The sequence below is a fragment of the Salvelinus fontinalis genome, chromosome 27, assembly GCF_029448725.1.
Source record: "Salvelinus fontinalis isolate EN_2023a chromosome 27, ASM2944872v1, whole genome shotgun sequence".
Taxonomy (NCBI): Eukaryota; Metazoa; Chordata; class Actinopteri; order Salmoniformes; family Salmonidae; genus Salvelinus; species Salvelinus fontinalis.
In genome coordinates this window covers 8,415,179-8,523,334 of record NC_074691.1, presented here as the reverse complement: position 1 = coordinate 8,523,334, position 108,156 = coordinate 8,415,179, and the positions used below count along the sequence as shown (strand labels likewise).

The 108,156-nt window shown below is 41.7% G+C and overlaps 7 protein-coding genes and 3 pseudogenes across 12 annotated transcripts; 4 read left to right on the top strand and 6 right to left on the bottom strand.

The window, feature by feature from the left end:
- The first annotated feature begins 679 nt into the window (after positions 1–679).
- cnr1 (cannabinoid receptor 1) lies at positions 680–5,902 on the top strand. 3 transcript variants are annotated; one of them, XR_008754814.1, is made up of 2 exons: positions 680–1,179; positions 1,663–2,702. XR_008754814.1 is itself a non-coding variant. In XM_055884582.1 (2 exons), the coding sequence occupies exon 2, from the start codon at positions 2,759–2,761 to the stop codon at positions 4,163–4,165; it is 1,407 nt and encodes a 468-aa protein (XP_055740557.1). In that variant the 5' UTR covers positions 748–1,179; positions 2,751–2,758; the 3' UTR covers positions 4,166–5,902. The 3 variants fall into 3 exon arrangements, 2 of the variants coding, with proteins under 2 accessions (XP_055740557.1, XP_055740554.1); XM_055884582.1 differs by lacking the exon at positions 1,663–2,702 and adding an exon at positions 2,751–5,902 and having other exon boundaries at positions 748–1,179; XM_055884579.1 differs by lacking the exon at positions 1,663–2,702 and adding an exon at positions 2,709–5,902 and having other exon boundaries at positions 750–1,179.
- A 5,442-nt stretch (positions 5,903–11,344) lies between these two features.
- akirin2 (akirin 2) lies at positions 11,345–15,816 on the top strand. 2 transcript variants are annotated; one of them, XR_008754813.1, is made up of 5 exons: positions 11,345–11,897; positions 13,071–13,214; positions 13,446–13,595; positions 13,658–13,751; positions 14,428–15,816. XR_008754813.1 is itself a non-coding variant. In XM_055884578.1 (5 exons), exons 1-5 carry the CDS (start codon positions 11,720–11,722, stop codon positions 14,436–14,438), a joined length of 555 nt encoding a protein of 184 aa, XP_055740553.1. In that variant the 5' UTR covers positions 11,346–11,719; the 3' UTR covers positions 14,439–15,816. The 2 variants fall into 2 exon arrangements, 1 of the variants encoding a protein (XP_055740553.1); XM_055884578.1 differs by having other exon boundaries at positions 11,346–11,897; positions 13,680–13,751.
- Positions 15,817–21,241: 5,425 nt separating this feature from the next.
- rars2 (arginyl-tRNA synthetase 2, mitochondrial) lies at positions 21,242–30,200 on the top strand. The gene is made up of 20 exons (XM_055884577.1): positions 21,242–21,411; positions 21,741–21,814; positions 22,504–22,606; positions 22,828–22,911; positions 23,088–23,185; positions 23,323–23,378; positions 23,520–23,603; positions 24,758–24,834; positions 24,986–25,144; positions 25,398–25,504; positions 25,831–25,926; positions 26,043–26,103; positions 26,206–26,282; positions 27,669–27,793; positions 28,509–28,576; positions 28,808–28,917; positions 29,053–29,148; positions 29,462–29,536; positions 29,637–29,700; positions 30,025–30,200. Exons 1-20 carry the CDS (start codon positions 21,370–21,372, stop codon positions 30,109–30,111), a joined length of 1,743 nt encoding a protein of 580 aa, XP_055740552.1. The 5' UTR covers positions 21,242–21,369; the 3' UTR covers positions 30,112–30,200.
- Positions 30,201–31,186: 986 nt separating this feature from the next.
- On the bottom strand, positions 31,187–40,523 carry LOC129824971 (CMP-sialic acid transporter-like). Its single transcript, XM_055884576.1, has 8 exons — positions 40,347–40,523; positions 39,772–39,952; positions 39,422–39,581; positions 38,059–38,211; positions 33,918–33,984; positions 33,654–33,830; positions 33,381–33,515; positions 31,187–33,016 (listed from the first exon to the last, which is right to left on the bottom strand). The coding sequence occupies exons 1-8, from the start codon at positions 40,354–40,356 to the stop codon at positions 32,883–32,885; spliced, it is 1,017 nt and encodes a 338-aa protein (XP_055740551.1). The 5' UTR covers positions 40,357–40,523; the 3' UTR covers positions 31,187–32,882.
- Positions 40,524–42,653: 2,130 nt separating this feature from the next.
- LOC129825633 (cilia- and flagella-associated protein 206-like) lies at positions 42,654–48,576 on the bottom strand (annotated as a pseudogene).
- Positions 48,577–48,652: 76 nt separating this feature from the next.
- On the bottom strand, positions 48,653–51,158 carry LOC129824969 (uncharacterized; annotated as a pseudogene).
- Positions 51,159–51,792: 634 nt separating this feature from the next.
- Positions 51,793–60,141, bottom strand: LOC129824970 (uncharacterized). Its single transcript, XM_055884575.1, has 5 exons — positions 59,435–60,141; positions 54,692–54,794; positions 54,387–54,515; positions 54,109–54,294; positions 51,793–52,128 (listed from the first exon to the last, which is right to left on the bottom strand). Exons 1-5 carry the CDS (start codon positions 59,584–59,586, stop codon positions 51,793–51,795), a joined length of 906 nt encoding a protein of 301 aa, XP_055740550.1. The 5' UTR covers positions 59,587–60,141.
- Positions 60,142–68,922: 8,781 nt separating this feature from the next.
- On the bottom strand, positions 68,923–69,596 carry smim8 (small integral membrane protein 8). The gene is made up of 2 exons (XM_055884574.1): positions 69,312–69,596; positions 68,923–69,197 (listed from the first exon to the last, which is right to left on the bottom strand). The coding sequence occupies exons 1-2, from the start codon at positions 69,429–69,431 to the stop codon at positions 69,039–69,041; spliced, it is 279 nt and encodes a 92-aa protein (XP_055740549.1). The 5' UTR covers positions 69,432–69,596; the 3' UTR covers positions 68,923–69,038.
- Positions 69,597–71,084: 1,488 nt separating this feature from the next.
- Positions 71,085–71,836, top strand: LOC129824967 (gap junction beta-7 protein-like; annotated as a pseudogene).
- A 1,117-nt stretch (positions 71,837–72,953) lies between these two features.
- Positions 72,954–101,530, bottom strand: LOC129824966 (zinc finger protein 292-like). Of its 3 annotated transcripts, none has more exons than XM_055884573.1 (8): positions 101,435–101,530; positions 82,923–83,077; positions 82,519–82,597; positions 82,112–82,247; positions 81,716–81,918; positions 81,081–81,217; positions 80,712–80,853; positions 72,954–80,531 (listed from the first exon to the last, which is right to left on the bottom strand). In XM_055884573.1, exons 2-8 carry the CDS (start codon positions 83,045–83,047, stop codon positions 73,533–73,535), a joined length of 7,821 nt encoding a protein of 2,606 aa, XP_055740548.1. In that variant the 5' UTR covers positions 83,048–83,077; positions 101,435–101,530; the 3' UTR covers positions 72,954–73,532. The 3 variants fall into 3 exon arrangements, with proteins under 3 accessions (XP_055740548.1, XP_055740547.1, XP_055740545.1); XM_055884572.1 differs by lacking the exon at positions 101,435–101,530 and adding an exon at positions 100,647–100,666; XM_055884570.1 differs by lacking the exon at positions 101,435–101,530 and adding an exon at positions 100,245–100,444.
- Between the last annotated feature and the right edge of the window lie 6,626 nt (positions 101,531–108,156).

Below are 108,156 nucleotides of genomic sequence, written 5' to 3'. Positions count from 1 at the left end.
ACAGAGGGCCAGCCTTATAATTCATTGCAGTTAAATCTTTTTTTGATTTCTAATTGGGCAGCTGTTGAAATCGCAGTGTTTCCTGAAGGAATTTCAAACCTTCTGAGACTCTGTTACAGTATTCTTCCCTGTGCTCTTTGAGGTCAATATCTACAGAAATTGATCTTAAAGACAGACTGAAAAGACAGACTGAAAATGTGCTATCCCACCAGCAATGTTCTTAATCAATAACATGACTGTCTGAGAAGAAAAATCATGTACCTGAAGAATGGCAAAACATGGCCTAATGATGCAAATAGCCTAATGATAGTTTGACATGCTGTGCTACTGAGGAGGTCATTCACAGTGCTCCTATGGCCCAGTTCATGAACACACACTGACTAGGTTACAATGCATGGTAATTTATATGCAGTGTGTTCCACTGTCTTTAAAACACCCAACAGATCAATCACTGGTGGGATTCACAATTAGCTTGTTTAATCCAAGATTTGCATTCGATAAAGATAGTAATGAACAATAGTTTACCAGATCAACCAAGTTAAATTTCAAGAATATTGTAAATGTCGTTTTTCATTATGACAAATCAATGACAGTGAAATTATGTGAAAATGACTGATTGTCTTATACAAAGCCTATCTGTAAGTGAACCTATTTGAGCCATAATGCACTGAACCTGTAACAGTAGGCTATGTGCAGCTGTCCTTTTGTCCAAATGCATGGGGTTTGGGGACTATAATCCGTGTTTTTCTTGTGTCTACATGCTCCCTTGTTCTTGTACTTGACGGCACCACAATCCCTGCACTTGGTTATAGAAATCTGTGGATAGCGCGTTTCATAGCACGTGATGTGGCTTTCTAAAGCGATGCTTCATAAATACGCACATACAAAAAATACTCAGACATCGCAGCAACCAGAACTTTAGACCAGTGCGAAGGGCGCACATGAGAGCGCGGATGCCAAAGGAAATTAGCGCCCATCAAGAAACCTTATAAACCAATAAATAACCACTTAGATACTTATATAAATATATTTTCTATGAAATGTTAAATGTTTTTACCTTTCCTTGTTTTGATGATTCAATTTATATTTATTTAGTCAGGTACAACGCGTCAAGGTTGGATTAATGATTGGAGACAGTTTGGTTGGAGGGAAGTCTACACCTGGGCGAGCAATGTGAAGGTAAATACATGGTTTTGTTGTATTTCATTTACCGTTTTAATTCAATAGGGAATAATTTCCCCCAAATTACAGCGTCATGTATAATTAAATGTATTGCGATTTATAAATGATTTAGGCCAATGTGTCCTAATTCAGGACTCTCATTCATTTCACAATACAAAAACGCTATTATAGCCTACATTTGTATTGACATCAACACATTAACCTAAACGTTAACGAAGCCTATACAATGGCATTGAATAGTGGATCTATAATTAATTTGAAAAATAAAAGGTGAAACACATTGAAAGAATAATAACCAATTTAAGGGAAGCCTATATATAGTGTGGTGAAAGTGAAACTAACGTTTACAAAGTAGGGCATTTAGCCTATTAGTCTAATATTGTGAAATTGTAAATGCAGTTAAAAGTTAAGATCATGAATTTAGGACTCTTGAAATACATTTAGTAAAATTTAAATCAATGTTATTTTATTCACTTTTAGATAACAGTATACCCCATCAGCTTCGGTATGACTGCATCTGTGTGAACCGTCCTACGACGACTACTAAGCATGAGAACGATGGCACAAAATAACAGTAAAGGGAACGTATAACAGGAGCCGTGTTTCAGTGATCTCATGTATTCAAACATGAACAAAATCGACCGTCTCCTGTTGCACATGAGTTATCTGACAGGAGTGGAATTTCCTCTCTGTGTGACATGCAGGGCAATAGCTTATCCTTTGCCCATCCTTTGCCCATCCCTAATGGTTAGCATACTCTATCAACATTTATTTTAAAGAAGGCTGCCCCTCAGGCTAATGATTATCCTTAGATAATTATAATGTAATATCATTTATAGAATGAGATATAGCAGGTTGTAGTTAAAACACCCTGATGATTTTGCTCATTCAAGCACTGTGAGAAAAACCCAATCTAAGACATGGTTTAATTTTGGCCACGGAATATGTGATTCAGTGCCATTCAATGCCAGTTAAACTGTCACAAAAGAGCATCAAATAACATTCAGCTCAGAAACCCATACATACACCACAAGACATGCCACCAGGGGTCTCTTCACAGTCCCCAAGTCCAAAATGAATTCACGGCAGCGCACAGTATTATTCAGAGCCTTGATCGCATGGAACTCCCTTCCATCTCCAATTACTCAAGCAATAAGCAAAACTACCTTTTCAAGAAGATTAAACAACATCTCATGGAACGGCGGGACTGTCAGGGGACACACACAGACACACACAGACACACACAGACACACACAGACACACACCATTTTTTGAGGTTGTATTGTTTGTATTATTATTTTATTTGTTATTGTTTTATTTATTGTTTGTATATCGTGGTATTTTTTATTTGTGTGACTCTCCTTGTCTATTAGTGCACCAGTGTTTTGTTACTTGTCATGTTTTGTGTTTTTTGTGGACCCCAGCAAGAATAGCTGCTGCCTCTGCAAAAGCTAATGGGGATCCAAAGAACAAAAAGAAAAGCATAATTATGTCTGTCCACACATTTTTATCTCATCATTTCATAGGTTAACCAGGAATCATCTTAAACCGCAGTGTTCACCCCTCAGGCCCAGTCATGAAGTCTGTGCTAGATGGTGTGGCTGACACCACCTTCCGGACTATAACATCTGGACTGCAGTACCTGGGCTCCAACGATGCCAGCTATGATGACACCACCATCAACGCTGACTTCACTAAGGGTGGATTGTCCGTCCAGAAGCCTCTCTCTGCTTTCCTCAGTAACTCTTTCCCAGACAAAGTGCCTGGAGATGAGGAACTCATCCTCAAAGGTATTCCATTCTTCTCTACCAATGCCACAGACCTGTTTGGCAACCGGAGTGGTTTTGGAGAGGAGGGAACCGGAATCCAGTGTGGGGAGAACTTCATGGACATGGAATGCTTCATGATCCTTACCCCTAGCCAGCAGCTGGCTGTGGCGGTGATGTCACTCACCCTGGGCACCTTCACGGTGTTGGAGAACCTTATCGTGCTGTGTGTGATACTCCAATCCCGCACCTTGCGCTGCCGCCCCTCCTACCACTTCATAGGCAGCCTGGCTGTAGCCGACCTGCTGGGCAGCGTCATCTTCGTCTACAGCTTTCTGGACTTCCATGTGTTCCACAGAAAGGACAGCCCCAATGTGTTCCTCTTCAAGCTGGGTGGAGTCACTGCCTCATTCACAGCCTCTGTGGGAAGCTTGTTTCTCACTGCTATAGATCGCTACATCTCCATCCACAGGCCCCTGGCCTACAGGCGCATCGTCACGCGGACCAAAGCTGTCATCGCCTTCTGCGTGATGTGGACTATCTCCATTGTCTTCGCAGTGCTCCCTCTGCTGGGCTGGAACTGCAAGCAGCTCAACTCGGTCTGCTCAGACATCTTTCCGCTTATCGACGAGAAGTACCTGATGTTCTGGATCGGGGTGACTAGTGTGCTCGTCTTCTTCATCATCTACGCCTACATGTACATCCTGTGGAAGGCCCATCACCACGCCGTGCGCATGCTGAGCCGCACCTCCCAGAAGAGCCTGGTGGTGTACTCGGCGGATGGGACTAAGTCGCAGACCATGCGCCCTGAGCAGACACGCATGGACATCCGCCTGGCCAAGACATTGGTCCTCATCCTGGTGGTGCTGGTCATCTGCTGGGGCCCTGTGCTGGCCATCATGGTCTACGACCTGTTTTGGAAGATGGATGACGATATTAAGACAGTGTTTGCTTTCGCCAGCATGCTCTGTCTGCTCAACTCAACCGTCAATCCAATAATTTACGCCCTGAGGAGCAAGGACATGCGACACGCCTTCCTAAACTCATGCCAGGCGTGCCGGGGCAGTGCCCAGCAGCTGGACAATAGCCTGGAGTCTGACTGCCAGAACAGGCACATTGCTGCCAACAGGGCTGCAGAGAGCTGTGTGAAGACCACTGTGAAAATAGCCAAAGTGACCATGTCTGTCTCCACTGAGACATCTGCAGAAGCTGTCTAGCTGGTCATCATCATGTCACAGCGATATTGCGTCACGAGATGGGGATGGACCTTCCACAGGATGTAATGAATTACACACATAGCTAAATGCTTCAGCGGTTCATTACTTAATTGTTTTATGTTCATGAGGTGTGCCAGTATAGTGTTCCAGTGCCTAAGTGCCAAATAGATTTTTAAAGGTGATGAAGACAGTGGATGGGGACTGTTGGCCATAGACTTTATGATGATCAAACTGTAGAAGGCTTAGCATATTTTTGTACTGTGAATTCAGGTTCTGAACCAATGATATATTCATTCATGGGATAATGGGCTAATTAAGTTTTTGATTAGAAGTATGTTTTAATATGTTATCAAGATGTCAATATGTGTTCCATAAAGAAGATAAATCATTTAGGCTTTGAGAAGCCAGAACAGGCATTGGCTTTGTCCAGGCATTATGTACAAATATACAGTGTTGTGTGAAGAGTTCCATTTTATTTACATAAGGGTCTAACTTTAATTTTTATTTACTTAAGACATGTAGGATCCATAAAGCGACAGAGGAACTGTTGCCATTGTATTTTTTTTTATACCTGTCTGAGTTTGTTTATTTATTTTATACAGAAATAACTAACAGGAAATAAAATCTGACCTGACTCTGTGTAGACAGCTCCCTTGACTGTTTGAGTCATCTTTCATATAGAAGCTGGATGAATCTGAAAACCACAGTCTTCAATTTAATGAAATAAATGTGCCATTTGAAGCCATAATAAGCTAATCTGCTTTAAATACTTGTGAGATGTGTTCACTAAGTCAAAAATCTACAATGTCATTATAAGGTATTCTGCCTTTCATATCTTTGTCTCTACTCTTGGCTATAGTGGTATGTTTTCAATAATAATGAATGTATACCAAACAATTGTACAGTGTTACATGCAATGCAGTTCCAAAAAGTGATTTAATTATGAGTCTGTCTTTAAAACAGTTTGTCAACGCAACAATGTATTGTATGGCTAAAGCTTGAGCACAGGTCATGAAAATTTAAATCTGGTTACAGTGTGCTGACCACGCTACCATAATAATCATAGAACTACATGCAATGGATTGAATTCAGATTACTTTTAAGTGGATTTAATTGAATTCAGTACAGTTGTGAATAACCTTACAACTTGATGTTAAAAAAATCTACCTTCTGTTCAACACCTCATCAAATTGTGTCAGTGTTACCATAAACATAACTTAGTACTGTTGATTAGGATTCTTTTGATATTTGAGGAGATCACAAAAGCTACTCTAGAGTAGACATACAGCACAGCTTTTAGATCAACAAAACAAGAAGATAGCCTGTCTGTCAGTTTTTAGGTTGACTGCAGTTCATTCTTATCAAAAGCAAGCCTTTCATTCGTTAGCTGACAAAACATTAGAATGAGTCTCTTACCAGTGTTGATGAAAATTGTCATTTTCAATGATATTATATAGGACTTTTAATCTAGAACTATCACTCAGTTAACATTGTTCTTTAGACATTTATCTTGGTGTTAAACTACTACCGACAGCTGTTTACCAGTATGCTTTGCTGCCTCTTGTAATGTTGAGTGTTGGAAATCAAATGTCAAACTGTTAAGTGGCTTCTGTACAGTGGTGGCATCTAAGAAGTCTGTGGGGGGGGGGAAAAATCTGCGATATTCAACTGTTTCTTTTCATATTGCAATGTAATGTTTCCAAGCTTTTGAATAAAGTCACAGCTGGTTATCATGTCTTCTGCCCAAGTTCATGATTATTTGATGAAAAGCTGTAGGCTAGTAGGTATAGTGTGTTCAGCCTACAAAAGAGAAGAAAATCGCAATAGAACAAATTTGATAAACTGTAATAAGTGACCCCAAGGTCTTGTTCGAATAGCACCCTTCCTTCCTCACTTCTTTGAAGTAATCTCTGATAACAAGGCGTTAGATCTGTCACAAATAGGTGTAAGCAGAGATCCACTCATATAACGTATACAACCATTCACCCATAGCTTATACACCTACACCAACCATGTCAGGTACTGTATGTTAATACTCCGTCTCAAGAAGGCTATAAGGAAGGACACTGAAAATACATCTATTTTTTTCCAAGAATAGAACGCTATGATGCAGCCTGCAGAAGTCAGAGAAAATACACTTTTTGGCTTCGTGGAGCAGAGCTGTTGTGAAGGAAGTTTTCAAGGAAGTGCGTTTGTGTATATACAGGACCTTCCGCTCCCACCTACCATCAACCAATTATGTCAATGTGGAGCTATACAGAGCCCTCCGCATTGTTACAACATTTGAGAGGGCATGGTGATGCGGTATGGAGCTTGATTTGGCCTCTGCACCCCTCTAGAGGCTCCGCAATCGCGTCACACCCCCATACAAAGCCCCAAACACATTTTGGATCAAGCGTAACTTGGCTTTAAAGGGAAGCATGGAGTCCTGACGCTTTCTCGCCCTCTTGTGGCGGTTATGGAACCCCTACCTGTCCCAGACCTGCTGTTTTCAACTCTTAATGATCGGCTATGAAAAGCCAACTGACATTTATTCCTGATTATTATTTGACCATGCTTGTCACTTATGAACATGTTGAACATCTTGGCCATGTTCTGTTATAATCTCCACCCGGCACAGCCAGAAGAGGACTGGCCACCCCTCATAGCCTGGTTCCTCTCTAGGTTTCTTCCTAGGTTTTGGCCTTTCTAGGGAGTTTTTCCTAGCCACCGTGCTTCTACACCTGCATTGCTTGCTGTTTGGGGTTTTAGGCAGGGTTTCTGTACAGCACTTCGAGATATTAGCTGATGTACGAAGGGCTATATAAAATAAACTTGATTTGATTTGATATACAACACTGCCCTCACTGTCTCACATCACAGAATGGGAATTTCTTAACAACTCTTCATTGTCCACCTTATAGGCCTTTTTGGAAGATAGTTCATCAGAACAGGCCTGCTGTGATTACAATGGTGCAGGATGAATAATGATAATACAGTTGTTATAATACAATACAGTTGTTATAAACTGAGGGCTTTAGGGTTGTACGTATAAAGCACCTCAGATTGAGTGCTGATCTCCAATCAGTTCCCACTCTCCATGCAATCTCATCCATTGTGATCTAAAAATGGCAAAACTGATCTTTAATTAGCAATCATACTCTAAGACGCTTGATACATAGGGCCCCCTACGTGGGACTTTGAGACAGTGCTAATAGCAGTGCTATACATATTATAAACAGACAAGCCTTTTTTGAACCGTTCAGATTTACAGCTGAACAGAGACATATGAACGAGACAATGCTATGAATAGGATTTCATAGGATGTCAGTTCAGGTATAATCTCTCGTGGACAGATTTAACAGAACATAACTGGTAGGGCTACCATAGAATCTTCCACCTCCAAGCCATAAGACAGCTAAATAGTCAGTTGAATAGTTAACCAATAGCTAACCGGACTATCTGCATTTACCTTTTTGGCACTAGCTCGTTTGACTAATCACAAATGTTACTGTTTATTATCTATCCTGTTGCCTAGTCACTTTATCCCTAACCATATGTAGCCTACATATCTACCTCAATTACCTCGTACTCATGCACATCGACTCGGTGTTGGTACTGGTACCTCATGTACCCTATGGCGATTTTAGGTATGTAAAACTTGTTGGGGGGGGGGGGGGGGGCATGCAGCAAAGCCACTACACAACACAACACTAAACAATACATTAATTGCACTATAAAGGTGACAAACGGTGCCCGCAAACTGTTAGGGCTTGCATACAGCAGTGTCCTGGCAGCAGTCCCAACAGCTTATCACTGCTACACCTGGCTATCAGCGGAGCCTTGTCTGGCAGTGAAACAGTTCATTCAGCCTCATTTACTGCCTTTTAAAAAACATAGCTGATATGGCTGACTTGCTTCAACAAATGTGGTTTCTACTGACAATTGAGATGTACAAACTATGGCATAAGGGGACGACAAGCGGATAAGAGGCAATCCGTAATTTCGATTAAGACATTATTGAGCGAGCTAGGACTGACGTAGTCAATATAACTATTTGTTCAGCACTTTAGAAATGTACAGCGACAGAATTCAGAACATCGGCCTGTCACGATCTTCAAAGGGATAGAGAGAGGACCAAGGCGCAGCGCGTGAAAAATACATCTTCTTTTTATTATAAGAAGGAAAAAACGAAACAAACCAACAAAACAGACGACCATGAAGCTATACAAACATAAGTGCTGACACAAAACACTTCGACATAGACAATTTCCCACAAACAGCTAAAGCCTATGGTTGCCTTAAATACGGCTCCCAATCAGAGACAACAATAACCAGCTGTCTCTAATTGAGACCCAATTCAGGCAACCATAGACTTTCCTAGATACCTACACTCAACCATAGACACAGCTAGACTTCTATACTAAACATAAACCCAACTACTCTAATAAACCCCCTAAACCTTACAACCACCCTAGACACTACAAAAACACATACATTCCCCATGTCACACCCTGACCTAACTAAAATAATTAAGAAAACAAAGAATACTAAGGCCAGGGCGTGACAGGCCATTCTTGCAGTGTTGTACACCAAGTCAGAACCGTAGAATAAATAAAGGGGACATATAAGCAGACAATGAAAGCTCTTACAATATTCAATGATTACATTTCTCTAAAACAGGTTATAGGCTACATGTGCACCACCAAGTAAGAACAGTAGGCGAAATGAAGGGAAAATAGACCAAATTATTAGGGTGAGGCACATGGGCTACAAACAGCTTACTACACAACATATACTTAGTATTACTTTCTTAACTACCGTATACATATCTCCCTGGCATATTACATAATTTATGCAGCAGCATACATTACATGTTTGGACTCAAAGTCAGGCATTCTCTGGATTTATGGTGCTTTCAAGACAACTGGGAACTCGGTACAAAAACAAGGTTGAATCATGATGACATCAGTGATCTTCAAGTCGTAGCTCTAGAAAGAGGCCCGAGTTCTTGACTTACAGTTGGATAACCATTCAAAACGTATTTTTTAAGTCGGAGCTCGTTTTTTCCCAGAGTTCCCAGTTGTCTTGAACTCACTGAAGCCAGATTTCCCAGTTCCGAGTTAACAGTTGTTTTCAGCGGGGCAGAAATCATGCTGGATTGACAGCATGGCCAATGTTGAATGTTTATAATTTTAAGCTTGGAAAAGAGACCCTGGAACCACACAGCCACTCCACTGAAAAGCAGGCTAGTGATTGCTTTGCAATGCTTGCAGTTAGCTACTGATTCCTTCCAAACTACTAACTTGTTGAATTTGCAATTTCCAACTTGTTTATGTCCAATAGCAGATGAGCACCGATACATTTTATCTATAATTTCTCTTCATTTTTTCTCTTCATATGGCAAGGATTAAAAAGGATTTGCCAGTAGATTGTAGACTTGATTCATGATGATGACTGCTAGCTAAGATTTTGAAAGTATCAAAGCTAACGTGATTTGGAATCCTTTTATCTGTGGCCAATTACCTTGAGCCTTCTTGGATGGGCACTTCTAATGTAACTCTATGGCAGCACCCAAGGGGCATGAATTTTCGAGCTTTACCCTTAGACTTGGTGGTGACATATTGTCCCCATGAGTGACAGAACACTGAGCCAATCACGTCACAACTAGAGAACATTCCCTACCCCTACACTCCGTATTTTCTGTTGGCTGCCCCACCACCACAGAAAGCACTAAGCTAGGCTGAAACACCTGCATTTTGGAGCTGCCTTACTCAAGAAAGCAAAAAAGAGACAATGTTTGTAAGCGGCTTTACAATGAATTATATATTTTTTTTTAAATCATTGTTTGCAAACTGATATGTGACACGTATTAATGCTAAAATAACATGCAAAACAGGCAACCCCAAAAAACAAACAAAAAATATATTTATTTTATTCTGCCCTGAATGAGGGGTCGCCACTGCCTAACGTTATGTAACGTTATACAGCCAAGTTATCTTTACTCATATTTGTATTTTTTTCTCTACATGGTTGGGAAGGGCACGTAAGTAAACACTACAACTGTTGTTTACAAAGCATGTGACAACTACAATTTGATTAGATTTTTCGTCACTGGTTCCCACAACTCATGGTTTTGCTGGTGTTAGCATCTTTAGAATTTCAAAAGAGAGAACATTCGGCCTGTAATTTGCAAAGAGAGAGCTTTTCTGCTCCTCGTCATCTCTTATTTTAATACATATGAACCAATAATTTAATCGAGCAGCTGACATATTACGTGAGACTTTAGTTCTGGGTTAACCGATATTAGTTCAGGTATATCTGAATCTGAACCTGGACATAAACAACATCTAAATAAGGAAGTGCACCTCGAACACAATGGGGCCAGTCCTAAACTGAAAGTATGTAGCCTACTGACATGGGGATGTCCCATATGAGCGAGAAACGTTTAAGGAATATTTACTTTGTCCAATCATTTGAAAAGTCTGTGGGATTAGCTGTAATAATAGATTTCCTGCAAATTTCACGGGCTGCGTTTAAACAGGCAGATATTTTTTTCTCTACTAATTGGTCTTTTGACCAACCACATCAGAGCTGAGTAAAAATAATATCAGGATTGGGTCGCCTGTCTAAACGCACATGTTTCTTTTTTCCTGCTGGTTAATGAGTCAGAATGCAGCACAGAACAATAGAGAATAGATTTAGCAAAGTACTGTTATTTACAAGAACAATAAAATAAGTTGAATCAAATATGCACATTCAGAAATGAGACAATGACTGGAGAACACGTTTTCATACGTTCTGTTCTTCGTTAGGAATTAACTAAAAGGTTTATTCCAATTCTTTAAATAATTTAAAAGTACTGTGGCATTTAAATTGGTCAGTGCTATGTGGAATCATTGGGACGTCCCTACCCGAAACCCCTACCCTTAGCCTAACCCTTACCTAACTCTAACCCTTATCTAAACCTTAACCTTAACCCTTACCTTAAATATTTTACATTTCAATTTCAATGGACGTCCCAAGGATACCAGATTGCACCACCCATTTCAATTTGGCGAGTGCTTTTGGCATTCACGGTTTATGTGGGGAATGTAGTGCAAAGGCGCCAAGTATTGCATATGAACAAGTACAAACTGTATAAAAAAATAAACTACATTAACTAACACGAGATTCCTTAAGTGCGCATGCCCATTAGCTCAGAATGTAAAATGAACGTTGTTTTTGACGCCATGTTGGTTGTCATCAAGGCGAGAATTTGACGACGGTGCTGGGAGAAGGAAATACTTGTCCGAAATCTACTGTCATCTGGTTTTATATGATAATTCACATACACTAATTGATTGGATGAATTTCTACTAACACTAGGCCATTACAGGGTCTGCGTTTTGGATGGTATTAAGACTTGAGAGGCGAAAAATCGAAGTCATCTGTTCATAACCTGAATTTTCCCTTGAGGGTAGTCGGAGAAGAAAGCCAGCGGAGGGACCCAGTCACAGGAGTTCTGGTGTGCCCTCTGATAGCAAAAACCACAGCTTTATCTCGTTTTTATAGATCCATAATATTGTCCACGGAATGGCTTGTGGGGCTACTTTGAAAAGGACTATGGATTTCGATCCATTGATGAACCAGGCGTCCCCCAAAAGGAGGAGGTGCACCCCAATGTCTCAAGCTGCCTCGACCTCATCACCCCAGAAATATCTGCGTATGGAGCCCTCACCATTTGGAGAAGTGTCGTCCAGACTCACAACGGGTTAGCAACATTTAATAGCTACTAGATTTAAGGCATGAGTGGGTATCTATGGATGAAAGGTGTTGTTAGGGCACCTTGGTGAGGTTAGCTATGTTAGCGTAGCTAACTACTAAAGCTTGTTGGCTAAGCAATATCAAATGCCTGACTAGTAGCTACAGTAAGTTACTGATAAACTTGAAACACTTCTTGCATTTGTTGTTGAAACCTGTGACTTAGAAGCAACTGTTTGTTCAACTAGCTTACTAACTAATGGCAGCTAGGAGGCCGGTGCTAAACCTTCAAGCTAAGCTAGCTAGCATAGATCTTATAAATGAGCATTTTACATTTAGCCAGAAATGTATCTGATAAATACTTATTTAACAGCAACAGGGTGATGGCATGTAGCCATATTGGCAATATATTAGTCAAACACTGGTGTAAAGTACTTTAGGTTTAGTAAAACTACTTTACATTTAAAAATGTTTTTATGGGTATCTTTACTATTTTATATTTTTGTTTACTTCACAACATTCCTAAAGAAAATAATATGCTTTTTACGCCTTACATTTTCCCCTGACATTTGTTATAGTTTGAATGCTTAAAAGGACAGGAAAATGGTGCAATTCACACACTTATCAAGAGGTCATCCATCCCTACTGCCTTTGATCTGGTGGACATGCATAGTTTGTAAATTATTGGAGTGTGCCCCTCCCTGTCTGTCTGTAAATTTACTTAATGTAATGAATCAGAAATTATTTATACTTTTGATACTTAGGTATATTTTAGCCATTACATTTATTTTTGATACTTAAGTATATTTAAAACCAAATACTTTTAGGTTTACTCAAGTTGTATTTTACTGGGTGAATTTTACTTGAGTCATTTTCCATTAAGTTATCTTTTACTCAAGTATGACAGTTGGATACTTTTTCTACCTCTGGTCCAACATGGCCTAGTCTGTGCAGTGGAATTGCTTCCTGCAGGGGTTGGAATGGGGTTCTCATTTGCTACGGAAGTGGATAGCTCGAGTTTTGTAGCCTTTGTCCTTGAATTAAGGTCATATTGTTGTTAGTTACTTAGTGAAGTATCAAGATGACTCACAAGGTATATTGCTTGAGTATGTTGTGCAATTTGTTATTTGGAATGATTGATTAGCTTGCCCTAACCACATCTTGCCCTTGTTTTCCATTCCAGAGCAAATCCTGCACAATATCAAGCAAGAGTACAAGCGGATGCAGAAGCGAAGGCACCTGGAGAACAGCTTTCAGCAGACCGAGGGCTGTTGTCCCCTGGAGTCACAACCCCATAGCTCCATCCTTAATGGATCCAGTCTGCCAGGTATGTCCAGTCTGCTTTTACTCAGGAAGGACATCAGGAGGAATAAAGACACATCTGAGGGGGTTCATCAAATGGAAACCATTGGTTGCCTCACAACAATTGTCATCCCTATTGTTAGCTTGCAGTTGTATGTCGCTTGGCTTCATTTAATGTCATCATTTTTGGGGGTCAAGTTTCACATGTGGTTTTGAGAATGTTCTCCCCGATAATGGATACTTATTCTCTATACAGGAACATCTTCTGGTGCCGTCTCCCCATCTAGAAAAGAGCAACCTCTATTTACCTTGAGACAGGTTGGGATGATCTGTGAACGACTACTTAAAGAACGAGAGGAGAAGATAAGGGAAGAATATGACGAAATATTGACAACAAAACTAGCAGGTGTGTTGGAGAAGCTGTTTCTGTGACCTCTGCAGAATATATAGCACTCTGTTTATTGTCAGACCTTTTTCTCTCTTTTTGCAGAGCAATATGATGCTTTCGTTAAGTTCACTCACGATCAGCTAATGCGGCGATTTGGAGAGCAACCTGCTAGCTGTGAGTAATAAACTTCCCTCTGTCAGTGCAGTGTTTCCCATATATTATTTTAGCAGCATCGCACCGCCGCTGCTAAATTGTTGCCACCACACCCCTACAATTTGACTGGAGGAAATATAGCGACTCTAATGGTATGTCTTGGTAGATGGAAAGGCTTTCCCAAAAACCTTCTCAATTAAATGTTAACTTGCTATAAAGTAGCCTATGCCTACCTGGTAAAATGATATCATTATTATTTCCATCAATCCAATGGGCAATTGTTTTTCAAATGCTGTCACGTGCTACAGAAACACTGCTAACCAAACAGTCCTAGGTGCGTGAGCACTTGAATAAAAGGGTAACATTAAAAACATTAAATCTAAATATCTTAATGTTTTCCAGACCTCGAAAGTGGTCTCCTGATGTGGTTTTAGGATTGCTGTGTACTTAGAACATCAAATTGTGTTGCTTTTCTATGTAAAAATTGTGATTAGAGAGTGAACCTGAACACCCCCCCCCCCCCCCCCCCCCCTGTGACTCTTGCCACTGCGGAAAGAAAAAAAAACACCTAGGGGAAACACTGACATGCGTCCTCCCTTCTTTATAAAGACCCCTGTCACTTCTGTATCATGCTTAATGTATTGTGAACTTTATGTTTATGAATCTGTATTCATAGCTGCTCTCTCTTCCTCCCCAGATGTTTCCTGAGTGACGCCTCATATTTGATGGAATACCAATTTCCCATTTTATTATTGCTAAAAGCTTCCCATTTGATTCTCTGCCAACCGTATTCTCCAGAGACTCAGGGGCTCTAGTTGGACTTGTAGCAGTGCCATATCTCCCCTGTGGGCTTAGGATGCCTCAAGCTTCTGTCAGTGGCAACTACGTTCTCTTCTGCGACTGGTATTTGAGCTGCGGCCTAAATGGCACCCAATTTACTACTTTTGGCCAGCGCCCATAGAGCTACGGTCAAAATTAGTGCACTATATATAAAATAGGGTGCCATTTTGTATGAAGCCTTGGAGTGCTTCCTGCTGTCAACACATATATGGACCTCTGCTACCTATTACTCTACCAGTGGCCTCCGTTGTTTTAATTGCTGTATTGATATTTATTAGGCTTTTTTTCTTAGGCCTTTTTATAAAGTGACCTGCCATTCCCAACTCTGCTAACCTCGTCTTCGATCTGTTTGTGCTCTTTCCAACTACATTGCTGTTCTTGTCAAGCTAAGACAATGAGTGACAAGGAGTTGGCATTATAGCCCAAACAGACTGGCACTCAGGCTACAACTCTGCCACCACACATTTAGATTTATCTTGTTCCATAAACATGTTTCTTTGTTTCAACAATGATGAGACACACCTTTTTTTCTTTTAATCAAATCAACCTGTACAGTTGAGGGGTGGTTGACTACAAAAGAGCAGATAATCCAAGGAAGCTTCTGGACTGGACTCCAGGAGAGGACATCCTAGCATTTATCAGTTATGGTTACATTGTAATGGTAAATGGCCTGTGTAAATTATGTCGTTTTGCCGGACCTTTGTTACAGTTATCCTTTTTTTCTTTTAAAGGGGGGGGGGGGTGCTATTTATTACCCTGTTTATTTTACTGGCTATGTAGCTTAATGGACTTGGTTTGGGTAAAGCAAATGAATAATAGGTTTACATTAAAGGGTGTTCTGGTTTCACATTGTCTTTTTCATAGTCAAAAATGCTAGAATAGTTGACATCTCTGTTCAATTTATCTCTTCCCAGTGTGCCGGAGAAGGTTCCACTTTAGTGATTTGCTTTTGATGGTGTTGATTTTGGACTGTGTATAATCTATCTCCTCCACCATTTGAGAAGGAGTACTTTGAAGGTATTTTATCTTGTCCAAACACATAAAAAAATGTTCATAGTAGCTAGGTTTCCATCCAGTTGGTGAATATTGTATAATCTGCATAAAAACAATGTTAGTTTTTCCCACCAGATGTGTTTTCATCGAATTGACTTGTTATGGGTAAAAGGCTGTGCGTGATGACGTAGTGCACATACAAATACATATTGTGGTTAAATTCCCATGTATCAAATAAAAAATGCAAGTTAAATGGGTTTGTGTCACATTTTCAGCTCTACTGATGGTTTTCCAAATAAATGTATGTAGCGGTGCTCATTGATATTGGCATGTGCGTTCTAGGCAACAGCTCGCAGATCCAGTGTGGGTACATGAGATTATTATGGACAAATGTATGAGATATTTTTTTATTTTCAAACGGCAGCCAAGCGTCTGATCTTGTCACCAGAATAAGACTCGATATTTATTGACATGGAGCATCAAGCTCATTTATTTTATTTATTTATTTCACCTTTATTTAACCAGGTAGGCAAATTGAGAACACGTTCTCATTTACAATTGCGACCTGGCCAAGATAAAGCAAAGCAGTTCGACACATACAACAACACATAGTTACACATGGAGTAAAACAAACATACAGTCAATAATACAGTGAAAAATAAGTCTATATACAATATGAGCAAGGGAGGTGAAGGCAAACAAAATATATATATATAAATAAAAATATAAAAAGGCCATGGTGGCGAAGTAAATACAATATAGCAAGTAAAAAAAAGTAAAACAAGTAGAGATAGTAGAGATAGAAAAAAGTAGAGATAGAAATAATGGGGTGCAAAGGAGCAAAATAAATAAATACAGTAGGTAAAGAGGTAGTTGTTTGGGCTAAATTATAGATGGGCTATGTACAGGTGCAGTAATCTATGAGCTGCTCTGACAGCTGGTGCTTAAAGCTAGTGAGGGAGATAAGTGTTTCCAGTTTCAGAGATTTTTGTAGTTCGTTCCAGTCATTGGCAGCAGAGAACTGGAAGGAGAGGCGGCCAAAGGAAGAATTGGTTTTGGGGGTGACCAGAGAGATATACCTGCTGGAGCGCGTGCTACAGGTAGGTGCTGCTATGGTGACCAGCGAGCTGAGATAAGGGGGGACTTTACCTAGCAGGGTCTTGTAGATGACCTGGAGCCAGTGGGTTTGACGACGAGTATGAAGCGAGGGCCAGCCAACGAGAGTGTACAGGTCGCAGTGGTGGGTAGTATATGGGGCTTTGGTGACAAAACGGATGGCACTGTGATAGACTGCATCCAATTTATTGAGTAGGGTTTTGGAGGCTATTTTGTAAATGACATCACCGAAGTCGAGGATTGGTAGGATGGTCAGTTTTACATTTACATTACATTTACATTTAAGTCATTTAGCAGACGCTCTTATCCAGAGCGACTTACAAATTGGTGCATTCACCTTATGATATCCAGTGGAACAACCACTTTACAATAGTGCATCTAACTCTTTTAAGGGGGGGGTTAGAAGGATTACTTTATCCTATCCTAGGTATTCCTTAAAGAGGTGGGGTTTCAGGTGTCTCCGGAAGGTGGTGATTGACTCCGCTGACCTGGTGTCGTGAGGGAGTTTGTTCCACCATTGGGGTGCCAGAGCAGCGAACAGTTTTGACTGGGCTGAGCGGGAACTGTACTTCCTCAGAGGTAGGGAGGCGAGCAGGCCAGAGGTGGATGAACGCAGTGCCCTTGTTTGGGTGTAGGGCCTGATCAGAGCCTGAAGGTACAGAGGTGCCGTTCCCCTCATAGCTCCGTAGGCAAGCACCATGGTCTTGTAGCGGATGCGAGCTTCAACTGGAAGCCAGTGGAGAGAGCGGAGGAGCGGGGTGATGTGAGAGAACTTGGGAAAGTTGAACACCAGACGGGCTGCGGCGTTCTGGATGAGTTGTAGGGGTTTAATGGCACAGGCAGGGAGCCCAGCCAACAGCGAGTTGCAGTAATCCAGACGGGAGATGACAAGTGCCTGGATTAGGACCTGCGCCGCTTCCTGCGTGAGGCAGGGTCGTACTCTGCGAATGTTGTAGAGCATGAACCTACAGGAACGGGTCACCGCCTTGATGTTAGTTGAGAACGACAGGGTGTTGTCCAGGATCACGCCAAGGTTCTTAGCACTCTGGGAGGAGGACACAATGGAGTTGTCAACCGTGATGGCGAGATCATGGAACGGGCAGTCCTTCCCCGGGAGGAAGAGCAGCTCCGTCTTGCCGAGGTTCAGCTTGAGGTGGTGATCCGTCATCCACACTGATATGTCTGCCAGACATGCAGAGATGCGATTCACCACCTGGTTATCAGAGGGGGGAAAGGAGAAGATTAATTGTGTGTCGTCTGCATAGCAATGATAGGAGAGACCATGTGAGGATATGACAGAGCCAAGTGACTTGGTGTATAGCGAGAATAGGAGAGGGCCTAGAACAGAGCCCTGGGGGACACCAGTGGTGAGAGCACGTGGTGCGGAGACAGATTCTCGCCACGCCACCTGGTAGGAGCGACCTGTCAGGTAGGACGCAATCCAAGCGTGGGCCGCGCCGGAGATGCCCAGCTCGGAGAGGGTGGAGAGGAGGATCTGATGGTTCACAGTATCAAAGGCAGCCGATAGGTCTAGAAGGATGAGAGCAGAGGAGAGAGAGTTAGCTTTAGCAGTGCGGAGCGCCTCCGTGACACAGAGAAGAGCAGTCTCAGTTGAATGACTAGTCTTGAAACCTGACTGATTTGGATCAAGAAGGTCATTCTGAGAGAGATAGCAGGAGAGCTGTCCAAGGACGGCACGTTCAAGAGTTTTGGAGAGAAAAGAAAGAAGGGATACTGGTCTGTAGTTGTTGACATCGGAGGGATCGAGTGTAGGTTTTTTCAGAAGGGGTGCAACTCTCGCTCTCTTGAAGACAGAAGGGACGTAGCCAGCGGTCAAGGATGAGTTGATGAGCGAGGTGAGGTAAGGGAGAAGGTCTCCGGAAATGGTCTGGAGAAGAGAGGAGGGGATAGGGTCAAGCGGGCAGGTTGTTGGGCGGCCGGCCGTCACAAGACGCGAGATTTCATCTGGAGAGAGAGGGGAGAAAGAGGTCAAAGCACAGGGTAGGGCAGTGTGAGCAGAACCAGCGGTGTCGTTTGACTTAGCAAACGAGGATCGGATGTCGTCGACCTTCTTTTCAAAATGGTTGACGAAGTCATCAGCAGAGAGGGAGGAGGGGGGAGGAGGGGGAGGAGGATTCAGGAGGGAGGAGAAGGTGGCAAAGAGCTTCCTAGGGTTAGAGGCAGATGCTTGGAATTTAGAGTGGTAGAAATTGGCTTTAGCAGCAGAGACAGAAGAGGAGAATGTAGAGAGGAGGGAGTGAAAGGATGCCAGGTCCGCAGGGAGGCGAGTTTTCCTCCATTTCCGCTCGGCTGCCCGGAGCCCTGTTCTGTGAGCTCGCAATGAGTCGTCGAGCCACGGAGCAGGAGGGGAGGACCGAGCCGGCCTGGAGGATAGGGGACATAGAGAGTCAAAGGATGCAGAAAGGGAGGAAAGGAGGGTTGAGGAGGCAGAATCAGGAGATAGGTTGGAGAAGGTTTGAGCAGAGGGAAGAGATGATAGGATGGAAGAGGAGAGAGTAGCGGGGGAGAGAGAGCGAAGGTTGGGGCGCAATACCATCCGAGTAGGGGCAGTGTGGGAAGTGTTGGATGAGAGCGAGAGGGAAAAGGATACAAGGTAGTGGTCGGAGACTTGGAGGGGAGTTGCAATGAGATTAGTGGAAGAACAGCATCTAGTAAAGATGAGGTCAAGCGTATTGCCTGCCTTGTGAGTAGGGGGGGAAGGTGAGAGGGTGAGGTCAAAAGAGGAGAGGAGTGGAAAGAAGGAGGCAGAGAGGAATGAGTCAAAGGTAGACGTGGGGAGGTTAAAGTCACCCAGAACTGTGAGAGGTGAGCCATCCTCAGGAAAGGAACTTATCAGGGCGTCAAGCTCATTGATGAACTCTCCAAGGGAACCTGGAGGGCGATAAATGATAAGGATGTTAAGCTTGAAAGGGCTGGTAACTGTGACAGCATGGAATTCAAAGGAGGCGATAGACAGATGGGTCAGGGAATGTTTACAAGGGTATGTTTGGCAGCATGAGTGAAGGATGCTTTGTTGCGGAATAGGAAGCCAATTCTAGATTTAACTTTGGATTGGAGATGTTTGATGTGAGTCTGGAAGGAGAGTTTACAGTCTAACCAGACACCTAGGTATTTGTAGTTGTCCACATATTCTAAGTCAGAGCCGTCCAGAGTAGTGATGTTGGACAGGCGGGCAGGTGCAGGCAGCGATCGGTTGAAGAGCATGCATTTAGTTTTACTTGTATTTAAGAGCAAATGGAGGCCACGGAAGGAGAGTTGTATGGCATTGAAGCTCGCCTGGAGGGTTGTTAACACAGTGTCAAAAGAAGGGCCAGAAGTATACAGAATAGTGTCGTCTGCGTAGAGATGGATCAGAGAATCACCAGCAGCAAGAGCGACATCATTGATGTATACAGAGAAGAGAGTCGGTCCAAGAATTGAACCCTGTGGCACCCCCATAGAGACTGCCAGAGGCCCGGACAACAGACCCTCCGATTTGACACACTGAACTCGATCAGAGAAGTAGTTGGTGAACCAGGCGAGGCAATCATTAGAGAAACCAAGGCTGTCGAGTCTGCCGATGAGGATGTGGTGATTGACAGAGTCAAAAGCCTTGGCCAGGTCAATGAATACGGCTGCTCATCACCTTGCATTTTCACCACCCTGTGAAGTTCATAAATAGTTTAATATGTAGCCTAATAAACTGCAGGCTTTCCCAACCAGTCAAAGTGGGATGGGAAAGGGGGATACCTAGTCAGTTGTACAACTGAATGCAGTCCACTGAAATGTGTCTTCTGCATTTAACCCAACCCCTCTGAATCGGAGAGGTGCGGAGGGCTGCCTTTATCGACATCCACGTTTTCGGCGCCCGGACCACGTCATTGTGTCTACTTTGATATGATTTATTATATCAATAAAAGCGCTCCATCAAAATTTCTCACATACAATTTACCAACACAAAAATATCCCACCTTGTCCAGCGTATTTAGATTTTTTGACATTTGGAAAGTTTACTGACACATTTTCTGTTTCCATCAGGCCTGTCATGACATTTTGTTATCCAACATGTACTTTACTTGCATAAAAAGGTTGGATGGAAACCTGGTTAGCGTAAGGAACATGAAGCCTATGACTTAATGTTCTCAAACAAACACTGTGATAGGCTATCCTGAAAGGTCTGTTTTATCTGAGTTATTACTTACTGGTCAAATAATCACTGCTCTCATAGCAATTGTGTGGTTACAGTATCAGGTGTATTATTGACTTTAGAAATATACATGTTCTTAATTCTTATTCTATGGTATTGGAACTTATATCTGACCTATTTGAGCCAATTCATTTAAGAAAATGTATCACTATGAATACAAAATAAATGAAAAAGTTAGTGCTGCATAAATATATCAGTATTTGCAAGTGCATATTTAATTTTGGTATCACAGTCTGTGTGAGGACAGACGACGCCAGAGAGCGTCGAAGTGGAAATCTAACGTGCCCACTCTTCTATGACGTGGTCGGCAAATACACCACTTCGATTGGATGAAACGTGTGAGGTTGAGTTCAAAGATCACTTAAGCAGGAAATGAGTGTTTGAATGTCATCAGCTGCAAAAGCACGCATGAATGTAATATGGAATAATCTATTTTAGGACCATTGAATGTAATTTATGAAAACACGGCATTGATGTCGACGTATGCACATGGCTTGTTATTTCAGAAGAAGTATTGCATCGAAGGTAGTGCATGTGTTCTGTGTAATTTGTGTAGTTAGCTAACGTTAGCTATGTGGGGTTTCCTTTAGTGCATAATGTTAGCAAATAGTATCCGCATGTTAGTGCCTGTCATTATTTATTCTTAAGAACCAAGATGCCCTCGGTTTGTTTAAATTTATAACTATAATTTCTATCGGCCAATTAACATTGATAGCGGAGTATTCTGAATATTTCAAGCTGGTCAATGTAGGTAATCATGACTTCAAAACATACCAATAATCTATGCTATGGTGTTCAATTGACATAACAACAATGTGTATTGCAGTTTTCATATTTGACCTCTCTTGGTTTAGCTCTCTAGGGCTTTAGGACGGTCTGAAGATGCCTTCATTTCAGCTCTCTGTGCTATCCCAGTCTCCAAAAAACAGTTAAGTGTGAGTGTGCAGTGGTGGAAAAATACCCAATTGTCATACTTGAGTAAAAGTAAAGATGCCTTAATAGAAAAGGCCTCAAGTAAAAATGAAAGTCACTTTTATTCAAGTAGTATGTATTTGGTTTTAAATATACTTAATTATTAAAAAGTAAATGTAATTGCTAAAATATGCTTAAGTATAAAAAATACAATAATAAATTATTTCACATTCCTTATTTTAAACAAACCAGACAGTAAGATGTTCTTGTTTTATTATTTTATAGATGGCCAGGGGCACACTCCAACACTCAGACATAATTTACAAACGAGGCACCTAAATGTTCTGTCCTGCTTAGCATTCAAGATGTAACTAGTACTTTTGGGTGTCAGGAAAAATGTATGGAGTAAAAAGCACATTATTTTCTTGAGGAATGTAGTAGAGTAAAAGTCGTCCAAAATATAAATAGTAAAGTACAGATACTTTAAAATACTACTTAAGTTGTTTTTTGGGGTATTTTTAATAAGTACTTTACACCTGTGTGTGTGTGTGTGTGTGTGTGTGTGTGTGTGTGTGTGAGGGAGAGAGATCTACTGAATTGAAGTCTCAGTCCTAGTCTGGTCCTTACAGATCCCTCAATCAAACATGATTATCACTACACAGTCACCATGTTTCTCAATGGTTCTTCTGATATTGTTCATCTCAGGCAATCCCCAGATTTTCGGTTGTCAGTCAACACTCTGCTGAGGAATGGGATCCTGCCAACTAATGGAGACCTCCAGGCACAGACAGAGGCTCTGGCCAGTCAGGTGGGACCAATAGTGTTGTAGTCTAGATGCAGATCTTGGGTCAGGTTAACATTTTCCCAACTAATTGTTAAGGTTTTGATTGGGGGAGGAGAAACTAATCCTAGATCGGTACCTAGGGGAAACTTCACCCTGAAAAGTTTAGTCAGTCACATACTCACACTTTGCTGATATTTAGATTTCACCCTCCTGTCAGAATTACAGTGCATGCTATTTCCTTTCAGTTAAAGCAAGACAGTGTGGTGGAAGAAATATTTGCTGGACGGGGAGTGATACACTTTAGAGTTAGTCGGAATCTGTTAGTACAGGTGAATATGCCTTTTCCCTACTCTTTTCATTTCATTTTCACTCTTTTCATCATGTCAGTCGGAAAACGGCAGACTGTTTGAAATATTTTTATCAACCAGCGTGTAGGAATAGAATGTATATAAATGAACAAGACAACCATCTGGAAGTCTACACGTTTGTTTTTGTTTTGTTTCAGAAAGTTTTAGAGCAGCTGTGCCAAGAACGTCACAAATTTGGTGTGAAAAGTGAACTTTTCGATGGCCTCAAAAAAGGAACAACCGTGGTGGAGTTTAGGTATTGAAATATGTTCTCCTCCAACTTCCATTCGTTTGTCTAGGATGTTGAGGCAAAGTGTTAAGAGGCAAGCACTAAAGAAATAGCTACCTTCTTTTTATTAATTTATTGACAACATTGCCCTTTTGCTTTTACAGTTCTCCAAATATTGCCAAGAAGTTTCATGCTGGACACCTGCGTTCCACCATTATTGGTGAGACTCAGTTGAAGTTCTTTAGCGTACCAGGAGAGGGCAGAGTTCATTTTGATATTGTTCCTGACCTCAGGCTAAATTCAGGACGTGTTTGAAATATTGTATCTATTGTGACTAAAAAATGCACAATGTTATTTTTAGGTAACTTCATTGCCAACCTGAAAGAATCCTTGGGAAATAATGTCATTAGAGTGAATTACCTGGGAGATTGGGGCATGCAGTTTGGTGAGTAAAGCAGAGAAGAAGAACATAAAGGAATACACTGAGAAGGTAGACTCAGTGAAATGACGTTGCCACGAGCATCAAAGCAGATATTGCGATGCGTGAGATGCAAGACTTCGCTCCCACAACGTCACACACAGTGAGTGCACACATATCACTGTCTTTATTGTTGGATCAGTACACCTGAAATGTTTTTTGGAGACAATCATTTCCTCCACACTAGATGGACGTGATATTGTACAATTTGTGTCTTTTGTTTTCGTGGATCTATATTAGATGGTTACATTCAAGACAAGGTCGTATTTACTGATCTGCTTGTCAGTATCAGCAGAGTGAGCCACTAATTTGTGTCGTATTAAAATATGTTGCTTGTGTCTCCAGTCATGTAAAGTGTAGTAAAATTGCATGAAATGTGTTTATAAAATGGCAAATTCTTCCCATGCAAAGAAAGGAGAAGAAACATCTCTGATTGGGCCTACTCACTGTGCTCAGGCATACATTGTTCTGAACTGAGGTATATTATTAGCCTAAATTATGACTATGCAATCACATTAGGAGTAGTAACCTATCTTGCATTATTTTGCAAATGGAATGATGGTTGCATGCAATCCTTTATTGTAAAGGTGCAATTTTATGGTGAAAAAATTGCTTCCCCAAACTTGAAACTCACACACCGCCTGGATGTCGCCATTTGAAGTCGGCCTTGATGTGACTTGATAGCGTGTATTACGTATCTATTTTACATTGGAATATATGCCCCTTTCCTCAACTGAGTCAATTTATGAGGAGGTTGAGTAGTGGTTGACATGGTATATGCCGTTCCACAGACCTTTAAACCTAATATTGTGGTGCTAATTAATGGCGGTGTTTATTTGAATTTTTTTTTAATTCAAAATAGCATTTTAGAGTATAATTTGTGTAGAAATGCAGTAAGCAAGCTTCAACTTCCCCAAAATCCTTGAGGGATTTTACTTTGGGCACCTACGTCATATCACTGAGTCTACCTTTAAGCAATATAAATCTATATGTGATTTGCTTACTGGTACCACAACTTTTTGAAAATAAGAATGATAGTTTTCGCTGAAAGGTATAGTAAACCATTGCCTTGGGAAATGGGACCAGGTTTCCATAACCTCTTCTTTGCCTGTGGATTTTAGGTCTGCTGGGAGCTGGCTTTCAGCTCTTTGGGTGTCAGGAGAAGTTGAAAAAGAATCCCTTACAACACCTATTTGATGTAAGTTTTGAGAATTATAGTAGTTCTGAGAAAAAAGTTGAACCACTGCCCTCTTGTGTTATGTTTTGTTATGCAGTCATGTCAGTACGTGTGAACACGTCTTTGGCGGCCTTCCCTTACAAGTTTGTTTGTGTATATACATGCCCTGTAGGTTTACGTTCAGGTGAACAAGGAGGCGGAGAACAATGAGGTCATAGGACAGGAGGCCAGAGAGTTCTTTAGACAGCTGGAACAGCAGGAACCCCAGGCCTTGTTACTATGGAAACAGTTTAGAGAGATCACAGTGGAGGAGTACCAACAAGTCTACAAGGTATTGACCCAGCCTGAACGCCTCTGACCAACTAGCCAAAAGGCTGTTGTAGGACTACACTTTTGGCTAAACTGTTTTATTAAATTTAAACAGTAATTTACACTACTCAAGCAAACACTGTTTGTATTGATGTCCATGCACATGAACTCAGACAGGTTTGTCATTCCAGGGAAGTGCACAAGACGTTAGCGCCTTTGTAACACACCGTTTTGTTATCAGATGTCAATATTGATGCAATGTTTATGTTTCTCAGCGCTTAGGGGTTCATTTTGACATCTACTCTGGAGAGTCCTTTCACCAACAACAAGCCCAGGGGGTGGTGCAGCAGCTAGAGAGACGAGGCCTGCTGAAAACCACAGAGTATGTCACGGAAGCAAACATCCTTATGAGTAATGAAAGAGCATTGTGTAAAAGGTCTGGGTAAATGTCATACACTAAGCAAACTGTCACCACATACCTTTAAGTAAACATTCCCACCCAACATCTAGTACTACTACGTGTTAAATTAAGCAGAGAAATAATCTATGGATTATTTATAGGTAAGTATTATGAAATGAATAAGAAATAAAAGTGCATTGATCACAGGTAACAGTGATAGTAAATGTAGAATAAGCGTGTCCAATTAACAAACAAAAGTGATATATATGGTGAATAAATTGTGTGTATATATATATAACGGTTAACAGGAAGGGGACAGGCGTAGTGGATCTCTCTTCAGCTGGAGACATGTCCAGCTACTCCACAGTACTACGCAGTGATGGGACATCTCTCTATATCACCAGGTCTGTGCTGCTTTAGAAGGTTGACAGTGTTGTTATGACTGGTGTGCAATGCCTTAGTAATTACCAAGTGACACGTGAGTCTTGATGATCATTTTTGTCATATTGTGTCTTTCCAGAGATCTTGCTGCAGCCATAGATCGAAAGGAAAGGTACAATTTTGATGAGATGATCTATGTGGTAAGCATTCGGCCAAACTGCTCTAACACTCAGCAATGACTACAAAAAGCAGTGTTATATGAACTTTTATCTAAACGTATTGTCATCTGTTTCTTTGTGAAGACAGACAAAAGTCAAGGGATTCATTTCCAGCAGCTGTTCCAGATCCTCTTGGCTATGGGACACTCGTGGGCTGAGAGGTAACGCTGTGTACGCAGCTGTCACAATACAAACAATCGATTGTTTCTACAGATAGTCCCATAGTAAATCTATCTGGTTTCATGGTTTGGTGTGTCCCCCCCACTGTTATGCAGTTGTTTTATCTGTTATGTTTATCCTATGTTATATTTATGTAAACTCACGTCCCTTTTTCACAACCCTGTCTTTCAAAGATAATTCGTAACAATCCAAATAACTTCACAGATCTTCATTGTAAAGGGTTTAAACATTGTTTCCATGCTTGTTCAATGAACCATAAACAATTAATTAACATGCACCTGTGGAATGGTCGTTAAGACACAAACAGCTTACAGACGGTAGACAATTAAGGTCACAATTATGAAAACTTAGGACACATAAGAGGCCTTTCTACTGACTCTGAAAAACACCAAAAGAAACATGCCCAGGGTCCCTGCTCATCTGCGTGAACGTGCCTTAGGCATGCTGCAAGGAGGCATGAGAACTGCAGATATGGCCAGGGCAATAAATTGCAATGTCCGTACTGTGAGACGCCTAAGACAGCGCTACAGGAAGACAGGACTGACAGCGGATCGTCCTCGCAATGGCAGACCACGTGTAACAACACCTGCAGGACAGGTACAGGATGGCAATAACAAGATGGCAACAACAACTGCCCGAGGTACACCAGGAACGCACAATCCCTCCATCAGTGCTCAAACTGTCCGCAATAGGCTGAGAGAGGCTGGACTGAGGCTTGTTGGCCTGTTGTAAGGCAGGTCCTCACCAGACATCACCGGCAACAACATCGCCTATCGGCACAAACCCACCGTCGCTGGACCAGACAGGACCGGCAAAAAATGCTCTTCACTGATGAGTCGCGGTTTTGTCTCACCATGGGTGATGGCCGGATTCACGTTTATTGTCAAAGAAATAAGCGTTACACTGAGGCATGTACTCTGGAGAGGGATCGATTTGGAGGTGGAGGGTCCGTCATGGTCTGGGGCGGTGTGTCACAGCATCATTCCCCCCGGAAATGTCCGGGAACTTGCAGCTGTCTTGGTGGAAGAGTGGGGCAACATCAGCAAGAACTGGAAAATCTGGCGCAGTCCTTGAGGAGATTCACTGCAGTACTTAATGCAGCTGGTGGCCACACCAGATACTGAGTGTTACTTTTGATTTTGAACCCCCCCCCCCCCCCCCCCCCCCTTTGTTCAGGGACACATTATTCCATATCTGTTAGTCTGTGGAACTTGTTCACTTTATGTCTCAGTCGTTGAATCTTGTTATGTTCACATTCATATTTACACGTGTTAAGTTTGCTGAAAATGAACGCAGTTGACAGTGAGAGGATGTTTCTTTTTTTGCTGAGTTTATATGTAGGTATTGTTTTATCTGTTTGGCTGCAGGTGCCAGCATGTGCCATTTGGCCTGGTGCAGGGTATGAAGACGAGGCTGGGAGAGGTGGTTTTCCTGGAAGATGTCCTGGATGAAGCCCGGGCTAGGATGCTCAGGAACATGAGCCAGTCCAAGAGTAAGGACATGACATGGGATTCATTAGAGATTTTGTCTGCGTCCCAAATGAAACCCTAAGTAATAGGAATTTCCAGGTGAACGAAAGAGAAGGGCAGCCCCAGATAAAAGTCAATCAAAAATGAATCGGGTTTATTACAAGTTGCAACAGGGAGATGCCACCCAGCACAGAAGCGGAGAAAATGTCTAATTGGCCTTCATTATACAGTACCATAATCAGCTGGCAACTGTTCTGTAAACACCAGCCCAATAGGCTTGTAGGAAGTCAAAACAAAAGGCTGTGACTTCCTCAGCTGCTAAAGAATCGCACAACGTTTCACAGAATACCATCATATTCAGAGTCCTTGTACCTCCAGTCTGGCGTCAATCACTATCAACAGATATGAGTTGAATCCATAACATACTGCATTGAGTTTAGTGACCGTCAACCTGAGTGTCACAAACAGAACACTGTAAATCATGTGTATTACAGAAAGGGAAAATATATGAATACGCTGAACTATGTACCACTCTAAACTGAATATGAACTTTATTCATCTTAAATATTCCCATTACACCCTATTTCCTATATAGTCCACTACTTTTGACCAGGTGACATAGGGCTCTGGTCAAAAATAGTGCCCTATGCAGGGAATAGGTTGCCATATGGGATTCAGCCTAGGTGTATAGTTATTGGCCATTAATAATCTGTCAGTTAACATTCTTTATCTCCTCAGCCACCAAGGAAATGGTGTCTCCAGAACACACAGCTGAGAAAGTGGGGATCAGCGCGGTTATAGTTCAGGTGAACCAATTTTACCCAACCTTAAAGAATAAGACTTACCAACCAAACATCTTAGTCTTCAAACTTACCTACCTAGTGTATGAAACGAAGGACAAACAGAGGGTAAGAACACGTGTGTGGGTCTGTAGGTGTAGCGACAGCTGTGTCTTTGGAAATAGGTTATTGAAGCATGAAAACAATGGAAGATTGCTCCAGGTTATATGACCCTGTTTTCTGTCTTTCTTGTCTCAGGACTTTAAAGGGCCTCTAGGATCAGACTACAAGTTTGACTGGGATAGGGTCCTCCAGGCCCAAGGTGATACAGGGGTGTTTCTACAGTACACACATGCCAGACTCCGTAGGTGAGTGATGAGGAAGCATTCATCATTTCACAAACTGCAGGACTTTCAATAATATAGAACGTTAGTACAGTACATGAACGGACTCTTGATTAAGCAACTCATTGTCTGACTTCTCACCAACTGTTGTCATTTCAGTTTAATACATCGGTATGGCGACGGAGAGGAAGGTGCCTTTGACCCGTCACTTCTTCTAGATCAGAGGAGTATTTCGATACTCCAGCACCTCCTTCGGTAAGCGAATGCCCTCTAACCCCACACATAGGAGAATGGTCAGGGTTACTCTTCACTGATTACGTGTTGGGCCGGGATGGTTCCCTAACCATGAACTATTCTGAGCCCTAATTACTGTGTGCTGGAAGCCAATTATATAACCTGCTCTCATTCCTGTTGCATTTGAATACATCATAGAGGAATGTAAGCATGTGTGGGTGGGGTATTCAGATGAAAATGTCACTGTCACTAAATAAATGCAGTCACACCGGAACATGCTGTTTTCCATTGATCAAAATATTTATCCTACATCATTCACAATGTCTATTTTCAGCTATGACGAAGTTCTATACCAGTCTGTACAGGATCTGCAGCCAAAACATCTCGTTAACTTCCTTATGACACTGAGGTAAGGAGCAGGGTGTTTAATGTCTGACATGCAGGCAGTGTGAACATGATTATATTATATTACCTAATCATAAAATGTCTTTGTTCTCCTGCCTGGCTAGTCACCTGGCTGCATCAGCACACAGGGAGCTGCCAGTGAAGGGAAGCCCTCAAGCTGTTGCACAGGTAGATAAACACTGATCATTTGCTCATGTATCCTATTCAATATAAATAGCCTGAGACCCAAGGTAGGAAATTCCACAATGTGCATAAGTGTCATTTCAGTCAATGGGTGCATTTAGGGCCTGGTGTATTCAGATTCAATGCTATCCATTAATTGTGAATGGCCTTCCTTGGAAAATGTATTTTATACGGGCATAGCCATATAGATTGCAAATCTACTTGTGACCATTTTCAACAGGTTTTAGTACCATCCTTTGACAAGGAACATGTTCATGACGTAAACCGTTGAGATGATGATTCAGATAATTTGTTCATCCTCGTCGACAGGCTAGGCTGCGCCTCTTCGGTGGTGTCTGCACTGTGTTGGCCAACGGGATGAAAATATTAGGCATCACACCAGTCGAGAAAATGTGACCAATCAACGCCTGCTTGATCAATGTTCCTGTGTATGTAACTACTGTTATTGTGTTAATGTAAATAAATGTAGTCTTGATTTAACACTTCCACGTGATAAATGGCTGGTTTCTGGTTGCATCAAATCCAATGGTCTTTTCTTTGACAGGTTAGGGAACTGGCTAAATATCTGATGATATATTCCTGGCAGATCTCATTTTGCAACCACACTGTACATTCCACACTGTTGTTAGAGCAAGGCCTACAACAGACGATTCCTCTTACTGTAATCCTCTATGCAAAGTTGTTTGACAGCCTGTCCTACCTGTATTCCTTGTTGCCCAACCACTTAATGCAGGGTTTCCCAATTATTTACATCTACTCAACACTATCACATCAGTAACGGCAGATTCTTATCGTAAGCAGCTGAGTTACTGCACACATTAAGGCGGCGTTTCCCAAACGCTGTCCTCGGGACCCCAAGGGGTTTTTAAATAACCAACTAATCAAGCTTTGATCATTTGAATCAGCTGTGTAGTGTTAGGACAAGTAACAAAACGTGCACCCTACCTAGTTTGGGAAATGTGTGCAGTAACTCAGCTGCTTACTAATCAGAATTACAAGTGATCTTTAATTTAGACACCCTTAGCGGAGTTGCCAACAAGCGAATGCATCCGGTTTTCAGGGATGCTACCTAGCTTGTGGAGAAGACGGATGTGAACGTCCTGGGCTGGCGTGGTCTACGGTTGAGGCCAGTTGGATGTACTGCCAAATTCTCTAAAACGTTGTAGAAATGAACATTATCTGCCAACAGCTCTGGTGGACAGTCCTGCAGTCAGCATGCCATATGCATGATCCCTCAACTTGAAACATCTGTGGCATTGTGTGTGACAAAACTGCACATTTTAGAGGGGCCTTTTGTCCCCAGCACAAGGTGCACCTGTGTAATTGTGCTGTTTAATCAGCTTCTTGATATGCTACACCTACCAAAGTGGATGGATTTATCTTGGCAAAGGAGAAATGAACACTATAGGGATGTAAACATTTGTGCACAAAATGTGTGCTCTTATTTCAGCTCATGAAAAATGGGACCAACTCTACATGTTCCGTTTATATTTTTGTATACAGTATACACGGACAAGGACAGCCACACCAATAACATGACTTTAACATGTAACTGTACAGGCACTTACAGTACATTCTGAAAGTATTCAGACCCCTTGACTTTTTCCACATTGTTACAGCCTTATTTTAAAACAAATTGTATCTACACACAATATCCCATAATGACAAAGCAAACACAATTTTTTGCAAATTTATAAAGAAAGAAAGCCACTCGGCCATTCAGACTTGTTCTGAAGCCAATCCTGTCTTGGCTGTGTACTTAGGGTCATTGTCCTGTTGGAAGGTGAACCTTCACCCCAGTCTGACATCCTGAGTGCTCTGGAGCAGGTTTTCATCAATGATCTCTATATTTTACTCGATCCTGACTAGTCTCCCAGTCCCTCCCGCTGAAAAACATCTACACAGCATGATGCTGCCACCACTACGCTTCACTGTAGGGATGGTGCCAGGTTTCCTCCAGACGTGGTGCTTGGCATTCAGGCCAAGGAGTTCAATCTTGGTCTCGTCAGACCAGAGAATCTTGTTTCTCATCGTCAGAGTCCTTTAGGTGCCCTTTGGAAAACCTCAAGCGGGCTGTCAGGTGCCTTTTACTGAGGAGTGGCATCCATCTCTGCCATGAAGGCCTGATTGGTGCAATGCTGCAAAGATGGTTGTCCTCCTGAGAGAACTCTGGAAGGTTCACCATCAGGTTCTTGGTCACATCGTTGACTAGGGCCCTTCTCCCCCAATTGCTGTTTGGCCAGGCAGCCAGCTCTAGGAAGAGTGTTGGTGGTTCCAAACTTCTTCCATTTAAGAATGATGGAGGCCACTGTGTTCTTGTACTTTCAATGCGGCAGAATTTTTTTTGGTACCCTTCCCCAAATCTGTGCCTCGACACAATCCTGTCTCGGAGCTCTACGTACAATTCCTTCAACCTCATGGCTTGGTTTTTGCTCTGACATGCACTGTCAACTGTGGGACCTTATATAGACCGGTGTGTGCCTTTCCAAATCATGTCCAATCAACTGAATTGACCACAGGTGGACTCCAAATAAAGTTGTAGAAACATCAAGGACGATCAATGGAAACAGGATGCACCTGAGCAAAGGGTCTGAATACTTATGTAAATAAAGTATGATTTCTAATACATTTGCAAACATTTCTAAAAACCTGTTTTCGCTTTGTCATTATGGGGTATTGTGTATAGATTGAGGAAAGTAATTCATTGAATCAATTTTACAATAAGGCTGTAACGTAACAAAATGTGGGAAAATGAAAGCGGTTTGAATACTTTCCGAATGCACTGCAAATGGACAAGCTCTCTCCCAGGTGAGATTCGGTCAGCTGTGTATATACATTCAGTACTTTGTCAATAGTGGAGTAGTTGACATTGACAGTGGTTCATGAAAAATATTGTTGTCCATTACTAACAGCAGTCCCACAGTAAACAAAAATAAGGAATAAAAACCCAATGGTATTTATTGTCTACGCATACATTCTGCCTCAGCGCCACACTTCCCTTACGCTCCATCATTACTGATATAATGATTAATCTATATTATTTGAGTTCGTTGCCCAACGCTCTTATGGGACAACAGTAGACCGCAGTGTGAAAAGAGAGCCTCATGGGCAGCTCCAACACAGAGGTCAGGAAAGACCATAAACCTTTGTTATTCCAGACCCAGGCTTCAAACAGTGATCAGTTTCTGCCTGGCCTCCTTGTCGGTGTCTGCTCTTGGAAGCTTGGTGGTGTCTTGTTTCGGAAGTCCATAAAGGTATATGGAGACACACACCAGCATTGCTCCACAAGCAAAGGTAGTAGCTGCATGAAAAGGGAAAATAGTTACTGAAAACCTGCCATGGACTATTGATGAATTCCCCCAAAAATATTTTCAGATTATTTTTTTCTAAGCAATGTTTCCCCTATATTCATTAATTTACAAATAAAGATACATTTCTGCCACAACACACAAATGGATAGCGGTTGGCTTAATGACTGGAAGTTTATGGGAACAGGTAGCATGTCATTGCGCTAGTAGCAATGCACCACCCACGACACTTGCCACAACGGCTGAAAAAAATTATCCTATATTAGTACTCGAGTGTCAGAGACCACACAAAGTCTAGTGGCTGAACAGTAACGTATGATAGTCCATGCCCACCAAGATGTGAATGATTTGACTCACATATCTGTAGCCCAAACAGAGTGACGGATGCCACAGTAGAGAGAACGATGGCGGCTGCAGCAGAGAAGCCTTTCATGATATTGTCTGTGTACTTCACCACCACTGATGTGTACAGACCACCCACACTGGCCAAAACTGGAAGAAGAAAATACCAAATGTAAATTCAATGTACCGCACACATTTAGGTTAGGACATTTTTTAAATATACATTTCTCCGTGCATTGTAGAAAAATCAGGAATATGTTCATGTGTCAATATTGAATTTTGACTTACAGACTACAAAGCACACCCAAGGCGTGTAACCATAGAAGAAGCCTTTCTCTATGACCTGAGCACCCTCAGTCATGTAAACTCCAGCGAGGGTGACCACAATGCCAGACAGGTACATCTGGATGTTTCTCACCCATAGGGATGTGTCTGAGCTCTTTAGGACCTTCTCAAAGTACACACCTGTTCAAACGCAAAAGGGACACCGTTAGATTACCTGCCATTATCATCATAGAATATTAAAAAGGTATAAAGATAAAGCAAGATTACCTGCAAACCCGGAGCACAACACAGCCACAGCAATGGCCATAAACCCCAAAAATGGGTTCTGCTCCACCTAAAAAGATTAGAACATGTTGAATACACCTTACATACCAAGACATTTAGCCTCCAACTTTTTGACGCTTTTCTTTAGGTATTGCCAGTAAACAAAGGAACGCCTGTACTTTTAATTGTGCCTACCGACCAATTCATGCGGTAAAGTTCTGTCTACGGCTTAGTATGAAACGTAGCCGTAATGCCAAAGCGGCATTGGCACAAACTACCATAGAATTAAGAATACTAGAATGGACATGAACCTTCTTATGACGAGATGATAAAGATAGCCATTTTGGTCAGGGAATTGGTCAACCAAAGTTTGCCAGTGCTGTGATAAGTGTAAAATAATGAATTTCTGCACTAGCCAGACAGTTTTAGAGGAACTGGCAAATTAACTGCCAATATTCCATTCAAACAACAGTCATTCTACAGGCTGAAATCAGTTGATGATAGGACTTCAACAACTTGTAAATGCAACAAGTACTGATATTGTATCATATAATAGCACTCATAAATAGAGACATTTATTTGCTAGGCAGCACCCATTACTAGGCTGTAACCATCCCATCACTTTACATAGTGCATGCTTAGTGCATGCTTAGTGGTGGGCTGTTTTCTGAACCACAACTGGATGAATCCATTAAGAATTACTGTGGGGTTGAATACCACTGAATGATGAAAATATTGGAATAAAGTAGGCTAATGCAAAAAGTAATTTAGCAAATTGCTGTTTACTGGAACTCCCAGTCATCCAAGCGTTATAATATATTTACATCAGATTGATCTTAAATTGGTCAGAAATATTGAAAACATTATGGGATAATGCATTAACTTCCCCAGCTTCACATTATAGTAATCAGCATTGTGTAAGGGATAATCAACAACAAGCGGCTATGCATTCTATGGAAAATAATGAACAATGTGGAAGGTGTGTTCCATGACGTCTAGAGGAGTGGAACTAACCTTCCAAGGAGTTGCATTCTTTTTCAGAGAATGCATGAGACACGAGTTGATTATCCCTTTAATACCATGGCTATAATGCAACACATTTGCCACTAGAAATATGTTCAACATCCACTGAAGTAGCTAGCAAGTTTACTTGATAGAGACAGTAGTTGCCTTGGTAGCCAAACAGACTTGCTAGTTCAGCTAACCAAACCATCAGTACTAGCTTGCTATTATGAAAAACAAATTCAACAATGCCAATAATGTTTTCAATTCTACTTTTGCTTTCAAAAGCAACTCAAACATGTAAAAATGAACTATAGCCACTGAATTCTACCATGCAAATATACTGTGCATTATAGGGAAATAATGCTTGCTCTAGAATGTTCTTCAAGCCAATCAGAAACAAGTATTCAACAATGCCATGGTATAATTAAGTGATAATGTCCGAGAAGCCGGTGTTTGGAGGATATTGGCACGGGTGTTGTTAGTCCCGAGACAAAGTCGATGGCTGGCCGGGTTTTCCAACATATTGAAATAATGATTGATAGTTTAATAAAAAATATTTTGATTAATTTATTCATATTATTTCATCCTTCCACAAGATATAGTCCCGACACAAATCTAGGGTTGCTACCCAACCCGGCTGGTCGTTCGTTCTATCGGTTCGGTTGCCAGACATGCGACCCTGTCGTTCAGTCTTTTTGTTCTGTATCTTTGGACGCAACCCAGTCGTTCGTTCTAAATGTTCCATTACTGTCTGGCAATGTTATTATCCCTTGCTTGCTAGCTAGCCAACTACTGCTAATTTACAGTCATGTCAAACAGTGCAGCCAGAATAACAAGTGCGATGGCATTTGCATTTGTTTAAGCAGTTTTTTAGTGACATTTACTTAGACACATCTATAACAATGAGCTAATGAGGCGTGATTTCTCCTGGCATAGAAAATGTGCTCTCTCGTCAAGACACTGTTGTTCAAAGGAGCTGGCCAACACCACATCGAACAACCTTTTCAAATTGATGCTGGAAAGGCTGGAAAGACTGGAAAGTAGCTGCACATCGTAACGTTTGACCTTTTTTCAATTGACATTTCCTTGTACACACACACACACACAAAAGCTTGGTGTCACTTAGAAATGTACATGTTTTGGGCCTCCCGGGTGGCGCAGTGGTCTAGAGCCAGAGTCTCTGGGTTCGCGACCAGGCTCTGTCGCAGCCGGCCGCGACCGGGAGGTCCGTGGGGCGACGCACAATTGGCTTAGCGTCGTCCGGGTTAGGGAGGGTTTGGCCGGTAGGGATATCCTTGTCTCATCGCGCTCCAGCGACTCCTGTGGCGGGCCGGGCGCAGTGCGCGCTAACCGAGGGGGGCGGGTGCACGGTGTTTCCTCCGACACATTGGTGCGGCTGGCTTCCGGGTTGGAGGCGCGTTGTGTTAAGAAGCAGTGCGGTTTGGTTGGGTTGTGCTTCGGAGGAAAGCGTGGCTTTCGACCTTCGTCTCTCCCGAGCCCGTACGGGAGTTGTAGCGATGAGACAAGATAGTAATTGCTAGCGATTGGATACCACGAAAATTGGGGATAAAAAAAAGAAGAAGAAATGTCCATGATTTTTGAAAGAAAAGCACATTTTGTGCATTAAAATAACATTAAATTGATCAGAAACACAGACATTATTAATGTTATAGATGACTATTGTAGCTGGAAACAGCAGATTTTTTTATGGAATATCTACAGGAACTCTGCCTAGAAGGCCAGTTTTCAGCTGTGCTACCATAATTGCAAGAGGGTTTTCTAATGATCAATTAGCCTTTTAAAATTCTAAACTTGGATTAGCTAATACAACGTGCCATTGGAACACAGGAGTGATGGTTGCTGATAATGGGCCTCTATGCGTAGATATTCCATTTAAAAAAATCTGCCGTTTCCAGCTACAATAGTTATTTACAACATTAACAATGTCTACACTGTATTTGATCAATTTGATGTTATTTTGACAAAATAAATATTTTCTTTCAGAAACAAGGACATTTCTCAGTGACCCAAAACTTTTGAACGGTTGTGTATATAGCCATAAAATTATGCCAGCTAATTCATGATTTCGACTGGCTGAGAAACGCTGCCTTTGTCTCGTCCCGACCCGTTCATTACTATGTAACAGCTGGTGATCGAATTTGAATATTTAAACAATGTTCCAAATGTCGGAGACAGCAAGGTGTATACAAATCTCTGCTGTTAAACTAAATGTTAGTCTAAAAAAAAAAGAGATAATGAGGAAACGCATAGATAATGTCATCTTTTCGTTTGCTTATCTATCACAGATCAGAAACGTTTAGCATGCAATAATGTAGCAGAAATCAAGTGTAGACCTATTAGTTTGCTCGATCAGCTTATAGGCAACTCCAAAAGGTTGAAATGTGAACACAACGCTTTGGAAAATATAAATTGATATTATTTTCAGGATCATGATGAAGATACATTTACAGTAAGAAACTATCCCTGCTTCCTAACAAAGCGGAATGAGGATTGTCAAAAAAGATTAAATGTGGATAAAAAAAATAAGTTACCTTTCCAAATGACCCTACAGAGGTTCATCCAGGTCAGATTTCGTATTTCTTTACATGATCATAAAGAGCAGATTCTAAGGTTTCTAAAGCACATACAGGGAATCTAAGTGTGTCTTGTCTGTTTAATGAACAAAATATTGATTTCATTTGCAAGGGGCAGCCATGTAGTCTATAGGCTGCACAGACCAGTAACATAATTAAACTCAAAATATGATATTCTATTCATGCCATTGGATGTATTTAAAAGGTTTATGCTGGCAATAATGTGGTAAAAATGGGCCTGTTTGAAAGGGGGTCATATAAACATTGCACTCCAAACATTTAAAACATTTTTTTTTAAAGGCAACATACCATAAATCCTATGTGAAAAGTGTATAAGATTCTTAACAAATAGACAAGGCAGAGAATTCCAAACCTCAGACTTGGGTTGTAAAACAAGCCATTAGAACATCAGCAACGAACCAGTATACACTTGACATGCCCATTGGCCAGGTCTCCCTTATAAAATAGGTATTCTGACCTCAAATGGGACTTCCTGGATAAATAAATGTTAAATCAAAAAGCCAAAACAGAAACACCAAGGGTACCTGGACTTTAGTGGCCTCTGCCGGTTTCCACTGGACCAGCGTGACGCCCAAACACAGCATAAAGACTGAGAACCACTGCAGCCTGCTGAGAGAGCGGTTCAGCATGAGGACCATGCACAAGGCTGTGCACGGGATCTTCAATTGATAGGTCACCTAGGTAAGGAAGATACAGTGAGAATATGAGCCAGAGGGGAAGTATAGATACAGTACCAGCCAAAAGGTTGGACACACCTACTCATTCAAAGGTTTTTCTTTATTTTTACTATTTTCTACCTTTTAGAATAATAGTGAACACATCAAAACTATCAGTTGTGTTGTGACAAGGTAGGGGTGGTATACAGAAGATAGCCCTATTTGGTAAAAGACCAAGTCCATATTAATGGCAAGAACAGCTCAAATAAGCAAAGAGAAGATGACTTTAAGACATGAGTCAGTCAATACGCAACATTTCAAGAACTTTGAAAGTTTCTTCAAATGCAGTCTCAAAAACCAAGCACTACGATGAAACTGGCTCTCACGAGGACCGCCATAGGAAAGAAAGACCCAGAGTTACCTCTGCTGCAGAGGATAAGTTCATTAGTTACCAGCCTCAGAAATTGTAGCCCAAATAAATGCTTCAGAATTCAAGTAACAGACAACTGTTCAGAGGAGACTGTGTGAATCAGGCCTTCGTGGTCAAATTGCTGCAAAGAAACCACTACTAAAGGACACCAATAATAAGAAGAGACTTCCTTGGGCCAAGAAACACAAGCAATGGACATTAGACCAGTGGAAATCTGTCCTTTGGTCTGATGAGTCCAAATTTGAGATTTTTGGTTCCAACCACCACGTCTTAGTGAGACGCAGAGTAGGTGAACGGATGATCTCCGCATGTGTAGTTCCCACCGTGAAGCATGGAGGAGGTGGTGTGATGGTGCTTTGCTGGTGACACTGTCAGTGATTTATTTAGAATTCAAGGCACACTTAACCAGCATGGCCAATTGAGATGGTCAAAGAAAAGCAGCCAACAAGTGCTCAGCATGTGAGAACTCCTTCAAGACGGTTGGAAAAGCATTCCAGATGAAGCTGCTTGTGAGAATGCCAAGAGTGTGCAAAGCTGTCATCAAGGCAAAGAGTGGCTACTTTGAAGAATCTAAAATATATTTTGATTTAGTTAACACTTTTTTGGTTACTACGTGATTCCATATGAAAACTTATTTCATAGTTTTGATGTCTCCACTATTAATTCTACAATGTAGAAAAATATTTTAAGAATAAAGAAAAACCCTTGAATGAGTAAGTGTGTCCAAACTTTTGACTGGTACTGTACATAAATTGTCAATGTGACATTTTCTGTAGAAATCATGAAATGTGTAGTTTATACCTGATACACAGCTGCATCAAGATTGCTCAAGGCAACAAAGGCCATGTTATTCTGAACTGCATAGACCACAGAGGGAACACTCAGTTTCAGCAGCTCTTTTGGACTCCAAAATACATGTTCAACTATGGACGCTTTTAACCTGCCAAAGCTGCCAGTTTCTCTGCAAGGTGAAAATGAAGACAAGCATGTATAAAAGCTGAGCTACAGGGGCATTCATTAATTCAACAAAATACTCAACACAAGGGTGTTCAACAGTATTTCTTCAAGGCAGAGACCACATGTAAAGAGGCTATCCAAGTGCATTTGGAACATGGACGTCATGAAAAAAGTAGTACATTGGATATACTTACTTGGTCAACATCCCAAGGCTCAAGAACAATTTAATAACTTCTGTGATGCATACTGCTGTTGTAGAGAAGTACATAGCTGTTGAAGATACTGTCCTTGTGTATCGTAATACCACGGTGTACGTTGCTGCCACCAGTGTCATCACTGACAGACAGTAGACCTTGAACATCACACTCACTGGCTCTGTAGAGAGAGGACAATGATTCTTGACAACATGAAGTGTGAAGTTCACAGAAAGACAATGAGGCAAGGAACCGAAAATCAGTATGGACGGCCACCTACTGACGATATTCGCATTCGTTACAAGAACAATCTATATAGCCGGGGGATAAGTTTAGACAGCCACCTAGCTAGTAACACGCTAGTTGTATCTGGACTCAGCAGGTGGCTAACTAGCTACTTCGCATTGCCCTTCCGTTCAGAGAAGCTGTCTTTTTTTCGCTAGATAGCAAAATACCAAAGACAATTTGTTTAGTTTAGTGCATTAGGCTAACTTGTTGCGTTAAATAGTTCCGAAACAGGAACTAGTAAATAACATTGCAAATAACGTTAAGCATAGCTAGCAGATTTCACTTACCGTTAGCCATGGTTAACTTGATTGTTGTGATCCGTTGTTAGACGAATGCTTGGGTACTTAACGTGATCACCTACGGATGTGTCTGACAACACGTCTGACTGAACTTTACAAGTATGTTTAACAGATAGGAAATTCTGAATAAGGTTGTCTTCTTCTTCTTTGGTATCATGGCGTTCGCACATTTGTTTGTGCATGCCGCCATCTAGAGTGCTGGAGTGTGTGATCGCTCACGTTACATTTTGTGATACAAAATAAAAAGGGAAAAAAATGCACCACTACACCTATATACCACTATTCAGCGGTGGAAAAAGTACGCAATCGTCATACTTAAGTAAAAGTAAAGATACCTCAATAGAAAATTACTCAATTGCAATTGAACTATTTTCCTGTCATGCTAAGCATGCAAAATGTAATGAGTACTTTTTGGGTGTTAGGGAAAATGTATTGAGTAAAAAGTACATTATTTTCATTAGGAATTTAGTGAAGTAAAAGTAGTTAAAAACATAAATAGTAAAGTACAGATACCCCAAAAAACTACTTAAGTTGCACTTTAAAGTAGTTTTACTTAAGTACTTTACACCACTGCCACTATTTCATAAAGACAGGGCTCTTTTGTTCAACACAACTTGTAACTCTTTTGAAGTAAAACCTTGTACACCCAAGTACTTATCTGCAGCTGCCATCACATTTTCTGTTATTTACGTTCCATTTTTGCGGTACAGTTGATAATCATGGTAATGAATGCTAAAGCAAACCTTACCGAAGCACTAATTCGTATCACTCTGTATTGGCCTAGGCCTACTACTCACCCTTGACCCATCCTCTACTCTCCACTGCCTCGGGATATGACTCCTTCTGTTCTATTCTGACCCTGGCAAGCTTAACCTGGCACTCTTGCACAGAGTACTTCTGATCCCCAGCAACATGGGCACCTCCGCAATTAACACACCGTTTTTTACACCTATACTACACATTCCTTTATTCCATGCCCTCCTGCACACATCTCGAAATCTCCCTCCTACACACTGCTACAACATGACCATAAGCTTGGCATCTAAAACAGCTTAATGGGTTCGGCACAAAAGCTCTTACTGGACAACTGACGTATCCTAACATGACTTTGTCAGGTAAAGACCGCTTCAAAACTCAATCGGACAGACAATGGCTTCTCAGTTTTACTACGCACACCACCGCATCTGCGTCGCACCAAACGGAGGGCGTCACAGACACAGGGAATCTTACATTTCAATTGCTCCACTTCAACACTTAACGCCACCCCAGTGATCTCTCTTTTCAAAGGCACCCTGCTCCGGCGAGTAAAGCAAGTCAGATATCTCGTCTTTCTGGGGGAAGAAACACAGAAAATCCTCACACTTCGAGCTACTTTCAGCGATTTAACAGTACCCAATTTATTTTCTACCCAACCTGACTACATATAGGTCAGCAAAAAGGCAGGGTTTCAACTTCTCCAAAAAATGTCACTCCCATCTAGGCGAGGCTCAGACTTGCAGGTAATTCATCCTCACTCTTGTCTTAGATTTCAGAGCCATCGGAGTATGGTTTGTTGTAGTACTAGGTGCCATTCTTCTTCAACACACATCTACCGTCTGCATTCGGCTATTTTCTCTCACTGTCCATAACCACATCTATGCGCTCACCACACTCATGCAGCTGTATTGTTTTCAGAACAATCATTGATGGCATTTTTCCAATATCCAACTTCTGTTCCTCAGCCCAATTTACTAGTCTGGCTATCTCTGGCCTCTCTATGCTCACAAAACATGCCACAGTAGTCAGCCAGGTCTCCTCCTCGTCATCAATCTCGAAGGCCCTGAATAAGGTCGGAACTAGCCAGTCTTCAAACCATTGTATGCCTGGTTCTAGTCTTGTGCTAGCTAGCTAGTGACAGCTCTGCAAAATGTTCCCTGGATGCAACGAGGGGAAAGGTGTGTTGGGTGCACTTGTTTTCAAGTCGGAGTAAGCCGGGCCACCGGTGGGTGGAGGTCATGCCCCGCAAACTTTACATCCCATCATTGGCTGTGTCGTGTGCATGTGCCTACTCCTACAGTCGCTATGTGGACAGTTTTGGCAGACACTGTTTTGACCAAGTGTATCCCTCTTTGTTATCCTCAGTGCAAACAATATGACATGATGTGTGTGTCTTTTACTGACACAACAGCTTTTGGTGGGCAGTAAGCACCGAGCTCAATGAGCCTAACCATTTCTTTAAAAAATCAAAGACTGGGATTTCGATCAAAGTTATCTTTTTAACTTGAAGACATAACAGTTATTAATGAACTGATCTGGTCAAGTAAAAAAAAAAAAATGTGTAGTGTTGGTTTTCCCTCCTAGAAGACCAGCCAGGAACATCTGAGGTTTGGGGACGTTGCTCTTGCCATCCCTCTTGCACTGGCACACACCATCATCAGGGAGGTAGGTTTGGGTAACATTATCCCTCCTCATGTGAATTAGATGAGCCTGCATTGAGCGGGCCACTTTACTATGAAGATTGTCTTGAAAAAAAAAGGCAGGACATAAGACTGTTAAAAGGTTTACCTTCTTGAATAAAAAAGATCCAAGCAAGAAGACCATGGTAACCCTACCATTGATCAAATAGAACAGTACACTCAATAATGAGTCAATTAAATCACTGGCCAATTTGATTGCTTTTCTCCTCAGCTCCCACTCATTCCACTCGTACGAGTTCACAATGTTGGTTTCCAACAAATAAGTGTCCACCTGAGTGCTGCTGTTACCAACAGTCTCTCCCCTGACTGGATCTGCAGAGACAGAATTTCAGTGCACCATTGGTAAAAAAATAAATATCACTGCCAAGTTCTGAAGATGGAATTTAAGAATAATGATATTGTAAGTGAACATACCTCAGAATGTGGAGTGACACAGGCAGTTGGAGGAGCTGGATAAGCTCAGGGGACCGCTTTGCTTTCTCTGCCACATGAGCAATCACATGAAATGTGGTTGATACCATTCCATTGACTCCGTTCCAGACATTATTATGAGCCGTCCTCACCTCAGCAGCCTTCACTGGTGTATAACCACAAATTCCCCTGTATTGCAGTGGTAATTTGTCAAAGTCGGCTGTTATCTGAGGCAAGAGATACTCTTGTGTTTCGATCTCAAAGGGGGTCAATATGGTTTTCAGCTAATGATAGAGATGTAAGAAACGCAGAGCTATACTGTTGGGGAATGTGAGGGTGTTAACACAATACTTACCTGACGACTCCTTCATTTTCTTCTCGTCGTTCTTGATCTCCGGCACCAGTATGTCCTCCAACTGAACATCAGGGAAAAGCTGGAACTAAGCAACCAGGAAGGGCTGCAGGTTCACCATCATGTTACTGAGGCTGCTCAACAGCACCATCTCATCCTGAAAACCTGATCAATACTTTGCTAGAGCTGTGAAATGGGTCTGGAAGAGGACACATAGTATGAGAGTTGAGGTCTAGAGATTAAGGGACGGTTTCCCAAACATACTATAGGTTAAGCATAGCCCTGGACTAAAGAGCACTTTCAATGGAGATTCCCTTGCTTTTTAGTGTAGGACTTGATTTAATCCGTGTCTGGGAAACTGCCCTGTAATGGGAATATTTAAGATGACTAAAGTTCATATTTAATTAAGAGTGATCAAATGTATATTCTGTAATACACATGCTTTCCATTGTTCTGTTTGCGACATTTTAGTTGCGGGTTGATGGTTACTAGACTTTATGCTGTATGTTATAGATTGTTCTTATTTGTTCTCAGTTGAGCTGTTGCTCCTTGACCTTCTTTATGAGGGACATGAAGGTCCCCAGCTCCAACTGGGGAAAGATGATTTGTAAGGCAGCTGCTAAACACACACGCACACACACACACACACACACACACACACACACACACACACACACACACGTACATGCGTGAGCAAAACAGGAACAAACTGGTCAATGGTGGACAATGGGATGATTCCCACATTGTAAATACTATCACTTCCATGGCCAGTGTAATTACAACTTACCATTTTGCACTTTCCCTTCTTTGTGAATAGGGATACCTTAATTGAAGCAATAACTAAGCATACTCCCCACCTCTGTTCCGGTAAAAAGCTGAGGGATGGGGCTGGAGAAATGTAAGCACTCAAATTCATAGACAGCGCTATGGGTTTAAGGATTGACCATCCATGATATCAACATTAGAGTTTTAATCATATTTTTAGGCTTTACAGTGTTTGTTTAAATGTACTTTTATTACAAACACTGAAGTCAAACAAGCTTATATTTTGGTTTCTGATGCGGTATGACAAGTTGAACTATGCTCATAAGGAATTTATTTTTCTTCAAAAATCAATGGGTAAATATAATTCATTTATAAGTCCAAAAAATGTATGTAGCAACTAAGGATGACTACTTTAACTTGTACTAAATGAGAATGAAATAGCCCTTGTAGCCTCTCGCACTGTTGTGATGTCTGTGGGGGAAACCAGACCTGAGCTCAGCAGAACATTACTGACAATCTTATGGTAAAGGCCCTCCAGATCCTCACGTGTTTTCACTCGGCTGTCAGGGATTTCTCGACTCACTGGGCCTAGCTTCGACTGAAGTACCCGCTGGTGATCCTCAAGGAACTCACCTGGGACACAAAACACGACCTTTGCTAAACTGATGAATAGGTACAAGACCAGTATGCCATGTCTTTAGAAGGTACTTGACAATGGCCTCATGTCTCAACATAGATAGGGTTTAGTTAGTAGGCCATATGAATCAAACGTTGGTTTATACATCCTTTGAGCATTTTAAAGCCCCCAATTACGTTGCACTGTAAAGAACAACACTGATGACGATGTGCCCATTGCTCGGAGATCTCAGGCATGATACCAGCCAAACCTGGTTGTTATAATGAAATGGAGTGAATCTACACACTTCCAGTAGTTCTAACATCTTGCTGGGGAAGAGTCCGATCAACTTTGAATAGATCTTGTGGGTCCAACACAACATTTTTACCGAATAGGAAAAACATTGATTTAACAAAGTAGCTAAACACTGTCACTGACACTGCTTGCCTTTATCACACAAGCTAGCCATGTTAGTAATTATACTGAAAAAATGTATATAAATGCAACATGCAACAATTTAAACAATTTTACTGAGTAACAGTTCATATAAGGAAATCAATCAATTGAAATAAATAAATTATGCCCTAATATATGTATTTCATGACTGGACAAGGGCACAGCCATGGGTGCTTGGGAGCCAGGCCCAGCCAATCAGAATGAGTTTTTCCCCACAAAAGGGCTTTACTACAGACAGAAATACTCCTCAGTTTCACCAGCTCTCCGGGTGGCTGGTCTCAGACGATCCTGCAGGTGAAGAATCCAGATGTGGACGTCCTGGGCTGGCGTAGTTACACGTGGTCTGCAGTTGTGAGGCTGGTTGGATGTACTGCCAAATTCTCTAAAACGACGTTGGAGGCAGAGTAACAGCTCTGGTGGACAGTCCTGCAGTCAGCATGCCAATTGCACGCTCCCTCAAAACTTGAGACATCTGTGGCATTGTGTTGTGTGACAAAACTGCACATTTTAGAGTGGCCTTATATTGTCCCCAGCACAAGGTGCACCTGTGTAATGATCATGCTGTTTAATCAACTTCTTGATATGCCACACCTGTCAGGTGGATGAATTATCATGGCAAAGAAGAACTCATTAACACAAATGTGTGCATAAAATGAGAGAAATAATAATAATAAACTTTGATTTGACGTGTTTATATTTTTGTGCAGTATCGTAAGCCAGGGACCCACCATGTAAGCCACTAGCGTTGCCGACACAATGCCCCCTTTCCTGCACATTCTTGAGCAATTTCTCAAATTATGTTTTTTAATTACACTTTCTGGTCGAGTACCAGACATGTTTTTAGCCTGCAAGCTACACTAGAGACCATGGAAATTCCCCACTTCTGCACCACATCTTCATGGTTCAATGATGGTTGCCATGGTAATCAATGTAACACTGCATGAGCCACAGGATGTAAAAGTTGCAATGTTGTAACAGTAGTAGCTAGCATAACGCACATATCTTACTGGCCTTCTCATTCACTCCATGTCATTAAATGCTAATTTAAAAAATTGACTTTGCATAACGTTGTCATGCAGGACATAATGGAAACAAGATACATTTTGATAAAAACAGACATTACATACACAACTTGGTCTAGATGAAGGTAGCAAGACTCAAGCATGGAATGTACAGTTCGAAAAGGAGACGCTGGAACTTCAACTCAACCTCTGACCAAGAACTAACGTCAATGAGCTGAGTATTTATCGGTCTCCATATTTTAGCCCTTGGATAAGGCCTTTCCATTTCACAGGGGTTGATTACAGACTTCCACTTAAGACCACATGGCAACCCCACTTCTTTAGAGTAGAAAAACACATGGCAGTTCTGAAAAAACACAGAAGAGTACATGTAAAAATGGTGCGTCAAAGACTGGTTAAGTAACACGTGAATCATACACTGGGTAGTAGGTCTACTGTCAGTAAAATGGGGTTGATACGGAGGTTTATCAAAATGCTGCAAAGTCTAAACTAACAAGGCCAATTGCGTGTCAATAGTATCCATATGAACAGGCCATTCTTTTGGAAGAGGACAAGGTACCCATCAAATGGGAAAGTCATAGCCGCAATGAATCAACATACAACGTTCATCAAGTTAGGGTATTTGCTGTCAAAACACTTTTATAGTAGAAAAACATGCACTTAACAGATATGCCCAATTCATTACAAAACGTAGAAAGATTGATCAATACTCGTCTATATTGTGAACAAACATGTACCCGAGTCAAGAATAGGTGACGTTGTGAATTGAATCAAAGGGACCCTTCACAAACAAACAAAAATGTAGGTATAAAAGATCAATGCACATTCTTTTTTATTTAACTAGGCAAGTCAGTTAAGAACAAATTCCTATTTTCAATGACGGCCTAGGAACAGTGGGTTAACCGCCTTGTTCAGGGGCAGAACGACAGATTTTCACCTTGTCAGCTCAGGGATTCGATCTTGCAACCTTTCGGTTACTAGTCCAACGCTCTAACCACTAGGCTACAGGACTTGTGTTATAGGCCTTTATTTTGGGACATGCAACATTGAATACGGTTACGTGGCGAGTCAAGAGGGACAACTCAAATGGAGAAGTAAAATGAAAACAGTCAGCCTACCATTTAGGTGTGGTGGCAGTATCAACATACTGCACATACTCAACACTTCACCTGCATTGATTTAGCTCCACGTCTTGGAGGGGAAAGTACAGTAACTTACCTTTCACCAAGTTAACACTGAAAAGATGAACATGCACATTTTAGGTTGAAGTTATTTCCAGATAAAATGAAGAAAGCTAATCAAATGTACAGAAAACTATTACAATTTGGCCATCATGTACAGTTATGTCATGGACCTTGCCAAAACCATGGCATATGTAGTAGTTTCTCAGAAACTGAGAAGAATGATCAAATGGGCGTTTAAATAAAGTAGATTCGTTTCCCTACCATCACCAAAATACCTGGTTCATATGCTACCCCCCCCCCCCCCCCCCCCCCCCCCAACACCACCACCACCCACCCAAACAATTTGAAAAGAGGAGAGAAGGGTGGGGAAACAAACAAATATTTCAAGAGGCACACAGAGGAGAAATATGTTCAAACCTGTTCTGAATCGCGCGTACAAATCTGTAATCTTTCTTTACATGTGGCCAGACCCTGATAAGAGGATTCTAAGTAAATCTTTGGACATCCTCAGGACATCTTTGAAAGAAGACATCAATTTAAGGAATGCAACTGTCTCGAGTCAGGATTTATGTCACTAAGCATGAATCAGAACATTCCCAACTATTGTCTAATCTGCCTGACAACAGTAGAAACATTTGATATCACACTCAAAGTAATAGAGTGTTGGAAGCTTCAGTGCTGAAATGTCCTCTCGACCAAAAGAAAAGTCTGTCATTATGTAGTAGAGCTATATTGCACCATCCATTTCAGGACCATCCAGTCCAGATGATGAGTGCAGCTCAGAAGCACTTCCTGAAGACGATCTGTGGGCCATGTTCCTCATATTCCTCTTGGCTGATCCAGGCTGAGTCAAAGGACGACAAGTTGGCTAGCACTGCACCTCCACTCCAAGCAGAGAAATCTCTGTCCTTAGGGCTGGTCACACGCACACACACCCTCAAGTCTGTAGGCACCATGGTTCTAATTTCACTCTGAAGCCGCTCAGGCAGTCCAGCCAACAATGCATATCCACCTTCACAGAGGAAATTAGACTTTAAGGCTGTGTCAAATGGCTACTTTTGACCACTACATAGGAATAGGGTGACATTTGGGACACAGTAGTAGACATGGGTGGATGAGTGGACAAGTATTCAGCAACTGATAAAGCAAAACTATGTACCTGATAGGACAATGTTCCCCAAAATCTCCGCCGGAGGATTGACTTGAAAATACTCCGTAATGGTCTCGTCCAATCAGATCTGGCTTAAACAGTATCTCAGGAGCACTGTGGATGGAATTTGTCACTGATTAACAGATCATAGCTGACCCCTGGTGGCCATCCAATGGCTTACTTGGTAGTACCATAATCAAAAGCTGTTTGCAGAGTTAAACACTTGCAGTTCTTAGTCTCATTTTCCTCAATACATAGCAGCAGATCACTTAACCATCAACACTCATAAGGGCATGTGTTCTTAAAAAGGGGGAATACAGGGGGTCGGTTAGAGGCTTACCTGAACCCGCTCTGTGCTGAGGTGGACGACCTGTCCATCGGGCATGGTGTAATACATCTCACTGCTATCCGACCTCCCACAGGTTAACTCCGATTCATAGTCCTGGGCCACCCGGCAGCATTTCTCCTTTATCTCTCTCACAATCTCCATCTTGGCAGAAGTGCGCATGCACACTCCCTGCTCCTGCAGAAGCTGGGACACAGGATATCAGAAAACAAAGGTGAATATAACTAACTGTTTTATTGACCAAATGAGTATATTTGACAGAGTCCCTGTAAAAAAAAGACATAAACTGTTATCAAATACCATTTTAAGGTGCATTGTAACATCCTGGCCAGCCAGGGTGAAGAGCTGCACTGCGTGAGGTAGACAGTATCCCTCAAACACTGGCACACTATGACTCACTCCATCCCCAGAATCAAACACTACACCTATTTGAAGAAAAAGGCTACAATGATTAGCCTTCTTATCCATTATTAAAGCAAAAATACATTATTTCTCTCCCAGATTGTTAGCAATCTCCTAGATTTTAACTTTAAACAAGAGTGAAAGCATGCAATCCTTTACTCAGGAATATAATCACTGGATTAGATGGATTCATATATTAACTGATTCCACTGTATATTTACTAACACCAACAAATTAGATAAAAGTTAGTTTACCTGTGGACCTCCCTGCTGCGTAGAGCGCCAGCACTGCCTGCATGGCCACATAGGCGAGGGGAACGTTAAAGCAATCAAACATAAATTCCACCATGCGCTGGCGGTTCTCCTAGCTGGTTCATGGCTGCCTCGGTCAATAGGACAGGGTGGTCGTCTGGATCGACCTGCAGGCTGCTGGAACGTGTGGTGCCAAATCTGAAACGAGACCAGTGAGGCAACTCCAGCTTCATCAGAACATCCATGGGATAGAATTATGTCAACAGTAGACAAACCTTCTCCATTTCATCCCAGTTGCTTATAATTCCGTTTCTCATGGGATACTTCAGTGCCAGGACTCCTCTCATGTGTTGAGCCTCATGTCCAATGAAAGTCTCCCGTTCAAAGTTGCCATTCATTATTTCCTGTTGACAAAACAATAGGCAAATCAGAAAGCCAGTCTCCATGTAGGGAAACGTATGGTGGCGGCCTAGCATATGAATAGCCACATGACCGAGGACAAACACCAAATACTTTGCTCATACAATTACCTCTTATTTAGGCAGCCCAATGATATTTGGAAATATAGTATTTGGGAGGTCCTGATCAGCAAACCCTGCTTTCATCAAACCAGACCCTGTGTCCAGCACTATTGGAGTCTTGAAATTGGTAATCTGTAAATACAAGTTCAGAGATATAATACTTCCCATTTAACTGAAGGAACGCAAAATATTCAAATGGTGAATAACGTGAATGTCTCTCCCAACAACTACTAATCCTTACGTCTCTGGTGGTTATTTGGACATTGGGTTGATTGACAGGTGACCTAGAGATGGCCCTCCTTGCAGTCCTACACCTCTGAAACCCATCAGGGCTCTCTACTTCTCTCCACTCATCAGCTTCGCTTGGTTCACATGATCCAGATATCCCTTCAGCAAACATACGAGGTAGCTCTTCAGAATTAGACCAAGAACGTGCCATTGAAATATCCTCAAATATCTGGGAGAGGTGGATTTCTGTCTGGATTTCTATCTGAACACTGGCAGAGTCAACAGGTGTTAATATTGATTCAACAGAGGAATTGTCTAGAGAGGACTGTTCATGGGACTCCAAAGGGTTATTGCATAAGGATGCCTGTTGAGCTGTGAGGGGTTTGTTGTTGTGGTTATTGCTGTGCTCCTTCACAGGTTTGAGGCTTCGCCCTTTAGGTTTCGGATGAGTACTGAACTCTGGCATGACTTGTGGTGCGAGTCTAGGGTCAGGGTCTGAATCACTATCAGGGCAGAGGGTTAAATACATGGTTTCCGTAGAGATGTTGAGTTCTTGCCCTTTGTCATTCACAGGAAGTGATGCCTTTCTTGGTTTAGGCACCGGGGGGGTTATAATTCCAACTCGGGTCAAATACTCCATGTTCTGGGCACATTTCAGGTGTCAAGGTGGCCTCTTGGGGAAACTGCAATTTGTACACCAATCTGAAATCTAAGCCTTCCTCATCTGTACCCTCTTGGTGTTGGATTCCAACCTCTTCAATAAATTCACTGGGATCCGAATAGCTTTGTGGTGGAGTTAAGATCGGTTGTGATGCTCTGGGCTCCGTGAACTCACTATGGCTGGGAGCATCTACTTCTACCATGGCATCACCACAGCCAGATATACTAGAGTCCGCATGTGGAGACTGACCATTTACACTTTGAACAGAGTCTTGTGATACAGGCATTATGGCAGAAAAGGTTGCAGTAATAACGAGGGATTCATTAGGATCAAGATTTATGGTGTCTTTGGGCAGGGTTGGCAAGTGCTTTACGTTGAGGTGTTAGCTTCTATCGTCTGATATAAGATCATCATAGAGAGCACTAACCTCCAAGTTATTCAGTTTAGAAGTCCTGTCCATTATAGAGCATTTCGCTTTCCTGGTTCTGCTTATCCTCTTCGTGAGTTGACATCCTTTGGTCAACTCTTTAGCTAGGTTCTTTTCCATCCTCTCCACTTCCCTTTTCTCCCTTTCGAGTTCGAATAGAAACACCTGCCTCTCCTTGCACGTAATTCAAGAGCCCGCCAATTGAGGGGGCTTTTCATCAAGGCTCTCGTTCTCAGCTTGTCTGAGCTTGTGGATCTTGAGGTTCTCCTCCATGATGAGCTCATCTAGAATGTGCAGTCCTTTAAGCTCCTTCAGGAACTGTCCCCTGTTGGTTTGAGGGGGCCTCAACCCCGTCGGCCCGTTCTCCATCGGCCTTCCATTGTGGCTCATGCTGCATTCTGATGCCTCAGTTTCACTGGCTGCCTCTGATAACCTACATTCACTATGGCTGTCAGTGTCGGCAGAGTCAAGAGTGTCATCAAGACCTAGGACACCCGCCGCTTTTAAATCACTGGAGGACATCTGGAAAACAGAACAATAACATTGTTATTGATTTAACAATAACAATAATAGTGGAGATAACCAGCTGATGGGGTATCTATTACGATTTAAAGACCACTAAACAAGATAAACAATTGCTTTGCATTAAGTTAAATCCCTGTTCAGTCTTGTAAAAACAATACTTTCTTACAAATGTGCAGGGAGTCAACGAAAACAGTACAAATGGTTGTTTGTTGACCAGTGCATTTTGTAATTGGAGGAAAAACCCACAATCTAATTTATGGAATCTAATTTGTAATGTATGGGGAGTGGTCTACTTTGTAGTTCACTAGCTTAAGTGGTCCCATGATCCAAGTCTGGCCTACAGGAACACATTTACAGTGCCTTCAGTAAGTAGTCACACCACTTGACTTTTTCCAAATTTTGTTGTGTAATAAAGTGGTATTTAAATGGATTTAATTGTAATTTGTCAATTATCTACACAAAATACTCTAAGGTCAAAAAATATATATATATTTTTTTACAAATGTTAGAATTTAACAATAAAACACTAATACATACTATATGACAAAAAGTATGTGGACACCTACTCTTCGAACATCTCATTCCAAAATTGTTGCTCCTATACGTTTCCTCTTCACAATAACAGCACTTACATTTGACTGGGGCAGCTCTTGCAGGGCAGAAATTTGACAAACTGACTTGTGACTCCAGTGTACATTTGTGTTTTTGTTTTAAGTTATTGTCCTGCTGAGGGGTGAATTCATCTCCCAGTATCTGGTTGAAAGCAGACAACCAGGTTTTCCTGTAGAATTTCGCCTATGCTTAGAGCCATTGTTAATTTTTATCCTGAAAAACTCCTCAGTCCTTAACGATTACAAGCATACCAATAGCCTGATGCAGCCACCACTATGCTTGAAGGAATTGAGTGATTGTCACGTTCTGACCTTAGTTCCTTTTTTATGTCTTTATTTTAGTTTGGTCAGGGCGTGGGTTGGGGTGGGCATTCTATGTTGTTTTTCTATGTTTTGTTCTGTATGTTATATTTCTATGTGTTTGGCCTAGTATGGTTCTCAATCAGAGGCAGGTGTCAGTCGTTGTCTCTGATTGGGAGCCATATTTAGGTAGCCTGTTTTCTATTGTGTTTTGTGGGTGATTGTTTCCTGTGTTAGTACCATACGGGACTGTTTCGGTTTTCATTTATTTCTCTTGTTTTTTTGTATTCGTTCTTTATTAAATCTAATTATGGACACTTACCACGCTGCACATTGGTCCGATCCTTGCTACTCATCTTCAGACGAAGAGGAAATCCATTACAGTGATACTGCGTAATGTGTTGCATTGGCTTTGCCACAAACATAACAAACAAACATTTTATTCAGGACAAAATTTAGAATTTCTTTTCTGCAGTTTTACTTTAGTGACGTGTTACAAACAGGATGCATGTTTTGTAATATTTTTTATTCTGTACAGGCTTCCTTTTCGCTCTGTCAATTAGGTTAGTATTGTGGAGTAACTACAATGTTGTTGTTTCATCCTCAGTTCTCCTACTACAGCCATTAAAGTAACCGTTTTAAAGTCACCATTGACTTCATAGGAAAATCCCTGAGCGGTTTCCTTCCTCACCAGCAACTGCGTTAGGATGGACGCCTGTACCTTTGTAGTGACGACACCATCCAAAGTGTAATTAATAACTTCACCATGTTCAAAGGGATATTCAATGTCTGCTTGCTTTTTAAAAATGTATTTATATATATATTTTTTAATACACCCATTTACCAATAGGTGCCCTTGTTTGCGAGGCATTGGAAAACCTCCCTGGTCTTTGTGGTTTAAATGCACGGCTTGACTGAAGGGCCTTACATGTAATTGTATGTGTGGGGTACAGAGATGAGGTAGTCATTCAGAAACCATGTTAAACACTATTATTGCACAGAGTGAGTCCATGCAACTTATTATGTGACTTGTTAAGCAAAAAGGTCATTCCAACAGAATACCTACTTTGGTGTAGTAGTGGTAGAAGTCAGCGACTGCTCCGAGGGTCTGATGAGGGAGCTCTACAGCAGCGTGGAAGTTCTCCTTCAGTCTGTCCAGATCCTGCACCCACTCTTCCCTGGTCTGGGCATCACCAGGAGGCAGAGTGTCAGCTAACGTGTGGATCACATCCTCAGCACAGTGGACTAGAGCCTGGCAGCAGGGAGAGAAGACATCCATACAGCAGCTTTAATACGTCAATGCACCCATTTTAGGAGGAAAATATCAGAGTAGCCTATATTTACCATGGCAGGTGTATAGATGGATGCCTCAAATTCAGATGTTAACGTCTCAGCCTTCCTCGCATCTTTAGCGATCTCTATTCTGTAAGGCTGGAGCTTCTCTTTCTGACAGCTTTTAATCTGTTCAGTTATCTGCAAGTGGAGGTAAATGAACCAAAATAAACAAAAACACATGATGGGTCATTTTCATTGGGCACCAAATGGCATTTAAAACAGTGAGGGACTAACAGGATATTATGCACAAATATTTTCTGTTGCGTGCCCTAATGAACACAACCCTGGAGTAATTGTTATGTATTATAACCCACCTGCTGTGCCTCATCACGCAGCTGGTAGACCTGCACCTGGAGGTGGGCCTTAGAGAAGGCCTGTTGCCACAGCAACTCTATTTTTTCGGCAGCTGCAGTTATCCTTTCAACAAAGACAAGAGACCTTAAACCTGTGGAAAACACTTATTGTAGAAGACTACTATGCTGAACCTTGAAATAGAACAGCATAATGTATCCATTGACAGCTTTGCATAGAAAGTTAGAAATGTGTGTAAAATGCATAATTGGTCTCCTCAACAATACATTTAAACTCACACCATACTCCTCCCTCTAAATGATTGGTCAAAATGTACTGGTTAAGCACTCTACCTGGGCCTGGTTTTCCAAAAGCTACACTGAACAACAAAAAATCTACAGAACATGTAAAGTGTTGGTCCCATGTACATTTGTTTACATCCCTGTTAGTGAGCATTTCTCCTTTCCCAAGATAATCCATCCACCTGACAGGTGTGGCATAGCAAGAAGCTGATTAAACAGCATGATCATTACACAGGTGAAACTTGTGCTGGGGGCAATAAAAGACAACAGATGTCTCAACTTTTGAGGGAGCGTGCAATTGGCATGTTGACTGCAGGAATGTCCACCAGAGCTGATGCCTGAGAACATAAGCCAACTCCAACGTTGTTTTAGAGAATTTGGCAGTACATCCAACCGGACTCACGTGTATGGCGTCGTATAAGCGAAACGCTGTCAAAGCTGTGAACAGTGTGCCCCACGGTGGCGGTGAGGTTATGGCATGGGCAGGCATAAACTAAGTACAACGAACACAATTGCATTTTATCGATGGCAATTTGAGTGCACAAAGATACCGTGACGAGATCCTGAGGCCCATTTTTTTCTTTTAAGATATCTGTGACCAACAGATTCCCAGTCATGTGATATCCATAGATTAGGGCCTAATTAATTAATTAAAATTAATTTCCTTATACGAACTGTAACTAAGTAAAATCTTAAATTGTTGCATGTCAAGTTCACATTTTCTCAAAACCATCGTTACCAAAGTTGATCTTGAAAACGCTTGTTATTTTACGACTGCCTCAGACCAGTCGAGGAACAGCTAAGTACGTCGTTTGATGCTTTTTTTGGCCTTCCACGTCACTTTATACACAGAAGATCTCCGCTAAACGCAAAATCAAAATGTTCATCCGTCTTTGTGACCGCTGGACAAAAAGTAAACTTGCCCATTTTTTTGCATAACATGGCAAAGGATATAAAGACGCGGCAGATTAAACCAGAGATGACTGTATTAAAAGATAAACGGTATAGGCTACAGACCTACAGTACCAGTCAAAAGTTGACACACCTACTCATTCAAGAGTTTCTGTATTTTTACTATTTTCTACATTACGAAATAACACATATGGAATCATGTAGTATCCAAAAAAGTGTTCGAAAATATATTTTGATTTGTTTATTTGAGATTCGTCAAAGTTGCCCACCCTTTGCCTTGACAGCTTTGCACACTCTTGGCATTCTCTCAACAAGCTTCATGAGATAGTCATTTGGAATGCTTTTCAATGAACAGGTGTGATTTGTTAAAAGTTAATTTATGGAATTTCTTTCCTTCTTAATGCATTTGAGCCAATCAGTTGCGTTGTGACCAGGTAGGGGTGGTATACAGAAGACAGCCCTATTTGGGCTCCCGAGTGGCGCAGCGGTCCAAGGCACTGCATCTCAGCAAGAGGCGTCACTACAGTCCCTGGTTCGATTCCAGGCTGTATCACATCCAGCTGTGATTGGGAGTCCCATAGGGCAGCGCACAATTGGCCCAGCATCGTCCGGGTTTGGCAATTGTAAATAAGAATTTGTTCTTTGTTGCCTAATTAAATAAAAGGTTAAATTAAAATACAACAATTGGGTAAAAGACCAAGTCTGTTATGTTATGACAAGAACAGCTCAAAAAAGCAAGACAGTCAGTCAAAACCATCAAGCGCTATGATGAAACTGGCTCTCATGAGGACCGCCACAGGAAAGGAAGACCCAGAGTTAACTCTGCTGCAGAGGATAAGTTCATTAGAGTTAACTGCACCCCAAATAAATGCGTCACAGAGTTCAAGTGTTTTTATACCTTTATTTAACTAAGTTAAGAACAAATTCTTATTTTCAATGACAGCCTAGGAACAGTGGGTTAAACTGCCTGTTCAGGGGCAGAACGACAGATTTGTACCTTGTCAGCTCGGGGATTTGAACTTGCAACCTTTCGGTTACTAGTCCAACGCTCTAACCACTAGGCTACCCTGCCGCCCCAAATAACAGACATCTCAACAACTGTTCAGAGGAGACTGCAACAATTCGAAGGCCTGATTCACACAAAGTAACCACTTCTAAAAGGATACCAATAATAATAAAGAGACTTGCTTGGGTCAAGAAACACCAGCAATGGACATTAGACCAGTGGAAAACTGTCCTTTGGTTTGGAGTTTCCAAATTTTAGATTTTTGGTTCCAACCACCGTGTCTTTGTGAGACGCAGAGTAGATGAACGGATAATATTTGCATGCATGGTTCCCACCGTGAAGTGTGGAACACCATAAAGAGGTGTGATGGTGTGGGGGTGCTTTGCTGGTGACACGGTCAGCGATTTATTTAGAATTCAAGGCACACTTAACCAGCATGGCTACCACAGCATTCTGCAGCGATATGCCATCCCATCTGGTTTGCGCTTAGTGGGACTATAATTTGTTTTTCAACAGGACAATGACTCAAAACACACCGCCAGGCTGTGTAAGAGCTATTTGACCAAGGAGAGTGAGGGAGTACTGCATAAGATGACCTGGCCTCCACAATCACCTGACCTCAACCCCATTGAGATGGTTTGGGATGAGTTGGACCACGGAGTGAGGAAAAGCAGCCAACAAGTGCTCAGAATGTGCTGGAAAGACAGTTGGAAAAGCATTCCTCATGAAACTGGTTGAGAGAATGCCAAGATTGTGCAAAGCTGTCATTAGAGCAAAGGGGGGCTACTTTGAAGAATCTAAAATATATTTTGATTTGTTTAACACTTCGCTGGTTACTACATGATTCCATATGTGTGATTTCATAGTTTTGATGTCTTCACTATTATTCTACAATGGGGAAGGATAGCAAAACAATTCTGCAGCACCTCCCAGAAGGATAACCATCTCTGCAGCACTCCACCAATCAGGCCTTTGTGGTAGAGTGGCCAGACAGAAGCCACTCCTCAGTAAAAGGCACATGACAGCCCGCTGGAGTTTGCCAAAAGGCACCTAAAAACCATGAGAAACAAGATTATCTGGTCTGATGAAACCAACCAACTCTTTAGTCTGAATACCAAGAGTCACGTCTGGAGGAAACCTGGCACCATCCCTACGGCGAAGCATGGTGGTGGCAACATCATGCTGTGGGTATGTTATTCAGCAGCAGGGAGACTAGTCAGGATCGCGGGAAAGATAAACAGAGCAAAGTACAGAGACAACCTTGATGAAAACCTGCTCCAGAGCGATCAGGACCTCAGACTGGGGCGAAGTTTCACCTGCCAACAGGACAACAACACTAAGCACATAGCCAAGACAACGCAGGAGTGGCTTTAGGACAAGTCTCTGAATGTCCTTGGGTGGCCCAGCCAGAGCTGGACTTGAACCCAACATTTCTGAAGAGACCTGAAAATAGCTGTGCAGCGACGCTCCCCACCCAATCTGACTGCGCTTGAGGATCTGCAGAGCAGCATGGGAGAAACTACACAAATACAGGCGTGCCAAGCTTGTAGCGTCATACCCAAGAAGACTCGAGGCTGTAATCGCTGCCAAAGCTGCTTCAACAAAGTACTGAGTAAAGGGTCTGAATACTTATGTAAATGTAATATCTATATATTTTTTACATATCTATATATTTATTTTTTTGCCAAAAAAATCTAAAACTAGTTTTTGCTTTGTCATTATGGGGTATTGTGTGTACATTGATGAGGGGGAAAAAACAATTGAATCAATTTTAGAATTTTAGAAGGCTGTAACGTAATAAAATGTGGAAAAAGTCATGGGGTCTGAATACTATCCGAATGCACTGTAGGTGATAATATCTCTAGGAGCTGATCCGTCACTAATGTGGAATCATTTGAACGTTAAGGAGGGATTGGAAAGGGAAAATACTGACCATTTACTTAGATCCGATCAGTATCGACATGCCTCGACGCACTTAGCGAACGTTCTCTCTGCGTGGCGTTTTAGGAAACGCGTGCAACATGTTTTGTTGGAAAGCTGCATCGTTAAAAAAAAAACACTCGTAAGCCTAAGTTCCATCGCTATCGGGAAACTGGGCCCGGCTATACAGTACAGTAACTGCTGTAGTTCTGCAGCATATTGAAGGCTGTGTGGGTGAAAAGGGCCGTCCCAGCCATGGCCTGATAGCACGAGTCATTCTCAGGGTAGCGCAGCTTCTCCACCACACGATCACAGTGCTTCAGCAGCTCATACAAGCCCAGCTCTCTACACCACAAAAACAGCCATTCCATCAACTTTATAAAACATACAGGGGCAGTCAATACAGGGGCAGAGAACTTATATTCATGGAACTACACAGGTAGATCATTCACCAGGCGTTGCAACTTGAGAGGCAGGTAACTTAAGCCCTTAAAAAGCACCGTTACAGTAGGAAGTGAGCAGTGCTATAGGTGCAGATCAACTTAGCTTACACCCGTACTACCCAAAGTAGGCCCTTGTTATATCCAACTGAAAGAGAGAGCAATGGTGAAAATGGAGACCCTCACCTCCGCAGCAGTTGGAACTTGGCTTCGCTGCTGTAACAGAAGTCATTCAGTTCGGTGAAGGCAGAGGGCATAGGCTGTCTGGAGTGTCTGCAGGGTGGAAATACACGACGGGAGCCTCTGGACCACTGAGAGAAACTCTTGGACAAAGGCATCAATCTCCTGCATAAACATAAGTCCAAGAAGAGATGTTAGAGGGAAAAATCAGAGGGTGATTATAAAGTAGGTAAAAAAAATTGATGTCAGTCCTGTTGCATCAGAAAAGCATTATTCATATACTTGTCTAAGTTGTACAACCACAAACCAATTATTTCCGAAATACAACCCAAATATACAGCCATATCAAACCTAAAGTTTGATAACCTACTAAAAATATAGAGGAGATTGTTTTGCCAAGAATGTGCATTTAGTTACTGTTACAGCGCAGTATAGTATGCGAAAACATTCATTATAGCGTCGCAAAACAGACTGCCCTCACAGTACTAATGAATACTGTCAACATGGATGAATGCCCAGTCGAACGAGTGAATATGACCAAATGGTGAGAGGGGGCCGCCTTTCACTTGGTAATGAGGTCAACTGATTGCAGTCTGCAATTCTGCAAGCTTCACCAAGGTAACAAACAATGGCTCTGGGGCTGCATCACTGAAACGCATGAATGGATTAATGACTGAAAGATCTCCATACAGGATGACAGTTGAATCACTGGCCTTTTCTCAATTGGATTTGCTCAACTCCTGTCTCCTCAGTCCTCTCTCACCTCCTTTTGAAAAAGGTAAATCGAGAAGAGGAAACATGGACGAAAATGCGCTTGTATGAAATGAGACTCCTTCACTCGCATGTCAGTAAATTCCATTTACGGGGTGAATCCCAAAATAAGTGTGAAGTGATAAATTAAGTTAGATGTGCAAGACATTTTAAACAATTTGCTACTTATCGTTTTAAATGTGTACATGTTTTTCTCCTTAGACAAAACAAAAGCAGATTGAAAGGGGGTGTGGCAGACTTCAAAACTCTTCCACGAAGGACCCACATGACTATCCTGATGAAAGGTGGCTAGAGGGGAGGACTCGTCCGTTCACCTACTAACGAATTGGCATCGAATTGGCATCTCTTCGACCACTTATCGGTTTCCGACTCACAGAGAGAGGACAGAGGAGAGGGTGGAGGACAGAGGACAGACTTTTTCCCAAATGAGAAATGGCCACTGACTGCACACTCTTCTCTCCAGATAGATGAACTAAATCTACCATGGAACACCCACCATCACAGATTGTTCTGAAATAGTTTCTATAGTTAGAAACAGAACATTAGCATTCATGCAACATTATTTTACTGTGGATATAGATACTTTTGTACACGTTTCCTCCAGCATCTTCACAAGGTCCTTTGCTGCTGTTCTGGGATTGATTTGCACTTTTCGCACCAAAGTACGTTCATCTTTAAGAGACAGAATGCGTCTCCTTCCTGAGCGGTATGGCTGCGTGGTCCCATGGTGTTTATACTTGCGTACTATTGTTTGTATAGATGAACGTGGTACCTTCAGGCGCTTGGAAATTACTCCCAAGGATGAACCAGACTTGTGGAGGTCTACAATTTTTTTCTGAGGTCTTGGCTGATTTCTTTTGATTTTCCCATGATGTCAAGCAAAAAGGCAGTGAGTTGGAAGGTAGGCCTTGAAATACATCCACTCAAATTATGTCAATTAGCCTATCAGAAGCTTCTAAAGCCATGACATCATTTTCTAGAATTTTCCGAGCTGTTTAAAAGGCACAGTCAACTTAGTGTATTTAAACTTCTGACCCACTGGAATTGTGATACAGTGAATTATAAATGAAATAATCTGTATGTAAACAATTGTTGGAAAAATGCTTGTGTCATGCACAAAGTAGATATCCTAACCGACTTGTCAAAACTATAGTTGGTTAACAAGAAATTTGTGGAGTGGTTGAAAAACGAGTTTGAATGACTCCAACCTAAGTGTATGTAAACTTCCGACTTCAACTGTACATATATGAGTAATGTAAGATATGTAAACATTACTAAAGTGGCATTGTTTAAAGTGGCTAGTGATCCATTTGTTAAAGTGGCCAGTGATTGGATCTCCATGTAAGCAGCAGCCTCTCTGAGTTAGTGATTGCTGTTTAGCAGTCTGATGCCTTGAGATAAAAGCTATTCTTCAGTCTCTCGGTCCCAGCTTTGATGCACCTGTACTGACCTCGCCTTCTGGATGGTAGCGGTGTGAACAGGCAGTGGCTCGGGTGGTTGTCTTTAATATTTTTTGCCTTCCTGTGATGTTGGGTGCTATAGGTGTTATGGAGGGCAGGTAGTTTGCCCCCGGTGATGCATTGTGCAGACCGCACTACCCTCTGGAGAGCCTTGAGGTTGAGAGCGGAGCAGTTGCCATACCAGGCTGTGATACAGCCCGACAGGATGCTCTCGAATGTGGATCTGTAAAAGTTAGTCAGGGTTTTGGGTGACAAGCCCAAATTCTTCAGCCTCCTGAGGTTGAAGAGGCACTATTGCACCTTCTTCACCACACTGTTTGTGTGGGTGGACCATTTCAGTTTGTTGTTGATGTGTACGCTGAGGAACTTAAAACTTCGCACTTTCTCCACTACTGTCCCTTCGATATGGAAAGGGGGGTGCTCCCTCTGTGTCACGGCTGTTGAAAGGAGCGGACCAAGGTGCAGCGTGGTGAGCGTACATTTTCTCTTTATTTTAGAACTGACGCCAACAAAACAATAAACAATACAAAACAAACTGTGAAGCTCAAAGGCTATGTGCCCTAAACAAAGTCAACTTCCCACAAAAACAGGTGGGAAAAAAGGCTACCTAAGTATGGTTCCCAATCAGAGACAACGATAGACAGCTGTCCCTGATTGAGAACCATACCCGGCCAAAACATAGAAATTGAAAATCATAGAAACACAAAACATAGAATGCCCACCCCAACTCACACCCTGACCAAACCAAAATAGAGACATAAAAAAGATCTCTAAGGTCAGGGCGTGACACTCTGCTGTTTCCTGAAGTCCACAATCTTCTCCTTTGTTGACGTTGAGTGAGAGGTTGTTTTCCTGACACCACACTCCGAGTGCCCTCACCTCCTCCCTGTAGGCTGTCTCGTCATTGTTGGTAATGAAGCCTACTACTGTTGTGTCGTCTGCAAACTTGATGATTGAGTTGGAGGCGTGCATGGCCATGCAGTCGTGGGTGAACAGAGAGTACAAGAGGGGGCTGAGCACACAACCTTGTGGGGCCCCAGTGTTGAGGGTCAGCGAAGTGGAGAAGTTTTCTACCATCATTACCTGGGGTCGGCCCATCAGAAAGTCCATGACCCAATTACACAGGGCAGGGTTGAGGCCCAGGGCCTCCAGTTTGATGATGAGCTTGGAGGGTACTATGGTGTTGAATGCTGAGCTGTAGTCAATGAACAGCATTCTTACATATGTATTCCTCTTGTCCAGATGGGATAGGGCAATGTGCAGTGTGATGGCAATTGCATCGTCTGTGGACCTGTTAGGGCGGTATGCAAACTGAAGTGGGTGGCCGGTAAGGTGGAGGTGACTATCCTTGACTGGTCTCTCAAAGCACTTCATGATGACAGAAGTGAGTACTACAGGGTGGTAGTCATTTAGTTCAGTTATCTTTGCCTTCTTGGGTACAGGAACAATGGTGGCCATCTTGAAGCATGTGGGGACAGCAGACTGGGATAGAGAGCGATTGAATATGTCCGTAAACACACCAGCCAGCTGGTCTGCGCATTCTCGGAGGACGTGGCTAGGGAGGCCGTCTGGGACAGCAGCCTTGTGAGGGTTAACACGGTTAAATATTTTACTCACATCGGCCACGGAGAAGGAGAGGGCGTAGTTCTGGTTAGTGGACCGCGACAGTGACACTGTATTATCCTCAAAGCGGGCAAAGGTGCTTAGTTTGTCTGTAAGCGGGACGTCGGCGTCCGTGAAGTGGCTGGTTTTCTTTTTGTAGTCCGTGATTTCTTGTAGACCCTGCCACAAACGTCTTGTGTCTGAGTCGTGAATTGCGACTCCACTTTGTCCCCGTACCGGCATTTCACTTGTTTGATTGCCTTACGGAGGGAATAACTACACTGTTTATATTCAGCCATATTCCCAGACCTCTTTCCATTGTTAAATGTGGTGGTTCGCGTTTTCAGTCTTGTGCAAATGCCGCCATCCAGCCACGGTTTCTGGTTAAAGGAGGTTTTAATAGTCAGTGGGTACTACATCTCAGATGCACTTCCTTATAAATTCACTCACATAGTCAGCATATAGGTTGATGTTATTCTCTGAGGCTGACCGGAACATATCCCAGTCCTCGTGATCAAAACAATCTTGAAGCGTGGATTTCCGATTGGTCATACCAGCGTTGAATGGTTCTAGTCACTGGTACATCCTGTTTGAGTTTCTGTCTATAAGACGGTAGGAGCAAGATGGCGTCGTAGTTGGATTTGCCGAAGGGAGGGCTTTGTATGCATCGAGGAAGTGGTAACAGTTGTCGAGTGTATTACCCCCGAGCGTAGTGCAATCAATACGCTGATAGAATTTAGGTAGCCTTGTTCTCAAATTTTCTTTGTTAAAATGGTTTCCAGTTTACATAGAGTCCAGTGAAATTCCTTTAGGGCCATCTTGGTGTCTGCTTGAGGGGGAATGTACACAGCTGTGACGATAAGTGAAGAGAATTCTCATGGAAGGTAATATGGCCGGCATTTGATTGTGAGGAATTCTCGGTCGGGTGAGCAGAAGGACTTGAGTTCCTGTATGCTGTTATGATTACACCATGAGTCATTGATCAGGAAGCATACAACCCGGCCCTTCCTCTTCCCAGAGAGGTGTTCATCTCTGTCGGTGCGATGCATGGAGAAGCCCGGTGGTCCAAATTGGATGTTCGGAACTATATTTATTGAAGATTATATGAATCCTAAAATAGCCAATTTAGGTGAAATCAATTTGCTTAATTTTTCAAAGATCAAATTATATTTCAACAAAATAATGTTTCAGGAATGCTAATCTTATCTGTTTCCAACTACAGAAACAATTTCAGCACAATCTGAGATGTGGGTGTCAATTATTTTTTGTGCTTGGAGGTGTAACATCCCTTGTCGGTTGTTCACTTGAGAGGAATATAGTTTGTATTGAAAGCAAAGTTCTGTCTCCATCTAGTCATTTCATCCTCAAGGCAGGCAGAAAATCAAGAACAGAGGATTGGAGCCCCCAGCGAGGCCGTCCATCGACCACTGATGCGGAGGACAATGCTGCTATTCGTGAAGTTAAGACTCATCATAAAACCTCCAGATAATCAACCCAACAAAGCTTGCTGCCCTTTTAAGATCACACATTACAGTCTTGACAAGAGTAGTCTTGTATTGAATAAAATGTATGAGAAAAGTCCAGGTTACTTCATTTTACAGAACGAGTAGTGGCACAAGTAATCCATGGAATTCTTTGCAAGAACTGGCATGAGAAAATTAATTCTGGTGAGGTTACAGGAAAATTAATGGGAACAATAAGCATTTTACAACTGGCATAACTTTTCACTTGACCATGATGTAAATCAACACAGGTTGAAATGACAATACACTTAACATAACAATACAGTCCATGTGAATGATTGTAAAAGACATTCCCTGATAAATGTTACACAACTCAGATGACAGTAAACCAGGTAGCCTCCTAAAGCCGCAGTCAACTGGCTTCTATCAATGTAATTGGAAAGTTCAAAGACTTCTTTCAGCAGAACTCTCTGTTGGTATTAAAAGGATGTTTAGCACCACACACATACTAATTTCATGCTACTCGTGAAAGGTGAAATCACAGTCAGTGAAATCATCTTACATTGAACGGAGCAACATAAGACTTTGATGGTACCAGCTGTTTCAACAATAGTTTCAGAACATCTTTTGTTTCCGGTTTAATCATGTATACAGTGTACGCAGCTAGATGGGGTGAGAAATGCATGTTACATTTTCATCAATATTAATTAATGACAACAAGTCAAAAATCACACTCATTCTAACAGTACAAAGATAGGGAACACCGAAATCCTTCCCAGATTTGAAATTGTAATGAGCACCACTTGTCTGTGGCCATGATAAATGAGGATGACAAACTGACCTGAAGATTCACAGCACTATTTTCAAAAATGACTAAACAAAATGTACTATTGAGTATGATTACTAAAATGATAAGGTCGTTCTACTAAAACAAATCAGACATAAAGCCACGGTGAACTGTGTATTGCAGATTTCCAAACAACCGATTTAGCTCAGATAATGCAATTCCACTAGAGCTAGTCTATTGTTAAATAACTGAAGGCATATGATCCAGTTTTTCAGCCCCAAGAACAGTTCCACTATGAACAATCACAAACTGCGTTGTGCCCTGAAGAGCAACCTCAGAAAAAATCACTTTAAATTGGCTAAATTTCATTGAGTTACATAATGACATAGGAGTGACAGAAAGGCCAATCATAGGTTGTATTTTTTATTTAACCTTTAACTAGGCGAGGCATCTTATTGCTGAACATCTATGTGGTTGAACTGGACACAACAATAAATTATGTGAACAATTCCCACACAATATTCTATAAAAAAGAACAAAGATTTATGTAAAAGTGGACTAAGGTGTCGGCCTACTAATTGACATTATGAACAAATTATGATGTTTGTTACTGTATAATAAAGCAATACTTACAATCCACCTAGAACAACATTCTAAGAAAGGTACCTCAAGAAGAAGAAGACTTTCAGAGATGAACCTAGTAGTATTAAGAGTGGCTTGTCTCAAATCAGCCACAACTGAAACCAAGCTCTCCTCCTATTTCTTACTATAAAAAAGTGGTATTAGTAAAGCTTAACATGACTTCCATGCATGTCTGTACAATCTTAAAATGACATCTAAAACACACATTACATTGTAGCCTTGATACATACTTGTGCAAACAGAGAAAGTCGTGTATGAAGTCAACCACTTCAGCTTTGCTTAGATCTGAAAGGTTGCCTAGAGCATCCACAGGGAACATAACCAGAGGATATCCATGCTGATCAAAGGCACCTGTTGAAATAATTTCATGGTCTCATTGTTACAGTTAGTGGAATTAATATCGTGTTATTGTTGTTTTGTCAGTTTGAATGTTACATTTTGCACCTTGTAGCCATGATGAATTGAATGTACATGTTTATTATAGCCTACCAGGGAAAACCACTGCTCCCGAGTTCAACACATGATCTGGAGGCAACGGCAGGGAGGGGGAGGACCCTTGGAATTCTGAAAGGATTTGTGGGAAACGAATACTTACATTAGAAACATGCCGGAGAACAATTTCATTGGCCTTTCCCCACTAACTGTAGAAACCTGAGCGACCGGCGCATTCCTAGCCCCCTCCCAACTTGTAGAAAAACTATTCTCACTACAATAAATCATTCACAACAGAGCTTATTTGAAGACACACTTTACACCTTTCATTGTATCACAAACACAAACGCTACCGCCACACGTTACAGTAGATACACATTTACAAAGTTATAATGTTGCTAACAAATCTCAAGCTCGATTCTTACCTTTTGCATGGCGGCGGCTCATTGTATGCTTCTCTCTATCCAAATGAAGGCTTTATGATAATTTTTTTGCCAAACAATTTATAAACGATCCACTCATATTTCCCAAATAAAACTATGTCAAACATAGCATTCTATTTTAGTTAGGGTTTTTAAAGAGAATTGGGATCTAGTCCACTTGTTTCCGCCATGTTGCATCCATTAAGAAGGGGATCATGCGGTTGAGCAACCCATTGAGTGGATGCTGCGAGCCCTAATTTATAACTTCAAAATTGGAGGGCGGGGAAAGATAACAGGAGAATGTGACATACAGTTGAAGTCGGAAGTTTACATACACCTTAGCCAAATACATTTAAACTCAGTTTTTCACAATTTCTGACATTGATCCAAGTAAAAATTCCCTGTCTTAAGTCAGTTAGGATCACCACTTTATTTTATGAATGTGACCTGTCAGAATAATAGTAGAGAATTATTTATTTCAGCTTATATTTCTTTCATCACATTCCCATTGGGTCAGACGTTTACATACACTCAATTAGTATTTGGTAGCATTGCCTTTAAATTGTTTAACTTGGGTCAAACATTTTGGGTAGTCTTCCACAAGCTTCCCACAATAAGCTGGGTGAATTTTGGCCCATTCCTCCTGACAGAGCTGTTGTAACTGAGTCTGGTTTGTAGGCCTCCTTGCTCGCACACGCGTTTTCATTTCTGCCCACAAATTTTCTATAGGATTGGGGTCAGGGCTTTGTGAAGGCCACTCCATTACCTTGACTTTGTTGTCCTTAAGCCATTTTGCCACAACTTTGGAGGTATGCTTGAGATCATTGTCCATTTGGAAGAACCATTTGCGACCAAGCTTTAACTTCCTGACTGATGTCTTGAGATGTTGCTTCAATATATCCACATAATTTTCCTCCCACATAATGCCATCTATTTTGTGAAGTGCACCAGTTCCTCCTGCAGCAAAGCACCCCCACAACATGATGCTGCCACCCCCGTGCTTCACGGTTGGGATGGTGTTCTTTGGCTTGCAAGCCTCCCCCTTTTCCCACCAAACATTACAATGGTCATTATCGCCAAACAGTTCTATTTTGTGTTTGAACAGACCAAAGGACATTTCTCCAAAAAGTACGATCTTTGTCCCCATGTGCAGTTGCAAACCGTAGTTTTTACCTTACCTCACGCCTCTTCGGTAGCAGCTTTAATACACTTCTCCTTCTCATTTTGAAACTCGGTCATGTAATACTGGTGTATGTTTTCTCTTTTTTCACCAATTCAATGTGATAGTCGCTTAAACATCTGTTACAGACTGCCATCATTGATAAGTAGTATCATTGGAGTGAATCTAATAAAGGAGGATTGGACATACCAATGCGGTTTGAGTGAGTACCCAACTGCTTCAGCTTTATCGGTGTTGCCATACAAAGCTGTGAGTACGGCTTGTGGGCTCTCGCTTTCTTGCAGTTTCTCTTTCACCTCTAGACACACAGGAAGGATTCTGTGAAGCTTCTATTCCCACGTTGGGTTTCCCTTGTTCTTTGACTCTGTCCATTTTAGCTTGTACACTGGACCTCACCTCACAAAGTACATCATTATTTAAGTATTATCTCTCAACCCTTAGGGTGGGATATCTTGCTCTATTTAAAACTAGCTACAGAGATCTAGTTTAATGTACTTAAAATGCTGCCTTGTAGAAAAAAACTAGAAAAAAAAACTATAAGAACATGTGACTTCAAATGCATGTATCTGAAAAAGGAAAAACTCATTGTGATGCATCCTATTGTGCTGTTTTAACGCTGGTCAGCTCTTTCTTGACGTGGAATCATCTATAGGCTTTTTATGGGTTTACCTTACTGTATTTATTCTCTAAAGTAAATTGTTGTTTCACTAGTTTAATAAATGAATCCAACAGCTATTGTCTAATTTTAACAATATTTAATAACCATAATCATTTTATACACAGATCCAGTGCTTTCAGGCCATGCCATTTCCCCACAATAATGTTCAGGATATATTGCATATCTGGTGTGATCAGTCCCATTTCGAGGTTTTCCTCCTCATGTTCTTCTCCCCTTCACTGTCAATAGCTTCATACAGCTGCTGGTCGTTATCTTTGGTGGCGTGAAGGTAGCCCAGGTAGCCCACACACAATGTGATAGTTATAAGTCCAAAGGCCATCACAGGCTTGTTCTGTAAAACAAATAAACCACAAATGTAATGACATGTGAACAACAGACGATACTAATAACAAACTCCTATGTACCTAATAAAATTGTAGCCGAGGAGTTCGTCAGTAGGCCTTACTGGTCTAATGAAGAGCTCAGGGTTAACAGCTCGGAAAAGTGTGGTGGTCTTCGCTCCTCTCAGGCCAGGAATCCTGAAATTCCCTTCTTTCGGAGCATCCTTATCGCTACCAGATGCCATTGTACAAGTATGTTGAGTCTTTTTCGTGCAACCCTATTGTATGAAAGAGTGCAAAGCGTTTGAGGAAACGTTATTGATGATGGAAAACATTCCGAACAATCAAAAGCCCATGCACAAAACGTCCATTTGTTTTGAAAGTCATAACAGTCAACGAATGCAACAAGAAATGTCTGTATGATACAATTATACAGCGCCACCCCGTGGATGGAGTACACTGCTACGGAACAGCCTTTGGTTTGGCATTTAGCTTTACAGTGGCCTATACCAAAGACTCAGCATAAACAATTGTACGTTATTTCCGTGTATTCAGAAAAAAGTGTAATAGCTATTTAGCCTTACACAGGGAGACAGGCGAAGACCCATTATTAACAGTCAAGTCACAGGACACCTGGAATGACAATTCAATAATGACCAGTAGCCACATAGAAGTCAGCACTTGAAAGGGACATTCAAATAACAATTTAACTTAGATACAATTCTGTAGGACTTTTTTTATTATTTCAGGAATGCAATTTGAACTCATTGACTGATATTTCCTACCACTGATGTTCAGAAAATAGACATAGTGTTCAATTTAGGATGATTTTTATTTACCTTTGTCACATTGCTCAACATACCTTCAGAAACAGTCTTTAATGTTAAACCTACAATCTAATAACGATAATGATAGGCCATATATGCTAAAAGAAAAATACACATACAGGGTACATTTAATTAACTATGCTAAGGATTTTTATAGTGCCGCTCGTCCGCAATAGAATATCCAAATAAGCCCTCTATGTACCAAATAGGTGTGGCCTCTTCGACAGGTGTGTTTAACGTGGAAATTGACTGCAGTAGCAAGCATCAGAAAAAACTGCAATAGCCGGTTTCTAGTCGGTGAGTTAATTTTATTTCAATATTGTATTTGTCTGAACATAATAGTGATCCTAAGATGGCTAAACCTATCTAATCTATGCTACTGGAAAATGCACACCATCACAGATCAAGTTGAGTACTTGAAATTAATCAATTAATCAATGGCAATTTATTCACGGGAGAGTAATAGTAAAGATATAAGCTTTCGGTTTTTGTAAAAGGGTAATTCATTTATACATGATGCTACTGTACTGCTACCCAGGAAATACAGAGCCAGTAGAAGTTCTCATTGTAAAAAGTGCAACAAGCATATTAAAAAGGAACATATTCATTCCTACACAGATATTATCAACTTGATATTTGCCCTTTCCATTTTCTTTTATTTGGTTACACTTTACATAACATTGTCATTAATACACTGTAATATGTGTAAGTAGCCTACAGTGTTAAGTATATATAATACTTGTTTCTATTTACAGTGGAGAGAATAATGGTGAATATAGAAATGTAGCCACGGAGCAACAAAAAACCTACAGTAGACCTCTATTATGTCCTATGTATGATTGTAATCGATTTCTATTGTTAGACGATGGCTTCATAACAGGCAGAACTTAGTATTGGCCTTGTATCTACAGGGTTTTGTCCCAAATGGCAGCATATTCCCTAGTACATAGTGCACTACTTTTGAACAGCCTGGTCAAAAGTAGTGCACTATGTAGGGAATGTGGTTCCATTTGGGACGTATCCTGCTTTCTACAGTTTCTCGATCCTCCACAGGCTCATGTAATTAGAGAGATGTCAAACTGGGAGTTTCTGGAAAACATCCTGAGTGGGGTGAACAAATACCCCACAGTCATCGGGTGCATCTGGCTCTCCATCGTCTTCAGTATCCTTGTGTACGTGGCGGCTGCTGAGCATGTCTGGAAGGACGAGAACAAGGACTTTGCCTGCAACATCCAGCAGCCTGGCTGTGAGAACATGTGCTTCGACCATTTCTTCCCCATCTCCGCATGTGGGCCCTCCAGCTCATCATGGTGTCCACTCCCTCCGTTTGTGTCTCTACACGTGGCCTACCGTGAGAACAGGGAGAGGCGGCATGGGAAGAAGCTCTATGAGGACAAAGGCAGGATTGACCGAGGCCTGCTCTGCACCTATGTCATCAGCCTCGTCTTCAAGACTACCTTCGAGGTGGGCTCCCTCCTGGCCTTCTACTTCCTCAACAGTGGCTTTGACGTTCCCAGACTGCTTCGCTGCAGCCTGGACTCTTGCCCAAACACCGTCGACTACTACACCGCCAAAGCCACTGAGATCTTTCTTTACATCATGGGCTGTACATCCATATTGTGCATTGTGCTGAATGTCTCAAAAATGGTGTACATTCTATCGAAACAGTGCTGGAAGTGTTTCAGCAAGCACTACATCCCTATTGAAGAGAGGGCTAGTCGGCATTGTCCCCATCAGCAACAGTACCTCAGCCCACACTTAACAAAGATACGATGGGCTCACAAGATCCAGCAACAAAGGACAACCAACCCATCCCCTCTTGAAAGACCCACTATGCAGAAATTGCACCTCCATTTCCTGGTTGCTAAAACTCTAATAGTTTGCCTAATTTAAGTTTGTGACAAAACAAGTGAGTATAGTGTAGAGAATCACTGTACCATCTAAACCACTAAATTTTACATAACCAAAGATATTGTATTTTCAGCTGTTGGAAGCTGGTGTACAAAACCAAAAGTAAAATATAATAGAAATAGCACTTGTTAGACATTTAAAAGTTACATATTGCAGCTTTTTAAATTACATTCTAAGGTATTAAGTGTGCTCAGGAATTCATTGAACTTTAATGATTTCAGAAACTGAAGTTATTCACCTTAAACGTATACTGTTACTTTTAGTATTAGGGTTGTATTGATGGCATTTATGTCTCAACTCTGTGTGATACACGTAACTAGTATAATTTATTTGCTAATCACCTTTGGTATTATGTTTATGGTGAAATCTCAAATTCAACCTTTATGCTTCCACTTTCAGTGTTGATGGACTGCACTCATACATAGACCATGCCTTTTTCCTTACTGACATCACAGCATTCATTTTATGTTCATGTCATGTCTCTAGTGGAGGCCATTTACGTAAATATGACTGTCAGTGTAATTCTAATCTATAAATTGGTAGATTCATTCCATTGCTTTCATCTTTCATGGGATATAGTGCCTGTGCTAGCTTTTATGACAAACAACCTTGATTGGTAGAAATATCTATATTGTTGAATTTTAGGTAATGCAGTACTCTGCTGATCTTTCACGATTAATGATGAATAGACCCCCATAAAACTTGCATTAAAAAAATGGTATGCTGTTTAGTGTGTGATATCACAAGTCTATTGTTAGATTACATTCCTCTTTTACACCAAACACTTTTTACTGACTCTTTGCTGATTATAAGAGCTCCAGCACTCTTCCTTGTGCAATGCATCTCTTGTACTTGAGTGGTTGTGTGTGTCTGGGCCATAATACAAAGTAATTTTTTTAATAGATCATTCTACCAATTTCCCTGAAAACTATTTTTCCTGTGGGGGAATATGTCTTCTAATCCCCTATAATTAAAACAAAATTACATATGACCACTTGATAAAAATAAACACCAGTGAGAAATCCAAGCTATAATAAAACTTTTATCTCAATTAAGTTAGACTGCTGGTGGCAGTAATTGATTCAAAAAAACAATATGTACACACAACATTGTCTACATACAAATTAAAATATACAAGGCATGTTGAAACAACATTCACAAACTATACACAAAATCACATTCCATTTTTTTTGAAAGACCATTTCATTAAAAGTCCCATGGGGATACTTAACATCCTTTATGTTTTTTCCCCCTCCATTTAAAATGTTGTTTGCAAAGGCCATACAATGTGCTGGGAAGCTTCATAAATACAAGCATGCTTAATTTATCCTACCCATAACATCATATAAAATGAGCTCAATATATACACTGTATAAGAAGGATTTTTACAGACTTAAGGTTACAGTAAATAACTTGTATTATTGTATATTTTTAAAACAATTTCACATAGTCCACTAAAAAAAACGATGGATTTTTATTTTGCAGTGAAAAATTAATATTGTTTTGTATTATTGTTTTGGGCACCATTCAGCTGCAGGTTGAAAACCGTTCTAATCCTGAGTTACCGTGTTTCGACAAGCAAAACATTCAGTTGATACTAATCGCAAACTATTTTTCTAATATCACTGTGGGTCGCATTTCCTGGAGCTGCTTTAGCAGAATTTCAGCAACGTCTGAAAAGGCTTTGTCTACTACAATTTTCACATTGTTAAGAGATGTCAGCTTCTGAGGGTTCCTGAACTCAAGGGTATCAAAGCCTTTTGGGTAATGCAAATATGCATCGGACCTTTTGCACAACACTGTAGCGTTCCCTAGTTGAATCGTCTTCTTTATAGAATTTTTAGGTGGGTTTGACTGCTCCAAGAACTTTAAGAAAGACATCTCGAATCCCATGGGCTTAAAGGAGGTCAATGTTTCACTTTGATCATTCATTTCATCCTGGGTAAGGACAGTGCTAGAGGAGTCGTAGTCTGATCCATTTTCTCCACAGTAAACTGCATTACTCCTAGTCAGTCTGGACACTCTCTTGCGTTTGACAATTTTTTCTAAATTACTTTTCCGTGGTCGCCCTCTCTTGCGTTTCACCACCACAGAGCTATCAGATACGGTTTCTGAAGTTTCATCATACGAGGGTTTGGTGTCAGACAGTCCGCCCTGCCCCCTTCTCCGTAAGGCGGGTTTTGAATACTCATCATACTCACTTCCTTCTAGGCCCGTGTCTGCTGTGTCCTCACTGTCGGATATCTCGGAGGTTGTCTCAGACTTGGAGTCATCGCTCCTGGCAGACCGAGGGTTCCTACGTCGGGGGTATTTCTTGCAGAATATGAAGTGGCTTCTCTGCTCTTCTAAGTATCGCTCGGACAGTCCGTGCCCCATGTAGTGCTTCATGATGCTCCGTTCGGACTTCATCACTGAATCACAGCCCTTTATCATGCAAGGGTATTGCAAGGTGGACTTCTTTATGCACATCGCAGATGCTTCATCCTTAGTTTTCAAGGAAGGTTTTCCATATTTAGTCCAATGATTTTTTTCCGTCTTGTCAGTTTTCTTTTTGTCACCTCCCTTCTCTGTAATCTTTTTGTTGCTCTCTATGTTTTCTTTCCCATCACTTGATTTAGTCAGTTGGTAATGGGAATTCTTGGAGCTGGGTTTCCCAAGATCTTCACTTTTCTGTTGGCTCATCAGTTGGAGTTTGTAAAGGTCATGATGCTTTTTCATGGTGTGCCTCAGCAGGTTTGACTTTGTAGCATAAGCGTGGTCACAGCCATCAACATCACATTGGAACATCCCATCCACAGATTCCATTTTGGATAGTTTTGCCTTGTCATGTTCTTTTTCAATATGTCCTATATACTTCCAGAAAGCAGTGAAGGACGTTGTGCACCCTTGCTGATCACAACTGAATCTGCCTAGGTTGATGTTGGACATTAGAGATCCTGCTTTATCCAGGCTGAACTTGTGAAGCTGGAGGTAATGCTGTAACAGGTTGGGGACATCTTGGAATACTCTCGAGCAGTCGCTCACTTGACATCGGAATTCCGTTAGCTGGTTGACTTCACCCTCTGGTTCCTCATCCATAACTCTCTCCTGCTTGATGTCTTTTTTCTCAGCCGGTTCATCATTTTGAATTTCACACGTGGACAGAGCAGACTGATGGACAGCCCTGTAATGGAGGATTAAATTATGCTGAATGGTGAAGGCTGCTGCACATCCTTGATGAACACAGCGATATGGCCTGTATGGACTGAAAGCATTATTTGCCTCAGACTTCTTCTCTTTCGTCTTCTTGGAAATTTCAACTTTAGGCTTTGGTCCTCTCTGCTGCTTGACTTTGGGTGACGTTTCTAGCGAGGGACCACAAACCTGAAGGGGATCTGACGAAGCTGGTGTCATTGAAGCAGCTCTGTCTGTCAGATAGCCTCCAGACTGTTGACTGTAATGACTAGGCATAGAAGGAACTGGTATGTTTTGTCCGTTTGACCATTGATCTGTATCAGGAGCAGTCATTAAGGGGACTTGGGGTATTGTTGAGCAGTGTGCATTCATTTGATATTCAGACGTTGGCATCAACGGAGTCACTGTCTGATCATGCATGGGTATCCTTTGCATTGGCTGCATTCCCATGGAGAGACTGTTATCATTCAATCTCGGGTTAGCCATGCCTCGAGAAGTCTGCTGTTGTGAGTGGTATTCTTGCTTTGTCCTTTCTCCTGAAGCAAACAAGTTGTTTCCAGTCCCATCCTGATTTTGGTTAACATCCGGGAGTGAATATTGACGTGTAACATCCTCTGTTATTGAGTGGGGAGCTGTGACCATCTGACCAGACAAAGGAGGATCTGAATGCACACTTGGCTTATCGTCGTTATTAACAAATCCAACCGTGTTGCTTGACTGGCACTTCATTTTTAGTTGAGCAATCTCCTGCTGTGTCAATCTGTGAGCTGTCTGACAGTGTGCCCTAAGGTTTGAATTCCGGGTAAAAGTTTTATCACACATTTGACAAGAGAACGGAGCAAATTTCCCATGGTCTTTCTTAATCAAATTGATCATCTCATTGGTGTAATTGTGAGTCTTGGTGAGGTGTTTTAAAATGGCACATTTTGTCATGGTCCTGTAAGTGCAGTTGTCACTCTCACAGGCAAACGGCTTCAAACAGCCGTCAGGCATCTGTGTGTCCTTCTCTATTAAGACGTTAGGCCTGAATGACTCAGTGTCATTGGAAATATATGTGCCGTTAGGTTTCGTGGAGGAATGCGTTGGAGCAATATCACAGACCTGTTTGTCTAAGTCTAGCCTCTCTAATGCAGTCTGAATGTCCACCATCCAGTGCTGTTGGTTTACAGGTGTTAGATTGGGACCAAGATCAACATCATTTGCAACAATGCTGGTAGGTGCAGTAGCCTCATGGTGTTGAGAGGAAGCCTCTCTGAAATGAGTGAAACTCTGCATGGATGCGGTTCCGTTCGTTTGGGCAGAGGACACAGAGGGGATTCCGTGATCAATCGTCGTGGAAGGCTGAGGACTTTGATGAGCTCCAAACTGTTGTACAACATTGGTTACTGGATTGGATGACACCGGACTCAAACTGGCATTTGTGTCAGTGCTGCTTGCCTGCGATAAACTGCTTCTTCTTTGGAAGTCTCCAGTTAAAATCTGTTCACGCAATCTTTTCTTGACATTCTGTTCCGTACTCTTCCTCTGTGTCTCTGCCAGTTCACTACTTGTTGCTGCTGAACTTTGTTGAGGCGGAGGGTCTGGTGAAGTGATCTGCAACATGGGGTTTGTCATAAGATTTTGTGCCAAACTGGCCATTGCAGCCAGAAGTCCATCATTAGACAGCCCTCCTGAATTGGAGACAGAATCAGAAGTTCCCTTTACTTCTTTCATCTTCGTTAGTGTTTCTGATCTGAGTAAATGATCAATATGGTCAGTGGGAAGTCTGTGAAGTGAGACGGTGGGGTTGTTTTCTGCAAGCATCTGAAAGAGAAGTGGATCAGAGAATGCACTGCTTCCAAATCCAGGGTCACATGACTGTGGAAGATAACCATCTCTATACGACTCATTTTCATTCTTCACTTGGATATTTCCTGTGTGCTGTATAACTGTACTTTCTGGCAAGCGTCCACCAGGTCCGTAGAGGCAGCATGCATTTTGGAATGTTGGCTGGGGAATTGCTAAGGGCTCAAACACATTGGGAATACTTGGAGTGTCCATAATTTGTTTAAGAATGTCATCAGGTTGTTCGCCATCATTTGCGAATGGTGCAGTAGGGTTATACAGTGAAGATGGCGGGGGCTGAGTATTGAGAAGTTGCTCTGAATTCAGAAGATCAAGAAACGATGAAGGCAAGTCTGCTGTCAGGAGTTCAGTCTCATCAAAAGCTTTGCAGTGTGCACGCTTGGATAAATGGCCTCCAAGTGATTTGGGATTTGTAAATCCTCTACCACACCTAGAGCAAATGAATTTACCATCTTTAATAATGGCAGGCCACTTTGTTCTTTTGTTACGCTTGACTTTTTTGCCCATCTGATTCTTTGCATCTCCAGAGTTTATCGTGACATCTTGAGATTTACTGTTGCTTTTTGCTAGCAAGTTTACTGCAGGGGCAAAGTGGGATTCCATGTTGGTTTTCTGCAATCCTCTACTTTTAGAACCTGGATTATTTTGAGACTGTGGTTTGTAGGAAGGTGCAGCATTTTCCAGTTGATTTGAAAGACTTGAGTCTTTCAGAATGTCCATGTAAGACGGGAAAACAGGCTGGAGACCATTATCCATAGGTGTTGGTTGGAGTGACTCTGCTGGTCTTTCCATATTAGATCCCATCATATGACGGGACGGAATAACATAAACATCCATTCCTCCACCGACAGCATCCATTTGTGGCATCCCTTGAATGTTTGAAGGGTATACTTGGGAGGCGTAACAATTCTGGATTTGGTTGTTTCCCGGTGTTTGTAGCCATGGCATACTAGGTGGTGCATATTGATTGGGATTGTTTCCTAGCTGGGAGAGTACAATTGGATCTAAGATGTTGTCCATTTGATTGGGAAAAGCCTGGCTTTGGACAGCAGCTGAATGAGACGCATAGGAGTGGTGTGAGTTTGGGTACTGGGGTGGCTGAATGACATTCTGCCTATGAACTGGGACTGGGGCAACATTAGCCTGTTGATGTTGTAGTGGAGCAACATAGTTATGGTTCCCAATCAGAGGCACACTCGATGGGGTAGCTTTCCTGGCCTTCTCAACTTTTTCTTGTTCCCTGATTTCTTTTTTAGCAAGTTTCCATTCTGTATAAAACTCTGGGTGAACTGCTTTCATGTGCTTGGTAACACTTTTGTAGGAGCTGTAGTTGCGATCACATGTCTCCAAAGCACAGTGGTGTCTTTCTTTCTGTCCTTGGGGTGGGGCAAGAGCCGTTGGTAATGGGTGTTGCTGTGGGGCAGGAGTGCTTGGTAATGGGCTCTGCTGTGGGGCAGGAGTGCTTGGTAACGGGCAGTGTGTTATTGAATTCTCTGTTCTGCAACCAGTGGCTGGCAAATGAGTGACTAGTGGAAGAAGTGTATGAGATGCATATGGGAGAGTTTGAGGCATTGGAGTTGACAGGTAATTGGAGGTCTGGCTTGCTGCTGACATGTTAACAGACATGTGTGGATGCTGTTGTTGATGTTGCACTGGTACTCTGTAGTCCGAATTGTAGTTCATGGATCCATAACTTCCCCCTTTCAGCAAACCCTGGTCCTGACCTTGTAACACATTTGCATGTAAGGCATGGTGCAAATCCCCAGTATCTTGGTATGAAGCTAATGGATTATGTGGCTGTGATTTGGGTCTCATATAGTCATATGCAACCGCCACTGAGGGGTCTTGGGGTCTACGTCTCAGTTGATTTGGGTCGTGCATTTGTGCATTTCTGGTCGACCGAATCACAGAGCTTTCTGAACATGGGTAAAGTTCCTTTTCTTGCGGCTCACTGTTACTCATGTATCGTCGATCATTCTGAACAGGACCTTGAGAAGCGCTCAGCAGGTTGTGTATCGAGTGCTTCACCGCAACAGATGCTGGTGGATGAGAAGCCTCAACCTCCTCTGAGAAGGAAGCCTGATCAGAAAGCATCCTCTGGTCCAGAGAATGAGAAAGGTCGGAGTCTGTGGCTGGGTCTTCCTCCTCTTTTGTGACATGTTCCTCCTGGTGCAGATCCAACTGTGACTGAGAATGGAACACTTTCCCACAGTTAGGGACTTTGCAGGTGAACGTTTTGTAATGCTGCGACTCATGGTCGTAAAGCTTATAGGCTTCATTGAAAATCTTTCCACATCTAGGAAACATGCATCTGGCTTTAAATATGACATGTTCTTCCCTGTGCACAAGCAGCTCTGTGTTGGATAGGAAGCAGGCCTTGCAGTTCAACTGTATGCAAATGTAAGGTCTGACACCACAGTGCACTTGCAAATGATCGTTAAGGTGGGTAACATTAACAAACTGGCGACGACAATATTGACAAATCACCTTTTTGCTCTGCATTTCAAGGAAGCGCTTGGCTTCATCGTTTTCTCCATGTGCTTTCACATGGACAAGAAGATTTCGGAAATACTTGAATCCCTTTTTGCAGTTCGCAATAGGGCATGTGTTTTCCTCAGTGCTGCTTTCTGTCTTAAGTTCAGAGACTTTGGTCTGAACCATTTCTGTCTGAAGCGACTGCCCATTGTGTTCTTGAGATTCGCCATTTGCATCTTTTGTCCAAAGTTGATTTTCAGTCTTAGCTTTCAGAGCTGCTATAACAGGAGCAGCCGTTTTGGGATTAGCCAATTTTTTATTTGTTTTAATTGCAGCTAGTCTTTCCTTGCATGATAGCTTTACGTGTGATGCCACGTGTGGTTCCAATGTGTCTTTTGAGGTGAAGGTCTCAGCACATATCGGGCAGCTATAAAGTCCATTTTTGTAGTGAGTCTGAGCATGACGTACAATCCTGTGCCCCAGAAACTCCTTGTCACACAGAACACAGTACTGCATATATGCCTGCCAGTTTCTAAACCTGGCCGAGATGAACCCTTTCTCTCTCAGTTTCTTTGTCTCTCGGTTTTTCTGTCTTTTATCGGCTATTTCATTCAGTTCATGTGTGGTGTCAATAAAGCAGTCTGTGACGTCTCTGAATCCTTCCTCACCCTGGGCTGTGTCCTCCTCCTCAGTGGCCTCTGGGCTCTCATTGTCATTCAGCAGGTCAATGGAGGACACAATGGAGGCCTCCTTGCCCATAAGGGTCAGGCAGTGACGCTTCAGTGTCTTCCAGTCCCAGAACTCGGGGTCAAAAGCCCACTGGGTCTTGAACACCAGCAGAAGCTCACAGCGGAGTGAGTTGGGCACAGGAAGATTCTCTTCCTCCAGCTTCTGGTCTGGTTCGTTGTAGAGAGTCTCCACGGAGTAGTAGGAGTCCACTGTGGGTTCCAGGAGGAACTCTGTCAGCTGGCAGGCGCGCTTTACCTCCAGATCAGTGGGCAGCAAACAGGAGATGGTTTTGCAAATGGTGGCCTTGGTGTTTACGTCACTTGATTCCAACTGTAGAGCCCGTATGCACATGTCAACGCACACTGGCAGTCCAACCTTGTCCACCTGTCAAATAAACAAAACGGGATATTCTTTGAGTCTCACTGATTTTCAATTGAATATGAATTCAACAAAAGAGTACATAGCAAGAAGGTGTAGAGTGCTGAGTATACAATGTTCATGTTTATTTGCATCTGCATGCACAACACTGAACAAAACCATTTATGTATCTGGAATGAAGCTTACTTCTGATTGAATGACTTTGATGAGGAAGAGGATGTGGAATACTGTTTTGGACAGCATAGACATCTGACGACATCTGTCCAGGAAAGCCTCTTCAGACGACTCTAACCGCTTCAGCAGTTTGCTCCAAAACAGTGTCAGCTCCCTTGAGGAAATAAATAATAATCGTGATATAATTCTATAATTTATCTGAAGAGAGATTAGATTACAGTAAAGTACAGACAATGCTTTAAAAAAAAAAAAATATGTATTTGATTTTTTAAGTTAAGTAGGAAGGATTAATAACACAATATTCATACATTGCATATGTCAAACAGAGATAGGAGGGCTTCAATAAGGCGGGCTTTGATGTATGAAATGTTGCAGTGTTACCAGGCACAGTAAGTGTCTCCTTGGAGAAGCTGTCGTGTCAGAAAAGCCGAGCATAGGCTGAAGGCTCCCCTCTCATCCCCTTCTGACTCCAGGTTACAGATCATTTCTAGTGCATCGCGGCAATCCACGTTGGAGAGCTGTGTGAAAAAAAGAAAAAAAAAGAAAGCAAGAGTAATTGCATTCAAAACATATTTCACTGTCCACTAGATGTCTGTGGTATTTAATAGCTTCCTTAAAGCTAAGATCCGCATAAGGTAAAACAGCGCCACTGGTCGTCTTAGGCACATTTGTAATAGTTTTTATTTTTTAATTTTAAATTTAAACGGGGCACCCTGGTAAAAAAAAAAAAGAAGACAATCATAGTACATACTATAGTTGTATCGTGTGTGCAATGATGTCCGAGAACAATAAATGGCTTAGCTCTTGTAATATAGCAAACGGACGTGCCAGTTTCACCGCTACTGATTCCAGCTTTAAGCTGCCATGAACATTTCAATATTTCCATGCCCTCTGATGGATGATATCCTCAATTTCGTCCAGACCGAGCAATTCTGAATGATGCAATGAAACCACGGACCTGACAGTTAAACACTGAAAAACATTGTTATTTTTACAGACTGCCCCAAGTTACCTACCTCCTCCATTAGTGGTTCCTGTGCTGAAACGGCACACAAGCAGACAAGATACATCTGCTTAAAGTGCCCTTTTCCTTCAAACTCAGGATACTCTGCACATGCTTTTGCCAGCAGTGCAGCCCTCTCCATGGAGTTCTCCTTGATAAGGTGCTTTACTCTCAGCTCCAACAGAATGGGTCCTTCCAGTTCAAGGAACTTATGAACTAAAAGGGAATGATGGGGATATTCAGGTTCAACGATAACACAAATATCATTGTTGTATAAAATACGGGTTCAAGACTTGAATAACAATGCAGGGGGCGCCCCAAACGGCATCCTACTTCCTACATAGTCTCGAGCACTATATATAGGGAAAAGGGTGCAATTTTAGATGCAGCATATTAAAAGAACGTTCACCTTTCTCTGTTTGTGGCGACTCGTTAGAGAGGAGAGTGCGCAGGGTGCCGTTGGTCCACACACCAGTCTCCTGGGCCACGGTAGACAGGAGGGACAGCTGTGTGATGCCATTCTCCTGCAGCTGGGATTGGGCTGACTGCAACACAGGATTCACTCTGACACTTTTCCCATCACAGTAAGTACTTTTAGAAGCAATTATGCATTTAAAAATGGTGCAGCCAAGCAACACACACAATATATTATGTAGTAGATCTCTTAGACAAAATTATAATAACGTCCTGAACAGATAAAGTAACTCATTCAGAAATCCAGTAATTCTACAGTAAAACAAGGGTAGTTGACCAGATATCTCACTGAACATAAAAATAGAAACATTTCACCCTCTGTATGACAATTTTGCACTTTACCTGAACAGATGATTGGAACTCTTCCCACAAGGCACCTGGGAAGTGTTCTGGAAGGGAGAGCAGCAGCTCCACACAGCTCCTGTACAATCAATAGGGAACTAAATGAGGCAACCCAAACAGCTAACTTCATGATGACTAAAGCCTTTGAAATCTTGAGCAGTGACTTAAACATGATCATCTGAAGAATAAAGCCAGGTCTGACTTGTAATAATCAAGAATAGTAAAAAAGCATAATAAAAATAAAAAAATAACTGGGAGGTATTAGCTATTTTAACCAATGTTTTTATTCTACATGTAGGGTGTATAATGAGGTTCGTCTAAAAAAATGTCACGGGTAATAATCTTGCAAGCACACGGAGAACAACAAGCACATTAAACCCCTCCAATAAGACGGGTGAACTTACAGTGAGAGCCTTTCAAGTACGAGGGGAACGTTTTCACATTGGGAGGAGAGGCAGGGGGAAGCCTGGGCATAGCTCAGCAGAGCCACTGTGTACACCTCCACCAAGGGCAGTGGGTCCTCCTCCATCCTCCATCGACCAGCATACTCCACCAGAGTCTAGAGACAGAGAGAGAGGTGGGGAAAGGTTACACCCACACAGTCAGTTTTCCGGAATCTACGAATAAAGCTACAAATGCAGAGGTTTGATATCATTAGATGTAATATAGCACATCCCACTCTACTGACGAAAGCAATTTGCAACAGGACGGGGACAATTTGCTACGGTTAACCTAGAAAAGTTTGTTGTAGCCGACGTGAAATTACAAGCAGTTGTAATGTACCACAAGAATAACAGACGGCGCTAAGCTACCAACCACATAATGGCGGATGTGGTCTAGCACAACTTGAAGCAATGTTTCGCCCATGGTACAGAAAAGGTGTCTAGCCGCTTTCCAATGCATAGAATGGAAGTGACAGCCTGTAACACTGACCGCACACAGGATATATGTGCTATTGAAATTACCACAACTAAAAAAACACGTGAACTGGAGATATTTTTACATCACTGGTCAGAAGGCAACCTGCAAAACAGTCAGCTACATTTTGGAATGTTGTATTTTGATACAGGGTTTCTCAAAACAGAAAGAGAAAGGAACAGTACAAAACCAAAGATATTGATCAGTTTTAAGCAATTGATCGCGTCATCGTGTTGACTATAAACTTTTATACTAAAATGACCAATCTGCGGTAAAAAGGATTGTAATTCCCCCCAATTCGATGTGGTCAAACTGTCAGTTTGTGTAATGTAGTAACACATACTGTCCACATCATGGAAAGTAGTAATATACAGTGCATTCAGAAAGTACTCAGACACATTCCCCCTTTGTTACGTTACAGCCTTATTCTAAAGTGGATTAAATAAAAAATGGTCCTCAATCTACACACAATACCCCATAATGACATGTGACAACAGGTTGAGAAATGTTTGCAAATTACAAATAAAAAACAGAAATAACTTATTTACATAAGTATTCAGACCCTTTGATATGAGACGCGAAATTGAGCTCGGGTGCATGCTGTTTCCATTGATCATCCTTGAGACGCTTCTACAACTTGATTGGAGTCCACCTGTGGTGAATGCAACTGATTGGACAGGATTAGGAAAGGCACACACTGGTCTATATAAGGTCCCACAGTTGACAATACATGTCAGAGCAAAAACCAAGACATGAGGTAGAAGGAATTGCCCGTAGAGAGCCGAGACAGGAAACATTTCTGCAGCATTGAAGGTCCCCAAGAACACAGCGGCCTCCATTTTAAATGGAAGTTTGGAACCACCAAGACTCTTCCTAGAGTCGGCCGCCCGGCCAAACTGGGCAATCGGAGAAGGGCCTTGGTCAGGGAGGTGACCAAGAACCTGATGGTCATACTGACAATAGAGGTCGACCGATTAATCGTCATGGCCAATTGGACGCCGATTATGGCCGATTACATTGCAATTCATGAGGAAACTGCGTGGCAGGCTGACCACCTGTTACGCAAGCACAGCGTCAAAAGGACCTTGTGGCTGAAATGAGCCAAGGTAAGTTGCAAGCTAGCATTAAACTTATCTTATAAAAATCAATCAATCTTCACATAATCACTATTTAACCTAGTAATATCAACCAGGTGTAGTTAACTAGCTTGTCCTGCGTTGCATATAATCAATGCGGTGCCTGTTAATTTATCATTGAATCAAAGCCTACCTCAACGTTTCCAAACGTGTGATGATTTAACAAAAGCGCATTTGCCAAAAAAGCACACAATGCCTTTCTTAAAATCAATACACAAGTATATATATATTTTTTTAAACCTGCATATTTAGTTAAAATAAATGCATGGTAACAGGCAATATTAACTAGGGAAATTGTGTCACTTCTTTTGCGTTCAGTGCAAGCAGTCAGGGTATTTGCAACAGTTTGGGCCGCCTGGCTCGTTGCGAACTGTGTTTCTTCCTAACAAAGACCGTAATTAATTTGACAGAATTTTACATAATTATGACATAACATTGAAGGTTGTGCAATGTTACAGCCATATTGGGACTTAAGGTTGCCACCTGTTCGACAAAATACGTAATGGTTCCGTATTTCACTAAAATAATAAACGTTTTGTTTTCGAAATGATCGTTTCCAGATTTGACCATATTAATGACCAAAGGCTCGTATTTCTGTGTTTATTATAATTAAATCTATGATTTGATATTTGATAGAGCAGTCTGAGCAGTGGTAGGCAGCAGCAGGCTCGTAAGCATTCATTCAAACTTTACTGCGTTTGCCAGCAGCTCTTAATGCTTGACTCACAGCGCTGTTTATGACTTCAAGCCTATCAACTCCCGAGATTAGGCTGGCCTAAAGTGCCTATTAAAACATCCAATAGTCAAAAGGTATATGAAATACAAACGGTATAGAGAGAAAGTGGACGTGTCATAATTCCTATAATAACTGCAAACTAATATTTATTTACTGGGAATATTGAACCACCAGCTTTCATATGTTCCGAGCAAGGAACTTAAACATTTGCTTTTTTACATGGCACATATTGCACTTCAACACTGTGTTGTTGCGTTATTTAAACCAAATTGAGCATCTTAAATTATTTGAGACTAAATAGATTTTCTTAATGTATTATATTAAGTTAATAAAAGTGTTCATTGTTCATTCAGTATTGTTGTAATTGTCATTATTTCAAAAAAATATATATATATATATATATATATATATATATATATATATATATATATATATATATTTACACACACAATTTTCAACCTGAGATATATACACACAGTTGAAGTTTACATGCACCTTAGCCAAATACATTTAAACGCAGTTTTTCATAATTCCTGACATTTAATCCTCGTTAAAATTCCCTGTCTTAGGTCAGTTAGGATCACCACTTTATTTTAAAAATGTGAAATGTCAGAATAATAGCAGAGTGAATTATTTCTTTCAGCTTTTATTTCTTTCATCACATTCCCAGTGGGTCAGAAGTTTACATACACCCAATTAGTATTTGGTAGCATTTGCCTTTAAATTGTTTAACTTGGGTCAAACATTTTGGGTAGCCTTCCACAAGCTTCCCACAATAAGTTGGGTGAATTTTGGCCCTTTCCCCTTGACAGAGCTGGTGGAACTGAGTCAGGTTTGTAGGCCTCCTTGCTCGCACACACTTTTTCAGTTCTGCCCACAAATTGTCTATAGGATTGAGGTCAGGGCTTTGTGACGGCCACTAATACTTTGACTTTGTTGTCTTTAAGCCATTTTGCCACAACTTTGGAAGTATGCTTGGGGTCATTGTCCATTTGGAAGACCCATTTACAACCAAGCTTTAACTTTCTGACTGATGTCTTGAGATGCTGCTTTAATATATCCACATAATTTTCCTTGCTCATCATGCCATCTATTTTGTGAAGTGCACCAGTCCCTCCTGCAGCAAAGCACCCCCACAACATGATGCTGCCACCTCCGTGCTTCAAGGTTGGGATGGTGTTCTTCGGCTTGCAAGCCTCCCCCTTTTCCCTCCAAACATAACGATGGTCATTATGGCCAAACAGTTTTATTTTTGTTTCATCAGACAAGAGGACATTTCTCCAAAAAGTACGATCTTTGTCCCTATGTGCAGTTGCAAACCATAGTCTGGCTTTGTAATGGCGGTTTTGGAGCAGGGGCTTCTTCCTTGCTGAGCGGCCTTTCAGGTTATGTCAATATAGGACTCGATTCACTGTGGATATAGATACTTTTGTACCCGTTTCCTCCAGCATCTTCACAAGGTCCTTTGCTGTTGTTCTGGGATTGATTTGCACTTTTCACACCAAAGTACATTCATCTCTAGGAGACAGAACGTGTCTCCTTCCTGAGCGGTATGACGGCTACGTGGTCCCATGGTGTTTATACTTGCGTACTATTGTTTGTACAGTGGAACGTGGTACCTTCAGGCGTTTCGGAAATTGCTACCAAGGATGAACCAGAATTGTGAAGGTCTACCATTTTTTTCTGAGGTCCTGACTGATTTCTTTTGATTTTCCCATGATGTCAAGCAAAGAGGCACTGAGTTAGGCTTTGAAATGCATTCACAGGTCCACCTCCAATTGACTCAAATGATGTCAATTAGCCTATCATAAGCTTCTAAAGCCATAAGTGAAATAATCTGTCTGTAAACAATCTTTGGAAAAATTACTTGTGTCATGCACAAAGTAGATGTCCTAACCAACTTGCCAAAACTATAGTTTGTTAACAACAAATTTGTGGAGTGGTTGAAAACTAGTTTTAATGACTCCAACCTAAGTGTATGTAAACTTCCGACTTCAACTGTGTGTGTGTGTATTTTATATAAAAGATATAAATAAATTAATAATAAATTAATACAACTAATATTTTAATATAATAATTTAAAAATAGAAAAATAAATCGTCCGATGAATCGGTATCGGCTTTTTTTGGTCCTCCAATAATCTGTATCGTGTTGAAAAATCATAATCTGTCAACCTACTTCAAGTCTATCAACTCCCGAGATTAGTCTGGCAATACTGAAGTGCTTATAAGAACATCCAATAGTCAAAGGTATATGAAATACAAATGGTACAGAGAGAAATAGTCGACGCGTCATAATTCCTATAGCTGCAACCTAATATTTCTTTACTGGGAATATTGAACCACCAGCACCACCATATGTTCTGAGCAAGGAACTTAAACGTTAGCTTTTTTACATGGCACATATTGCACTTTTACTTTTCTCCAACACTGTTTTTGCATTATTTAAACCAAATTGAATATGTTTCATTATTTATTTGAGACTAAATAGATTTTGTGTATTATATTAAGTTAAAATAAAAAAGGGTTAATTGTTCATTCATTCATTATTGTTGTAATTGTCATTACTACAAAAATATATAAAAAAATCGTCTGATTAATTGGTATCGGCTTTTTTTTGGTCCACCAATAATCGATATCGGCGTTGAAAAATCCTAATCAGTCGACCTCTAACTGACAGTGCTCCAGAGGTCCTCTGTGGATATGGTTGTCTTTCTGGAAGGTTCTCCCATCTCAGCAGCACTCCACCAATCAGGCCTTTATAGTAGAGTGGCCAGACAGAAGCCACTCAGTAAAAGCCACAACAACCTGCTTGGGGTTTGCCAAAAGGCACCTAAAGGACTCTCAGACCAAGAGAAAGAAGATTCTCTGATCTGATGAAACCAAGATTGAACTCTTTGGCCTGCCAAGCGTCACATCTGGAGGAAACCTGGCACCATCCCCACGGTGAAGCGCGGTGGTGGCTGCATCCTGCTGTGGGGATGTTTTTCAGTGGCAAGGACTGGGAGTCAAGTCAGGATCGAGCGATAGATGAACGAAGTACAGAGAGATCCTTGATGAAAACCTGCTCCAGAGCGCTCAGGACCCCAGACTGGGGAGAAGGTTCACCTTCCAACAGGACAACGACCCTAAGCATACAGCCAAAACAATGCAGGAGTGGCTTCGGGACAAGTCTCTGAATGTCCTTGAGTAGCCCAGCTTGAGCCCTGACTTGAACTTGATCGAACATCTCTGGAGAAACCTGACAACAGCTGTGCAGCAACGCTCCGTTCCAACCTGACAGAGCTTGAGAGGATCTGCCGAGAAGAATGGGAGAAACTTGCCAAATACAGGTGGGCCAAGCTCGTATCGTCATGCCCAAGAATACTTTAGGTGTAGTCGCTGCCAGAAGTGCTTCAACAAAGTACCGAGTAAAGGGTCTGAATACTTATGTAAATATGATATTTACGTTTCTTTTTGTAATATACTTGCAAAAATGTCTAAAACTTTTTGCTTTGTGATTATGGTGTATTGTGTGTAGATTGATGAGGGGGAAAAACGGTTTAAGCAATTTCAGAATGCTGTAATGTAACTAAATGTGGGAAAAGTCAAGGGGTCTGAATACTTTCCGAATGCATTCATTCATTAGATATGGAAAAATAATGAGTAAAGTAAATTAAGCAAACTCCGATTTGTTAAATAACCACATATCTCTCTCAAATTTAAATTAGGAAAAAAATGCTCCTAAGCACAATTTAACCAGGAGCTCTAGACTAGTGTTCATAGGGTCTGTGCAGCAGGCTGAACGTTTAACCTCAATGTTGTAGGGGGCAGTATTTTCACGTCCGGATGAAAAGCGTGCCCAGAGTAAACTGCCTACTACTCAGGCCCAGAGGCTAGGTTATGCATATTATTAGTAGATTTGGATAGAAAACACCCCGAAGTTTCTACAACTGTTTGAATGGTGTCTGAGAGTATAACAGAACTCATATGCCAGGCGAATACCAGAGAAAATTCCAACCAGGAAGTGGGAAATCTGAGGTTTGTAGTTTTTCAAGTGATTGCCTATCCAATATACTGTGACTATGGGGTCAGATTGCACTTCCTAAGGCTTCCACAAGATGTCAATAGTCTTTAGAACGTTGTTTCAGGCTTCTACTGTGAAGGGGGAGAGAATAAGAGCTGTTTGAATCAGGGGTCTGGCTGAAAGCCTTTAGTTTAGTCACTCGCGCGAGTTCCTTTTCATCTGGACTTAGTGCTCGCGCCTTGTGCATTTTGGATTACTGGACTAAACACGCAAACAAAAAGGAGGTATTTGGACATAAATATGAACTTTATCGAACAAAACAAACATTTATTGTCTAACATGGAGACCTAGGAGTGCCATCAGATGAAGAAGGTAAGTGATTCATTTTAACACTTTGTCTTTTGTGACCTCTCCTTCTTTGGAAAATGGCTGTATGGTTTTCTGTGGCTAGGCGCTGACCTAACAATTGCATGGTGTGCTTTCACCGTAAAACGTTTTTGAAATCTGACACAGCGTTTGCATTAAGGAGAAGTTTATCTTTAATCGTATGTTTAACACTTGTATCTTAGATCAATGTTTATGATGAGTATTTCTGTCATTTGATGTGACTCTCTTCCCTTCCCCCGGATGTTTGTTTGAGACAATGCATTTCTGAACCTAACGCACCAACTCACCAATTTCAAATGAGGTTTTTGGACATAGATGAACTTTATCGAACAAAACACCCATTTATTGTCTAACATGGAGACCTGGGAGTGCCATCCGGTGAATAGCAAAGGTTAGTGATTCATTTTAACGCTATTTCTGTCTTTTGTGACACCTCTCCTTCTTTGGAAAATGGCTGTATGGTTTTCTGTGGCTAGGCGCTGACCTAACATAATCGCAAGGTGTGCTTTCGCCATAAAGCCTTTTTGAAATCAGACACTGTGGCTAGATAACAAGAAGTTTCTTTAAAATGGTGTATAATACTTGTATGTTTGAGGAATTTTTATTATGAGACTTGTTGTTTTGAATTTGGCGCCCTGCAATTTCACTGGCTGTTGGCGAGAGGTTAACGTGGTTAACGTCCTCTCGCCTATCCATCAATGGAGGAACATGTAGCCTAGCCTATACTAGATGTGTGTTATACCTCAGTATTGTGGAATAATTCCACAATCTCAGTGCACCTTGGCATAGAAACAGTCTGTTAACCTTTCTGAACCACCCATCCCGGATCCGGGATAATTATCATCAGAAACGCTGACTAGCATAGCGTAGCATAGCTCCACAGGTAAATAATATTACTAGAAAATATTCATATTCATGAAATCACAAGTGCAATATTGCAAAACACAGCTTAGCCTTTTGTTAATCCACCTGTCGTCTCAGATTTTGAAATTATGCTTTACAGCGAAAGCAATACAAGCGTTAGTGTAAGTTTATCGATCGCTATAAGTACACTTAGCATCAGGTAACTTGGTCATGAAAATCAGAAAAGCAATCAAATTAATCATTTACCTTTGATGATCTTCGGATGTTTTCACTCACGAGACTCCCAGTTAAACAACAAATGTTCCTTTTGTTCCATAAAGATATTTTTTATATCCAAATACCTCCGTTAGTTTGCTGCGTTATGCCCAGGAATCCACCGGAAAGAGCGGTCACGACAACGCAGACAAAAATTCCAAATTATATCCATAATGTCTACAGAAACATGTCAAACGTTTTTTTATAATCCATCCTTAGGGTGTTTTTCAAATATCTATTCGATAATATATCAACCGGGACAGTTGGCTTTTCACTAGGACCAGGAGTAACAATGGCCGCCTTTCCCTTTTGTGCACTACTCACTTTGAGAGCCCCCACCTATCCACTTACGCAATGTGGTCGTTCACGCTCATTCTTCAAAATAAAAGCCTGAAACTATGTCTAGAGGCTGTTGACACCTTAGGGAAGCCATAGAAAAAGAAGTCTGGTTGATATCCCTTTAAAAATGGGCAAAAGGGATGCATAGGAACAGAGGTTTCAAAAACAGGGGTACTTCCTGATTGGATTTTCCTCCGGTTTTCGCCTGCAATGTCAGTTCTGTTTAACTCACAGACAATATTAACTTCTTAGAACTAGGGGGCGACATTTTCACTTTTGGATGAATTGGTGCCCAAATTAAACGGCCTCGTACTCTGTCCTAGATCATATGCATATTATTATTACTATTGGATAGAAAACACTGAAGTTTCTAAAACTGTTTGAATTTTTCTGTGAGTAAAACAGAACTCATATGGCAGGCAAACTTCCAAACAGGAAGCGAAAATTCTGAAATGGGTCGCTGTGAAAGGCATCGCCTATTCAATTGCCTTATATTTATGGATCTGTATGCACTTCATACGCCTTCCACTAGATGTCAACAGGGAGTAGAACGTGGAATGAAGCGTCTAGCCTGATGTGGGACCGAATGAGAGCCTTTGGAGTGACAGGTCAGGCATATTGCCAGTTCTCGGCCACGCACATTGGGAATGTCATGTCCTTGTCTGTAATGCGTTAGATAGACATGAAATGCTCCGTCTGGAACGTTATTGGATATATGAGAAAAACATCCTGAAGATTGATTCTCAATTGAGTTTGACCAGTTTATTCGATTTGTAATTTCACTTTTTGAAGTTTTCATAAGCGTAAAGTTCTATGGACACGTGAACTACACATGCTAGCCAAAGTTGCTAATTCGACAGAAGTAATGGACATTATAAAACAAAAAAACTATTTGTGGAACTAGGATTCCTGGCACTGCATTCTGATGAAAGATCAAAGGTAAGGGAATATTTATGATGTAATTTCGTATTTCTGTTGACTCCAACCTGGCGGAGAATGGCTGAGCGCTGTCTCAGATTATTGCATGCTGTGCTTTTTACTAAAGTATATATTTTTTAAATCTAACACAGCGGTTGCATTAAGAACCAGTGTATCTTTAATTATATGTTAAACATGTATCTTTCATCAAAGTTCATGATGAGTATTTCTGTATTTCACGTGGCTATCTGTAATTACTTTCGCTATTTTGGAGCCATTTCTGAACATGGCACCAATGTAAAACCACGATTTGTGGCTATAAATATGCACATAATCGAACAAAACATAAATGTATTGTATAACATGATGTCATATGACTGTCATCTGATGAAGTTGTTCAAAGGTTAGTGATACATTTTATCTCTATTTGTGGGTTTTGTGAAAGCTATCTTTGCTGTGAAAAAATGGCGGTGTGTTTTTGGATATTGTGGTGAGCTAACACAACATATGTTGTGTTTTCGCTGTAAAACATTTTTAAAAATCGGACATGTTGGCTGGATTCACAAAATGTTTATCTTTCATTTGCTGTATTGGACTTGTGATTTCAATACATTATATTATATCCCTGTGGCGCTAGGCTAGGCTATGCTAGTCAGCGTTTCTGATGACAGTTATCCCGGATCCGGGACAGATTCATAAACTGTTTGTTGTGGTGGTTGAGTTAGAGACCTGCTGAAGCACTTTCTGATGTCTAGCAGCTATCCTCTCACCTTGTGTTACCTTTTACGTGTCATATAGGGTTGTGTTCTAGCATCTAGCTAGCCTCAGCTCTGTCCTTTATTTCCTGAAGAACAAACGAGGGAGCTCTTACTGGAGTGAACTCTCAATAACTTAAGAAATCTGCAAATGCTTTTTCCACTTGCAGGCTTTTGTTACCGAGCCGTCTGGGACAAAGTGCAGCCAACCACCCAATGCAATGGCGTTAACTTCTTAAGACTAGGGGGCGGTATTTTCGTTTTTGGCTTTCATGTGTGACATGAAAGATTGATTTTTATAGTAATATATTTGAATTTGGCGTGCTACATTTGACGCTACCGTCCCACATATCCCAGAGAAGTTAACTATAGTTTTGGCAATTCGGTTAAGACATCTACTTCGTGCAAGACATTTTTCCAACAATTGTTTACAGACAGATTTCACTGTGTCACAATTCCAGTGGGTCAGAAGTTTACATACACTAAGTTGACTGTGCCTTTAAACAGCTTGGAAAATTCCAGAAAATGATGTCATGGCTTTAGAAGCTTCTAAAAGGCTAATTGACATGAGTCAATTGGAGGTGTACCTGTGGATGTATTTCGCGGCCTACCTTCAAACTCAGTGTCTCTTTGCTTGACATCATGGGGAAAAAAATCTAAAGATATCAGCCAAGACCTCAGAAAAAAAGTGTAGACCTCCACAAGTCTGGTTCATCCTTGATAGCAATTTCCAAACGCCTGAAGGTACCAGGTTCATCTGTACAAACAATAATACGCAAGTATAAACACCATGGGACCACACAGCCGTCATACCGCTCAGGAAGGAGACGCGTTCTGTCTCCTAGAGATGAACGTACCTTGGTGTGAAAAGTGCAAATCAATCCCAGAACAACAGCAAAGGACCTTGTGAAGATGCTGGAGGAAACGGGTACAAAAGTATCTATATCCACAGTAAAACGAGTTCTATATCGACATAACCTGAAAGGCCGCTCAGCAAGGAAGAAGCCACTGCTCCAAAACCGCCATAAAAAAGCCAGACTAGGGTTTGCAACTGCACATGGGGACAAAGATCGTACATTCTAGAGAAATGTCCTCTGGTGTAATGAAACAAAAATAGAACTGGTGGCCATAATTACCATTGTTATGTTTGGAGGGAAAAGGGGGACGCTTGAAAGCTAGAAGAACACCATCACCCCCGTGGCAGCATCATGTTGTGGGGGTGCTTTGCTGCAGGAGGGACTGGTGCACTTCACAAAATAGATGGCATCATGAGGGAGGATAATTATGTGGATATATTGAAGCAACACCTCAAGACATCAGTCAGGAAGTTAAAGCTTGGCCACAAATGGGTCTTCCAAATGGACAATGCCCCAAGCACACTTCCAAATTTGTGGGAAATGGCTTAAGGACAACAAATCCAAGGTATTGGAATGGCCATCACAAAGCCCTGACCTCAATCCTATAGAACATTTGTGGGCAGAACTGAAAAAGCGTGTGTGAGCAAGGAGGCCTACAAACCTGACTCAGTTACACCAGCTCTGTCAGGAGGAATGGGCCAAAATTCACCCAACTTATTGTGGGAAGCTTGTGGAAGGCTACCCAAACATTTGACCCAAGTTAATCAATTTAAAGGCAATGCTACCAAATACTAATTGAGTGTATGTAAACTTCTGACCCACTGGGAATGTGATGAAAGAAATAAAAGCTGAAATAAATCATTCTCTACTGTTATTCTGACATTTCACATTCTTCAAATAAAGTGGTGATCCTAACTGACATAAAACAGGGAATTTTTTACTAGGATTAAATGTCAGGAATTGTGAAAAACTGAGTTTAAATATATTTGGCTAAGGTGCGTGTAAACTTCAGACTTCAACTGTATCACAGCTGCCAGACACAGCTATGGTCAGAGGTCATCTGTATTTAATTTAATTGTGAGCTGCCCAGTGTGCCTACCGTAAGCTGTGACTGGACTAGGATTTACCCTGCTATTCTCCTGATCAGCAAGCCTACAGGGAGGAGGTCAGTGACCGGACAGTGTGGTGCCGGTACAACAACCTCTCCCTCAATGTCAGCAAGACCAAGGAGCTGATCGTGGACTACAGGAAACAGGGGGCGAGCACGCCCCCATCCACAGTGCGGCAGAGGAGCAGGTAGAGAGAGATTCGAGTTCCTTGGTGTCCAAATCACTAAAGACTTAAAATGGTCCAACCACACACGTACAGTCATGAAGACGTGACAGTGCCTCTTCCCCCTCAGGAGGTTGAAAAAGCTACAGCTGTACCACTGAGAGCATTTTGACTGGCTGCATCACTGCTCGGTATGGCAATAGCACCGCCCTCGTTCGCATGGCGCTACAGAGGTTTGTGCGGACAGCCCAGTACATTACTAAGTCGAGCTCCCTGCCACCCAAGACCTCTATATCAGGCGGTGTGACAGGAAGGCCTGGAAAATCGTCAAATACCCCAACCACCCAAGCCATAGACTATTTGACAGCTCGACAGCTTCTACCCCCAAGCAATACAACTGACAAGTAGCTAACAAAATAGCTACACAGACTGAGTTCACCTTGTATCTTTATTGACCTTTTATGTCAGTATTTGCACTCTGTGCACTCACAGGGCCCTACACTCTCACACACAGTCACTCCAACACACACACACACACACACACACTCGTACAAAATATGTACATACATTTATACTGACTTTACACATCCGCACACCCACTCACATGAAAGCTGCTGCTACTCTGTTTATCTTACATCCTGTTGCCTAGTCACCTTACACCTATACACTTCTACCTCCATCACTCCAGTATGTAAATAAGGTATTGGAACTGACTTTTTAAATATTTCCTGTATATAGTATGCTTACTTAAATTGTGTATTTCATATTTGTTACTCCTCGTGTTTCTATCTTTCTACTATTACATTGCCATTGTGATTATTGCATTGTTGGGTTTTGAGTTATCAAGACATGCATTTCACTATAGTTGTGCAAGTGACATTAAAATGTGTAACTCTCTCCATACACAGCGACTATAAACAGAGAAAATAAAATGCACTGGCCAAAATTCACTCTAACTGGTCGTTTGCCTCATCACACATCTGTGAGACCAAAATCAAAAGACAAAGTAACAAATGAAAATAAATCAAATGATCAAGTGTTCTTATTTAGGCTATAGGCTACAATCATTATTTAATGTAAGACTTACATCCTTGTTCCAAAGGCTCATGGATGGAATAAGCCTCATGTAAACTAGATACATAGAATCCTATTTACCCCTCCATTTTGACCTAGAGAAAGGAGGCAGGAGGGGGACCTGGCCTGGCACTGGCAGACATCTGGTAGAAAGCACACACACTGCCAGACAGTTCCGCCAGACTAAAGGCATCCGCATACTTCAAACCCGAAACAGTTTGTGCATATATTATGACCTTTTGTGACATTTCTGTTGGTTTCGTTTTGGGCTGTTAGTGCACACATTTTTCCTGAGGCGAGCCAAAGTGCGGTAGCCGAAGTCTACACCCCTTCGTCTGTAATAGGGCAACAGTAGGGATTCTTCAATTAAGTGTTTGTTGTCATTCAACGAGACACTACTCATTTTCATGCACATTTTTTCACTTGAGAAATACTGCAACAAACATCTTATTTGGATTTAAAAATGGCATGGCTAAGACCCCTTCTGCAAAAACGTCTAAATTAATTACAGATTTCTTCAGTAATTTTAGATTAATTCTGACTATTTTGAGGAAGTGTATGCTGGCTACGGTGTCTCAAGAGGGACAAACGTTTCTATTGCTGCATTTGACTTGTTTTTCAAGCAAAGGTCTTTTAAGGGAGTAAGCGAGGCACAGACATTCACTTTGGCTTAGCCGAGTTCTGCTAGGAGTAAACCGAACCTAGTATGCAGACGCCTTAACAGCAAAGTGGGATCATCCATATTCATCACTCTCCATGCTGAGACTAGGGGCAGCGGCGCATCTCAAATGTCTCCACTCTCCAGACAACACTGGCACAGTGTATCTAAGAACCCAGCTGGGCACCTGGGGAGAATGCTCTTTCAAGGATCATTCACCAAGGTGGTAGTGCATAGTGCAGCCGAGCGTGCTAGGGTGGAAAACAGCTCTCCAACACAGACAGCAGGAAAATGCAAAACAATGTAGGCTCTTTGAAAAATAATGCTGTATTATCATGAATCTCCAACAGAGACTTAAAATAACAGATGTTATTTTGTAAAACACACTGCGTTGAATTCAAATGTACATGATTTAAGTGTTAAGATGAAGAACCATGTTGCTCATCTGTTCTCTCTCTGTCCTTACATCCTCCCACACAGCACAAGGACAGTCATTGCCTCTAGCCACAGATAATCATCCATGCTTAAATTCTACTGTAACAATGGCTGCAACATCAAAGACTAAAAAAACTACACTCAGTAACACATTTCAACAGAGCAAGAAACCGGATGCTAATAAGGTCTGCTACAGTGCTTTTAAGGTGAATTTAGATTAGCCAACTCAGAGGAGTTAAAGGGATACTTCGGGATTTTGGCCCTGATGGAAGTTATAGGTACTTTCGCAAGCCAATGCTAACTAGCGCAATGGCTGGAAGTCTACGGGTATCTGCTAGCAGTACCCCTAATTTCCTTCATACTGGACACAGAGACATAAAAATGGTATCCACGAATTAATCAAAGGCCCTCATTGCCAAAATCCTGAAGTATCCCTTTAAGTACTAGGGATGTAATGATTCACCGATACACATCGGTCCCCGATTCAAAAGATACAAGTGCATTGGTGAAATTAGAAGACGAAAATAGAGATCCATGGCCATGTACACCGGCGGTGGGGTTTGCATTGAAAGAAGGATTGTATTCTGCAGAAAATAATCCCATATCTACTGTAAAATATGGTTGTGGATCTTTTAGGTTATGGGGCTATTTTGCTCCCACTGGTCCTTGTTAAGGTCAACAGCATTAGGAACTTCACCCGGTAACAGGATATTTTACCCCAAAACCTGATTTACCTCTGCCAGGAGGCTGAAACTAGGCCGCAGGTGGAACTTCCAGCAAGGCAATATTCCCAAGCACACATCAAAATTGACAAAGAAATCGCTAATTAACCACAAAATCAACATTTTGCAATTGCCATCTCAGTCTCCGGATCTGTGGTTTGAATTTAAGAGGGCAGTCCATAAGCGTGGGCTAAAGGATATAAAGGATCCGACTATGTACGGAGGAATGGTCTAAGATCCCTCCCAATGTGTTCTCCAATTTAATAAAACATTTTAGAAAAAGGTTCAGTGCCGTTATCCTCGCATGGTGAGGTATTGAAAACAAGGCTGCCAATAATTTTGACCCCCATCTTTAAGAAAAAAGAAATATATCTTTCTCTAAGCAATTGTATTAGTATAAAATAATATATATACTTTAATACAATATAGCTCAGTATTTCAATTTATTTTATAGTCTTTTTCACTGATCTTTATCGAGGGTGCCAATAATTTTAGACCCAACCGTAGGTGAATGAAAATTCGGAGCATGTCGGGAGTGTGTTTGAGGCCGTTTGTTGAAATTCTCCCGGAGAATCTAATGGTTTGACTTTGACAACTCATGAGTCAATCACCACAGAATTCATGAGTCAATCACCACAGAATTCAGGACATTCCAAAAGCATACTTTTTGATGCCCATCCAGGTGGACTGAAAGCTCATGCAGTGTTAAATTTTATGATTTAATGAAATTTAATTTCTCCTCTCTGTAAAATGTTGTGGGTAACAGCGCAACGCATCATATTTGGGGAGACCGGAGATGTGCGTCACATCTTATGACTCTTTTCAACATTATTAGAAAGACCAAGGTCTTGGGTTGAAATCGGTTCCTTTTTAATCTTATTACAAAATTGGAACGCTTGCAACGCCAAGGGTTGTGGGTTCGACTCCCGCTGGGGTCACTCATGACTAAGTTGCTTTGGATGAAAGCGTCTACTAAATGGCATATTATTATATTGGCAGTGATTACCAATCAAACACACTGCAAAAAATGTATGTAGCCTACAGTCTTAGAAATACCCAGGCTATTTTTGATTTTTGATTGAACAATATTATTTACAAAATTAAAACAGTTTATACTTCATAAACCACTGTTCATGTTTCTGTTACTAAGCAAATGATTACTATTACAGAAATCTTAGGTAAGTATTGGTTAAGCGGATTCAACAACGGTTTAGCTGATTTACCATTGTAAACACTGTGGTAAAGACTTATGTTCAGGTTTCTGTTACTATGCAAATGATTACCGTGGCAAGCTTCACGCTTACACAACAGAAAAAGAGGCGGCATGTAGCATAGCAGTTAGAGCGTTGGGCCAGTAATTATATTAATGCGATATGAAAGAGGAATTTCTAGAACCGTACCATAATGGAGAATATATTCAAGTTTAGATGGAGTACTTGGCTGTTTTGGCCTCCAGAGCCATTCGCCCTTTAAACTGAACATGTAAGGTCTTTGAAATAAGGAGTAAGGTTAGGCTTCCTTCAGTCCAATATTGGGCTAACCCTGGCCGTGACCCCACTCTCCTAGTGTGTCTCAGGGAGAGTGGGATATGCCCAAATCACAGTTCCAATTCACGCAGTGCGTATAAATACACACGTGTACGTTTGTGAAATAGGACATATCTAAGCACGCACCAAATTATTATAATAAACCAATAGTTACATGAAAGGGCCAGGAAACCAGTGAAGCACCTTCAGTAGAGCGCCAGACTTGATGGGAGAATGTGTTCCACGAAATCAAAACGATCCGTTTGACATGTTGACATTCTCACAGTAAGGTAAACTGGTCATGTGGAGAGGGGTTGGGGGAGTTTGAGAAACAGAATAGCCTAACTAACGCTAAAATGTATTTCATACCGCACATTTAGGAACAATGATAACGTTACCAAGCTGGGTAGCTAGTGTTACATTTTTGATAATCCGAGGCAATGCAGGGACACCGTCGCCACATTTATTTGAGACATATCAACAAAAACTGCGGTGTGTAAGGCATATCCCATTTCAATAAAAGCAGAACAAAGCAATTTGTTAGCTAGCTAATGTCGCTAGCTAGTTAACGTTACTTGATTAACGTTATCATACTAGCTACATTACTAGCTAGGTAGCTACAAAAACGGACAGTCATTGTTATAGTATAGTTTTACCAACAGCTGTATAAATCCCTGCGTAAATTATACATGACAAAGCAAGGATGATACACCTAATTGCGCATATGATAATGCAATTATGTCGACACACAGTATGAAAACCAACTCGCTAACGTTAGTCTGATTGGCAACTATCGTTAACTATGCTAATGTCTGACAGGCTCGAGGGGTTATTTTGGAATGACCAGCACGCACAGCGAAATAACTAACCTGGCAAAAGTCTTGGCAATACTGAGAAGACGACTGCGTCGGAGATTCCGTACTGTTTTTCAGCGCGATTGCTAATTCTTGTAATTTCTCTCGAAGTGCCGTAATCGTTGCACTGCTATGAGTATGTGCGCTGCCTTGTTCGGCCTCTTCGTCCGCCATCTTCACACCCAACTCAGTCGCGTACCACTGCCGCGTACGCAAACAACATGTGACCAGAATCGTTTACGCACTGACGCAGAATCAAGTGTAGTCCACTGCGGGGCACTATACCACTGCTACATTGAAAACTAAGTGGTAGTAGAAGGCTGCGTGCGTTATGTTTTTTGTACGTGCCTCAACTATTCTAAATCAACAAAACTTGAAGACATCAAGTGGCCAAGAAATTATGAACTGGTTCTTTACCATGAGTTTTGTAGATTAGGTTACCAGTTCAAAACATCACTAGTGATTGTATTCATCACCCCTCTGATTTCTAAGCTTCGTGCTGGTCCCACAATTTGTATTTAACCAGGTTAGTCGACTGAGAAAACATTCTCCTTTAAAGCAACGGCTTGGGGAATAGTTACAGGGGAGAGGGATGAATGAGCCAATTGTAAGCTGGGGATGATTAGGTGACCATATGAGGGACAGCTTGGGAATTTAGCCAGGACACCAGGGTTAACACCCCTACTCTTACAATAAGTGCCATGGGATCTTTAGTGACCACAGAGAGTCAGGACACCCGTTTAACTTCCCATCCAAAAGATGGCACCCTACACAGGGCAGTGTGTATTTTTTTCTTTTCTTTTAGATCTGAGGAAAGAGTGCAAATGTCAGTTTCCTGTACAGGTCTTTGGTCACTCACATAGGCTACCGTCTATTGAAGCCAATATGGAGGTATACCTACATTGAATTAAGTGGAGAACAATTTTATGTTGAGGGTGTGGTAAAACCAATTGAGACAAAAACATAACTTACCCACATGGCTATTTTAAAATTGATGTTAATGTACAGTCAGGTCCAAAATTATTGGCACCATTGATAAAGATGAGCAAAATAGACTGTATAAAATAAATACTCCTGAGCTATATTGTATGCTCCAAAAATTTTGAAAATTATATTATTTTAACCCGAACACAAGGAGAAAGAGATTTTGTTTAACAAGTAATATATTTTTTGAGAAAAAATATAGAGGTCAAACTGATTCTCACCCATGTCTTCAATACTTCTGAGACTTTTTCTTGGATGTTTTATGAGATTGGAGAACATATTGGAAGGAAACTAAGACCGTTCCTACATACAGAATCTTTCCAGATCCTTGACATCCTTCGTCTGCGTTTATGGACTGCCCTCTTCAATTCAAACCACGTGTTTTCCATGTAGTTCAAATCAAATAAAAGTTTATTGGTCGCGTAGGCGCAGCGAAATGCTAATGTTATTAGCGCCTAACAATACAATAAAATGTTAAACAAGTACACAGATAATAAAACAATAATTGTATGTTGTGTTTTTGTTGATATTAGTGTTATGTAATGGTGTAACGTCATATTGATACAAAATGTATAAAAAACTTTATTGACAATTTTGTATTAATATAAAATAAAAAATACGAATCCAATTAACAACCCAAGTAGCACTGTAACAGTAATCCAAATACAATCTATACGTATTTATACAGGAATAATTTACTCAAGATATACTAAGAATGATATGTACAGCAGTACTGTAGGTATGTTAGAGTGTGCTATGTCAAGAATACAGTATCTCAATAAATATGCAGTGTGTATAAACAAGTGTAACTACAATGCAATCTACAGTAGTAAAAAAATCACACCCCTTGAATTTTTCCACGTTTCGTTGTTTTACAAGGTTGGATTAAAATGGATTTATTGTCATTTTTTGTCAACGACCTACACATAATACTCTAATGTCAAAGTGGAAGAAAAATTCAAACATTTGTAAAAAACAAAATATGAAAAATAAAACACAAATATATCTTGATTACGTAAGTATTCAACCACCTGAGTCAATACATGTTAGAATCACCTTTGGCAGCAATTACAGCTGTGAGTCTTTCTGGGTAATTCTCTAAGAGCTTTGCACACTTGGATTGTACAATATTTGCACATTATTCTTTTTAAAATTTGTCAAGCTCTGGCAAGTTGGTTGTTGATCATTGCTAGACAGCCATTTTAAATTCTTGCCATAGATTTTCAAGCCGATTTAAGTCAAAACTGTAACTAGGCTACTCAGGAACTTTCAATGTCATCATGGTAAGCAACTCCAGTGTATATTTGGCCGGGTGTTTTAGGTTATTATCCTGCTGAAAGTTTTTTTTTTTTTGTGTCCCAGTGTCTGTTGGAAACCAGACTGGACCCGGTTTTTCTCTAGGATTTTGCCTGTGCTTAGCCCTATTCCCCAACGATCTGTTGCAGATGACGCAATCTCTAATCACAGATGACGCAATCTCTACTGCACTCCACACTGCCCTCACCCACCTGGAAAAAAGGAATACCAATGCAAGAATGCTGTTCATTGACTGCAGCTCAGCATTTAACACCCTAGTCCCCTCCAAGCTTATCACCAAGCTCAGGACCCTGAGATTGAACACCTCCTTCTGCAACTGGATCCTGGACTTCCTGATGGGTCGTGGTGAGGGTAGGCAACAACATATCCGCCATGCTGACCATCAACACGGGGGCCCCTTAATCAAATCAAATCAAATTTTATTTGTCACATACACATGGTTAGCAGATGTTAATGCGAGTGTAGCGAAATGCTTGTGCTTCTAGTTCCGACCATGCAGTAATATCTAACAAGTAATTTAACAATTTCACAATAACTACCTTATGCACACAAGTGTAAAGGAATGAATAAGAATATGTACATAAATGTACATAAAGATAAAGATTAGCGATGGCCGAACGGCATAGGCAAGATGCAGTTGATGTTATAGAGTACAGTATATACATATGAGATGAGTAATGTAGGGTATGTAAACATTATATAAAGTGGCATTGTTTAAAGTGGCTAGTGATACATTAATTACATGCATTTTTCATTATTAAAGTGGCTAGAGATGAGTCAGTATGTTGGCAGCAGCCACTCAAAGTTAGTGATGGCTGTTTAACAGTCTGATGGCCTTGAGATAGAAGCTGTTTTTCAGTCTCTCGGTCCCCGCTTTGATGCACCTGTACTGACCTCGCCTTCTGAATGATAGCGGGGTGAACAGGCAGTGGCTCGGGTGGTTGTTGTCCTTGATGATCTTTTTGGCTTTCCTGTGACATCGGATGGTGTAGGTGTCCTGGAGGGCAGGTAGTTTGCCCCCGGTGATGCGTTGTGCAGACCTCACTACCCTCTGGAGAGCCTTATAGTTGTGGACGGAGCAGTTGCCGTACCAGGCGGTGATACAGCCCGACAGGATGCTCTCGATTGTGCATCTGTAAAAGTTTGTGAGTGTTTTTGGTGGGTGGACCATTTCAGTTTGTCCGTGATGTGTACGCCGAGGAACTTAAAACTTTCCACCTTCTCCACTACTGTCCCGTCGATGTGGATAGGGGGCTGCTCCCTCTGCTGTTTCCTGAAGTCCACGATCATCTCCTTAGTTTTGTTGACATTGAGTGTGAGGTTATTTTCCTAACACCACACGCCGAGGGCCCTCACCTCCTCCCTGTAGGCCGTCTTGTCGTTGTTGGTAATCAAGCCTACCACTGTAATGTCGTTTGCAAACTTGATGATTGAGTTGGATGCGTGCATGTGTAGCGTGGTTCGTTCTGCGTTGTGTAATTCTTAATGAAGACGCTGCCACAACTGATGGTCTGCTCGTTGAAATCTTTTTATTTGCCCTGCACACGAAGAGACAACACACACGTTACCCTTGGTGCAGTCACAGCTCTCCGGCACCTTGCTAGCCGAGGGTCAGGCAAAAGAGCGCCAAAAGAAATTAACAGGTGCTGCGTGCACACACTCGCTGCACAACAGCATATACAAGTAAAACTATACAGAACATAATTCTGACAAAATAAAAGACATACCTGCACACGAAGAGACAACACACACGTTACCCTTGGTGCAGTCACAGCTCTCCGGCACCTGCGCGAGCACATGTACACTCACTCAACCACTGTCGCAAGTACTTAGAAGTTACAACAGATACCCCAGTCAGTGAGCTCTGTGAAACTTGTTAACATAAATTCCTACACTGTCCACACTATAACAAACGTATGGTTGCAAAACAGTAAATTGTATAACCTTATGACGGTTTTATATTAAACAGTTTCGGAGCCAAGGACAACATACCTTGCTAGCCGAGGGTCAGGCAAAAGAGAACGATAAAGTGGTATGGGGATACAGATAACCCGCGATGGGCCAAACCAAAATATACAAAACTTTTCCAATCACTTGTATGTACAATATTGGTATGAAAAAGTGTTTGTACACCAAATAAAAACATTAGCTATGCAGCTGTAATTAAATAAAAAAATACACTGAATTATTATTATTATTATTAGATTATTAACATCCCCTCTTGACCTGGCCTATTTGAATTGGTCCTTGTGTGCAATTTGGTGCGTAATCTAGGGGAACAACATCACACTGCTACATTCACCCCCACTGTTTTACACTAGATTATAGGCACAAAACAAAAACACATTACCTCGAAGGTAACAAAGCAAAGAAAGAAAAAAAATTCACACCCACAGGGCGACAGAGTAACCCAGTGTAGTCCCTTAATTCTAGACCCACAAATGGTCGATCAGCTGAAAAGCTATCCCGCGAAGGATTAGGAAAAATAAGGGGTAGCTAATCCCTTATTCAACCGTATACGAAAAATGCCATATACATTTTATGCCGATGGACTACACACAAAGTTACATGAATTGTCAAATATATTAGACAAACCCACAAATCATTCTAAGACATGCTTAGATTTCCTACATTCCTACAAAAGAAAAGGTAGGCAATATCCTACCGTCACTGAGAAACCAAGAACTGTTTCATTTCCTGTGTAGACATAGTTTGGATTAACCTATCCACTGGCTTAATAAGTCTACCCAGTCTAGTCCGAACACCCTCACCCACAAACCTAGCAGGAATGTCACAGACAGCACTAACCCTGCTAAGAGGTCTAACCTCAGGATGGGGAGTACTACAGATCCGCATCTCCGGAGCCAGCACACTTTCAGTTACCGACTCAACACTAGTAGTGTCAGACGACTGATCAGAATCCTGGTAGATTGTCACAGACCACACTGACGAAGCATCTTCAACCAAGGTAACATCATCCACACTGAATGGAGTTTCGCAATCAGAACTCTTGTAGGCTTCGGGGATATCTCTCTGGTCCACTTCTGCTGAGCACACCTCACTTAAGGGGACTTCATACGGTTGTTCCACCTCACTTCCATCAGCCGGGACTTCACCATCCTCTTGGAGTATCCTCCCAGAAGACTCAGGAAGGCCTGCTACCCAGTGGACAGTCCTGGCGTCACTCCCATCCATTTGGCTGGACATTGCAGACATCTCAGAGATCACGTCACCACTCGATAGAGATCCGTGACCCTCAGGTTCCTCCCACGAAGGTAAAGGCAGAAAGTTGACTGGCATAATCAGGTTCCTATGCACAGTTTTGATGCGTCCAGTGGTAGGGTGTTGGATACGATATGTGTTCAGTGAGCTGTTCTTTGCAACCACTATGTACACCACACTCTCCCAGCGATCAGCCAGTTTCTTCTTGCCCCTCTCCCCCTTGTTAGCAAGTAGAACTCTATCTCCCTTCTGCACCGAGTGACCCTTAGACCGTCTGTTGTAGACCTCGGCTTGTCTCTTTTGTTGCTTACTGGCATGCTGCTGGGCCAATGTCATGGCCTCTCTCAGATCCTCACCCAGAGACTGGACATACTTATCCACATCTACTGTGTCCCCATCCAACAGCACACTTTCAAACATAACATCTACCGGCAACCTAGGGGTGCGTCCGAACATCAAGAAGAAGGGTGGAAACCCAGTAGTCTCATGAACAGTGCAGTTATAGGAGAATGTCAATGTGTTCAACATCTGAGGCCATTTAGCCTTAGACCTAGCTGGCAGAGCTCTAATCATCCCACCCAGTGTGCGATTCAGACGTTCTGCTTGACCGTTACCCATGGGATGATAAGGTGTGGTGTGGGACTTTTCAACACCAGATAACTGAAGTAATTCTGCAATAAGTAAACTCTCGAAGTTTGCACCCCTGTCAGAATGGATGCAATCAGCGAACCCATAAATGCAGAAGAAATTATTCCAGAGAACACGAGCAACAGTCTTAGCAGACTGGTTTGGACATGGATACGCACAGGCCAGCTTAGTAAAGTGATCAGTCACTACTAACACATCAATAGACTTGTTGTTTGAATCTTCGGCAGTCCAGAAATCAATACACACAAGTTCTAAAGGTGCCGTTGTCACAATGGAGACAAGTGGGGCTCTTGCTTCAGGCTCAGGTGCTTTACTCAACACACATCTCTTACAGTGGGCCACATATTCCTTGACATCCTTCTCCATAGATTCCCAGTAAAACCGCTGTCTCGTGAGCCACAATGTGCGCTGCTGACCCTGATGACCAGCATCATCATGAACTCCCTTCAACACAAGGCCTCTCAAAGACACAGGTACGACATACTGGAATATTTTCTTCTTACTCACTGGGTGTTTTGAGACACGATACAGAATCCCTAACCGCGTGGTGAGTTTCCCCCACTGTCTTAGAGTATAAACTGTTTCTTTAGCTTCAAAGACTCGCTCTCTCCTAGATGGGCGCCGGCCTCTATCTACAAAGAACATTACTCTGCTGATGATAGGATCCAGTGACTGGTTATCATACAGCTCCTTGTGTGTAAGGACAGGTAAAGGGCTCTGACCCATGGACATCAACTTCTCAAGGTGCTGCACATGTGAAACGGACCTCACTGTGGCACCATCATCCCATCGGCGATGGGCTTGGAGGACAGCAGACACCTCTTCACAGGAAACCAACCCACTGACATTGTCTCCAGCTCTACTCAACTCACTCCCAGGAGCCATAGACGTTCCACAGCCAGCCTCGGGCTGCTCACAGGAGAGACGGAACATGTCTTGTACATCATCCAGTCGAAGACCTCTGGCTTCCTCCAGCAGGACATCATATGGAATTCTTGTCAGTCGGTGCAGAACTTTGGGGCGGACAAATGGCTCTCTGCTCAAAGCATCAGCAACGACATTCTTGGGCCCTGGTATGTACTGGATATCAAAATCAAAAGGTGCCAGCTTTGCAACCCATCTCTGCTCACATGCATCAAGTCTCGGCTTTGTAAGAATATATTTGAGTGGATTGTTGTCGGTCCACACCGTAAACTTATGCCCTCGCAGCCAATGGCTGAACTTATCATGAATGGCCCATTTCATGGCTAGAAATTCCAGCCGGTGAGCAGGATACTTGGATTGTGCATGATTAAGAGATTTACTAGCAAAAGCTATTGGCCTGGCTATGGCCTTCCCATCTTGCACTTGGGATAGTACCGCTCCCAAACCACTAGTAGATGCATCAACAGAAAGCAAAAATGGCTGAGAAAAATCTGGATGAGCCAGCAGTGCCTGGTCAACTAGTGCTGCTTTCAAAGCTTCAAAAGCGAGTTGACACTCGGCAGTCCAGTCTGCAGCAGTGAGCCTGCGAGAGGGACCAGGCCTCTTTCTGCCCTTGCCTCTCCTAGGCTTCTTCTGACCTGTAGTCAGCTGAAACAATGGCCTAGCAACCATGGAACAATTCTCAATGTAGTGTTGATAGTATACTACCATACCAAGGAAAGAACGGATTTTGCTAGGAGACGGAGTGACACCATCAGCTTCCATCATCTCACTCTCAGTCACATTCAAAATGGTTTGAATCTTAGCAGGATCAGTGGCTACGCCCTCCTGA

Bases quoted from the DNA above. Each gene is read 5' to 3' on its own strand.
- LOC129824971 (XM_055884576.1), bottom strand. The intron at 38,212-39,421 runs GTATAAACTACA...TTCCTTACCTAG, and splicing joins TTGATGCAGCTGTGTATCAG to GTGACCTATCAATTGAAGAT. The intron at 33,985-38,058 runs GTACCCTTGGTG...TAATCTTTTTAG, and splicing joins CAGAGGCCACTAAAGTCCAG to GTGGAGCAGAACCCATTTTT.
- LOC129824970 (XM_055884575.1), bottom strand. From the start codon at position 59,586: ATGCCTTTGTCCAAGAGTTTCTCTCAGTGGTCCAGAGGCTCCCGTCGT. The intron at 54,795-59,434 runs GTGAGGGTCTCC...CTTTGTTGAAAG, and splicing joins AAGTTCCAACTGCTGCGGAG to GATAACTGCAGCTGCCGAAA. The intron at 52,129-54,108 runs GTAGGTATTCTG...TCTGTTTTCCAG, and splicing joins TCTACCACTACTACACCAAA to ATGTCCTCCAGTGATTTAAA.
- rars2 (XM_055884577.1), top strand. From the start codon at position 21,370: ATGCACATGGCTTGTTATTTCAGAAGAAGTATTGCATCGAAG. The intron at 21,815-22,503 runs GTTAAGTGTGAG...TGTTCATCTCAG, and splicing joins ATCCCAGTCTCCAAAAAACA to GCAATCCCCAGATTTTCGGT. The intron at 29,701-30,024 runs GTAGATAAACAC...CCTCGTCGACAG, and splicing joins GCCCTCAAGCTGTTGCACAG to GCTAGGCTGCGCCTCTTCGG.
- smim8 (XM_055884574.1), bottom strand. From the start codon at position 69,431: ATGGCATCTGGTAGCGATAAGGATGCTCCGAAAGAAGGGAATTTCAGG. The intron at 69,198-69,311 runs GTAAGGCCTACT...TTTGTTTTACAG, and splicing joins CTGAGCTCTTCATTAGACCA to AACAAGCCTGTGATGGCCTT.
- cnr1 (XM_055884582.1), top strand. From the start codon at position 2,759: ATGAAGTCTGTGCTAGATGGTGTGGCTGACACCACCTTCCGGACTATA.
- akirin2 (XM_055884578.1), top strand. From the start codon at position 11,720: ATGGCTTGTGGGGCTACTTTGAAAAGGACTATGGATTTCGATCCATTG. The intron at 11,898-13,070 runs GTTAGCAACATT...TTTCCATTCCAG, and splicing joins GTCGTCCAGACTCACAACGG to AGCAAATCCTGCACAATATC. The intron at 13,596-13,679 runs GTGTGTTGGAGA...CTCTTTTTGCAG, and splicing joins ATTGACAACAAAACTAGCAG to AGCAATATGATGCTTTCGTT.
- LOC129824966 (XM_055884570.1), bottom strand. From the start codon at position 100,403: ATGGCGGACGAAGAGGCCGAACAAGGCAGCGCACATACTCATAGCAGT. The intron at 82,248-82,518 runs GTAAAGTGCAAA...CCTGTGTTGCAG, and splicing joins AGTTCCAATCATCTGTTCAG to TCAGCCCAATCCCAGCTGCA. The intron at 81,218-81,715 runs GTAGGTAACTTG...TTTTTCACACAG, and splicing joins AGGAACCACTAATGGAGGAG to CTCTCCAACGTGGATTGCCG.